Source organism: Taudactylus pleione, unplaced genomic scaffold (genome assembly GCF_031769625.1).
Source record: "Taudactylus pleione unplaced genomic scaffold, aTauple2 ptg000500l, whole genome shotgun sequence".
In the NCBI taxonomy this organism is placed as follows: Eukaryota; Metazoa; Chordata; class Amphibia; order Anura; family Myobatrachidae; genus Taudactylus; species Taudactylus pleione.
Genome location: NW_028284902.1, coordinates 2,414,842 through 2,559,020, shown reverse-complemented (window position 1 = coordinate 2,559,020; position 144,179 = coordinate 2,414,842). Strand labels below are relative to the sequence as shown.

General features: G+C 44.0%; 2 protein-coding genes across 6 annotated transcripts; both read right to left on the bottom strand.

Moving 5' to 3' along the window:
* Positions 1 to 31,638: 31,638 nt before the first annotated feature.
* On the bottom strand, positions 31,639 to 86,803 carry LOC148501836 (putative methyltransferase DDB_G0268948). Its single transcript, XM_088449894.1, has 7 exons — positions 86,744 to 86,803; positions 72,420 to 72,540; positions 70,769 to 70,929; positions 65,834 to 66,047; positions 48,415 to 48,512; positions 40,085 to 40,222; positions 31,639 to 31,726 (listed from the first exon to the last, which is right to left on the bottom strand). The coding sequence occupies exons 2-7, from the start codon at positions 72,528 to 72,530 to the stop codon at positions 31,639 to 31,641; spliced, it is 810 nt and encodes a 269-aa protein (XP_088306020.1). The 5' UTR covers positions 72,531 to 72,540; positions 86,744 to 86,803.
* A 3,022-nt stretch (positions 86,804 to 89,825) lies between these two features.
* On the bottom strand, positions 89,826 to 134,335 carry LOC148501835 (uncharacterized). Of its 5 annotated transcripts, XM_088449910.1 has the most exons (8): positions 134,288 to 134,316; positions 130,470 to 130,572; positions 121,376 to 121,486; positions 113,368 to 113,528; positions 109,813 to 110,026; positions 101,960 to 102,060; positions 92,742 to 92,879; positions 89,826 to 89,980 (listed from the first exon to the last, which is right to left on the bottom strand). In XM_088449910.1, exons 3-8 carry the CDS (start codon positions 121,484 to 121,486, stop codon positions 89,893 to 89,895), a joined length of 813 nt encoding a protein of 270 aa, XP_088306036.1. In that variant the 5' UTR covers positions 130,470 to 130,572; positions 134,288 to 134,316; the 3' UTR covers positions 89,826 to 89,892. The 5 variants fall into 5 exon arrangements, with proteins under 5 accessions (XP_088306036.1, XP_088306035.1, XP_088306034.1 ...); XM_088449909.1 differs by lacking the exon at positions 130,470 to 130,572 and having other exon boundaries at positions 134,288 to 134,335; XM_088449908.1 differs by lacking the exons at positions 130,470 to 130,572; positions 134,288 to 134,316 and adding an exon at positions 134,228 to 134,248.
* Positions 134,336 to 144,179: the final 9,844 nt, after the last annotated feature.

The following is a 144,179-nucleotide window of genomic DNA, read 5'->3' as shown; positions in this document are numbered from 1 at the left end:
CACGCCGAGTTCGGATTTTTCCCTCCAAAAAACGGGACTCAGAAAGAGGCAAAACGTCATCTTGCATGGACTTACATCATCATTCCTGGACAAAAGTCCAGGAATGATGATGTTTGTCCATGCAAGATGATGTTAGGGCACGGATGACACGGCACGGATGACAATGACATAACAATGAAACAACTTTAGAGATACATTTAATTATCACTAGGTGGCTGCCAGTTAAAATGATTATACCAGGGGCCCCAAACCATGTGAAATGTGTCCCAACCTTGTCTTGGAGAAGGGCTGTAATGTACTCAATCGAGGCCGAACACCAAACTTTATTGATTAAGGCAGAAATAGAAGGGGCATTAGGTTGTTCCCAATTTGTGGCTATAAGGAGGTTAGCTGTATTTATATATGTGACTGCCTAATTTCTCTGTGGCTTAGGGGGTATCCGGTCAATATCCCATTGTGCGGGATGCTGGCACTTAGAATGCTGGCACCAGAATCCTGAAACCTGTCAGAATCCCAGTGACGGCATCCCGACTGCCGACATCCCGAAGATAAGTAGCGGGGTTAGGGGGAGGGTTAGGGTTAGGCACTAGGGGGAGGGTTAGGGTTAGGCACTAGGGGGAGGGTTAGGGTTAGGCACTAGGGGGTTAGGGTTAGGCACTAGGGGGAGGGTTAGGGTTAGGCACTATGGGGAGGGTTAGGTACTAGGGGGTTAGGGTTAGGCACTAGAGGGAGGGTTAGGGTTAGGCATTAGGGGGAGGGTTAGGGTTAGGCACTAGGGGAAGGGTTAGGTTTAGGGTGTGCGGAGGTTAGGTTTAGGCACTAGGGGGGAGGTTTGGGTTAGGCACTGGAGGGTTTGGGGTAGGGAGAGGGGGAGGGTTAAGATACCGACCGATAAGTGTCGGTATCCTAACCCTGTCAGGATGCCAGCGTCAGGATTTTGACCGCCGGTATCCCGTACCCATCCCGGTTTAGGGATCTCCTTCATTGGTTTACAAAGTAGCACATGCAATGAGTCCTTAGGGGGATGAAATTAATAATTCCAGCCACTAAAACAAGGATGTCATCCCAAAATTTGTAGACCAAAGGACAGTACCACGACACGTGTAAATAAGAACCCCATGTCCGCAATGCCACCGACAGAGGTCCGGGGATGATGTTAATATAAATTGCAGTTTTATAGGGATCATATACTAACATGTGTAAATTTAATCCCGACTGCTATCCAGGGCTGCATGTATGAACTCATACAGCCTGATGTCTCCAAAGAGGAGTTAAGGGGAGTGTGTAAGGTGCCAACTCCATTTGAGTGTTTAGTTTATCCCATGCCTGCAAAATGGCTGCAACGTACAGGACTTCATGTAAAGAGGCTGGTCTCAAGTGTGGGGGGAGCCATGGAAGATAACCCACCAATTGGTTTCCAACCATATCACTCTGAAGAATAACCCATTTCTTATCTCCCTCTACTGTATGCCAAGCAGTGGCGTAACTAGGGCAGGGCGGGCGGGGTTCGTGCCGTGGGCGCCGCCGGCCACGGTACCGGCCCGCCCGCCCTAGTTAGCCAGTGTCGCGCTGACCACAGTGAGTGCGGTCAGCACTACACATTTACACAGGACCGGCACTAGGCTTCCAGCGCCGGTCCTGTGCTGCACGCCTGAGCCCGTTCCCTCCCCCTGAGCGCTTGCCCAATAGCGCCAGGAGGTGGGCTCAGGCTGTGCATAACACACGCATCGCCGCCAGCGCTTGCGGCGATGCGTGTGTTAAACAGCAGCCAATGAGAGTCAGATAGACTCTCATTGACTGCTGCAGCACCCACTGCAAGAGCCTGACTTCCGTCCGGCTCCTGCAGTGGGTAATGGGACTGACGTCATGACGTCATGACATCTGTCCCATAATGCTGAGCGCGCCCGCCCAGGCGGGAGCGGCGTTGCGACCAGGACCAGGACCAGGAGCAGAGATTCAGGTAAGTATATTTTTATAGATATATATATATATATATTTTTTTTAACCTATCTGCACAATGGGGGAGGGGGGTGGCTACTACTGGGGGGACCTCTACTGGGGGAGGGGTGGCTACCACTGGGGGGACCTCTACTGGGGGAGGGGTGGCTACTACTGGGGGGACCTCTACTGGGGGAGGGGTGGCTACTACTGGGGGGACCTCTACTGGGGGAGGGGTGGCTACTACTGGGGGCACCATTGGGAGGACCTACTCTACTGGGGACTACTACTTGGGGGGAACTACCACTGGGGGCATTATAAAAGGGGCCTACTACAAGAGGCACTGCACTCGGGGGACCACTACTGGGGTCAATAATAGGAAGGGCCACTACAGGGGGCACTGGATAGGGGGGATCACTACAGGGTGCCTGCATAAGGGGACCACTACTGGGAAAACTGCATTGGGGGGACTACTGCTGGGTCACTATATAAAGGGCACCGCATAGGGGGGGGACTACTACCGGGGGCACCATATAAAGGGCACTGCATAAGGGGATACTGCTACTGGGCGCACTGCATTGTGGGGACTGCTACTGGGGGTACTGCATAAAGGGGAACACTACGTGGAGCACTGCATTTGGGGGGCCACTACTGGGGGTACTGAGTAAGGGCAACTAATTGGGGGCTGTATAAGGGGGACCACTACTGGAGATACTGTATAAGGGGCATTACTATGGGCCTGCATAAGAGGGACCACAACTGCATACTGGGGGTACTGTATAACGGGTACTACTGGGGTTAAGGTGCATATGGATAGGAATGTTCAGCGTGAAAATAAAGGGGTGTGTCATGTTGACACGCCCCATTTTTAAGTGACCACACCCATTTTTTTCCCACGCGTGCCTTCGTCACGCGCACATATCAGTATGTTGGGGGTGGGGGTGGGGGCTCCGTTTTCAAATTTGCCCTGGGCTCCAAATACCCTAGCTACGCCACTGATGCCAAGGCATAATATGACTCAACTGTGTAGCATGGAATGATGAACATCTTTTATATATCCACCATCACAGGACTCGGCAGCCTAGGAAATACTTGCAGTCACAAAATAATCCTCTTTGAGATAAGCTATTTAGGTATATACCACATCTTTACATTGCATAGATATTGAATCTTATATGTGGTATAATTTGTTTATCATCCAAGAGAGTATAGAAGCCAGAGAGAAATATATGTTATCTCAGCACATGGTAACTGTGTAACAGGATTCATTCACACTGAGGACTACCCACTTTTTTTTTTTAACATATGCTAAACTGAATGACAACTATAAATAACAAAAGATTTTCTAATTGAACTAATTGCCATTAAAATATTATTATAAGCATAAAGAAATGGTACTGTATATTTTGATATTATGCACTACAAACTGCACTATGTAGACAAAAGTGATTGGACACCCCAGCGTTTTAACTGGTTTGGCATGGGTCCACTAGTTGTAATGCATGGTCACATTAACTCTGAGAAGTATAGAGATGTTCTCGATAACTCTGTGCCCCCTAAATTGTGCAAGTTCTACGGAAACAACTAATGATTTTATCAGGACGACAATGCCACCTATCGTTTCCAGGGCGACGCTGGACTGGTATACAGAAGATTCAGTAACTCAGATGGACTGGCCAGCTCAGAGTCCAGATCTTAACCAGATTGAGAAACTCTGGGACGAATTGGAGTGACGGGTGCATTCTATGTTGACTAGACCTTCTTCAGTGTGACAGTTGGTCATTGTACTTTAGGCGGAATGGCAATACATACCGCCTGCTGTTGTCCAGGAACTTGTGGCCAGTTTGCCAAGAAGGGTGTCCGCACTAATCACTGGCCGTGGTGGACCTACAAAGTACTGACGGCAATAAAATCTTGTTGATCTATTTTCTGTCAGTGTCCAACAGGGACGGACTGGAGCTGTAGATCAGCCCTGGCAGTCCGCATTGTGCGAGGGTCCTGGGCGCCTGGCCTCGCGGCACACCCATTCTCTTCCCAGCCGAGCAAAGCGCACCGATCCATCAATGCCGCCACCCTTTCCGCCTGAGTTCACATAGTGAACCCAGCAGCGGGGATTGGAGGGTGGGGACACTTCCGCCCTCCTCGAGCCGGCATTTGCCAGAAGTGCCAAGTAGCCAATCTGGCCCTGGTGTCCAATCACTTTTCTCTACATAGGGGCATATTCAATAGGCTGCAAGAATAGCAAAAAAACAGCACCTGCAAAGTTTTTCCTGCAGGTGCGGGTTTTTTAGCTATTCTATTAGGTGCGTGTTTTTTTATTAAACACGCGTCAGGAGGTTTTTTTCTACGCACCTCCTGAGCAAGCGTAATTTTTCCTTAAAGCATTGATTTTAGGTTTAATCACCGACACTTGCTCTGACACCCCCGCAGCGCCCCTCCTGAGGACTAATTAAGCAATTGGAAGTATCCAATTAGCTTAATTAGTCCTTAATTACTTACCTCCAGCAGCGCTGTCTTCATCATCCTGCATTGGGAGCTGGCTCTTCTGCAGCAGTGGTGAGTATGTGAGTGTGTGTCGTGTATGTAAGTGTGTGTGTATGAGTGTGTGTGTGCATGAGTGTGTGTCCCAGTGTCAGTGTGCCCCCGCAGTGCTAGTGTGGCCCCCTTGGAATGGGCACTGGGAGAACTACATCTTCCAGCAGCCCTTGCTCCTCCCAGCAGCCCCCTCTCCAGTAACAAGAGAGAGGGAAGGCCGCTGGGAGCCGTGGAGACTACTGGAGGCCCCCGGTAAGGTAAGTGGTTTTTTTTTTATCAGTAAAAAATACGCGCCACAGGGTTTTCAGAACTGAAAACCCAGCGACCAGTATTTTTGGAATTGAATACCGCGGGTATCGGGAGCGTGCATACCCGCGGTATTTCTAAATTGGGCGCGAGGGACACAAGCTTTTTACCTCCCTAAACCTCGCACCCAATTGGATATGTCCCATTGTGTAGATAAAGTCAGAGGGGTGATGATTAATATTTCCTTCTGATCTTCTCTATGAGCAAATTGATTTACTGGTATTGCAAATCACTGTTATCATAAGTTTGATATTATAATAATAAACACTAAGCCGGCGTCGGGCTACCCAGCGTGACCTCACGTCACGCTGTGCACTGTGCGCAGTGCCAGCTGGGGAGAGCGGGAGCCGGGAAGTGTCTGAGCACTCCGCTGGAGCTGCTCAGCACTGCCCGGCATTTAAAAAAAAAAAACAATTATAGTCAATGCCGGGATCGGGATTGGAGGCTTCCAATCCTGGGATTCAATCCTGGCCATTTTTAGCCCCAAATCCCAGGATCTTGCAGATCCCTTTCCCGGGATTGGCCTCCCTACTGTAATTATCACATGCTCTTTTCAACATCTTTTTTTTTAAATGTTCATGTGATCATCAGCCTTGTTTATCTGTAGACATTGTCTGTGTTTATTCCTCAATGTTGTCTCTTTGTTTATTTTGCTGGGTTTAATTATCTTTTTGAGTGTACAGGTTATTCCTTTATTATCTAAAAATAGTTAGAAGTTTACATTTTTTTTCTACCACATTTGTGTGTCTTGAAGGAACTGGCTGCCTTCCTATTTGTGGTGTGGGATGTTTTATGGAAGAAAACCATTTATTCCTAATGCTGGTTGTTAGTCTCTGTGGGACTGATTCAGATGTAGGCACTATTGCAGCTGCGGTTGCAAATTTTTGCCGAGTCACAGCGGCGGTAATATGCAAATGCAAGTTTCAGCCTTACCCTTGTGTGCTTGTGTGCGCCAGACAGTGCAAGGTCTGAGATGCCACTTTCAATGCCCGTGAACAGTGCAAATCTGGCCAATGTTCCAAACACTCCCCCCATCGCGTTCACATTTGACCCTTGCACCAGCCTATGGGGGTTGCAGTGTCTCCTTCTGAAGTTCCACTAAACATGGCCGCTGAAGCTGCGGCTCTAAGTCTTAGGGGTATATTTACTAAAATGAAAGTTTTTAGAAGTGGAGATGTTGCCCATAGCAACTAATCAGATTCTAGCTATTATCTTCTAGAAGGTGCTAGTTAAATGTTACATAGAATCTGATTGAACTTTTCTTTCATTCACATCAGACCACCTCCCAGTCACCACCCAGGAAAGCCCATGGTCTTGCTCTGCCGGTTCTAACGCCAGCGCCGCAGACACAACAGCGATCTCCAAATAAACTCAGGGGAACGCATGCACCGTAGGGGTTTTCAGGACACTTTGCAAATGCGCACTAACAAATCATCGCTCAGCTGCGCAAACATCGGCATTCTGTGCACCACTGATGCCTGACTCTCTATCTCCTATTTCCGCTAAGGTCATGAGACATAAGGTATTTGCAAAATTAATTACAAGTGCAAATAAGAGAAGCTGATGCCAGACATGGAATCATGAGATAATGGACCTGAGGTGGACGCAGTGTCAGTAGCGCAGCAAACAACCGGTGTATTAAGTCTGCACATGCGTCTGAGTCACTCAGCACATGCACCTTGATTGCTCATTTTACTTACCATTCCGTGGTCCTGAGTATGACTCCTGGCTTCTCCTGTCTTCAGTCACAGTGCAGTCCACTGGCAGGCTCTGTTAACCATAGATGGTCTATGACCGATGGCAACTGGTTTTTACCATTGATGACGTGGTACTGATGCCACACCACTGATGATGGTGGTGCCTGATGTTGAGAAAACATCGATGTTGCCGGTCATGCACAGCATTCAGCCATTGGTGGTTTTCTACTGATGGTTTAACACTCAACCATTGATGGTACAGCATTCAGTGGTCATCACTAATACTCACATCTGTGCATGACCTCACCCCCAATTGAATGGCCCCTGACCCCTAGTACTGGTGCTTAATATATCTTCCAATGGCCCTGCTATGAAGGTTAGAGTATTAATGTATTTGCTTACTATACAAAGAAGCAAATTAGATAAACATGAACATTGTTGTAGATAGATGTGAAATACCCCTAAGAACTGTACTACAATATGCCCAAATTTATTATACTATACAAGCACAATTTAATATAGGAAGATACAGCATATACCACAGCTTACAGTGGTGTAAAGACACAGGGAGAGATGCATTATAGTGGCATGGGTCGGAACGCCCGGTGCCAGCTTCCTGTCCGTTGGAATCCCGAAGGTAAATAGCGGGGTTGGGGAGAGGGTGAGGGACTAAGGGGGGAGGGTTAGGTTTAGTGTGCAGGAAGGGGGAGGTTTGGTTTAGGCACTAGGGGGGTTAGGGTAAAGCACTGGGGAGGGAGGGTTAGGGTAGGGAGAGGGTTAGGGTTAAGATATCAACCAACAAGGTGTCAGTATTCTAACCCTGTCGGGATGCCGGTGTCGGGATTCTGACCGCCGGGATCACCAACACCGGCATCCCGTTCCAAACCTGAATGGGATTGTGCTGCTATAGCGCTTCTTGCTTCACCTCTTTTCTGAGGCAAAGCAGGAAGCAGTACCAACGAGATATATTAACCTCTCATCTGCCAGATTTTTTGACTCCCCCTTCCGGCGATCCCTGCCAGACCCCACAGCGCATCAGCCTAGTGCTATTTCTCACCTCCTGGTCACCTCCAGTGGGCATGAACGAGATCTCGCAAACATTGCGAGATCTCCCGTGCACAGCCAGGAGCCCAGCAGCCAGGGACAGGGATAAATGTATGATGCGGCTGGCTTCGGGCGTTATTTGTGTGACCTGCTTTACCCCCAGATCACAGTGAAGCACGTCCAGCTACAGGCTGCATGTATTATCCCTATGTTTTCAGAAGAGGGAGACTGTCTGGGGAAGTCCACTCTTCCTCTTGCGTCTGTTGTGACCAGTGCTTGCATCCATTCCACACATGTGCCGGTCATTTTCTCCCAACGGCACCCACTGCTTTAAAAAAAAAAACTTTATTGTTTTTTGTATACAGAATAAAGAAGTAATAAATGCGCTCTGAAACCCTTTTTATGTGCATGGAATGAGAAATAATCAGAAATGTAGTAATACGTATGAATTTTTACTTATAAATGTCACAAGTAAACAATAAAACATATCGGTGCAATACAAAAGGAAGATAATTCAAGTTAAAAGGAAAATAGACCAAGTATGGTCCGTAAACGTCTCTCTGTTCCTGTGATGCCTCAGGTGCACAGAAAAGAAACTCGCAAATCATAGCTTCACTCAAAAAAAAAAATACAGGTGTAATAGTAGTGTCACTACAGTCTAATTCATATAATTACTACTGGGATTGGATTACCCAGAAATCTAGTCCCTCTGCAATGGGGTATGGGGAAATGAACAAGTCCTACGGGGATGACTTCAATGTGTGGTAAATGAGGAACTCACAGCATGAAAATGTAAATGGGGAATAATAGAACTAGTTCCGGATGAAAAGACCAGGAGGGGGTAAGTTACATTAGATTGCGGTGTCCCGCTAGTTAATATGTGCCCAAGATGGATGGATGCGCTAGATAACGTTGCCCGGGATTGTCTTCCTGGGGCAAAGAGTACGGCACTGGAGTTGCGGGGCAGGGTTCTCCTGACTGTGCATGCCGGTGAATGCCTGATTAGACAGGCGGACACCGTCAGCCCATGTGGGAGCAGACCGCTGCTGCCTGGGGAGGGGATGTAACGGTTGTGGCTCCAGGGAACCAGAGACTGTGCACCCCCTCCAAACAGAGACTCACCTCCCTGTGCCTCGACAGTGTTCCGCTCTTACCCCACACTGGCTTGTGGTGTTAGCAGTTCTCTCTCCTCCTGTTGAGTACTTCTGGGTCTCATGGTTTGCTCACGGCTAGTGCCTGGCCGTCCGTAAACAAACGGTGATGAACATCTTAGATGTCCTTAATGTCTTTGAGTCTGGTGTTCATTTCTCCAACGTGTTTCAACCCTCTTGGGGTCTTCTTCTGGGCAGTGCTACATATAGAGTGGTCTGCTGAGGGAAGCTATAAATAATGGACCTGGGTCACGCCTCTCCGGTGATTGGTTCTTCCATGAATGTTGAGATTGGTGGGCTGTCTTGGTGCCATTTTAGTGGTTGGGAGATCCATCAGTCAGGGTGCACGGCTTGATAGAGTGAAAGTGGGCAAACTGTAATCAGAAAAAGTTACAAGTAACTGCTCAGGTTTCCCAAAACCTCTCTGCTTCCTTATGTAATAATATATATAGGATGTTAATAGTAGGTAGTGGAACTTGAACATTATAATTTAAACATTATAATTTGTAGTGGTATTAGTCGGCTTCATGTTACCAGATGAGATGGAGGAGGCAGGATGAATTCGTCCTTTCTCATGTGTATATAATTCAGGAATGAGAGTTAAACTTTAGGAGCTGGCCTTAGGTATGCAGGTGTGGGACACTGTTGAGATAGTGGTACTATTAATCACACACAGTTGATCTTATTTCATTGTCTAAATTATGATCTCAAGGGTGGAGAGTACCCATGTTGATCCAAATTCGTAATTCTTCCTAGTTGATGTGTTTTGTGTAGTTCCCCCCCTCCAGTTGGGTTTAACTGTCTTATGGGCAGTGAAGCCAAGAACTGTTGGGTCTGATTGGTAGAATTTTTTAAGGTTCATTGAAATAGGATGTACCTCACATCCTTTCTTTATATTTCAAAGGTGTTCGTTGAGTCTTACTCTGAGTGGGTGGATGGTTCTCCCTACATATTGCTTCAAGCAGGGGCATTGTAGCAAATAGATTATGCCTTATTGTTGCATGTCATGTTATCTCTTATGCTAAGTGAAGTGCACTGTTTTCTTAGGTTTGGTAATCCTCTTCTTCATTGTGGTACAAGCTTGGCAGGTACCACAATAAAAGAAACCTCCAACATCCACTCCTTGTTTCCAGATTTTGGTGAGCATGTTTTGCGTGGAATTGGTGGTTTTTGTATGGTTCCTGACCATTTTAGTTCTTAGATCCGATGCTTGCGGAAAACTACTTTGGGTTTAAGGGGCAATGCTTGCGGAAAACTACTTTGGGTTTAAGGGGCAGAATCTTACCCAAAAACTTGTAACCTAAGAGTATGGGCCAGTGTTTATTGACAAATCGTTTCACTTGTTTGGCTTCACTGTTGTACAGAGTCACGGAATAGATGTCATTAACGTTCTCTGTGTTTGAAGTTCAGTCACTGTTTTTTAAAAGGGGGCCTCTGTCTGTTTCCTTTACTGTTTGAAAAGCTGATTCTACCTTTTCGGTGTTGTACTTTTTGCTATTAATTGTGACTTCAGTAGGTCACCTTGTGTCTCATAGTCACTAAGTCTGGAGCAGTTACGCCTGACTCTCTTGAAATGTCCTGTTGGTATGCTGTCCAATCAACTTGGATGGTGGCCACTTGTTGCCAAATTGAAGCTGTTAACATCTTTTTTTTACAGTATGTGTTGGTATGGATGTAGTTGTTATCAATGAAAATGTTCAGGTCGAGAAACTCTACATTGGTCTTACTGAATTTGGCTGTGAAAAGTAGGTTATGATCATTGTTGCTAATGTACTAGATGAAAATATTAAGGGATTCTTCGCTACCTCGCCAAATGAAGAAGATATCATCTATGTAGTGTGTCCAGAGGACAAGGTTTGTGCCAAAGTCATGGTTTGACCAAATTAATTGGTCTTCCCAGTAGCTCATAAAGAGGTTCGCATAACTTGGCACAAATCTTGCCCCATAGCTGTACCGGTTACTTGTATATAGAATTGGTCTTCAACCAATAAGTAATTATGTGACAGGATGAAATAAATGCTTTTGAGAAGAATATCGCTTTGTGCTGCAGTCATCTTGGGATCATTTTCCAGATAATGATTGGTGCATTCTATTCCTTGGGTGTGTCTGATTACTGAATAGAGGGATGTGACATCACTCATAGTGAGCCAGAGGTCCTGATCCCAGTCAATATTGGTTAATTTGTTGAGTATACTGGTGGTGTCTTGAAGACAGGATTTCTGTTTTTTTACATATGTTGTAAAAACATGTCTAGGTATTTGGAAAGGTTTGAGGTGAGTGAGTTAATGCCTGAAATTATCGGCTGGCCAGGTGGGTTGACATGGTTTTTGTAGACCTTTGGAAGATGGTTAAAAACTGAGATCATGGGGTGTGTGGTAGCCAGAAAGTCATGCTCCTTGGTGGTGAGTATGCTTTTCCATAGTCCCTCTTGTAGTAATGTGCCTAATTCTTGTTAGCAATCCTTGGTTGGGTCACACTGCAAGAGTTTGTATGTTGTGTTTTCTTGTAGAATTCTTTGTGATTCCTTGATGTAGCTGGTTTTGTCAAGAATAACTATACCCCCCTTATCTGCTGGTTTGATCACAATGCTTGTGTTGGTGGTGAGCTCTTCTAGTGCTTGGTATTCTGCTTTTGTTATGTTATTATAGTTGCGTTTCTGTTTTTTTATCACTTAGTTTTTCTAGATCTTTCTCTAACATAGTGGTGAATGTGGCGATATGATTGCCCATGGCCTGAGATGGGAGAATTTAGATAGGGGTTTGTGGTTCCTGTGTGGGTAACCGTCTTGAATTGGATGGTGTTGAGGTAATGGTTTTTGTTGAAAAAATCTTTTAAGGGTCAATTTTCTGGTAAATTTGTGTATGTCCAAATAGGTGTTGAACTTATCTGGGTAAAGTGGTGGTAAGTCTCTGTTGGAGGGGGTGCACAGTCTCTGGTTCCCTGGAGCCACACCCATTACATTCCCTCCCCAGGCAGCAGTCCACTCCCACGTGGGCTGACGGTGTCCGTCTGTCTAATCAGGCATTCCCCTGCATGCACACTTGGTGCAGGAAGCTCAGTCAGGAGAACCCTGCCCCGCAACTCCAGTGCCCTGCTCCTTGCACATATAGGTACTGTTTTTAGCAAGACTGTGAAACCATCAGTACAATCAAGTACAATCGCAGCCTCACGCACAGTTGCACAAGTCCTGACCTTATTCAGAAATTGCTAACTTCCACACACGCTATCAGGCCTCATGCTGCGTAGGGCATCACAGTGGATAATTTATTCACGCCCTTGCAACAGTGTGTGAACGCACTGATTGCCTGCATTTCACAGACTCCCCCCTTATCACCACCCACAAACGGCTCTTCAGTGGTGGATTTTAACTAGAAGCTGCAGGATTCTAGCCCCCTCCACCCCAGTAAAAATCCACCATCACCAGTGAGCCCACAGTAATTGTAGTGGCTTCCCATTAGAAGCATTATCTGCTCATTGCATGCTGGACAGGCAGTCTGGATTGTGATTGGCTTATACTGTGTGTGTGTGTGTGTATATATATATATATAAAGTCCAGTATTAGTCCACACTCACGTCTGAAAATCCAATTGCTGGGGTATATATATATAAGCACTGGAAAAGTTAGCGATGGCTTCCTGGGGGTGTGGATGTGAGAGAGAAGGGACGGCTCCATCCACAGGGCCATTTCAGGTGTTAGGCCTTTTAGCCTGAGAGCAGGCTACACCTGAGGAAAAGGAGATACCCTCAGTCTGGATTAGCACCCCTACCTTATTGGTTTAAAAGCATGGAGTCTGGTAATGAATATGCACACTGGTATTAGGCACAATTCTAGGCAAGTCCTACAAGTTATATACTGTAGTGCAACTTTGGTTTATTTTCGGGGCGTGGGTCCCCCTGGATTGTTTTGGTTGATCTATTTCAGGGCACTGCATTATAACACTTTTTTTTCCTTTATAACACATTTTAACCCTTCACTGTTTGTTTATTATAAATGTACTTCACTTTCTTATTTTCATTCTTTATATGCAGCTGTGGCTGCTCTTAACTATCTCTTTTACACTGTACTTTTCTTACTATGGTGGTGCCCTGGAGCGGCTTGGCTGGGCCAGTTTGGGGGTGTCCTGCACTCTGGATTTGAAACCTAGTATGTTAGGGACCTACCCTCAAGAGGTTACCTGGACATGGTGGGTAGGCTCATAACCTTGGCCAAGATTATGCTAAAAACCTCTATTGATTGCAAAATTTTATTGCATTTATATACTATCAATAAATTGGAGTTGTGCACCTGAGATTTGTCTGTTTTTGTGCCTGTAATTAGGGATTACACCTGGAAGTGGCTCAATATAGCTGTGTAAGAGTTTTGATGCAGTGTCTCACACACCCTGGGGAGAACAGACACTGAGGTTTGTTCAGAGACACTGGGACCTGTTGAAAGTGCTGTGTTTGTGGTGAGGCAGTAGGCCTTGCCACTTGTAGAGAGGAAATTACCTGTCTAGTCAGTGCCCAGCCGGGCTAGGATTTATTTTATGTTTGGTTTATTTGACTATTTGTGTTGCACAATGAAAACTGGTGCCGACCAGCTTGCATGAACACCCACGACTGGAGCGTTGTTTCCTGGCTGCTGTGTGTAAGGAGGTGTCCATATACCCCAGGAGAAGGACCCCCTACCCCGATCATATCACAATTGGTGGAGAATGCGGGCAATGCACACTGGAGATTGCAGCAAGAGGAAAAGGTCTACATTTAAAATTTAAAGTGACAGACACCAATTTGTTGTGTTGGATATCAACTCGTGTTCTGTGAAGTCCATGAAGGTGGTGTCGATAGATGCTTAGAGAAGCCAGGTTTTGCTACAAACCTACACCTAAAGACAACATTGAGGACATTGTTAAGTCCTTGCTCCAATCTAACAAAACTCGGCAAAAAGCTATTAAAGCTCAGCAGGAAACAAACAGGACTCAGCAAGTCGCCATAGAGGAAACCTGCCAGGCCTTAAAAGATGTGGTACAACAGCTAGTAGTCCGGTCTGGAGATGCTTCCACTGAACTTCCAAACAACACTAGCTCCATACGGGCCAGTCACTTTCTGCAAAAGATGACCGAGAGTGATGATGTGGAAGCGTACCTTACGGCCTTTGAGAGAACTGCAGAAAGGGAGGGTTGGCCCAAGGAACAGTGGGCAAGTCTTGTGGCACCCTTCCTGTCTGGAGAACCACAAAAGGCCTATGATTTGTGCCTGGCTGATGCCAAGGACTATGCAAAGCTAAAATGGGAGATCCTAACTCGCTTGGGAGTCACCTAATTTGTTCGGGCCCAACGAGTCCACCGCTGGGAGTTCCAAATGGAAAAGCCTCAACGCTCACCGATGCATGACCTCGTCCATCTAACCACAAAATGGCTACAGCCCGAGACACTGACAGGACTGCAGATTGTGGAAAGAGTCATGATGGACCGATATCTGCGATTGCTACCTGCATCTCAGCGCAAGTGGGTGAGCCATGCAGACCTTAAGTCCACAGACCAGTTAGTCAAACTGGTGGAGAGGTATATGGCAGCTGAGGAACTGTTGTGTGTTCCACCGGGCCCTGATTCCACAATGGTGATCTTCCGGGACTACTGGTAAGACTGTTCCAGGGGAGAAGGGTGCTGGGTGGTGGAAAGAACTTAAAACTGTGGGTTTGGAACCTGAGGATAGGCCAGCCAGGCCAGGAAGGTTCTTACCCCATAAGAGACTTGATAATAATATGATACAATGTTTTTGATGTAGTGAATTGGGCCATATTGCTGCTAATTGTCCACTCACCTCTGAACCTATGCAATGTGATACTGCTTATGTCCGTCGCAGAATGTTTATCTTTGCACAGCCTGCCTGTACTGCTGACCGACAGGCTGAGACAGATAAGCAAATGTGTAAGGTTACTGTAGAAGGCAATCAAGTAGCGGCTCTGTTGGATTCTGGCAGCCTGGTTACACTTATGAAAGCTGAACTGGTGAACCCCTTGAAGCGCAATGGAAGAGCTGATGGTGTGACCTGCATACATGGGGATACTTGGTATTATGTTACTGCGGAAGTGAACATAGAAACACAGTGTGGTTCCGCTATAGTCTCTGTGGGTTTGGTGCATGGCTTGAGGTATGATATAATGTTGGGGAGAGACTTTGCTCACTTCTGGAAGCTGTGGGAAAGCCGATTTGTTACCGAAGTAAATAACCCCGACCCATTTGAGAAGGTTGCTGATGCAGTAGCAGGGGAAGTTTCTTCCGAGTCTGAGAAGTTCCCTTCTTCTAGCGTGATTGGTGAACCAGATAATACTGAGATGGGAAGTATTGTTAAGCCAGAACAGTTATACCATGTAAATCTTATCAAACTTTGGAAGGATAGAGCAGCTCTGTCAGCCATCCCGGTCCCTCCAGTAAACTTAGGGCCTTTGGTTCCTGAAGTGACAATAGCTAAAACCGTGTCGACCGTTCAACAGCAGGAAAGAAAGGAATTTCAGAAATAGGGTTTTGTTCTCAGATGTACCGGGCAAAACCACAGTCATTAAACATGACATAATCACTGACCCAAGGGTTAAGATTAACCTAAAGCCCTATAGTTTACCAGAAGCCCAAAGAGAATCAGTGTCTAAAGAAATTTAAAAAATGTTGGAACTGGGTAAAATTGAAAAATCGCATATTGAGTGGTCAAGTCCCATTGTGCTTATTCCAAATCCTGATGGGAGTGTACGTTTTGGCAACGATTTCCAAAAATTGAACAGTGTGTCAAAGTTCGATGCCTACCCAACGCCAAGGGTGGATGAACTAATTGAAAGGCTAGGAACAGCCAGGTATTTAACCACTCTAGACTTAACCAAAGAGTATTGGCAAGTGCCGTTAACTGAGAATGCCAAAGAAAAGACAGCTTTTTCGACACCAGAAGGGTTGTTTCAATACAAGATGTTGCCCTTTGAGTTACGTGGGGCACCGGCTACCTTCCAAAGGATGATTGACAGAATTCTAAGACCCCATAGTCGGTATGCTGCTGCGTGTCTAGGTGATGTAGTCATTCATAGTCCTGATTGGCAGTCTCATTTGCCCAGAGTACAAGCAGTGTTGGACTCCATCTATAGGGCAGGATTGACAGAGATGGAAAAAGTAAAGTATCTTGGTTACACCATTGGCAGAGGTTTAATAAAGCCACAGCTTAATAACAAGGTGGTTCTTGGCATTACAAAATTTCAAGTTCACAATAGAACATGGGCCAGGAAGCCAGCTGGCCAATGCAGATGCTTTGTCACGTGTCCATTGTTTGGGGGCTGCAGTTGTTCTGCCCACAGGTCGAAACAAAGGGGGGATATGTGATAGGAGCACTGGAGAAGTTAGGGATGGCATGTATATGTGTCCCACATTCCTGTAATATGTATTTTAACCCCCAGGAAAAGTCTGTTGTGCAAACAGATCTGAGTGTCGGCTTTTGGTAAAAGCTGGAGAATGGGTCCTGGGGGTGTGGATATGAGAGAGAAGGGAGGGCTCCATCCACAGGGCCGTTTCAGGTGTTAGGCCTTTCAGCCTGAGAACAGGCTAATTAGGGATTACACCTGGAAGTGGCTCAATATAGCTGTGTAAGAGTTTTGATGCAGTGTATCACACACACTGGGGAGAACAGACACTGATTTTTGTTCAGAGACACTGGGACCTGTTGAAAGTGCTGTGTTTGTGGTGAGGCAGTAGGCCTTGCCACTTGTAGAGAGGAAATTACCTGTCTAGTCAGTGCCCAGCCAGGCTAGGATTTATTTTATGTTTGGTTTCTTTGACTATTGGTGTTGCACAATCAAAACTGGTGCTGACCAGCTTGCCCGAAAACCCATGACTGGAGTGTTGTTTCCTAGCTGCTGTGTGTAAGAAGGTGTCCATCTACCCCTGGAGAAGGACCCCCTACCCCATTCATATCACAATTAGGGGTGAGCGGGTTCGGATTTCTGAAATCCGAACCCCCCCGATCCGAGGCCGATCCGAGTCAGGCTTGACTTTTCCCGCCTGACTCGGATCTGAAATCGAGGCAAAATGTCATCATCCTGCCTTCCGGGTCTTGCGGGTTTTGGATCCTATATAAGGTACCCGCGTCGGCACCATTTTCTCACTCGGCTGTAGACAGTGAAGAGGGAGGGTGGGAGTTAGGGCTGGCTGGGCTGTGTAGTGTAATGTAGTTTAGTGCAGTGTAGTGCTGTGCTGCTGTTGTTCATAGGGGATGTGTCCACTCCTCCAAAGTCCATAGGGGCTGGCTGGACTGTGTTGTGCAGTCAGTTGTCCATAGGGGCTGGGTCCACTTCAAAGTCCTGTGCAGTGTCCCAGTCCTAAAGGGGTGCTGTAGTGTTGCCCAGGGGGTGCTCTGTCCATCAGGGGTGCCCCCCCAAGTGCAAAAAAAATAAATATATTTTCTGTGTTTGTGAATTGTGTTCACTGTGGCTGCACGTGCATCAACAAAGGAGCAGCGAAAAGCATGCGCCTGTGTCCCATAAGTAAAGGGCCAGCTGGCTTGTCCATTAAAGGGTGCTGTAACCCCCAAAGTACACTCCAAACAAAATAAAAAATTCTTCTTTTTTTTTCTGTCTTTGTGAAATGTTTGTGCAGTAGCCGCACCTAAGCAGCAACAAGCGTGCGTCTGTCTGTTAAAGGGTGGTGTAACCCTCAAAGTGCGCTCCACAAACAATAAAAAAATTCTTTTTTTTCTGTCTTTGTGAATAGTGTGGGCTTTAGCCACACCTGCATCCTCAAAGCAGCAGCGACAAGCGTGCATCTGTCTGTTAAAGGGTGGTGTAACCCTCAAAGTGAGCTCCACAAAAAATATATATATTTTTTTTCTGTCTTAGTGAATTGTGTGCACTGTAGCTACACGTGCATCAACAAAGGAGCAGCGCCAACAGTGCGCCTGTGTCCCATAAGTCTGTTAAAGGGTGGTGTAACCCCCAAAGTGCTCCAAAAAATAAAAAACAATTTTATTCTGTGTTTGTGACTTTTGTGCAATGTAGCCGCACATGCATCAACACAGTAACAGCGCCAAGTGTGCGCCTGTGTCATAAGTCAAGGGCCAGTTTGGACATCTGGTCCGGACTGAAGGACGTGCCAACAATTTCTGACAAGTCTACTGTCACTACATATGATACTATCCTCAAAGCAGCAGCGAAAAGCGTGCGTCTGTCTGTTAAAGGGTGGTGTTACCCCTAAAGTGCGCTCCAACAAAATAAAATAATCTTCTTTTTTTCTGTGTTTGTGTGTGAAATGTATGCGCAGTAGCCGCACCTGCATCCTCAAAGCAGCAGCGACAAGTGTGCATCTGTCTGTTAAAGGGTGGTGTAACCCTCAAAGTGCGCTCCACAAACAATAAAAAAATTCTTCTTTTTTTTTCTGTCTTTGTGAATTGTGTGGGCTGTAGCCGCACCTGCATCCTCAAAGCAGCAGCGGAAAAAAAGAAGAATTTTTTTATTGTTTGTGGAGCGCACTTTGAGGGTTACACCACCCTTTAACAGACAGACGCACGCTTGTCGCTGCTGCTTTGAGGATGCAGGTGTGGCTACTGCGCATACATTTCACAAAGACAGAAAAAAAAGAAGAAATGTTTTATTGTTTGTGGAGCACACTTTGAGGGTTACACCACCCTTTAACAGACAGACGCACGCTTGTCGCTGCTGCTTTGAGGATGCAGGTGCGGCTACAGCCCACACAATTCACAAAGACAGAAAAAAAAAGAAGAATTTTTTATTTTGTTTGGAGTGCACTTTGGGGGTTACAGCACCCTTTAACGAACAAGCCAGCCGGCCCTTTACTTATGACACAGGTGCATGCAGTCGCTGAATGGCAAAATTGGCCAGAAATTTTTCGGGCCACCCAAAGCGTCTCCTGCACGCCCCTGTCGCTTTTCAGAAAATTCTGTACCACCAAGTTTATTGTGTGAGCAAAACATAGGACGTGCTGGAATTTGCCCAGATGTAATGCCCGCACAATATTGGTGGCGTTGTCAGATATCACAAATCCCCAGGAGAGTCTGTGGGGTAAGCCACTGGGCGATGATTTCCCTCAGTTTCTCTAAGAGGTTGTCGGCGGTGTGCCTCTTACTGAAACCGGTGATACACAGCGTAGCCTGCCTTGGAACAAGCTGGCGTTTCTGAGATGCTGCTACTGGTGACACTGCTGTTGTTGCTGCGTAAGGTGATACATCTACCCAGTGGGCTGTCACAGTCATATAGTCCTTAGTCTGCCCTGTTCCACTTGTCCACATGTCCGTGGTTAAGTGGATATTGGGTACAACCACAATTTTCAGGACACTGAGGACACTTTTTCTGACGTTTCTGTACAGTCTCGGTATTGCCTGCCTAGTGAAGTGGAATCTAGATGGGATTTGGAACCGGGGACACACTACCTCCATCAATTGTCTAAATCCCACTGCACTAATGGCAGATACTGGACGCACGTCTAACACCAACATAGCAGTCAAGGCCTCAGTTATACGTTTTGCTTCAGGATGACTGCTATCGTACTTCATCCTCCTCGCTAAGGACTGTTGGAGGGTCAATTGTTTAGTAAAAGTAGTGGTGTTCCTACTTCCTCTCTGGGATGGTGAACGACTCCCAGCAGCAGCAACAGCAGCAGCTGCAGCAGGAGGCGTAGCAATGCAGGATCCTCTGGAGGAATCCCGGATAGGAGAGTCAGTCATGCCAGTGACATGGCCTGCAGGACTACTTCCGATCCTGACTAAGGAGGAAATTGACGAGGAGGGAGTTGACGGTGTGGTTTGCAGGCGCTTGGATACAACAGGACAACAGGATTTAGGTGTCCCTGGACTGCTTACGGTCTTAGCCAAAGTTTCTGAACTTGACAGTAACTTTTTATGAATGCGCTGCAGGTGCCGTATAAGGGAGGATGTTCCTAGGTGGTTAACATCCCTACCCCTACTTATTTCACCTTTACATATGGTACATATGGCAAGACAGTTGTTGTCCGGATTTGGATAGAAATATTGCCATACCAAAGAGGTGGAATGTTGGTCTTCTGCCCAGGCATGACCATGATGGGCTTTTTCATCCCACGGACAACTGTCTCCCCCGGAGCCTGATTTAAACAAACCACATCACCATCAGAATCCTCCTCGCCAACTTCCTTCTCAGTGCCAGCTACACCAGTATCCTCATCCTGTTGTACTTCAACAGTGACATCTTCAATTCAATTCAATTCAATTCATATCAGCAAGTGGACTGTGGGTGCTCCTTTCAGCACTTGCAGGGGGCGTGCAAATGGTGGAAAGAGCCTCCTCTTTCCATCCAGTGCTGGGAAGGTCAGGCATCGCAACCACCACCACAATTGGACTCTCCTTGGGGATTTGTGATATCTTCTTAGAACGCACAGTTCTTCACTGTGCATTTGCCAGCTTAACTCGTTTGATTTTTTTAGTGGGAGGAGGGCTTCCATCGTCATGTGAAGCTGAACCACTAGTCATGAACATAGGGAAAGACCTTAGCCGTTCCTTGCCACTCCGTGTCGTAAATGGCATATTGGCAAGTTTACGTTTCTCTTCAGATGATTTAAATGTTTTTTTCAAGGTCATTTTCCTGAACTTTGTCATTTGGGATTGTATGTGCCCTCTACTATGACATTGGGCATCGGCCTTGGCAGACGACGTTGATGGCATGTTATCGTCTATGTCATGACTAGTGGCAGCAGCTTCAGCACTAGGAGGAAGTGGTTCTTGATCTTTCCCTATTTTATTTTTATCGGAGAAAGTTTGATCCTCCATTTATGTTATATTGATATATACGTGCGGCTAAGGCGCACACAAACACAGAAAATAATTTTTTATTTTTGTTGGAGACTAGTGCACTTTGTGGGTTACACCACCCTTTAAGAAATGAGCCAGCCAGCCCTTTACTTATGGGACACAGGCGCACGCTTGGTGCTGCTCCTTTGTTGATGCACGTGCAGCTACAGACCACACAATTCACAAACACAGAAAATATTTTTTTATTTTGTTTGGAGTGCCCTTTGGGGGTTACAGCACCCTTTAACGGACAAGCCAGCCGACCTTTTACTTATGGGACACAGGCGCACGCTTGGCGCTGCTCCTTTGTTGATGCACGTGCAGCCACAGTGCACGCTATTCACAAACACAGAAAAAATATATATTTTTTGCACTTGGGGGGAGCACCCCTGATGGACAGAGCACCCCCTGGACAACACTACAGCACCCCTTTAGGACTGGGACACTGCACAGGACTTTGGAGTGGACACAGCCCCTATGGACAACTGACTGCACAACACAGTCCAGCCAGCCCCTATGGACTTTGAAGGAGTGTACACAGCCCCTATGGACAACAGCAGCACAACGCAGCACAGCACAGCACAACACTACACTGCACTACACTACACTACACAGCCCAGCCAGCCCTGACTCCCACCCTCCCTCTTCACTGTCCACAGCCGAGTGAGAAAATGGCGCCGACGCGGGAACCTTATATAGGATCCAAAACCCGCGAGACCCGGAAGGCGGGATGATGACGTTTTGCCTCAATTTCAGATCTGAGTCAGGCGGGAAAAGTCGAGCCTGACTCGGATGGTCCTTGGATCGGGGGGGCTTGAGGGGGTTCGGATTTCAGAAATCCGAACCCGCTCACCCCTAATATATACATAATATATATATATATATATATATATACACAGTATGTTTTTAGAGATCTATTTAGGTGATCTCAGATATGACAGGAGGAATTATTTTAACTCATGTCACCTTAAAAGTCAAGACTAAAGTTTTATATTTAAAAATAAACTGACTTTTCGGCTTGCCGCTCCCTATGACCACCATTTTGTTATCTATCTATATCTAGAGGGGGGGCTGCCATTGCTCTGCGTGCCTGAGCAACACCCAGGGCCGGCACACCCGTTACTCTGACTACGCAAGCACGTAGAGCGCCAGCTGGCAGGGAGCGCCGTGAAGCCGCCTGGCCGCAATTTAGTTCCCTGTGCGGCCACAGTTACCGACTGCCGAGCCGCAAATTCATCCAATTAATGTCCGCCCGCTGACCAGGAGGACTATGGCTGCCTTGTAACTTCACCTCTTCTGGCTGCGCAATATGACGTGATGACGTCACGCCGGCGCAGCACACCCACCCATTCGCTCGCCTGCTTATGCTTGCAGCAGCTTCACCACTGTACCAATGATGAGGAGCGGCACACAAACACTCCTCATAGAATGCCCACATGGTTTTTAGAAGTGAAGGTGAGCAGTGTTCACCACCTGTCAGGCGGCCTGTCACTGGCCTAGTGCCTGGGGGATGTTGCATCCTTGGAGGAGGAAGGAGGGTGATTAGGGGGGGGGTGCATTATATAAAGAGTTTTAGTTTAATTAACTACTCAGTTTAGGTTTTAATGAAAAAGTTAATAATAAGACATTTTTGATTAAACTCCCAAATGTGTAGTGTGTGTGTGTATGTGTATGTATATTAGGGGTGTGCACCGGCCACTTTTCGTGTTTTGTGTTTTGGTTTTGGATCTGGATCTTTCTTCGTGTTTTGGATCTGGATTGGTTTTGCCAAAATCACCCTTCCGTGTTTTGGGTTCTGGGTTTTATGTTTTGGATCTGTATTTTTTTGAAAAAAAGCATAAAAACAGCTACAATCACAGAATTTGTAGGTTTTTCTGCTCCTATGCTATTATTAACCTCAATAACCTTAATTTCCACTAATTTCCAGTCTATTCTGAACACCTCACACCTCACAATAGTGTTTTTATGTCCAAAAGGTTGCACCGAGGTAGCTGGATGACTATGCTAAGTGACACGAGTGGGCGGCACAAACACGTGACCCATCTAGGTGTGATACTGCAGTGGCAGACAGGATGGTAGTTTGAAAAACTAGGCCCCAAACAGTACATAATGCAAAGAAAAAAAAGAGGTGCAAGATGGAATTGTCCTTGGGCCCTCCCACCCACCCTTATGTTGTATAAACAGGACATGCACACTTTAACAAACCAATCATTTCAGCGCCAGGGTCTGCCACACAACTGTGGCTGAAATGACTGGTTCGTTTGGGCCCCCACAAAACAAGCTGGCAATTAATGTGCCCCTGCACAAACTGGCTCTACGGAGGCAAGATGTCATCCTCATCCTCCTCATCCACCGATTCCTCACCCTCTTCAGTGTGTACATCCTCTTCCTCTCAAAGTATTAACTCGTCCCCACTTGAATCCACCACCACAGGTCCCTCTGTACGTTCTGGAGGCTGGTCTCCATGGAAGAGTTGATAATTCATTTTATGAACATCATCTTCTCCACATTTTGTGGAAGAAACCTCCTACGCCTTTCGCTGACAAGGTTCCCGGCTGCACTAAACACTCTTTCGGAGTACACACTGGAGGGGGGGGCAACGCAGGTAAAATAGAGCCAGTTTGTACAGGGACCTCCAAATTGCTTCTTTTTCCTGCCAGTACAGGTACGGACTGTCTGACATGCCTACTTGGATGCTGTCACCGATGTAATCCTTTAACAGACAGACGCACGCTTGTCGCTGCTGCTTTGAGGATGCAAGTGCGGCTACAGCCCACACAATTCACAAAGACAGAAAAAAAAAGAAGAATATTTTTATTGTTTGTGGAGCACACTTTGAGAGTTACACCACCCTTTAACAGACAGATGCACGCTTGTCACTGCTGCTTTGAGGATGCAAGTGCGGCTACAGCCCACACAATTCACAAAGACAGAAAAAAAAAGAACAATATTTTAATTGTTTGTGTAGCACACTTTGAGGGTGTCACCACCCTTTAACAGACAGACGCACGCTTGTCACTGCTGCTTTGAGGATGCAAGTGCGGCTACAGCCCACACATTTCACAAAGACAGAAAAAAAAAGAACAATATTTTAATTGTTTGTGTAGCACACTTTGAGGGTGTCACCACCCTTTAACAGACAGACGCACGCTTGTCGCTGCTGCTTTAAGGATGCAGGTGCGGCTACAGCCCACACAATTCACAAAGACAGAAAAAAAAAGAACAATATTTTAATTGTTTGTGTAGCACACTTTGAGGGTGTCACCACCCTTTAACAGACAGACGCATGCTTGTCGCTGCTGCTTTGAGGATGCAGGTGGAATCTAGACGGGATTTGGAACCGGGGACACACTACCTCCATCAATTGTCTAAATCCCACTGCACTAATGGCGGATACCGGACGCACGTCTAACACCAACATAGCAGTCAAGGCCTCAGTTATACGTTTTGCTTCAGGATGACTGCTGTCGTACTTCATCCTCATCGCTAGGGACTGTTGAAGGGTCAATTGTTTAGTAAAAGTAGTGATATTCCTACTTCCTCTCTGGGATGATGAACAACTCCCAGCAGCAGCAATAGCACTAGGAGGAAGTGGTTCTTGATCTTTCCCTATTTTATTTTTATCGGAGAAAGTTTGGTCCTCCATTTATGTTATATTGATATATACGTGCGGCTAAAGCGCACACAAACACAGAAAATATTTTTTTATTTTTGCTGGAGAGTAGTGCACTTTGTGGGTTACACCACCCTTTAAGAAATGAGCCAGCCGGCTCTTTACTTATGGGACACAGGCGCACGCTTGGCGCTGCTCCTTTGTTGATGCACGTGCAGCCACAGTGCACACAAGTCACAAACACAGAAAATATATATTTTTTTTGGTTTGGAGTGTACTTTGGGGGTTACAGCACCCTTTAACGGTCAAGCCAGCCGGCCCTTATGACACAGGTGCACGCTTGGCACTACTTTGTTGATGCACGTGCGGCTACTGCGCACACAATTCACAAACACAGAAAATATATTTTTTTTTGGTTTGGACTGGAGTGTACTTTGGGGGTTACAGCACCCTTTACCGGTCAAGCCAGCCGGCCCTTTACTTATGACACAGGCGCACGCTTGGCACTACTTTGTTGATGCACGTGCGGTTACTGCGCACACAATTCACAAACACAGAAAATATATATTTTTTTGGTTTGGACTGGAGTGTACTTTGGGGGTTACAGCACCCTTTAACGGTCAAGCCAGCCGGCCCTTTACTTATGACACAGGCGCACGCTTGGCACTACTTTGTTGATGCACGTGCGGCTACTGCACACACAATTCACAAACACAGAAAATTATATATTTTTTGGTTTGGAGTGTACTTTGGGGGTTACAGCACCCTTTAACGGTCAAGCCAGCCGGCCCTTTACTTATGACACAGGCGCACGCTTGGCACTACTTTGTTGATGCACGTGCGGCTACTGCGCACACAATTCACAAACACAGAAAATATATTTTTTTTGGTTTGCACTGGAGTGTACTTTGGGGGTTACAGCACCCTTTAACGGTCAAGCCAGCTGGCCCTTTACTTATGACACAGGCGCACGCTTGGCACTACTTTGTTGATGCACGTGCGGCTACTGCGCACACAATTCACAAACACACAAAAAATATTATTTTTTTAGCACTTGGGGGGAGCACCCCTGATGGACAGAGCACCCCCTGGACAACACTACAGCACCCTTTTAGGACTCGGACACTGCACAGGACTTTGGAGTGGACACAGCCCCTATGGAGAACTGACTGCACAACACAGTCCAGCCAGCCCCTATGGACTTTGAAGTAGTGGACACAGCCCCTATTAACAACAGCAGCACAGCACAACACAGCCAGCCCCTATGGACTTTGAAGTAGTGGACAACAGCAGCACAGCGCAGCACAGCACAGCACAGCACAGCACAACACTACTCTGCACTACACTACACTACACTACACAGCCCAGCCAGCCCTAACTCCCACCCTCCCTCTTCACTGTCCACAGCCGAGTGAGAAAATGGCGCCGACGCGGGTACCTTTATATAGGATCCAAAACCCGCGAGACTCAGAAGGCGGGATGATGACGTTTTGCCTCGATTTCAGATCCGAGTCAGGCGGGAAAAGTCGAGCCTGACTCGGATCGGCCTCGGATCGGGGGGGCTCGGGGGGGCTCGGATTTCAGAAATCCGAACCCGCTCACCCCTAATGTATGTATATATATATGTATATATATATATTATATATACACACACACACTCCCAACAGCCTTTTTCCAATGAATATGTTAATGCCTTGTCTTTAAGAGATATACTAATACATGTGTCTTTCTTCTATACACACATATTTAGTGGAAAAAAACTATTGGGTGTATAGAATATAAATATATTTTCATACAAATTAAACATTTATGTTTAGTAATTAATCAAATATATTTGAAAGTCGATGTTTGTTGACATCTTGCTGTTTTTTGTTAGCAATATGTCCACTTCAAATTCAAATAGCTAGGTATTTCTATCATATAAATACTTCACTTCAAATAGAGGTATGTATTCTATGTATTTTTTCTATGAGGTCAATTTATCAATTAATTATATAGCGCAATCATATTCCGCAGCATGTTTACAGAGAATATTTAGCCATTCACATCAGTCCCTGCCCCAATGGAGCTTACAGTCTATGGGCCTGATTCAGAGCCGCTCGTAAGCGGCCGCTCGTTCGTTCCGAGCGATGTTAGCCCAACTGCGCATGCGTACGGATCGTTATACGCATGCGCTAACCAGTCAGTGCGGCCGAAATTCATGTGCTCGCAAAATAGCGAATGCCTGCTATTTTGAGTGACAGAAAGAGGCGTATGTGGGTGGTAACAGGGGAAGGTGCTTGAAAATGGGGAGTGGAAATCAGAACGCAGGCGTGCTTAAAGGTCAAAACGGGCATTTTATGGGTGTGCATATTTAAAACAACAGCGTCATTGACCACGTCACTGGGTTATTTTAGAGTCAGAACTGCTCGCAAAATTGTGGTAGCAAACACCAACCACAAGAATAGCGAGCAGTTCATACCCTTGTCGATGTACTCGATTAATCAAATAAATAGCGGACATGACGTAGGATGCCAGGGGGCATATTTTTCAAAAAAACGAACGCAAGTTTTGTTCGCTCAGACATAGAGGCATGAACAGACCGCAAACAGCAAACGGTTCATTTGAATAGCCACCCCTTGTTTTAGAACGAACGACCGCAAATAGCGAGTGGCTCTGAATGAGGGCCTATGTTCCCTACCACATGCTCACACTAGGGCCAAACAGCACTTTTCACACTGCGTTCAGGACTTTAGTCGAGTTTAGTGAGTCTCTGGGGGGAGCCCATCATCTCCAGGAGTGCTGGGCACGTCCCCAGAGTTATGTGGTGTGAGGCAAGGCCATGCCCCCTTTGTGGACGGCTTGCACTGTGTCCCGAGTTCAAGAGATTTAATGTATGGCTCAAGGGTACAGCTTTTCCCACGAGACCATGCCCCTTTACTTTTTTCGGGCTCGTGTCTTCTGTATGCGCAAAGTCCACCAAGGGGCATCAAAATCTATCTTCGCTTACCTAAAAAATAAGGCTCGGGCTGGCCCTGGCAATGCCATGAGTGTAAGGAAAGATAAAAAATGAAGTCTCGCACCCACTGAAGTTACGGCGGCACAGTGGCGTAACTAGGGTATTTGGAGCCCAGGGCAAATTTGAAAAGGGAGCCCCTCCCCATGTGCGCGCGCCAAAAAATGGGCGTGGTCACTTAAAAATGGGGCTGTGTCAACATGACACACCCCTTTATTTTCAAACTGAACATTCCTATCCATATGCACCTTAACCCCAGTATGCAGTTGTGGTCCCTCTCATGCAGTTCCATAGTAGTGCCCCTTATACAGTATCCCCAGTAGTGGTCCCTCTTATACAGCCCCCAATTAGTTCCCCTTACTCAGTACCCCCAGTAGTGGCCCCCCCAAATGCAGTGCCCCACATAGTGTTCCCCCTTATGCAGTGCCCCCAGTAGCAGTCCCCACAATGCAGTGCGCCCAGTAGCGGTATCCCTTTATGCAGTGCCCTTTTATATAGTGCCCCCAACAGTAGTCCCCCCATGCAGTTTTCCCAGTAGTGGTCCCCTTATGCAGGCACCCTGTAGTGATCCCCCCTATCTAGTGCCCCCTGTAGTGGTCCCCGCAGTGCCCCTAGCAGTAAGCCCCTTATATAGTGCCCCCAGCAGTAGTGTCCCCCCCCTCCCATGCAGTGCCCCCAGTAGTGGTCCCCCTGATGCAGGCTCCCAGTAGTGACCCCTCCCTCCTATCCAGTGGTCCCTGTAGTGGCCCTTCCTATTATTGCCCCCATTAGTGGTCCCCCGAGTGCAGTGCCTTTAGTAATACTAGGCCCCTTTTAGAATGCCCCCAGTGGTAGTCCCCCCCCAAGTAGTAGTCCCCAGTAGAGTAGCCCCCCCCCAGTAGAGGTCCTCCCAATGGTACCCCCAGTACATGTCCCCCCCAGTAGATGTCCCCCCCAGTAGTAGCCAACTCCTCCCCCGTTGTGCAGATAGGTTTAAAAATAAATAAATATATATAAAAATATACTTACCTGATTCCACGCTGCTCCTGTCCGCGATGCCGATGCTGCTCCCGCCCTCCAGTCCGCCCGGGCTGGCGCGCTCAGCATTATGGGACTGACGTCATGACGTTAGTCCCATTACCCACTGCAGGAGCTGGACGGAAGTCCGGCTCTTGCAGTGGGTGCTACAGCAGTCAATGAGAGTCTATCTGACTCTCATTGGCTGCTGTTTAACACACGCATCGCCGCCAGCGCTGGAAGCCTAGCGCCGGTCCTATGCAAATGTGTAGCGCTGACCGCACTCATTGCGGTCAGCGCTACACTGGCTATCTAGGGCGGGCGGGCCGGTACCGTGGCCGGCCGGCACCCCCCCGCGCCGCCGGTCCAATGGCGCCCAGGGCACGAACCCCGCTCGCCCTGCCCTAGTTACGCCACTGCGGCGGCACTCAATGGGTAAGACAGTGACACACAGAGGTACAGGACGTCAACCTCCTGGTCACTGGACCCCCATACTCTTTATTATTGACTCCTATACATGGAGAACTAACCATCGTTATTACATTAGCATTGCCAACAAGTTTAATTGTTGCAAAACAGACTGAGTTGCTCTACCCCTTGTCACCTAACTACCTGTATACACATTTACTAACTAGACATTTACTGAGTATTAACTTATGTGACTGCAATCAGTAAAAATTGCGTTATCAACCTACAACTTTGTCTCCATCCTCTATTTTCTGGAGTATTACATTCAGGATATCTTTACTGATAGACACCAGCTGCATATAAATTGTACAAAAGACAAGCAGAATGCGGGCATTCACATCTATTATACTAATTATCACAGGACTATGGGTCCGTCACTTTCTATGCCTGCTGGTAGCCATTACTGATATATTAACACATGGGAGAACTTCATCACAATACTTTATTAATGAAGATAAAAAATGACACTTATGCTGGGTACATATTAGATGATTATTCATCTGAATGACAAATCGTTCAAATTAGGGATGAGCGGTTCAGATTCTGTGGAATCTGAACCGCTCAGAATAGCGGGGGTCCGGGTACACCCAAGCAGCGGCTCGGGTGTTCCCGCATGACTCGGATCCCACTGTAAGGCCGAACGTCATCCTCCTGAAGTCAGATTCTCGCAAAAGTTTGCCTCTATTTAAGGCGCAGAGACTGGGACTCGGCGCCATTTCACTCCCACGCGCACTGCTCTGCTGAAAGTGGCTGTGTCCAGAGACTCACAAATGGCTGTGCTGGTAAACTGACTGTGTATAGGGGGCACACTGCATGCTGATGTATGCTGCGCTATACTCTGCTGATTAAAGTGTCGAGACTCACAAGTGGACAAAAAAAAAGTTTAAAAAAGTAAAAAAAAACTTTCAAGAAAGTTAAAAGTTTAAAAAGGTTTTTTTAAAAAAAACAACAACGTATTTTTGGGTGCTGTACCCCACGGTGTATACAGGCACCGTGAATCCTTGGGCTGTACCCCACTGTGTATACAAGTACTGTGACTCCTTGGGCCATAGCCCACTGTGTATACAAGTACTGTGACTCTGTTGGCCGTAGCCCACTGTATATACAAACACTGTGACTCCTTGAGCAGTAACCCTCTGTGTATAAAGTAAAAGCACCGTGACTCCCTGGGTCTTAGCCCTCTGTGTATACAAACACTGTGACTCCTTGTGCCTTAGCCCTCTGTGTATATAAACACAGTGACTGCTTGGGCAGTCGCACTCTGTGTATAAAGTAAAAGCACCGTGACTCCCTGGGTTTTAGCCCTCTGTGTATACAAACACTGTGACTCCTTGGGCCTTAGCCTTCTGTGTATACAAACACAGTGACTCCTTGAGCAGTAGCACTCTGGGCCTGATTCAGAGCCGCTCGTAAGGGGCTGCTCGTTTGCTCCGAGCAATGTTCGCACATCTGCGCATGCGTATGGGTCGTAATGCACATGCGCCAACCAGTCATTGCGGTCAGAAATCGTGCGCTCGTAAAACAGCGAGGGCCTGCTAATTTGAGTGACAGAATGAGGCGTTTGTGGGTGGTAACAAGGGAAGGTGCTTGAAAACGGGGAGTGGAGATCCGAACGCAGGCGTGCCAAACGGTCAAAACGGGTGTTTAATTTGTGTGCATAATTAACAAAGCAGTGTCATCGACCATGTCACTTGGTTGTCTTTTAGCCTGAACTGCTCGCAGTAATTGCGGGAAGTAAAACCTACCACAAGCACTGCGAGCAGTTCAGACGCCTTTCGATGTAATCGATTAATCTAATAAATAGCGGAGATGACGTATGTTGCGAACGGCCAAGGGGCATCTTTACAAAATAGCGAGCACATATTTCGGATGCTCGCTCAGACATAGAGGCGTCCACAGACCGCAAAGAGCGAGCGCTCAATTTAAATATCCGGCCCCTTTTACTGAATGAGCGAGCGCAAATAGCGTCCGGCTCTGAATCAGGCCCTCTGTGTATAAATTAAAAGCACAGAGACTCCTTGGGCAGTAGCACTCTGTGTATAAATGAAAAGCACCGTGACTCCGTGGGCGGGCATTAGCCCTCTGTGTATACAAGCACCGAGACTCCTTGGGCAGTAGCACTCTGTGTATAAATTAAAAGCACCGTGACTCCCTGGGCATTAGCCCTCTATGTATATAAGCACCAAGACTCCTTGGGCAGTAGCACTCTGTGTATAAATTAAAAGCACCGTGACTCCCTGGGCATTAGCCCTCTGTGTATACAAGCACCAAGACTCCTTGGGCAGTAGCACTCTGTGTATAAATTAAAAGCACCGTGACTCCCTGGGCAGGTATTAGCTCTCTGTGTATACAAGCACTGAGACTCCTTTGGCAGTAGCACTCTGTGTATAAATTAAAAGCACCGTGACTCCCTGGGCCTTAGCCCTCTGTATACAAGCACTGAGACTTCATGGGCAGTAGCACTCTGTGTGTGTAAGCACCATGACTCCCTGGGCTTTAGCCCTCTGTGTATATAAGCACCAAGACTCCTTTGGCAGTAGCACTCTGTGTATAAATTAAAAGCACCATGACTCCCTGGGCCTTAGCCCTCTGTGTATACAAGTAATATCTATGTTACGGGCCCCAAGATTTCTGTTGCTGGTCCTGCACAGGGAAGCCAGATAGACACTGGGAATTCCATTATATGGCAACTAGAAAGTCACATGGGGGTAAATTTACTAAAGTGAGAGTTTTCAGAAGTGGAGATGTTGCCCATAGCAACCAATCAGATTCTAGCTATTATCTTCTAGAATGTGCTAATTAAATATTAAGTAGAATCTGATTGGTTGCTATGGGAAGCATCTCCACTTCTAAAAACTCTCACTTTAGTAAATTTACCCCATGGTCTGTAATATTCCCAACATTGCATCAGAGCTGGATCAGTCAATGAATGGCATTTAAAGAAAAGACTATCATATGTATTCTATTGTCTTTGTTTAAAATGTAGAAATCCTTTGTTACATAAATGAATAGAAACATTAATAACAATAGACACCCAATAAGTAAAAGATGCAGGCCATAATTTGTTCTTCTACCATGTGATACGAGAATGGTAGAAATCAGCACAGGTTAGGGTTTGCAGGCCAGGACACAGAAGTAATTGATGTGGAACTCCAGGGTCTCCTCACCAGACAGTTCTCCCATGGTGTCAGTCATCCTGTGGGGGAGAAATAACCGTGTTCTCTTAACAATTCACTTCCAATTGTCAGCTACTGTATGCATGTTGTAGAAAATCAATATCACAGGATTTTATGTGCGATACCCAAAAACCAGCAGTGTTTTCACCAGCATGGAAGGGGACCCAGCTGATCCCTTGAGATGGTCCTGCCAGCCTTAGGAGGGATACTAGAGAGATGCTGTTGGGGGCAGAGCTAGAGAAGCCCAGAGAGTTCTGCACAAGACTGGGAAAAGACTGGACCAGGCATATTGTGAACAGATGCTGTGTTTCTGGACACACATGATGTCTGAGGAGAACCAGAGTAGTAAACTGAGCTGCACTGCCTGTGAGGATACCCAGAGACAGATTGGCCATGCTGAGAGCTGACAGAGGACAGAGCTATTTGCAGAGTCTGACTGTTGGAGCTGTCAGCACCAAAGAGTCTGCTATTGCTGCAGGGGGACACAGGGCCTGATTCAGAGCCGCTCGCTCTGAATCAGGGCATTTTCTTTTATTTTTTTGTTTTCCTTCAGGCCACTCGCTAAACTGTGACCACCCACAGCTTTTGCGAGCGGCCTGGAGCCCGTCGCGATTATCGTGAACATCGGGCTTGCGAGGAGACTCTGTGGTAGGGTCTCAGCTCTCGCAAGCCCGAGTGTACTTCCTGCTCTAATAGAGCAGGAAGTCCACTACTGAAGGTCAGTAGTGATGTCAGTAGGGCCAGGGGTGTATCTTGTGGTCCAAGCGCCCCTGGCAAACTAAGGGACTGGCGCCCCCCTCCAATGACTGCTTCTATAAAACAATAAAATAACACACACTGGGGGTAGTTTAATTCAGACACCTGTAGAAAAAGGGAGAATATATTGTTTTTCATTTCTCTTTTTAATATATATACCTTTTATAGAACTTACTCTATTGCAAACCACTATTTATTAATGCCAAAAAACACAGGAAAAGCTTGAAAACATAGCATCAAAAACAAACATACATTATGGGTAAAATAATTTACATATATTCAAATTGGACTGTCTACACTGCATTATGCTTTATAACTCTGCCATATAATTCACTGGTAAAACAGCCCACATGGGTCCATTGCAATCTCACACACAACAATTAAAACAGTCCATAAGGATCATGTCTTAATCCTGACACCAGAGTATCCACAACCTATAAAAATCATGATCAATTCCCCATATTGAGAAAAAGATAAATTTATTAGTACCTACACTGGGGGTAGTTCAACTTACACGCCTGTAGAAATAGGGAGACAATATATATATATATATATACACACACACACACACTTTTTTTAAATATATATATATTTTTATATTTTTTCAGTTATAACACTTACTACATGCAAGCACTGTTTATTAATTTCTATATGTCAACACAGGAAAAGAGGGCATCAATAACAAACGAGGTGCATTGTGGGCAAGATAATTTGCATATATGCAAATTATCTTGCAAATAGAGCATTGTGGTTGATGCGGTGCTTGCATTCTTTTCCTGCAAGGTTGACATATGGGAATTAGTGAGTGGTGATTGGTATGTGGTGGGTAGTGTGGGAGAAGAGATATATTAGAAAAAAAAAAAAAATTAGAGACACATTAACAATCAATGGAGGACACTGATAAGAGCAAAGGAGACAGGAGACCAGGGGATCATATACTAAGTCATGACAGCTGTTTGCAGGACACTGCGCAGAGCAGACATGAGACCACTGATCATTTGCTAATGATGTTGGGTGGCAACGGCGCTCCCCCTCGGCTGGCGCCCCTGGCGAGGGCCATCCAGGCCAATAGGAAGATACGCCCCTGAGTAGGGCTGCCCACAAACGCTAGGTGTTCCTAAGGGAATGCCTGCGTTTGTGCAGCCACCCCCATCCCCGCCTAAAATGGGGCGAGCTGTACATCGACAGCTGCCCTGTCTTGTAGCAAGACCCGTAGCGACCAGTCTCGCACATGCGCAGGGGGGGACCATCAACCCCCTGAGCGTGGCCTGCCCACAGTAAGTAACCATTGCCAGAACTGACACGAAGTTACAGCATTCATACCCAGTATACCCTGTGGCAGAAGAGACAAGCGTGTACAAACAAAGGGGGTCATTCAGACCTGCTCGCAAGCTACAGTACGCTCGCAAGCGGGTCGATGTTCCCCACTGCGCATGCGCACGATGGAGGGAGCTCTGTCGTGCGCATGCGCAAGACCCGGGGAGCGACGGGCTTTCCATCGCTCCGGGTCTCGCACCAAAGGGGGCATGCTGTCGATGTTGATTGACAGCACGCCCCCTTTGGTGGGCGTGCCTGCCAGACGGAGGCGTTCCCATGGGAACGCCTACCGTCTGAAGCCGGCCCCACTGACATCAGTGGGAGTGATTTTGGCTCTGATAGAGCCAAAATCACTCCAGGGCTTGTGGCAGGGAGACCCTACTGCAGGGTCTCCGTCGCAAGTCCGATGGTCGTGATGGTCAAGACCATCGCGACCAACTTTTTGGCTGCTCGCATATGCTGTGGGTGGTCACCCACAGCTATACGAGCGGCCAGGAGGCCACTCCATTTTCATGGAGGAGGGCCCTGATTCAGAGCGAGCGCTCTGGTCAGAGCGTCCGGCTCTGAATCAGGCCCAAAGTGAGCACATAGAGCAGTAAGCTAATTCAATTGCTTCTGCAGTCTAAGTGCAGGACAGGATTATACCAGTGTGTCAGGGTACCTGCTGCATAAGTGAGAGCTACCCAGGTGCAGCAGCAAGCTATATTGTACCCAGTGCAGTGAGGTAGACGGCATCATATTGCTAACAACAGTGTACCACAGTGCTTGTTCTGAGTGGCCACAGTTACAGGGATAGCACAGCCACTCCCGCATCTCAGTATACAGTGATCCCCTGCACCTCCTTTATGTTTATGTGCACCAACGAGAGCCTGTACAGGGAAGATTAAGGAACAATAACTCGAGGATGCACAGAGAGGGACATTGTGCTCCTTATTGGTTATTTATAGTAAGACTTTACACCAGAACAGTTGGTTATAATTATATTCAGAAATTGTAGTGTGACGCACTGATTATTCTTAATGTTGTGATGCACTAATTGTGATTGTTAGCCAACCGCAAAGTAGCTATTGTCAGTTTATATTGGTTGTTGAGAAACGAGTATTCTAAGTTCACTTGAGCCACTGTATTTGTACTTGATATTGTGTACCTTCTCATGTTCTAACCTTTACCCAATACCTTACTAGTGTGACATAGTGCTCCAGCACAATAAAACTTAATGTCACTTTCAAAGGATGTGTTTACTGTGCTGGGTTCTGGGGATCTCCTGCTTCTCTGCCGTAGTAGGAGGAGCCTGGAAGAGGAATGGCCCCGATTCATCCTGCGATCCACTCCCAAGCAGTTTCCAGAAGAACAGGAGGTACGATCCACTCACTGACATCCCACCAAATTGGGTGTTTTACATATGTACAAACATATGATCCAAACAAGTGCGTACTAACATGCAGATTCTTCGGTAATCAATCATCAGGGTAATACTATGGTCACGCAGTATTCGAGTTTGCACGCAGAGTTCGGATTTTTCCCTCCAAAAAAACGGAACTCATAAAGAGGCAAGACGTCATCTTGCATGGACAAACATCATCATTCCGGGACTTTGTCCAGGAATGATGATGTTTGTCCATGCAAGATGACGTTTTGCCTCTTTCTGAGTTCTGTTTTTCTGGAGGGAAAAATCCGAAATCGGCGTGCAAACTCGAACCTATCTGAGCCTGCACATCCCTAGTATTAATTTTATATAGAAGAGAGAAGCAACGCTTCTGTCATCTTTTTTGATGTCATCGTGTTTATTTCTATCTGCACAAATAGAGAAAATCAGGGAAGAGAAATTTTCATCCAACTCTGTCTCCGCTGCCCCAAATGTGAAAGATGTTTGAAACCTCCTCGCGGACATCCATTTCCGTCGAAGGTTGCATTTAAAACTATAATATGGAGATAAAGATAAATAAATAGTGTGTTTTGTTTTGGTGCCACTTTTCGTTTTGTTTTATTTAGGGCCTGATACAGCAGTGGACGCTAATGCTGCGATTTCGCATGGAACGCAGCTGCGAAAATATGCCAATGCCTTCAAAAGCTCAGCCAGCATTGACTGCTGATTTCTCATGTTTCTCCAATGTCACTCTTCTACGTAAACAGTGACGTACATCAGCCAGTAACGCAGCATTTACAACAAGTCTGAGCAGTTGCAGACACTGTAAGTCTCCTCACACACAGAGAGTTCTCAAGCTGCGTATGCAATCACAGTGGTTAATTTATGCACACCCATGAAACTGCTTTCAAGTGGACAGACACACCAGCATTTTTCCAACCACCCAATCACAACCCCCAAATGCTGACAGGCTGTCACTCACTTTGCGATGGATTTCTCTGTGCGTCCATAATTGCAGTGCGATCACTGCACACGTGCAGTGAGTCTTATACGCATGCGCAATGGCAAACAATTGCTCGATCTGTGTCTGTAATGGCTATGGCATAAGATGCTGAATTAGGCCCTTAGTCACATTCCCCCACTCTGAAATATCTCCCCCATAGCTTCACACTTATCTCTCCTGTAATCTGAAACTCCTGAGGTTCATATTACTTTCTTTGCATCCTGGGGGCTGTAGTTCCAGATATCTGCAGCTGCAATGGAAATATTGGGAAGGGACACCTCCCAACTTTGGGGTATCACATAAGTTCTCTGCAACTGGGTCTATTATGGTACATTTTGCATATGTTATATAGGGGATCAGAAGCAGCAGTAGTGTAGTGCTGATGTGACACAATGGGCTCTTTCTCACTCCATCCAAAGAGATCTGCAGCAACAATGGACCAAGGGAGCTTAGGAACCTCATGGAGTGAGCTCTTTCTTGGCATAATGGGCCCATAAAGCATTGCAGGGGGCACAGGCATAGACCACCCGCTCAATATCACCATCCATAGATTGCCAAGGCATCCTTAGTCTGCCATATGGTGGCCTCATGCCCACGGTGTCTCTGGTGAACCTACTGTACATAAAAATGTTCAATGGCATGTTATCAAAAAATGCTGACCACACAGGAGGATCCCATATCAAAGGGTTAATTCATCATGGACAGTGGAGAAAGACTTGAGGTCATGAGACAGTTCCTTGGAGGAAGAAGGCCAGCCATGTAGGATACAAGAAGACAACTGTTGGCAAAGTTTATCCCTGAGGGTCACATGACAGAGCTCCTTTATGTGCCGGGAGGGGAATCGGTATGATTTACCGCCAGATCCATGCCCGGCGGCAGCCCGACAAGAATGAAAATCCTGATCATCCCCAGGTAAGTATTCACTAACCTATTCCCCCCCGGGAACCCTAAACCTAACCCTCCCCCCCACGGGTATCCACGCTCGGCGCCCGGCATCCCTTTGATAGAGATGCCGGGTGCCGGTCTCCCAGCATTGTAAAATGACAGGCGTCTAGATTTAGAAGCCTGTCATTTAACCCTCACTGGGATTAAGCAGTCGGGAAGCCGGCTGTCGGGATTAGGTCCGCTGGCTTCCCGACTGCATACCCCGGGAGGAGAGGACATCAAACTCCATGACATTCAGGTCAGCATCAGGGACACCTGATCAGGGGAGTTGAGTCGTGATAAGGAGGTCCTTTGTACACCACATCCAGATGGTACTTTTTAGAACTTGAGCATGAAACATTGAATTGGTGCTAAAGCAGTATGTAGGGGTTTGCAGAGAATGGTAACCAAGAGTTGGTTGTCTGTCTCAACCAGCACTGGATGCCCATAGATGAACTTGTGATACTTTTGACAAGCAAATACTAGAGCGTACAGTTCCTTTTCAATCTAAGTGTAACATGACTCAGTATGGGCCCTGGAAGCAAAACAGGTGGGTTTGATACTCTGCAGCAGACATCACCAAGACCATGTGGGAGGCATTGGCAGCGATCACAACAGGATCATGCACATCAAATAATTGGAGCACCTGGCTGTAAGTGAGCATAGCCTTGAGGCATGAAATAGCAGCAGCATGGCAGCCCAACCAACACCATTTAACGTTGTTGTACAAAAGCTGGCAGAGCAGGGCAGTGTCCTCACTGTAGTGTGGCAGAAATTTTGAAAGGTAGTTGGTCATAACCAAAAAATGCTGCAGAATCAACTTATCTGTGGGGGTAGGCATGCGCTGAATTGACAGTGTCTTGGCAGGATCTGGCGTAACACCCTCTGAAGTTAGGAGGTGGCCAACATACGGGACCTCAGTGACTCTGAAATGGCACTTATCAGCGTTTAACTGCATGTTGGTTTCACAAACGCTTTGTAGGACCATGGAAAGGTGCATGTCGTGTTCAAACGAGGATGTTATCCACAATGATATACCTCAGGGGCATCTTAAGAGAGGAGGGGGCCCATGTGCATTCTTCGTGGAGGGCCCCCTCCTCTCTCCCCGGCAGCCGGCAGCCAACTGACGCTGCTGGCCAGCCACCGCAGAAGCAGCAGACTCTGAGCACTGGAGTGTGCCCAGAGTCTACTGTGCATGCGCAGAACGCTGGAAAAATGGCTGCGGCAGCCATTTTCTGGTGTTCTGTGCAGTGCTGACACCCGACACGGGACCACGGACAGGTGGGTTTTAAATTATCTGGGTGCAGGTTGTGCGGTGCGGGCCCCCCCTGGACCCGGGGGCCCGTGTGCCCCGCACACCCTGCACCCATTATAAATACGCCACTGGTATCCCTCAAAGAGATGCTCCATGCAATGTTGGAATACCTTACTGCCAGTGCATATGACAGGGAATTCGGAGGAAAGCATACCTGCCCACAGGTATTCTGAACATGGTGAGTATGGACGATTCCTTATCCAACGTGATCTGACAGAATCCACATTTGGCATCCAGAGCTGTAAATAACTTTGCAAAACACACTTCTGCCTGTGGTGTTTTGCATGTTACATGGATTTTGTAAGTTCTCACTGTGGTGTCTAGAGCTATTGTCTTCTGAGTTTAGCTATTAATAATGTAAGGACTCTTTTTTTATATAGACAGATTCTACATTCATCACATTACTAAGTGACCCATATTCCTTTTAGTAGGTTGGTTTCACATTTACATCATCAATAAGTGCCATTTTTCTTTTTTGTCATACAGATGTGTCCTCAGACATCTAGGGCAAAATTTACTAAGCGGCGGTTTGACGGTGGTTTCTATTCTGTTCGAATCCCCGGGGGTTTGGTGGGGGTTTTGCAGCGGTTTCTAAATTACAGCCCTGTTCTATTCTATTCTAAAATGTGTTTTGATGGCAGTTTTGCAGTAGTTTTGGCCTTAGTAAATCTGCAGATAGCAAAACCGTCGCCAAACCACAGTCAAAACACATTTTAGAATAGAACAGAACAGGTCTGTCATTTAGAAACCGCTGCAAAACCGCCACCAAACCCCTGGGGTTTAGAACAGAATAGAACCCGCCACCAAACCGTCGGGGTTTAGAATAGAATAAAATCTGCCGTTAAACCGCCGCTTAGTAAATTTTGCCCCTAGCCTCAATACGCCACGTGGTGTGAGATGCCAGGCGTGAGCGAGCCTCCAGGTCCCTCGAGACTCTGCTAGCAATATCAAATTAATCTGAGCATTTCCAGTAGAAAAGGATGCAAAAAGATGACCGGCACTAGCAGAGTAGCGCAGGATCAGGCGGGCCGAGAGGGGATGTTTGACACGACTGCAGCAATGATGTAGGAGGACACATCTGTATTAGGGTCATGTTAACAAGGTGTGTTTCCCTTTGTTCATTTGTAGACTCTCATATAATACTTTTCACATATCCAAAGAGGAGAGGGAGACTGACGTGGTTGAAGGTATGGTGCTAGCCACACCTCACAGCAAGGCCCCACCCCCACCCCCTGCACAGATTACTTCCCTCACAAAACTAGTAACTTCCCCACACATTACTAGTCACACACCCCTGTGGCAGCACACAATAGACCCTTCAGTACCACGTGGACCTTAATCGGGCACTAGCTCTACCAACCAAGAGGAGAATACGAGGAGCCAGAAGACATTGCAGAGTGACAAACAGCAGTGAATATACCTGTTAGGTGATGAGGCTGTTTGCTGTGTTAATGTATACTTCATTATAAATAATAGGCACCTGGTGCACTAATTCAGTTTTGTGACATTGCTGCAGAGACTGTTACACCTTTGTTTTGTAATCGACCCTCTATTTTCCTATCGACCTACTGAAAAGTTGTGAGATAATGAGCTGGATGGGCATAAGTACAAAAACAATATCATATTTCAGATACGCTTTTCATTTCACTAATATATAGCTTTTGTATTCTATTGGCTCATGTTACTGATTTTCTTACCTTTTCTCCACAGTTTGTAAGAAAGTAATGGCTCCAGCCCTATCCTTTGCCAGAAATCTGTGGTACATACATGTAGACTTAATAAAACCCAAGAGTTCTTCCAGGGTAAAGGGAAATATATCTTGTATATCAGTGATCCTGAAAAATAGAATACACATTAGACGAACAGGCCAATCTCAGATACAGTATTTCAAAAGATCCCGTATATCCATGTTTAAGGTAATAAAATTGTAAAGATTGTTATGAGCCACCACGGTTAGTACGGTGGCTCGTTATTTTAGAGGTATTGCCAGCTCCTCCATCCGATCTGGTTTCTAAGCAGCTAACATGGCTTTAATTTTATTGGAAAGTCACATGACTGCAACGCAGGTAGAGTGGCAGAAAGTTCCAGAGCTCAGTACCAGTTACAGTTTCCTCGAGTATAAGGGATCTATGTACTAAGCCTTGGAGAAAGAGAACGTAGAGGGAGATAAAGTACCAACCAATCGTCCCCTAACTGTCAATTTTACAAACACAACCTGTAAAGAAACAGTGCATACAGACATGTGTCCAATAAGTGGATACTGATATTTCCTCACGTTCTTCTATAATTTCATGAGAATGACACACTTACCTGTGATATATTTATGTAAGTACACCTAGCTGGCATAGGCCCTTACTATGGGGTATATTTACTAAAGGGCGTGTTTCTAGAAGTTGAGATGTTGCCCATAGCAACCAATCAGATTCTACTTAACATTAATCTAGCACTCTGAACGGAATGGGTATGAATTCAGCCCAAGGGAGAAGATCCCGACAGGGCAGGTACTCTATCCCTACCCCTCTCCCACCCCCTAACTCTCCCTTAATGGTGCCTAACCCTAACCCCCACTAGTGCCTAAGTTAGGCGTTGGTATTTCGATGCCTATCTTAAATCCCTTGTCGGGATTCGTATGGTGATATTGAGACCGGCGGCCACAATACATCCCCCTCTGAACATTGGTCATGGGTTTTACAGAGACAACTACATACTTGATTGTGTGAACTATTTATTTCAACAGACTTCCTACAGGTATTATCACTTGGATTCTTATTACTTTGAAATTGTTTCTCTTTTTGAAATTGCAACAATATACCTTCTGATGTCTGGCATAATAATCATTGATAGAGTGTTTTTATTTTGGTATTGTAGAACCTTTTGTGCTTTTATGAATATTTTTTTTCCATTGTGGATTTATTGTATTTGTGCAATTACATTTATTTTAATGTCCTTGCACACCCACTCTCTTTTTTTACTGAGGTTCCCCTAGGGGTTACCACCCCTCATTTGGAGAGCAACATTTAGAGTATTATATTAATTGACTTAAACCCGGAAGTACCTGATATTCTCTTTATGATGACAAAGGGACTGACATCACAGCTCCTGAGTATGTTGCTTACTTGATACAGTAAGTTGTTTTATATTGTGTTGTTTTTCTGGTCACAGGTGTTATTTGCCAATTCAATTGAGTGAAGTGAGTTAATATGTAGCCAGAGACAGCCCAGTGTGAGGGATGGGAGGAAGGGGGGAGGGGGGTTAGAGTGCAGTGTGCTTGTCACAAGCGTGGAATTTAGGAGCTGTGTTCCCGGACTGCGCCTTGGACCTGTACTACTTGGCGCAGACGCTCGCTGGAGGAGACTTGGCTTAATGAAGTTTCTCCGCATAAGAGGGTGCAGCGAACTGACAGGAGTTTGAGGAATGCGGCAGTAACGAGGTAGCTAGGAAGCTACGTGGAGCGGCTGGATAGCCGTGGGTAGACGTTGGCAGCTGAGTGGCTACGTGGAGTGGCTGGATAGCCGTGGGTAGACGTTGGTAGCTGAGCGGCTACATGGAGCAGCTGGTTAGCCGTGGGTAGACGTTGGTAGCTGAGCGGCTACGTGGAGCGGCTGGTTAGCCGTGGGTAGACGTTGGTAGCTGAGCAGCTACGTGGAGCGGCTGGTTAGCCGTGGGTAGACGTTGGTAGCTGAGCGGCTACGTGGAGCGGCTGGTTAGCCGTGGGTAGACGTTGGTAGCTGAGCGGCTACATGGAGTGGCTGGAGCGCAGTGGGAAGGCTTGTTTAGCTAAACTAAGAAACTAGTTGCACTGGCAACTTGTGTGAGCATTGGGGATCCTTTTATAGTGGACACTGGGAGCTGACAGGCTGAGATAGAAGGAAAAGGCTCCTCATTGGTGGTAGTGGGGTCAGATGGCCACGCCCATGGACCGGAGGACAGCGCTTCCTGGAGGTAGTCAGCGGGGACCAGCGGTCAGCAGGAGCCGGCGTGGGAGCAGCACAGCAGCGGGACCCTCCAGAGGACAACAGCGGAGACTGCCTTGGGAGAAGAGGAAGGAGCGTACAGTGCGGGAGCTGGAAGACAGCGCGGGTCAGCGCCCGCACAGGTAAGTGACGGGGTCTGATTCTGGGGTCGCCAGGCCGGCGTGTGACAGTACCCCCTTCTTCAAGAGTGGCCACCGGACACTTCCTTGGTTTATGAGGAAATTTCACATGGAACGCTTTGACCAGACGGGGTGCATGGACATCGGAGGCATTTATCCAGATTCGTTTCTCCGGACCATAATTCTTCCAGTCGATGAGGTATTGAAGACTGTTGTATCGACAACGGGAATCTAAGATTCTGTCAACTTCGAACTCCTCTCCCTGCTGTGTTTGAACACTAGAAGCTTTAGACAGGACCTTCTGAAATCGGTTTAAGACTAGTGGTTTTAAAAGAGAAATATAGAAATAACTTGGAATGTGAAGAAATGGAGGAAGCTTTAACTTGTAAGCCACAGGATTCAAGACTTTGATGATTGGGAATGGACCAATGAATCGCGGAGCAAATTTCATCGAGGGTACTCGGAGTCTTGGGTTTCGGGTAGAGAGCCAGACCATATCCCCAGGTCGGAAATTTGGAACCGCTCGTCTTTGGCGGTCAGCAAATCTCTTGTACCGGGCTGACGTTTTAGTCAGAGAGGAACGAACCTTTTCCCAGATGTTGGAGAACCGTTGAAGGGACATTTTGGCCGCAGTCACATCTAATGTGGGAAGAAGAGGGAAATCTGGCACTCGAGGATGTTGACCAAAAACTGTAAAAAAAGGAGTTGAGCTGGTGGACGTGTGATAATGATTATTGTGGGCAAATTCGGCCCAAGGAAGAAGTTCAATCCAGTCATCTTGGGAGGAGGAGACAAAAGTGCGCAGGAACTGTTCCAGGTATTGATTGACCCTTTCGGTCTGACCGTTGGTCTGGGGATGATAAGCAGTAGAAAATTTGAGTTTTACCTGAAGAGCTGAGCAGAGTGACCTCCAGAACTTCGCTACGAACTATACTCCCCTGTCGGAGATGATCTCTTGAGGAAGGCCGTGGAGCTTGAAGATCTCTTTTATAAAGCTCTGGGCGAGTAGAGGTGCAGACAGAAGCCCAGTAAGTGGTACAAAATGAGCCATTTTAGAAAAACGATCCACGATAACCCAAATTGTGTTGTGGCCCCGAGATGGAGGAAGATCAGAGATGAAATCCATAGATAGGTGAGTCCATGGCTTAGATGGAATTGCAAGAGGTTGGAGTTGACAGTGTGGAACCCGCCGAGGTATCTTGTGTTGGGCACATTTGATGCATGAAGACACATAAGACCTGATGTCCTTTTTCATCGAAGACCACCAATAGGACCGCTGGATAAATTCTAGGGTTTTATCCATACCCAGGTGACCAGAGAACCGGGAAGCATGAGCCCAATGCAGTAACCTCTTGCGGAGTTCAGGAGCGACGAAAGTCTTCCCAACCGGGGGTATAGAAGATAATTGGGTAGAGGCGAAGAAAGCTGAATTCAAGATTGGTTGGGGTTGTTCCATGGGTAGATCAGGGTTGCTCGTCATGGAACGGGAGAGTGCGTCGGCTTTGAGGTTTTGTGAACCGGGGCGATAGGAGACTTTGAAGTTAAATCTGGAGAAAAACATTGCCCACCGGGCTTGACGAGGGTTCAAGCAATTTGCAGATTTAAGATAAAGGAGGTTCTTATGGTCAGTAAAAATGGTAATGGGGTAATGAGCTCCTTCTAGAAGATATCGCCATTCTTCGAGGGCTAGTTTCATGGTGAGTAACTCTTGATCTCCAATGGTGTAGTTCTTCTCTGCAGGCAAAAACTTCCGGGAAAAGAAACCACAGGGATGAAGTTTTTCATCTTTAAATCGCTGGGAGAGCACTGCACCGACACCTTCAGTGGATGCGTCCACCTCCAGGATAAAGGGCCGGGTGGAGTCTGGTTGCTTTAAGATGGGAGCGGAGATGAAGGCTTGCTTAAGAAGTTGAAATGCAGAGGTAGCTTCGACGGGCCATATAGTTGGATCTGCTCCCTTACGGGTGAGGGCTGTAATCGGAGCTACCAGAGTCGAGAAACCTTTTACAAACTTGCGATAGTAGTTGGCAAATCCTAGGAATCTTTGTATGGATTTTAAGGAAGAAGGAAGAGACCAATCAAGAATGGCTTGTAGTTTTGACGAATCCATTTGAAGGCCTGTTCCGGAGATAATGTATCCCAGGAATGGTACACTTGAGACCTCAAACAGACACTTCTCTAATTTGCAAAACAGTTGATTGGACCGCAACCTCAGAAGGACTTGTTTGACCTGGTCTCGATGAGTTTGGAGGTCTTGAGAAAAAATCAAAATGTCGTCTAAGTAAACGACCACACACTTGTACAAGAGGTCCCGGAAGATTTCATTGACGAAAAACTGGAAGACGGCCGGAGCATTACAGAGGCCGAAGGGCATAACGAGATACTCGTAGTGCCCATCCCTGGTGTTGAAGGCCGTTTTCCATTCATCGCCTGGACGGATACGAATTAAATTATAGGCTCCTCTTAGGTCGAGTTTGGAAAAAACTGTGGCTCCCTTGACTCTATCAAATAACTCTGTAATGAGAGGAAGAGGGTAGCGATTCTTAATAGTTATTTCATTAAGACCCCGGTAGTCAATACACGGGCGCAAGCCACCATCTTTCTTTTTTACGAAGAAAAATCCAGCCCCTGCTGGAGACGTGGAAGGTCGAATGAAGCCTTTTTTTTAAGTTTTCCGTAATGTACTCCGACATGGCCTGAGTCTCAGGGAGAGATAGAGGGTAGGTTCGGCCTCTAGGAGGATTCTTTCCGGGAATCAGATCTATGGGACAGTCCCAATCACGATGGGGAGGTAACAGGTCTGCGCTCTGTTTGCTAAAGACGTCCTGAAACCCATCGTAGGCTTTGGGCAGGTCTGTAGAATCCCGTACAATGGAAGATCTGATAGGTATTACCCGCTGAAGGCAGCCTTTGAAGCAATTGGAACCTCAGGAGGTTATTTGCATGGTGGTCCAATCGATTTGAGGTGAATGTCTCTGTAGCCAGGGTAATCCGAGGACTAAAGAATGAGAGGCTTTGGGAATCACTAGGAAGGATAGTTGTTCGGAATGGAGCACCCCAATGGTAAGTTTAAGTGGTGTTGTACGATGGGTGATGGTTCCACTAGAAATGCGACTACCATCGATGGCGGTTAAAGTGATGACTCGAGGCAATGCTTCCATGGGGATTTGATGCTTCTGGACAAATTCAGTAGTGACAAAGTTCTCTGCCGCTCCGGAATCCAGGAGAGCTAATACAGCTTTGGAACCTTGAGGACACTTTAAATGAGCCTGGATGGTGGAATCAGACTTCCTTTGTGATTCAATGGCAACTCCTAACTTAACCTCTCTTTCATAAGTTAGGAGGAGGCGTTTCCCGGACGAATGGGACAAGTTTTAACTAAATGTTGAGGAGATCCGCAGTACATACAGAGGTTCTGCCTCTGCCTTTTCTGCCGCTCCTCAGCCGATAAATGAGAGCGGTTGACCTGCATGGGTTCTTCGCCCAGAGGAGTAGAGGGTAAGCGAGAAACTGGACGTGGCCTTCCACGATCAAATCTGCCTCTTTCCAAGGCACGCTCCCTGTGACGGAGATCCACCTTGTTGCAGAGAGACATTAACCCATCCAAACTGGTTGGAAGGTCACGGGAAGCTAGGTCGTCTTTGAGCCTTTCAGAAAGGCCACTCCAGAAGGCAGCGATGAGGGCATCCTCGTTCCAATTGAGTTCTGAAGCCAGAGTCTGGAACTGGACTACGTATTGGCCGATGGTCCTGCTGCCCTGACGGAGGCGTAGAATATCAGCTGATGTGGAAGTGGTTCTTCCGGGTTTATCAAAGATTTTGCGAAATGTAGCAACAAATTCGGGGTAGTTGGAGAGCAGGGGATCCGACTTCTCCCAAAGGGGCGAGACCCAATCGAGTGCTTGGCCAGAGAGTAGAGAGATGATATATGCCACCCTGGTTCTGGCCGTCGGAAAGTTGGCGGATTGTAGCTCGAATTGGATTTCGCATTGGTTTAAAAAACCCCTGCATGATTTGGGGTTGCCATCGAACTTGCTCGGAGGGGAGAGCTGAAGACGAGCAGGAGGTAGAACCGGAGGAGCAGGTGACACCACAGGAGGAGAGGCGGGTTGGGAGCCAGTGGGAGCGGGATGAGCCAGTAAGGACTGAATGTTGTCCAGGTGTGACAACATATCTTGGATAAATTGGATCAGCTGAGCCTGAGAGGTCTCCTGTCTTTCCAGATGGGATAGTACATCCTGCGAGGCTTCTATCCCAGATCCTTGACCACTTGCCGAGTCCATCTGGCCAGTGCAAACTGTCACAAGCGTGGAATTTAGGAGCTGTGTTCCCGGACTGGACCGTGGATCTGTATTACTTGGCGCAGACGCTCGCTGGAGGAGACTTGGCTTAATGAAGTTTCTCCGCATGAGAGGGTGCAGCGAACTGACAGGAGTTTGAGGAATGCGGCAGTAACAAGGTAGCTAGGAAGCTGCGTGGAGCGGCTGGATAGCCGTGGGTAGACGTTGGCAGCTGAGTGGCTACGTGGAGCGGCTGGATAGCCGAGGGTAGACGTTGGTAGCTGAGTGGCTACATGGAGCGGCTGGATAGCCGTGGGTAGACGTTGGTAGCTGAGTGGCTACGTGGAGTGGCTGGTTAGCCATGGGTAGACGTTCGTAGCTGAGCGGCTACGTATAGCGGCTGGAGCGCAGTGGGAAGGCTTGCTTAGCTAAACTAAGAAACTAGTTGCACTGGCAACTTGTGTGAGCATTGGGGATCCTTTTATAGTGGACACTGGGAGCTGACAGGCTGAGAGAGAAGGAGAAGGCTCCTCATTGGTGGTAGTGGGGTCACATGGGCAATCCAAGATGGCCGCGCCCATGGACCGGAGGACAGCGCTTCCTGGAGGTAGTCAGCGGGGACCAGCGGTCTGCAGGAGCCGGCGTGGGAGCAGCACAGCAGCGGGACCCTCCAGAGGACAACAGCGGAGACTGCCTTGGGAGAAGAGGAAGGAGCGTACAGCGCGGGAGCCGGAAGACAGCGCGGGTCAGCGCCCGCACAGGTAAGCGACGGGGTCTGATTCTGGGGTCTCCAGGCCGGCGTGTGACAGTGCTCCTGCACCATCTGCTCTTTATGCATATATGCTGGGCACTAGGACCTAGGGGTAAATTTGCTAAGGGTAGAGTTTGTGTGAGTTTGCAAACTCACGTGAGTTTAGGCATTTTTTTCATCTCGCAAATTTACTAAAGACAAACTCGAGTGAGTTTGAAGTGAGTTCTCTTTTTTCACTGTTAAAACTCATGTGAGATTGCACAAAAGACTAACCAGCCCCGGACCTACCAGCCTGTCCTGGTATCTAAAATTACGGGGAACAAAATGAGTAGGGTTCCACTGTAAATTAGGTACCAGCACCAGGCTGCAGGGCCAGTCCTGGTTTTAATTATAGGGGTAAAAAATTTGCGTAGGGGTGCCCCTATAATCAAAATCAGCACTGGACCCTTTCTAGCGGGGGGCTGATGCCACAGCCAGGGGTGCCCTTTCACCGGGACCCCCAGCTGCAGCATCAGCCCTGACTGCAAGTCAGCCCAGGCCAGGGATCCCTGGGGAGTTGGGGAACGCTCCGAGGTCAGCAATTTAGGGGTAAGGTCAGAGCTGCTGTAATTCTGCATGAGGGGTCGATGGTACTCAATGTTTCCAATGTTTGAGGAGGTTTACAAGGTATTACAGATATGATAAAGGGGGAAGTGGGCGTCTGCTTGCCCGTGTTGTGAGCGATTTGCGATTGCATGCATTAGCATACATTCACAGCAGACCTACGTGCGCAATTGCTGCCATGATCGCATCAGTAATCCTTGCTGAATGAGGCCTAACAGTCACTTTCACATCCGCTGCCACCCTATTGTGACCACCACCCCTATAGGCTATACAGTAAAGTTGTACCACATCCCATTCCTACCTTTGTTTGTCAGCAAATGGCAAGGCCTCAAACAGTTCTTGATACTGAGATTTAATGATGGGAAAGGCATCTTCAGGTTTGCAAAGGTTATCCATAGCCTGTATCCATAAATATTATTAAATGAGTGTCTAGAATATTTTTTAAATGCAAGTATAAGTCAAAAAAGTTAAATTACCATGTTTGTCAAGTATAAAATATCAAGTATTATATACAGTATCTTTTATATGTCAGAGATACACAAATCATATTACTACATATATAAGCAAATATAATGGATACACAGAATCAGTATGTAATACCAGCGACTGTTTAGCCGCCGGTTCAAATCCCAACATGAGAAGCCCGACAGCAGCAGATACAGATGCCGACTGGTAAGTACCCTAACCCTCCCTTAGGGGTGCCTCACCCTAGAACTCCCGGGGTGGTGCCTAACCCTAAGTCCCCCTGGGGGTGCCTAAACCTAACCCCACTTACTGCACCCTAAACCTAACCCTCACGGTGGGGTGCCTAACCTACCCCCGGGGGTGCGTAACCCTAACACTCCCCCCTAGGGGTGCCTAACCCTAACCTTCCCCCCCAAAACCTAACTCCACTACACTCCCTAAACCTAACCCTCCCCCCTACGCGGCTAACGCTAAGGGCGCCCCGGACTTACCTTGTTCGGGCTGTTGTTCTTCGGCATTCCGGCGCCAGGACTCAGGTAGGCATCAATATTTTGATGCCTATCTGAGGTCCCCCGTCTGGCTTCTCGTGTCGGGATATAGACCGGCGGCATTTAGTCTATAAATTAAGTAAAGTAAAAAAGGAGTGCCTTGGGCAAAACCATGTTACACTGCAGGTGGTGGGGGCAGATGTAAGATGAGCAGAGAGATTTAGATTTGGGAGGGGTGTGTCCACACTCAACTCTAAATTGTATTAAAATAAAGCTGTCCTGCATTTGTAGGCTACATGCAAAAGCAGCCAGTATTCACTACAAATGAGTGGTTCGGTTTCCCTGGAAACCAAACATACCTGAACTTTGGGGTTCCGAATGCTTCTGAGTCCAGGCTTGGGTCTTCCCGCCAAAGTCAGGTCCCAAAACAAGGCAAAACTTAATTTTCCTTGTGTCTGATATTGCGTGTTTTGGATTGCATATAAACACCCCTCCTTTGTGATCAGGCGCCATTTCACACAGGAGAGCTGAGGGAGAGGGTGTGGGAATGTGGCCTGGAGCACTGTGTGGCACTGTGTGTGACACTCTTGGGGAGAGAAAATTTTGGCTGGTGGTCCCTTCCAACTGGTCAGCTTAGGCTGGGGATTCCTTGTGAAGGTGGGGAACCCTCAATAAAGGCCCCCCCTCTCCAGTGAACCCCAGGCTGAGGCTTAAGTGCGAGTGCGTGTGAGAATGTGAGTAAGAGAGTGGGAGCATGTGTAATAACTAGGGATGTGCAGGCTCGGTTCTACTCGGTTCCGTTCGGTTCTTTTTACCGAATCTTATTGGCTATCCAAAACTCGTGACAGCTGAAACCCAATAAGATCCGGTAAAAAGAACCGAACGGAACCGAGTAGAACCGAGCCTGCACATCCCTAGTAATAACATGATAAAATATTCGATATGTGTACTGTCTTTATTTTAATATTTATTTTACAAGGGGAATAGAGGCACCAGTGCCCCTACGCTTTCCTCCCCCCATATTTTTTTTTAACTAAAGCCGGCCCATAGAGGGCTGGTTGTGCTTGTGAAGGGGACACCAATATTTTTTTTAAATAAAAAAAATTAACCCTTTAATGTCTTATTTAAACTCAGAAGCATGCATGGATCTCACTGATCTGTACATGCTTTTGCTAAATAGACTTCTCGGATTTGCACATTCATGTGCGATTTGGGTCAATACGAGTGAACTCGCATATGCCACAACACGATGAGTATCACCATCAAATGCCAATAGTCAATCAAGCATGCTTTTTAGTAGATTTGTGATTTACTGCGGAAAATGTTTATGGTGATGAGCTGCGATTAAGGATTGCACACCAACACGATTCTTAGTAAATTTATCTGAGTCAAAAGGTGTCACCTTTAAAACAAGCAAATCAGTGCACAAAAACTCCCTACTAAGGCTGAAGAAGATACTGTATGTTCACAAACTTCACAAAGCCCTGAGGCGAGTCTAAAGGTTTCCACGAGTGTTATGTGTACAGCAAGTCTAACATTTCTGACACTGTCATTGTAAAGAAGCTTCTATCCAATATTTCTGCACTCTCTGCAAATGTGAGGTTGAGTAGTAGTAAAAGTAATGATGGTGACATTGAAATTGAGGATGCTACTGTAGAAGTGCAACAGGATGAGTAGGATATTTGTGTATCTGAAGCTAATGAGGAAGTTGATGATAAATGTGTTTGACATAAAATTGATAAAATTCAGGAGGAGGATGTTGTTTGTGTCAAAGTAAGTCAGCCACCAATGGCAAAGTAAGTCAGCCACCAATGGCAATGATAAGAAGAAGGCCATTGTCATGCCTGTCATAAAGATCAAAAAAGCCACCTCGGTGTGGAATTATTTTTACCTACAGTAAATTCTGACAACATTGTCAAACCATCTGTAACGTTTGTGAAGCAAATTAAGTAGATGTAGGTCCTTAAACATTAGGAACCTCCTCTCTGTTACATAATTTGCAGCTAGTTCATGCAAATTATTTGGGAAAATCTAAAAAATATTAACAAGCAGTCCAGCATCAGCTACCAGCAGCATACAGTAGATCCCAACTCATGCAATCTCCACCGCCAATTATCAATCTCATTCATAATTGGAGGTAGTCCTCCTGCATCCAATTTGCAAAGACTAACTGACTCCTCTCCTATCCAGAATTCCCCAGAAGAATTCTTGTGTGCCGGGGCCACTGCTGCTGAGAGTGAATCTTTGTCACAGAAGGGGACCAAGAAGACTAGTAGTTTCAAACAACAATTGACTGTGAAACAATCTTTTGCAGGAGAAAGCAAGTATGAAAACTGTCATCCAGTCACACACCAGATCACTGAAGCCATAACGACTATGCTAGCATTAGGTCTGCATCCAATATCCGCATCTGTGTCACATATCAAGGATAGAAAGTGAATGCTAACCTGTACTTCAGGATTGTCAGAGACCCAGAACAGAGAAGCGGAGTCTAACTTGCCGGTGGTGTTCACCAGGGCTCCCTGCAAGGAGGTTTGGGCTTTGCTGCACCCAAAACACAAGTCATGGCCCTCTTACTGGGGTTCCTACGTACGGGGCAGGTAGGCACTGGAGATGTTACTTTAGATTTACTGAGAGGTAATTGACAAAAATGACAGATTAGGTTGGCATTGGATGGGAGAACAGGTACAGGAGCAGGTACAGGGAACAGACACTGGATGGCAGGAACCAGGAACGGAGTACAGGGAAGACAGGTACCATGGTCAGGCACGCAAGTAGAGCAATGGAAGCACAGAGGTTATAATGCTGGAGCCTATACCAGGGCCATAGCTAGGGTAGTGCGGCCGGTGCCATCGCAAAGGGCATCACAGATCAGGAGGCGCTGTTTAGGCCTGTCAAATTTCGGTTTATTATCATTCTTGCTTGTAGCTTTCTCTTATTTCATGCCCAGCATCTCCTGGCCTCTCCTATCTCTTCCCTGGTCCTTCCCCATGAAGCCATGGCCCTTTTTTGAGTGCATTATGTCCCTTTGAAAAATGAGGGGGTGCCAATGCTCTTTCTGGCACAGGGCACCAAAAAGTCTAGTTACGGCTCTGGCCTATACTATGGCACAGGAGCTTCCTCAAGGACTTCCTTTTATATGAGTAATTTAAATTTGGCTCCAATGTGATTTCCCAATTAGGCATGCCTGTCCCTTACACATTATATAATTAATATTTTTATTGAGACAAAGATTCTGATATAAACATACAATCAAAGTGCATACAGAAACACACCGAGCATAGAATTGAAGGCAATACAATGTTGGTAGAACATCAAACAACTACATGTATCACAGTTTGTGAATTAATAGCGAACAATCATTTAGTAGTTGAATCATAATATAATAGGACGTACAAAAGAAACTATCAATTTTGAATCAGAATTGCCAAATAGCATAAGGTAGTATAATATAACAGATATGAATGCCATAGTGTTCCCGGAGATATTCCCTACAAAAATAGAGAAGGCTCGTATTTTGTTTTTAAAGAAAACAAAAATTGAAGAGATTAAAGTAAATCAATCTTTAAAGTATGAGGGACGAGCATATAGAGAAAAAAATTAAAACATAGAGAAATAAGGAGAGGAATGGGGATGGGGGGGTAGGGAAAGGGGGAGAAGCAGAACCAGAGCACAGGGGGGGCACCACACCCCCCAACAACCAATCACACAACACGAAAATAAATAAAGGAAAAGTACCTGTCTGGACTAGTGCAGGGCGTCAGTGAAGGCTGCATGTGACTGCATCCATTGTGTCATATCAAAGCATCTAGATACCATATCTCTAATGTCTCCAGATTGCGAAGAGATGTACCTCTCCCACACATTGAAAAAATGTTTAACTCGAATTTCCTTCCGAAGAGAAGCCTCTATTCAATCCATTTTAAAAATAAACAACAACTTTTCCTCAAATAATTTAAAGGAAGGGGGGGTGTGGATATCCATTGCTGCAGGATACTCTTACGGGCCACATTGGAAATTATGGTGAGGATTTTCCTGTTATCTAGAGGTGGGTGGTGATCTGAAGTTAGAAAACCCAGAAACGATTGGGTAAAATGGTGATTTATATAGTTGGTAATTTGAGACCAAAATAACTGGATTGGGGCACAAATCCAGAGACAGTGAAGAAGTGTAGCGGGGGATTGGCCACATTTGGAACAGAATGCTGAATCCAACAAACCCACCACATTCACTCGAGATGGGGAGAGGTAACCCCTATAAAATATTTTGTATATCATTTCCCTATATGTGGTCGCCTGTAAAATATTCAAAGAATAGGAGAGAGTGGCTATAATGTCCGTTACGTGAAGGTGTGGAAATGTTTCCTGCCATGTCGATATGCCTGTGCGATGTGGTTTAGAAAGCAAGGCGACCTTACCAATGAGTAGAAATGGGATATTATTTTGGCTGCTTGGTCTGGTTTAAGAAATGATAGGTCCAAATTGTAAGTCCAGTCATCACTCGATAGATTGTGTAAAGTCGTAATTGCATAGTGCTGCAATTGAAAATAGGCAAAAGTGTAATTGTTGAGGAAACCAAATTTTTCTATCGCATTTTGGAACGATAATGGTTTCGAGATGGGATATCAATAATGCATCTAAGAGAAGAAAGCCCTGATCTAGACCAGGAGCAGAAGGGATAAATAGAACTGCCGTTTTGAAAAGCTGGGTTCCCACACAGCGACAAAAACAGAGAGTGGGATGGATTCAAATTCCAAGATTTCCTCAATTTAAACCACACTATTCTAGTAGACATTAGCAGTGGATTTTCTGCCACTATAAGTGGGATGTCTTTTTTCGCCATATGGAGGAAGGCTACCAGGTTGGTGTCAGGTATGAACTGTTGTTCCAATTCAGAATTGGCATAATGATTTTTGGAATGTATCCAATCTCTAATGTAGAAACCTATGTGGGGGAAGTTTATACCTCCTTTTTTGTTTTTTGAAGAATTTTTAGGCTGATTCTGGGTTTATTGCTGTTCCATATAAAGTGGTGGAAAATGGCTTTCAAATTTTTTTCATCTTTATTGGTTATGGCTATAGGTAGAACTTGTATAAAGTATAATAACTTCGGAAAGGATATCATTTTAATAAGTTGTGCACGACCTAAAAAAAATAACTGTAGATTTTGCCATTTAGTCAATTCCTCCGTGATCTTTGAGATTACTTTGGTAATGTTAAGTGAGTATAATAATGAAATGTTTTTTGGCAAATGGATACCTAAGTAGGGGATGGAAGAATTTGCCCATTGGAGATTTAGACTAACTGCCCATCGGGGACAATGGACTGGGGATAGAGCCATGGCTGTCGACTTTTGGATGTTCATAGAAAAACCTGAATTTAGGCCAAACTGAGAAATTTTAGATATGACTTCCCTCATACTATCTTCAGGGTTAGAGAAAAAAAGGAGTAAATCGTCGGCAAGTGCAAAAATCTTCAGAGATTTAGTACCCATGGGAATGCCTTTAAATTTTTTTAGGTTTGTAGAATACGGAGTAAGGGGTCCAGGGCTAAATTGAAAAGAAGGGGGGATAAAGGACCTAGCAAGATGGACTGGGGCACCTATTAGATTATTAACAATTAGTTTGGTTGTGGGATTGGAGCGGATCAAACCGGTAAATTTAAGGCCAAAAGCTCTCTGTAGAGGTGTGGCCAGGCTATCTTGTCGAAGACCTTTTCAGCGTCAAGGCTTAGCAAGACATTTTTAGAGTTTTTACTGTTCTTAGACGCAATAATGGCAGAGATAGCAGATCTAATACCCAGGACCGAGTGTCTCGAGTTCGTAAAGCCTAATTGGTGACGGGTTAAATGGGAGGGCATCAATGTTTGTAGACGGGTGGCAGTTATTTTTTCCAACAATTTAAAGTCCTGATTTAATACTGTGATGGGACGGTAGGAGTCCAATCAGTTCCTCATCTTTATTAGGTTTTGGAAGCAATATAGTATGGGCTTCATTAAAGTCTGGATAATTTGCCCTTCCTTTAATGATATACTGGAATAGGGACGTAAGAGTAGGCGTCAATTCTTTGCATAAGAGCTTATAGTATTCGCCACTAAAGCCATTTGGCCCTTGAGCTTTATTGAGTTTGAGTGAGTGGATGGTGCTCCGGACCTCTTCAGCCATCACATCCAATTCCAAAAGCTCCCATTGCGATCCTGTCAGTTTAGGTAATTGTGCTTCTGCTAACAAAAGATGAAGCTAATTGGGGAGAGTCAAGATTGGCTAGATATAATTCTGAAAAGAAGGAATGGAAACTATATGCTATGTCTTATTGTGATGTGATAACACCACTAGGGGTTTTCAATTTGGAGATAAATTTCCGTTTAGATTGTTGGCGAACCATATATGCTAATAGTTTATCCGCCTTCCCACCCCATCTAAAGTATTTATTTTTAGTGTAAGATACTTTCTGCTGAGCTTCATTGGAGAGGAATGTATCCGTGAGAGTTTTGTGTTGAATGTAAGAGTCCTTATGTGTGTCTGACGGATCATTCAAGTATTTATGATATGCTTCGCTGAGATTATGATTACGTTTTTGAATGTTCTCTCTTTGTACTTTTTTCTATATGACATATAGGTGATAAAGTGGCCTCGCATAACGGCCTTAGCCGCAGACCAAAACAGAACTGGATCACTTTGGTGTATATCGTTAGTGGTTTTATAGCAGTCCCATTTATTTTTTACATATTTTTTTAAATCTTTTTTTGAGTATAAGTAAGATGGGAAGTGCCAGTTTTTATTACTGTTGTGTGGGAGTCTCAGAGAAATGTCTAAATATATGGGTGCATGGTCAGATATAAGGAAACTACTATTATATGCTTTTTGTAGTCTCGGAAGAAGTGAGTCTGCAGCAAGAATATGATCTATCCTAGTGAAGACATGTACATGTGAAAAGAATTACTATTGTAATTTAGTAGTCTCCATGGATCCTCCAAGTTGTGATGTGAGGTGAGTAGTCGTATTCCATCCCTCCGCCCAGTAGGTCATGTCAAGAGAGCCGGTGATCTATCTATGGATGGGTCAATTATGAGATTACAGTCGCCACCAACTATTAAGTTGGGGGTGTCCATTTTTATTAATAGATTGGAAATTTTAAAAAAGAAATTGAAATTAGGCATATTAGAGGCATAGATGTTGAGTATAGTGAACATTTCGCCAAAAATATTTATATTAAGTATCATAAAGCACCCTTCAGGGTCAATAATAGACTTTACAACATTGCACTCCAATCGTCTATTAAGCAAGATCATCACACCCCTCTGTTTTCGAGTGTAAGGAGCTGCTATACACTCACCAATCCAAGGACCAGATAACCTGGCGTAGGGCCCATCAACCCAATGAGTCTCCTGCAGCAATACAACATCTGGATTAAAGGATTTGATATGAGTCACCACTTTTTTCGTTTTATGGCTGAGCTTACACCTGCAATGTTCCAGGATAGAAAACGTAAATTCGAAAGAGTATTAGTTATGATATAAACAAATAATGATGGAGGATTGGTTATCAACCAATCCCTCTCCTTGTGTGACCTGCAATATGTAATGGGTTAAATATTAAAGCCATCGTCCTGTCCCAGTACGCTGGACGAATTGGCTTCCAAATGTTTGGGTCATATTGAAAAGTAACTGGTTGCATCTGGAGGTATGGACCTCCCCACCCCCGGCTCCACCTCTCAGGAAAAAAAGATGGAAAGAGAGGAAAGGATGGAGGGAAGGGGACATAAAGTATAAACATGCACAAAGTGTACAGGAAACTCTGCGCGGTATGGAACAAAACATTTCGCTCAGATAATTCACAGTGTATCAAGTTGTAAACCCATGAGTCTTAGACTCAATGCAACTTATATAAAATATGAAATACCACCTCTAGGATGGATATCTTAGTTGAGCCGTTATGGAGGAGAACGGTTTTGCCCATCAGTTGGCAAATTGAAGTGAGATCTTGCCACCTGAGGGGTGTCAAAAGTGAATGGTTTGCCATCCAGCGTAACTCTCAATTTTGCTGGGTATTGCAGAACAAATTTGAATTTCTTCTCAAAGAGGAATTTTGCAGATTGGACTAAATTCTCTTCTTTTAAGAGAAACAGCGGCTGAGAAGTCCTGGAAAATAAGTACCGTGAAATCATGGATTTTCAGGAGGGAGACCTTATGGTAAGCTCGTATAATGTTTTATTTATCAGGAAAATCTAAAAATCTGGCTATCACCTGTCTGGGATAATTATTTTTAGACTGACGTTCAGGGACAATATGGTGACAACATTCAATAGCAATCATGCCATTAGTAGTGGGGACCTGGAACACACTCACCAGATCTACACTAAGTCAGTCGTTGAGGTCTGGTCCTTTTATCATCGACTCGGGATTTCCCAGAAATCGCAGATTAGTGTGATTTTCTAGGTCATCTAGTTTGTCAGTTAAGTCCTCTATAACCTTCGATTTTGTGTCAACGGTATTCTGCAATACCAGTAGAGCAACTTCGTTGTCACTAGTACGTTGCTCCAGGTCTATTATTCTTTTAGTGTTGGATTCTAGTTTGGTTAATATTGTATCTATGGACAGCTGGATAGTATCCATCTTTTTATCTATAGATATTTGGATGTTATCCAATTTTTTATCCATTTGTTGGAAAATTGTAGGATCATCCTGTGACATTTCAGATACAGGGGATAGTGGATCAGCCTGTGAAGGGGAAGGCTGAGAATCCTCCATTGAGGTTAAATTATGTGTTAGGGTGTTTTTGTTTTGTTGGGATTTGTTACCTCCCTTGTTAGGTTTCCCATTCTCTGGGGTAGCTGTGTGTGTTTGTATAGAAATCTGTACATATCATGTAGCTCCAGACCAGTAGAAATACAGCTTTTAAGTAACGCTATAGATGAATACAATAATGAACTCCTCCTATGCAAATTAGTTACATCAAGACAAGACAACGGGAGATAAGTGACTACATAAATATCCTGTAATCAACACAAACTGAGCAGTAATAAGCTTTCTTTGAAAAGAGGCTAAGATAGGAACTGGGTTGATAAAAATATCAGTTGATTTTAGGTTTTTATGAATGCACAATACCTAATATTTAGATAGCTATGTGGGAATATCTGGTATTACAAATGGGAAGGTCTAGAATACCATGAGGAGATGGACATCAATCCAATTATAACCTCTGTGTGTAAAGTAAGAGAGTGTGCAATAATTACCCTCTAAACACCACAAGGTGGTGCTGTTAAACACAAAATGATACAGAGTGAAATATGTACAACCATTAACTACAGACCCACATAACTGATGAGAGATGGTAGGTGCTGTGGGTTATGCAGAGAGAAACAACACCTGTACTGCATGGAACACCACCACAGCAATGAGAGTTCAGCTGGTGGGCCTTGACTAAGCTGGATGGGGGTACCAGGGACCACTTCTGCCAGTGCACGCAGGTCAGTAATTGGTTATCGCCAGGTTGGAGATGACAGGTGGCACGGTTACTGGGAGCCATATAGGCGGTGCAGGGATAGGGAAATCAGGTGCTCAGAGTGTGTCTACAGCCCCGCTGTGTATCCTCACTGAGAGATGGCAGACACAGCCATGTATCACCCCGGCACTCCAAGCGGCAGTCAGGGAAGGAGGGTAGGAGAAGCAGAGGAGGCCGAATAAGCTCAGCAAAACTCCGAACTCTCAGCAGCCACCGCTGCAGCATTACACCTGGCACAGCCCACACTTCAAGGGACAGCAGGGGGATGTAGTCAACCCTCGCAGCCGCGATCCACTGAGAAGTCCAGGCGGTAGGCAAGGAGAAGCCGAGAGACAGAAGGAGTCAGGCAGACAGGAATGGATCACCCCTGTGGTCACGTTCCGCTATCTCAGCGGCGTGCCCTGCTTGTGTTGCAGAGTGGTCTCGGGTCACCGTAAAGGGCTTCACCGGGAAGGACAAGGACAGGAGCCTCAGAGGTATGCTGGTCAGAAGACCTCCACACCTCGCAGATCACCGCTTATCCGGATCACCACACGCTTGGGCCCCACACACCCGGTAAGAAGGGGGGATCTCCAGGGCATCTCAGACACCAGTGTATGTGTCCACAGGAGTGAGGGGAGTAAATAGGCACAGGAATAATGTTGAGCAAGAGGGTAGGGCTCTGCACAGTGCAGAAGTATGGCTACTTGGGAGTTACCTCTCCTCACAGGGCCCACACCATGCGGCCCAAGCAGTTATGGCCAGACTCCGGTGGATAGGGTGGTCCGATCAGCTTGATATTAGGGTCATCTAATGCTCTCACCCTCAATCAGCATTTGTGATATGTGGTAGGTGAAAAAAGTCTATCGGGTCACCAATGAAACAGATTTTTTCGAGCTGAGATGGAGAGATCATTAAAATGCGGTCATCTCGATGCTCCACCCACCGGAAGTCCCCTTACATTTTAAACAGTGTGGTGCATGCATCCCTATTGCAGCCACGGCTGTTTGTACTGCAGGAGTGGAGAATCCACCCAGAGACCAGCTGATGGATCTGGTTTTAGATAGTTAGCTAAAGTCCAAGAACAGTAATTCCTTGCTTGGCCTAGAAAATGCCACTGTGCTGAGGAACCACTTAACTATAGATATGTGGACAAGAGATACTGGTCAAATAAAAGATTACATCACAGTGATAACCCACTGGGTGGGTGTATTGCCTTCAGCAGCAGCAGTATCTAGCACACAAAGCTAGCTCATTCACAGGCAGGCTACTCTCTGTATCACTTGCTTCATTAAGGGTCATACTTTTGTCAATCTGTTCGAAAAACTTAGAGATGTGATAGTAAAATGCCTAACCCACTAGGACTCTCCTCAAGATTTGTCATTTCCAATAGCACAAGTAACATTATATGAGCATTACAACTGAGTTAATTTGAACATGTACAATGTTTTGCACAAATAGTAAGCTTGGTGGGTCAGAATTGTATTACAGTGACAGGTGCTGTCTGTGGCCCATAAAACATTTGAGCATTATTGGCATTCAGCAACCGCATGTAAAAGATTGTAGCAGCTGCCAGGACAGTACAAATTACCATTCCACCAACTGAAGCCAGATATAGCAACCAGTTGGAATTCCACCCTTTATATGCTTCAGCGAGGAACAGCAACAAGTCATCCAAACCTATACTACATGCTATGACATAGAAAGAGGAGGGGGACTGTACCTTACTCCAGCAAGGTGGATAATACTCTCCATTTTATGCAAGATTCTGAAACCATTTGAAATAGTAACAAATGAAGTGAGTTCAGACACTGTCAGCCTGAGTCAGGTGATTCCACTGGTTAAACTACTGGAAAAGTAGCTAGAGAAACTGAAGGAGGAGATGAAACAAAGCTATTCCATTAAGTATGTTGGTCTTGTAGGTAAAGTTCTTTATTCCCTTCACCAGGACCAAAGGGTCTGCAACATCTTGCAATTGGATTACTACATTTTGACAACCTTGCTTGATCCAAGGTTTAAGCTATACATAATGTCATTCCAACTGACACAGATCTTAAGAGATGCAAAGAACTCATTGTGAGCAGGTTGTCAGCTCACATGGCACATGAAATGACAATGTCTTCTCCTTCAGTTTCTCTCTGCAAATGCTGCTGCCAGGTAAAAACTGACCTTTTCCAAGAGACCCACTGGTGATGTGGATGAGTCAACTCAGCGCACCAGAGTGAAACAAAATAATGAAATCTGGTCAGGCTTAAAAGAATTGCCCCACATTGTGACACATCTACCATGACTCAATCTGATACACTAAAGGCACATATCCACTACATGATATAAATGAACGATGGAACGATAACTACATCATTATCATTCAATCATTCATTAATCATGCAGTGAATATGCTGGCAACAACCAGCGATGCGTGCTCCCGCTGGTCATTATTGGCATCTGTCATCACTTGAACCTGCTGTCTAACCTGACAATATCAGGTTGTGCAGGTTCAGGGGTGAGGGAGGGTGCCCACACTGAATGATATATCATGCACTGTGGGCTTAATGTCCACTGCACAATATAATGAATGATTGAATGATAATGATGTCATTATCGTTCAATCGTTCATTAGTCATGTAGTGGATATGCAAGTCTGATAAAGTTTTTTTTTTTTCAACTCAATTTGCATTGCCAAACTCGGGTGATTAGATTCTTCTGAAACTCACAAATTTACAAAGAAGTGAGTTTAGTTGAGAGAGAGTTGGCCGATGGTGAAGCAGATCGAGATTTCTCCACCAAGCAGCAAGTTTAGATAGAGATTACTCACCCGAGATTGCAGTGTTTTCTCTCTGCCAAACTCTCCCGAACAAGCAGCTTGCACATATCAGTGAGATATGTGAAGGCTGCTTGTGTGGTCTACCTGTAAAAAAAAAGTGTTAATTCCCCCCCCCCCCCAAGAAGCATAACCAGCACCGGGCTGGAAAAAAAAAAAGATTAGGGTCCCCCATATTTTTGGAACTAGCACCTGGCTGCTGAGTCAGTCCTGGTTTTAAAAATAGGGGGAAAAAATTGTGTAGGGGTCCCTCTATATTTAAAACCAGCACTGGACTCAAATCCATTTGGGGTGTAATGCCACAGCCAGGAGACCCTATCACCAGGTCTCCCCAGGCAAAGCATTTGCACCCCAAATCGGTCAGCCCAAGCCTGGGGTAGGTGGTGACACCCCCAATAAAGGGATCCCCCCTCTCTCGAGCACCCCAGGCTTAATCTGAAGCCACCCCGGAGCATTGGGTATGGGGGTAATAGTATTGTAAATAGTGTGAAACTATTGTTTGGGAAAGGCCGGGTTTCTCTCCCTAGTTTGGCATTAGTAAATTTGCTAACTCTACCAAACTCGAATCTTAGTAAATTTACCCCTAAGCATCAATAGAATGGTAGAGGATTATTTTAATGACAATGTACAAATTAGTATGTCACACAATCCCTTTAAATACCTGGAGGAAAAAAAAAATCAGAATTTGGAGCCCCTTGTACAAGCTAGCTTTACTTTATTTAAGCTGCCCACCCTCTAGTGCAGGGGTGGCCAGACTTTTGGACTCGGTGATCTACTTTTAAAACTTAAAACCTTTTGTGATCTACCGAGCCAAAAATCGGGGTGTGGTATGCAAAAAAAAGGGGGCATGACCTCACAGGAAGGGACATGGGGGTCCGTCCTGGCAAAATCACATATAGTATCCCCAATTAAAATTACTCCACACAACAGCACAATCTTATTCACTAACAGCACAATCTTGTCCCTTATTCACGTTACAACACACAGTAGTGCCCCTTATACACAATGCCCACAGTAGTGCCCCCTTATACAATGCCCACTGTAGTAGTGCCCTTTATGCAATGCCCCCAGTAGTTGTGCCCATTATGCAGTTCCCCTGTAGTTGTACCACTTATGCAATGCCCCTGTAGTTGTGAACATTATGCAATGCCCCAGTAGTGCCCTTATACAGTGCCCCCAGTAGTGGCCTTTGCAGTGCCCTCAGTAATGCCCTTTATGCAGTGCCCCTTATACAGTGCCCTTTATGCAGTGCCCCCAGTAGTGCCCTTTATGCAGTGCCCCCAGTAGTGCCCTTTATGCAGTGCCCTCAGTAGTGCCCTTTATGCAGTGTCCCTTATACAGTACCCCCTTTAGTGCCCTTTATGCGGTGCCCTTAGTGGTGCCCTTTATGCAGTGCCCCCAGTTGTGCCCCTTATACAGTGCCCCTTATACAGTGCCCCTATTAGTGCCCTTTATGCAGTGCTCTTAGTAATGCCCAGTGCCCCTGTTGAGCCCTTTATGCAGTCCCCACTTTGAGTCCTTTATGCAGTGCCCCCATTGTGCCCTTTATGCAATGCCCCAGTAAAGCCCCTAATGCTGTTCCCCCAGTACTGGTGCACCCTCCCCTGTGCATTACTTACCTGGCCAGTGCTCCTGCATAGTCATCCGCTGCCTGCTGCTGGCTGGATCTAATTTTATCCAGCAGACGCGCAGGCTCTTCACATCGCTGGAGACGCGGGTGACATCACCCATGCTCCCGCGCAATGCATCACTGGGAATGCTGGCCTCTGAAGCGATCAGAGGCTTCTTTAGTCTCTGGTCACTTCAGAGACCAACATTCCCAGGAACTGCAGCAGGTTGGTCGCGATCTACCGTCGAGAGCTCCTCGATGTACCGGTAGATTGCGATTGACCTTTTGGCCAGCCCTGCTCTAGTGTGTACTGAGAAAGAGTGTTTAGCACAGCCAGGAATCTTTTGAGCAATTGGAGAAGGAGGTTACTTCCTAAAAATGTGGAAAAACTGATGTTCATAAAAATTAACTACAAATTTTATGAGGAAGACCTTTGCCGCCAATTACAGCAAATTACAGAGACTTCTATAATGATGGATTCCCATGGAGATGAGCTAATATTGTGTGATGAAGTTGTTAACACTGATGAGGGTGAAGATGATAATCATCTCTACAATTCGAAGATGTCATTAACAACAATGTTAGCCACCCTAAGTCCACTGGTAGCTTGTTTTGTGGGGTCCCAAACAAACCAAGCACTTTAGCCACAAAAGTGGCAGTCCCTGTCGCTGAACTGCTTGGTTTGGTAAACTGTACATGTCCTTTTTAATATACAACATACGGGCATGTGGGATGTCAATCAATCAATCAATGCTAAGTTTAGACAGTATTGGTAAAAACAATGTTGTAAGCTGTGAGGTGGTCAAAATTGACTGGAAATGACTGGAAATTAATGTTATGGAGCTTACTAATACTATAGGAACAAAAACAAGCTGAAATTACATAATTTTTGCTGTTTTTGTCAATTTAGAAAAATTAAAATCCAGATCCAAAACCAAAACACTTGAGGGTGGTGTTGGCAAAACCAAAACACAATGATGAATTAGAACCACAACCAAAACATGGGGTCGAGAATCATCTGTATTATTCACGCCTTCTATTTTATTGCCAGGATGGCAATCAGGGTTTCGCTGATATATCGTTCCATGTTTGGGTATGATATCGGCCAGTGTGCACTCCCATGGGGTCGTCCGTCACTCCTCCAGATCTTTCTGCTTGTTCAATTGATCTGGGGGATCGATGAATGATCCCATGCAGCGATATGCGCGCAAGGGGGGTGTGTGCCAGCATATCGGACGGTCGGGCACCAGATCGCTCCGTGTGGGGGGACCACCCGATATGTCGGCCATCGCATCGCTAGGTGCATATCACACCTTGTATGGGGGAGTTAAAACAGACCATCTGTCTAGTACTGTAGATCAGCCAGCTTCTCCAGCATCCATCACCCCTTGTGTTACACAGGTAACACAAGTCTTTTACAACCTAAACTCCTCCCCAGCTCTTTCCTGATTGACAGATGTCAAACCTACGTTTATGTCTGCTGGAGCATGCCAACACCGACCTACACTAAACAAAGCTAATTAGGACCAGTGTGCTGGTATATCTGTTGTAATTCCTCATCATAGCCCCTGGAGCTTGACACATGATATAATAGCTACAGTAGGAACTCTTTTAAGCCACATTACATAACTGTATTATTATTATTGAAATTATTTTGGTGCAAGATATGCATTTCCATTTTGTTCATGTTCACAAAAATGCATACACTTTCATATGTACCTAGATTTTTACATAGTGTTGACTTTTGGCACCTTACAACTGGAGAGGTGCAATGGCAGTGTGGAAGCATAGACTGAGTATAGTACGGGTGTATTCACGTAGTGGTGATATAAATAGATGTGGAGGTATTTATTACTAACTATTGACCATATTCCCTCTTGTTTATACAGTATGACACTTTTAATTGGTGTAATGCTGGAATGGAGTTACTGCTACCTGAAGCAAGTGTATAGTTTCTTGTACCTCCAGTTCCCAGCAGGAATCTAGCAATACCAGGGCTCATACTGTGAACTCTGAGACTGAGGTGCAAAGTTAAATTCTTTCTAAATTCCTGCCTGTTCCCTTTCCAGCTTCCCCACCACAGTACATAGCAACATATCATGTGTTTTTTTTAGAAGTTTTTAATAAATATCAGTAGGAATGGCTACAACCTTACCAGGTCCGGTTCTATACCTTGTGGAGCTCAGGACGAAAGTTCCCCTTGGTGACCCCCCCTTCCCGCAACAAAAATTTTCAAAAATCAAACAGGGTGTTCTTCTGCGTGCGACCAAAAAGGGTGTGTTTCCCCTGCACTGCCGGGCTCAATGTCGTTAATGACATTGAGCATACACACTGAACGATATCGTTAACGATATTGTTCAGTGACGGCACCCTCCCTCATCCATGAACTAGCAGAACCTGACGATATCGTCAGGTTGCCCTGCAAGTACGGGCGATGAAAGACATCGTTAACGATCCGCGGGAGCGCGCATCATTAACTATATCTTGCAGACACACTGGACGATATTGAACGCGATGAACGATGACGTTATCGTTCATATCGTTCAATTCATCGTCTAGTGTGTACGCGGCTTAAGTTAGTACTCTTTTTTTCTTTTCTTTTTTTTTGGGGGGGGGGGCAATAAATACCTTAAGTGATACCTTAAGTGCATAAATGAATCCAGTTATAAATGATAAACACCTTAATGTTTTTCACTTTTGTCTACTCCTCTGTTTGTGTATATAATACTTTTGTAAGTTGGACCCTAATGTATGAAGACGCTATTTCTACATTTTTGTTTGCCATATATGCTACAAAATCCTACATACAGTTTGTGGCATTATACAATCTTTAAGAAACATACAAACTCTATTCTCACCTCATTAAAAATGTTTGTTAATGTCTCTGAGCAATTCTTATATTGTATTCTAAACTTTGGAATCAAAGAATGCAGTGCCAGACAGCCTCTATTCTTAAGTACACGAGTCACTTCTGGAATGAATGTGTCTACGGGGAACCAGTGAGCAGCAATATCTGCATTAATCAGATCCACAGAGGCATCTTCCAATGGCATCTTCTCAGCTGGGGAGACCCTGCAAATTAAGTCACAAATGATCAATTTAAGTACATTCAGATATTACTGAGTACTACAGATATTCTCTATGGTCTCATTGCATAAAACTGTAATAACCAGTGGTGGCTTCAGAAGTGGGGCTGTAGTGCAGTTCAAGATTCAAATAGGGGAGACACCAACTGCCAGTTAGTCCTGAATGCGTTTGGGGTGGCAGTTGGTGTGGCTTCCCTATTTGAATTTTGGACTGCACTGCAGCTGCGCCTCTGAAGCCTGCACTGGTAGTAACTATCTCTTAATTTTATAGGATGTCTATGAGTGACAGAGAGATTAAGCTGGATATGAAAACTTAAAAAAGTTTTATTGAACACAAAAGGTGAGAACAAAATAGCTGCACATCTACATACAGAAACGTTTGCTCTGACAATATCACAACTAGCATTAGACTTTAAACCCAATAGCTCTTCCACTTTACCTTGTCGTGAATAGTCCAAATAAGACAAAAAAAGTTATAACTTTAACCAATAGATGGCAATAGAGCCATATCTTAATACATGAAAGAGTTTAGTGTATTTATAGAATATTACATATTTAAGAGGTAGGGGGGTCATATACTGTAGATAAGGACTATAGTCCTGATTCAGAGTATACGCTACTGTATGCTAGTGCTTTCATGGTTGACTGATAATTAGCGCACTGCGTATGTGTCAAGGTACATTACTGTAGTTGCTCATGGTGACTATTTAGTCGCAGTATGGGCCTGACTCAGACGCAAGCGCATTGCACTTGCAAGCGGATCGATGGTGAGCCAATGCACACGCGCGGCGTGCACAAGCCCCGTAGCGAGTGAGCAATCACTCGCTCCGGAGCTCGCAACAAAACGGGGCAGCTGTTGATGTAGATCGACAGCTCGCTCCGTTTTGTAGGCAGGGAGGGGGGGTGGCTGTACAAATGGAGGCATTCCCGAAGGAACGCCTGCCATTTGTGGGCGGCCCTACTGACATCACTCGTGATGTCAGTAGTGGACTTCCTGCTCTATTAGAGCAGGAAGTCCACTTGGCATTGCGAGTGCTGAGACCCTACCACAAGGGTCTCCTCGCAATGCCAATGGTTGCGATAATCGCGACCATCACCAGGCCGCTCTCACAAGCTGTGCGTGGTCACCCACACCTGTGCGAGCGGCCTGGAGCCCGGAATTTAAAAAAAAAAGTTTGCCCTGATTCAGAGCAAGTGCACGCAAATGGCGTACACCTCTGAATCAGGCCATGTGTTTGATAATCAGGGAGCATTTGGGGAGGTAACGGGCGGAGTATCACATTTTGCATATACGATCTCGTATGCAAAAATTATGGCTCTGGCATCTCAGTCCCCGGGGCCATCCTGCGGGATTATAGACTCAATCAGGATTGTGATGATCAAATTATCTGTGACCGATGCTGTGTCTTTGTACGCAGATGCTCGGATTTGCAAAGCAGCTGCTGGGCGTCTCAATACATCTCCTGGCGCCTGTAACATTTGCATATTTTTGCATAGCAGCTGCATACATGGAAGGGAAGCAACAGCATTGGATTGCTTTGGCTGGTCTGCTTCATCGCATTATAACACATTTTTCCTTTTTTGCACATTTTAACACTTTTACTGTTTGTTTATTATATTTGTATTTTCACTTCTCCATCCTATACATGCAGCCGCAGCTGCTCTTATCTATTTTACCTTACACTTCATCTTTCTCATTAGAGCGATGCCCTGGAGTGGCCCGGCTGAGCTGTTTTGGGGGTGTCCTGTGCTCTGGATTTGAACCCTAGTATGTTAGGGATCCACCCCACAGAGGTTACCTGGATATGGTGGGAAGACCCATAACCTTGGACATGATTATTCTAAAAACCTCTATTTATTTATTGTAAAATGTTATTGCTATATATATATATATATATATATATATATTATGCAGAGGTTCGGCACTCAAACTAAGAAAACAAAATAGCGGGGTGCCATCCAAAACAAGTAGTAAATAGTCCACTGCTCTTCAAATGAAGGGTGTGCAAGACCCCCCAGGGATAGAACAAAACACAGGAGGCACTCCCTGAGGTAATAGAAAAAACTTGTAATATACTTAAAGCATGTGAATTTCAGTACAGATGTGTCGTCAACGTTTCTAGGTCCGCAGACCTTTTCGTCAGGACTGTACAACAGGAATCGGTGTTCCTGTTGTACAGTCCTGACGAAAAGGTTTGCGGACCTTTATTACCTTCACAGTACCAAAGGGTTTGCAACATTTTGCAATTGGATTACTACATTTTAGCAAGCTTGCTTGATCCTAGGTTTAAGTCTTACATAATGTGTTCTTTCCAACTAATACAGATCTTAAAAGATGCAAAGTGCTCCTTGCAAGCAAAAGGTCATCTCAAATGACACTTGACATGACAATGTCTCCTGCTTCAGGTTCTCTCTGCAAATGCTGCTGCCAGGACAAAACTGACCTTTTCCAAGAGACCCACTGGTGATGAGTCACACCAGAGTGAAAAAACATTATGACATCTGGTCAGGCTTAAAAGAATTAGCCAAAATTATGGACACCGCTACCGTGACTCAATCTGATACACAAAGTATCAATAAAACAGTGGAGGATTATTTTAATGACAATGTACAAATTCGCATCACACAGTCCCTTTGTATATTGGGAGGAAAAAAAGGAAATTTGGAGCCCCTTGTACAAACTAGCATTGCTTTACTTTAGTTTCCCACCCTCCAGTGTGTACTGGGAAAGAGTGTTTAGCACACCCGGGAACCTTGTGAGTGATCGGCAAAGTATGCTACTGTACTTGCTAAAAATGTTGGAAATCTGATGAAATTTTATGAAACAGGCCTTTGCCACCAATTACAACAAAGTACAGAGACTTCTGTAATGGTGGATTCCAGTGGGGATGAGCTAATATTGTGTGATGATGATGTTAACAACACTGATGAGGGTGATGATGAGGATAATTACATCTTCAAACTGTAGAGATGATTAACAACACCGTTAGTTTCCTAAAGTCTATTGGTAGAATATTTTGTGGGGGCCCAAACAAACCAAGCACTTCAGCCACAAAAGTGGCAGTCCCTGTTGCTGAACTGCTTGGTTTGTTAAACTGTGTATGTCCTTTTTAATCTAAAACATAATATTAAGGTCCGCCTACAATTCCATTGTGCATCAATTTTAGTGTTTTCCATTTCTCCAATTTGTGTTTTTTTTTATAGTTCTACAAACACTATAATTAATCAATCAATGCTTCCACTAAATATTCCACTACCATTTACCTGTGCTGGCCTTGGGCCTCTAATCTAGTTCTTGATTAAGGAAAATATGCTATAGCATCATATAGTTTATATTAAAATGCCATCCTGTTTGGCACTGCAGTGCAGTTTCCTAGATGTGCTATATTCTGTTTTAAACTGCAAAATATTTGTGCAGCTGCTCTGTCACTTAGTTTAGCCAATCAGTTTGCTGCATCCTTTTGCCAATATGGGTGAAAACAATATTGTGAGCTGTGAGGTGGTCAAAATTGACTAGGACTGACTGGAAATTAATGTTTTTGTGGTTAATTATACTGTAGAAACAAAAAGAGGCCCAAATTACATGATTTTAACTGTTTTCATGAAATAAAAATCCATACACGTGAGGGTGGTTTTGGCAAAACCAAAACATGCTGATGAATTAGATCCAAAACCAAAACATAGGGGTCTGCACACATCTCTTATATATGAGATAATCTATTACACAGCATTTTATTATTAATAATAATAATAATAATAATAATAATAATAATAATCATCTTTCTAGTTAACACTCACCAGCTTTGTGGAGCTGCAGGGAGATGAGAGTTGAGGCAGCAATAGCTCAGCCTCACTTTTGTATAGTCAGACACTGCTTGCAGAGCAGGGGGTGGGGCCACACCATGGGCAGTAAGCTGCACAGAAAGAAAGCTAAAAGAGGCATGCCTCTTTTTATGGGGTGGGGCATGCCTTGACCACTGAAGGACACCTTGGATGTGTCATGTGACCAGGAAGTGCCTTGCAGTGATTAGAGATGGAGCTCAGTCAGCAGCAACAAGAGAAGACACAGTGATGCAGGTAGAAGAACAATGGACACTGAAGCTTAGTGTAGTGAGTGTAGAGTTACAGTGAGTAGGGGGTGAGACAGGCTACCAGCACTCAGACCCATCTCCATGTTTGCCTCCCCAGCCATTGAGCCAAGTGCATGTCACTGGAATCAATGGGTTTCCCTTTGTATTAAAATGCAGAATCTGCATTTTAACATGGATTATTTTTCAAGCAGCTCCTGAGGCTGAGAGGAAAAATCCTGCCTCTAGTAATTAGCTTGTGGGGCTCTCAAAGCTAATTGAGTCAGGCAGCGTGATCAATTAGCTGTGGGGTAAACTCTACAGCTATTGGAATTCTCCCCCTAAATATATAAGTATACACCTATATATGTATTGGTTTCATAAATGAATAATGAAAACAACAATAATATGTAAAAATGAAGTAGAATTCTATGAATTTACAGAAATGCTGGTTCCCGATAGATAGATCGGCTGGGTACACATCGTTAAATGTGTACCCAGCTTTACAATAATATGTAAAAATGCAATGTTATAAACAGGTGTAATGTAGAACACCATGAAATTCTAGAAATGCTCACAGTGATGATCATGGTTGTGGCAACAAATATTCTTTAGATATAAGACATGAAAGATTACTCACTGATAAATAACATTCTCATGGGGTGTAAATCCTCTTGCTTCATTTATCTGACTCTCACTTATGTCTATTCCAATCACTTTGCAGAAATGTTCCGCCAGAGGCCGCGTTGATCTTCCTGTTCCACATCCAGCGTCTACCGCCAGCTCAAAGGGTCGCCCCTTCTGGAGAGAAGTGAAAAATGACCTGTTCATCCATGCATCTATCTTTATTAACAGTCTTAGGGATCTATTTACTAAGCATTGGATGGAGATAAAGTGAATGGAGATAAAGACCGAACCAATCAGCTCCTAAGTGCCATTTTTCAAACACAGCCTGCAGACCCTCCAACATGACCCATTCCATTAGGTACAAAATACTCTGCTCCTGGACTTCCCACCTACTTTATGAATGAAGACACCTGTGCTGAAACACCTGTCTCATCAATTACTTAGTTCAACACAGGTGACTGCAATCATATATTAGATGAAAAATCCAGAAGCAGAGCATTTTGTACCTAATGGAATGCAGGGCCGAAACTAGGATATCTGTCACCCGGAGCAAGGCAGCAATCTTGCGCCCCCTCCCTTCCCCTACCTGGATTTTGTCCTTGCTCCTCCATAAGGCAGTGCACTAGTTAGATGTCCCTGGAATAGTGACTTACATTATTCCACACACCATAATGCCCATTACACATTATGCCACACACGATAATGCCTATTACCAAAGTGCCACTTACATATTTGCCCCTGACACCATTTTATGCCCCACAGTAAGGCTTCTAATTACTTTTAAATTACCTGCTATGGGGTTTTATGCTCATTTCCTGGTGTTTCATGCTAGTTGCCAGGAGTCTCATGCTCTGGGTTTCATGCTCATTGCCAGGGATTTCACACTCATTGCCAGGGCTTCCATTCTCATTGCCAGGGGTTCCGTGCTCATTGTCAGGTGTTCCATGCTCGTTGCCAGGGGGCTTATGCTCGTTGCCAGGGGTTTTATGCTCGTTGCCAGGGGGTTTACACTCATTGCCAGGGGTTTCATGGGAGAAGATGCAGCTATCTGCATCTTCTCCTGGCAGCACCAGCATCCACGTCATTTCCGGGAATGCTATGTGCTATGCGCTGGCCTAACAGTCACTAGAGATCCCGTAGGACCACTAGCATCTGTCTAGCATGGGCCGTTTTCAGCAGATTCCATGCGGACGACTAGTCTGTATGGAATCTGCAGCCCACTGAGTCAGCCCATCAACACCCCCTCAAATCCGGCACCCGGTGCACGAGCACCTCCACCACCCCCCCCCCCCCAGTTGCGGCCCTGTGGAATGGGCCATGTTGGAGGGTAGGAGGTGATTGGGTCGGGTTTAAAGAAGTGGAGTTGTTGCCCATAGCAACCAATCAGATTTTACTTCTCATTTATCTAGCACCTTCTATTAGATAATAGCTAGAATCTGACTGGTTCTAAACACCAGCACTTTAATTAATATACCCCCTAAAATCCCAATGATTTGTAAGAAGGAAGTTTCAGCACTTGAGTCATTTGAACATCAGTTTGGATGATAATCAAAGGGAGTGTTACCTGATAAACAATCCCCAAAACCTTAATCCATAATTGGATATTGCATATATTGATCATTTCTTTATTAATCATTCACAGCGTATATTTGGTGCTTATTTACCTTCTCTTCCAAGTAGCTTAAAACAAGGTTAATTACGTTTTCGGAAACAGGGACCATCTTATCTTGATAGTCTTTCGAGAATTCTTCACCTCTGAACACTTCAATATCCATCTGCACAGATCTGAACATTAAAAGAAAATTAATCAAACGTGTTGTTTTGTTATATGATATTTTAGTAAGAAATGTTCCAAAAAGATACATTTGTAAATAGTTTCAAAACATAATAGTGTATATGTCACCTTATTACAAACATATATGATATAGAATCCCTTTAATTACATTTAGTACAGTACAGTATGTTAAAGTGCTGAATATCTAAAATACTGTACTGACATAAAAAAATAGGTTCAATCTCCATTCTCTTTGACAAACCATGTCAAAGTGCTACTTTTAGGAAATTCAATAGCGAAAGATGTCAGAAGCATACAGGCAAATGGCTTCTGCATAGTTTGATCTAAACCATCAATACCAACAAATGATATTCACATTCTTACCTCTCCTCCCCCCACTAAAATAATGACACAACACAGTGATTGGCAGTTTAAGGTCCTTTAATTTATTGAATGACAATTTATAACTGAACGGATGAAAGGTCGCTGAGAAAGCATTGGTTAACCATCACATAATAGGACAGGCAGATGACAATAGCAGAGCACAACTCCACCACCCACATATACTGGATAGTGGGAATATCCACCTAACTCTACTGGGCCAGATGAACATTCCTCACAGACAAAACCAGGTCCACTCACAAGAGCAGGACTCCTCCCCTGCTAGAATGGGGATGGAGCCTCATAATTCTGGAATCACACTGCTGCCCAGAAAAGCAAATAATTTCTGCCAACACGCAAATTCAAGGAACTGCAGCCCACCACCCAAAATGACCCACAACAAACCAGCCTCATTCAGATAAACTCTGGATGTATACAAGCCAAATTCAACAGCAGGTTATGGATAGATGCAACTCTCAACTAAAGAGCAAATAAATCTACCTGGCACCACAGCCGGTCAATGACAGCAGGACTGTGTGGATACCTCCAAACCAGCTAAGGAATAATGTTAGACCAGACAACACGGTAACTCCATCCACCGATGCTGCATCACAGCCAGAATTAATGTGTCAATTACCTCCCAAATAAACTACCACCCAACCATGTACCCAAAGCCTAGCTACTGCTGTCTCAACAGACTAAGCAATACATCCCAATGCAGATCTTCCACACCAGACCAGTGCACATGCCTGCCTTACGACACAGAGGAAGCCTGATGACATAAGTTATGACATCCAGTCCAAAATAAAAAAGAATGACCTACAAAAGGAACCCCAGGAAGAGTCACAACACTGGCAACCCAGCTAAAAGTAAACAAAAAAATCTTCTGGGTCCATAGCCACTCAGGCTCTAATAACTGGTATATAAAATAACCATAGATAAATTTGCTGGAGGAAAAAAAATGGACAATCTCTTTGTGGCACCACCAAAACAGTGACAAGTAACCAAAGTTCTGGGTTACCCCCAAAGGGAGCACAAAACAATGAGGTGTATAGCAGAGTGCCCATAGGACTCGCATGCAAAATACATCCTATAACTAAAGCCTGAACATATACAATGGGCAGCCAGCTACTGCCGCCAATGTTACCAAGAATGTCCATCAGATTACTAAATTGTTCAGCAGCTGTTGAGACTGGCAGATCCCATGGCTAGGGACAGAAACTCCCACAGGGGCCTGTTCCAGCATCTTATAGAAAACCCACCTCCCCTCACAGGCAAAATTAAATTGCCCAAGGAGCAATTAAAGTTACCGTACAGTCAATATCTAAGACTTAATGTTATCTGCTCAAACAGCTGCACAACTTTGGTAACAGCCAGCCTCCCTGTCACTCTCAAATCCCAAATAAGGCAGGCAAATTTTGGGCCCTTCTGTCTTGTTCAAAACATTATGGACCCCTAGTACCCGAAATTCAAAATCTATCCACAAACACTGCTAGCAGAAGGAACCACTGTAAGGAAATTGTCCTAGTAATGGGCAACACCCTCAAGCTCTGTGCCTGTCTGAATGCACCACCCTAAGAAGGCACTAAATCTCTCAAACAAGGCACATGAGACAGAACAGTCCATGTACAGGCAGAGGTTGATGGCATCATTAACCAAAGCCCTGCAGGGTAAGACAAATGCTATATCAGTAATAATTTCTCTGCATCCTTCTTGGGACAGCATCAAGGGAGGAAACACACAACCTCGGTAGGGTAAGGAAAGAAAAAGGCTGCACATGTGCCCCAAACCAACTTTCACCACTACCTTCACCAGCACAGGTTGTGTATGAAATATCAGCGGCTTTATAACCCAATGCCGCAAGCCCAAAGATCCCTCCCTTAGTGGTGCCTAACCCTAACCTCCCCCCTGGTGGTTCCTATCCTTAACCCCCCCTCTCCATACCCTAAACCTAACCCTCCTGGGGGGATGCCTGACCCTAACCTCACCATGGTGATGCCTAACCCAACCACCCCTCCCCACAGCCTAACACTAATGGGTGCCTATAGCTAAGTCCTCCCAGGGGTGCCTAAACCTAACCCCCCAGCCCCGCGGCTAACACCTAAGATGGGCCGACTTATCTTTGCTTGTGAAGCCATCTGCCGAGATTCCGGGGTCTGGGTGTAGAAGGGCATCGGAATTTTAATGCCTATCTTTAGACCTGAGTCTGGATTTCGACGCCGGGATTTAGACAGATGGCTTCCCGGCCATCGGTATTTTGACTACATCCCCAAGAGCACAACCTCTAGGAATTTACAGGTGGTGAATCTTTCCTATAAGGCTACAGTCCCAATCAATGTGTCAAGGATGCAATGCAAATGGGTGAGGGCCCTTCACCTAGACTCTTGCTTGGCTTCAGGACAACTGCTCAGGTAGGGTCAGATTAATGGGGAAAGTCCTTGGTGGAGGTAGGCACAATACTTTGCACATAAGTGGTGAAAATAGCAGTATAAAAAAAAGAAACAAAATTAAACCCTAGCGCAATATAAATAACCTGTGCCACCATAATAAAAATTAAACTGTTATTGCCAAAAAAATATAAATATAATCAAGTAGAGAAGTTACACCAAAGGAGCACAATTAATATAATATTTTATAAAAAAAATTAAAAAACAATAAACATAATAACATATACAATGAGCATCAAAAAATAATTGATTAATAAACTCCAGTTCAGCAGATTGTTAAAACAGGGAGAAAATAGTCCATGCATAAAAAACAGACGTTTGTGTCCTCATTTCCCCTTTAGCATTGAGAGATCACACTGCCAAATTTACACAGTCACGGATGAGTGGTGTCGATATTTAGTAGGTTCACGCAGGTAATTTTGTATCCAGCGCATAACAAGAGAGAGAGCGCTTAGCTGTGTTTATTCCTTAGATTTTGGCGCTATGCTTCAACCTTTATGGACAGCTTGTTATTTAATGAAGGAAGGGAGTGTGGCAGGCCACAAACTTAGAGGTCCCGGAGTTGTACTCGACCTCCTATTCTCTGAGCCGTTGTTAGTCGCTACAACTTGTTAATTAATGTAGGGAAGGAAGACGGCGGGCCACACACTTAAAAGTCACAGCACAATGCTCAACCTCCTTTATTCTGAGCCACTGCTAGCTGGAGTGAGGGGAGGGGGGGGACTAATTCTGCTCTTACCCTCTACTCATAAACTGGAGTCCCACAGCCACGGCAATCACAGAGAACTGACTTTGCAGTGAGATCGCACATCACAAATTCTTCAGGAACGGAGTCAAATGTTAAATATCCTGGAGCGGTTTCTTTGCCTGTGTGAAGGGGCAGTTTCATCAGAGGTCTTCCCTCCCTACATTAATGAACAAGTTGTAGCGCCTAACAACGGCTCAGAGAATAGGAGGTTGAGTACAACGCTGCTCTCCCTCTTGTTATGCTGAATTGCCGCTGGATACAATATTACCTGCGTGAACCTACTCATCCGTGACTGTGTAAATTTGGCAGTGTGATCTCTCAATGTTAATTTAGAGGGGAAATGAGGACACAAAGTGTCTGTTTTTTATGCAAGGACTTTTTTCTCCCTGTTTAACAATCAGCTGAATTGGAGTTTATTAATCAATTATTTGTTAATGCTCATTGTATATGTTATTATATTTATTGTTTCTTATTTTTGTTTTAATAAAATGATATATTAATTGTGCTCCTTTGGTGGAATATCTCTACTTGATTATAAAAAGAAAGCAGAAGGAGAGATCAATGGAAGGTAAACGACAGACAAAGGGAAGAGAGTAAAAAAAAAAAAAAAAAGGATTAAAAGGTGCCCATCCACTAGAAGACATGAAAACGACTGCACGATTACAACATTGTAATCGTGCAGTCGTTTGTCAGTCTGTGATGAGCCTACACTGAACGAGCAGTCGTTCAGTGCAGGCTCATCAATCATCTGCAAATATGCTCAACCTGACGTTATCGTCAGGTTGACCTGCATGTTTGCACGATGATAGATGTCTAAACGACCAGTGGGCATGCGCATTTTAGACATTATTGCAAACGATTGAACGATCGTTATCGTTCAATCACTCAACTTAATAGTGGATGGACACCTTAACAAACGGATAATTATCTTTGAGCTAAGAGAACTGCAGCACCCAACTCCAGAAAATCTAAGAAGCAGAAACCTTCCTCTTTACTAACTATACTCATACCCCTTTTACACCGGAGCTAAAACCCGGATTATTGCAGGGTTAACCCGGGCAGCTCCCTGGTGTAAAAGGGGAGAGGGTTGGATCGCCGGGTCGAGTGACCCGGCAATCCAACCCAGGTAAATAGCAGGGTTTAACACGGGCGTAGCCCGTGAAACCCTGCTGTGAGAACAGCGCACTCCGGGTCACGATGACCTGGAGTGCTCTGCTAGCCGGCCGATTGTTTTGGCTTCAGTGGCGCTTGGAGATGACGTCATCTCCAAGCGTCCACTTTCACGCAGGGAAAGCCGGGACTACGCAGACCCGACTCCAGTGTGAGCGGCGCCGATTTGGGAATATCCTGAGTCGGCGCCGGCTAAATTCCGGGTCTGATATGGATAGGAACTCTGGACCTCATTCAGAGTCGGTCGTTGCGGCCGCACGGTCGTACGCCACCGATGTTCGCTGAACTGCGCATGCGTAAAGTTCGCAATGCGCGTGCGCAGACTAGTCGCTACGATCAGAAATTTGAGCACAGCCAGGTCGGTAGTTTGAGTGACAGATTGAGGAGTTTGTGGGTGGTAACAGGGGAAGGTGCTTGAAAATGGGGGAGTGGAGATCCGAACGCAGGCGTGCCTAAATAAGCAAACGGCGTTTAATGGGAGTGCATTATTAACAAAGTAGCATCATGGCACACGTGACATGGGTGGTTTGTACACTGACCTGATCATAGTGCTTAAGAGAGGGTATGGTCAACCTTAAGCTCTACGACCAGTTCCGATGGTTCCCGATGGTCTCGATTAATCCTTATATGGCCAGAGATGACGTCTAATGCGTATGAGAAGGGGGCGTATTTTTTGTCTTCCGGCCGCTTCCTCCCCTTGGTCGGCCAGCTAACAATCCGATCTTAGGGACGCAACATGCGAGTGCATCATTTGCATATCCAGCCCCTTTTCCCGTAAGACCGTGCGGCCGCAACGACCGACTCTGAATGAGGTCCTCTGTTCCAACTCCGGGTCAGACCCAGAATTTTGGTGGTAAAGGGGTATTATTAAGCTAATACCTTCCCCACTATCCTGAAAGGCTGCCTTGCAATAACTTGTAATCAATCAAGGAATTTCTTACCAAGTAATCCATTTCTCACAAGCCCATGTTCTTATGAGCCCACAAGCTTATTGCCCAAGCACTATGCACCTTGACCCTGAGAGATACAGTAGTAGAGCAGAAGCAAATGTAGCATCTTACCAGATCTACTAGGGACAAAAAATGATCTAGAGCACTTAGGGACACATGCTTCTTTGGATGGAATTTATGTCTATATAAAAAGCACAAAATGTGCCCCCAAAAGAGGCGCATTTTGCTTAGCTGCAGAGCTGGAAGCATTGCTTAAGCACCTGGTTTACTCCAGGAGTGAACAATAGTATTTGCACCAGGTTTACACCAGTAGATTTGTTAAGTAGTAGTATTAATAATAAATGTAAAAGTTACAATGCGCAATCCATATACAGTATAACTTTTATTAAGAAATTCCTAGTAATAGTAAGCCATATACAGTGAAATATACAGTGACAGTGAATTTGTGTTACTGTGAAATAAAAGCGCTTGCCTGTGAAATTTGGGTTTGTGTGTTAATCTTAGCTATACACATATCCACTCCATACAGTAGGTATAGTCCTAATCAGGGCCGTTGAGAGCCTGGCCGGGCCCTGGTAATGGAGGGGGCGTGGCCTAATCGTGGGAGGCGTGGCCACGCCCCCTTGAAAAAAAAGAAAAAAATAATCATCGGCGCTGCGCACTGGGGAGGGGGCCGCTGTAAGTCCCCCAGCCCGGTGCTAAGCCGGGGGGGGCGTGATCAGTGTGATTGCTCCCCCCCCCACAGCCATAGGGGACTGCTCCAGCAGCTTCAGCAGCAGCCGCGAACAGTCCCACACAGCAGCCCAGCACAAGCTATGTGCTGAGCTGCTGTGAGGAAGGGGGAGGGGGTGACGTCGGACTGTACCCGCTCCCCCCCCTCTCGTCGCCCATGGTCCTAATAAATATAATGATTGAATTTAAATGTAGTCCATAAGTATTAGGTGACCCAACTAGTATTAGTCCTCTCATATTCAGGAACAGTGATGCAGGCTTATTAGAATGAGGTTGGCTTTTATTATCAACTAGTGTAGTAAAATAAATCTGGATATTAATTTTCAGCAAAATGACTGTGCTATACAACTATGACACCTCATTAAGATTTAATGGTCATCCACTACACCTAATGGGTGGGAGGTATGTAATTGTAATAGATGTTACATAGACATCATTTTGTATTTTCTCTCCCACACATCAGGATTATATTACATTATATATTATATTACAACCCCACACATGCAAATTAGAATTGTTCAACAGTAAATGTATGCATTATTCTGCAAGATTCAAGGATGTGCTATAATGTATGAAGTTGCTACTATTAATGTATGCTAATTACATTGTAGCACTATCCTATCACTCAGCCTTCCAAGTCTCACCATTCTAATGCTGGCTGAGACTGGGTAATATTACACCCACTGCCATTGGTGGGAACAAATAGAAGCGCTGTCCCCTTACACTCACTCCCACTAGTGTTTTGTAGGTGATAATTATGAGTGAGGTAACGTGAATTTTGCATTAACCGTCACCAGGAAATCAGGACTTCACTCACGCTGCCATATAGGGAGCTTTATGAGAGACATAGTGCAGGTTAAAACTCAGTACACGTTGAACAGCGCGTGCTGCGGTTAACTGACGCGCATTTCGCAATGAGCTCAATTGTAATCACTTTTGTCACCATATATTGCGCTTGCTTATTATTTTTAGGAATTTCTTAAAAGTTAAACAATGTAACATTTTGGCTTCCTAGAAGGGATATTCTTTGTAATTACTATTGCATTAGTCTAAAGGTACACACTGGGCGATCAGGAAAGAGGGTACGATTACGACATCGTAATCATAGCGTCGTTCCAGATCACCTGTAGTGTCTGCACTGAACGATCAGTCATTCAGTGCAGGCACAGTCCATCATTCCTGAACATGCCAATCTGTAATTATCGGTGGGTGATGGACAATGTCTGAAACGACCGGCGGGAGCGCACATCGCTGTTCGTTTCTGACATAAAAGTGCATGATTTGTGCACGATTACAATGTCATAATCGTGCAATCGCTCAGTAATATCGCCCAGTGTGTACGCACCTTTACAGTCAGTCTGGGGAGTGTCCCTTATAGGAATACTGTTGTTTCTTTTCCTTTACTGTAAAAACATGCAAAAACTGTCATCAAAAGTAACTTGTGCTCAGCACGGCACCGGTCCCATAGTCTGTGTAGACGACTATAGCTATCTTTCCAAGGACAGATCTCTACTTGCATAAACATCTTACAATCACATGCTTGACTGGTTTTCAATTGCTGTGAGGAAATACAGATTTACAGATAATAAATACAGTACATGTCCTTAAATTGTAATGACTGCTTACAAATTCTGACTTTTCCAAGTTCAACTTTTGCCCATAGTTCACAACCAGTGGCGTTTCTACAGGGGAGGGGGCCCATGTGCAGTCTCCGACACGGGCATCCTCCTCTCCCTCCGGCGGCTGGCAGCACACTGAGCACCCATTATAGATCCGCCCCTGTTCACAACAGTCTACAAAATATCGTTTGGATATTTTGCCAAATAACTTTTGGTGTCATAGAGAATTAAAGTATCTTCTAAACAGACTTACATCCAGTCTAAAATTTAAAGATCTTCTTCCCCCCATTACTCTTGAAGAAACTTTGTTTTTGTGTATAGTATACTGTGTATGTAGTGGCGGGGGTTATGTATATAGTGAGTGGCGGGTTGTATTGTTAACTGGCAACAAGGTATATATACAGTACTTGTAAACAAGGCAGCACAGATGGTGTAGTGGTTAGCAATACTGTCTTACAGCACTGAGGTTGTGGGTTTGATTCCCCCTACCGCCCTAATTGTATAGTTTGTATATTCTCCCTGTGCTTGTGTGGGCTTCCTCCAGGTGCTCCAGTTCTTCCCACATTCCAAAAGTATACTGGTAATTAAATTGGCTCCCAACTAAAATTAACCTTAGTGTGTAAGTATGTGCGTGTATATGTGGTAGGGAATATAGATTGTAAGCTCTATTGGGACAGGGACTGATGCAAATGGACAATATATTCTCTGTAAAGTGCTGCGGAATATGTGTGCGATATATAAATAACTGGTAATAAATAAATAAATAAATAAATAAATAAATATACCTCCTCCAAATATTTAAACATATAAATGGCACCAAGTATCCAGCACTTAGTACAGTGTATTATAATATAATAACATGTTGAACCTGGCATTTTGTGGAGTCTCTCCTCCCAGAAGCTCCCATACAAGCCATTCACTCTCCCAGTGTTACCCTGTTTGTGTCTGGTCCCCTCTAGATTTGTCTAGATATAACGCTGCTGAATAAGTAACTGGCTGATTTGTTATTCACATACTATATGTTGAAGAGACTCTGTTGATCTGCCAGATCTAGGTTTCATATTTAATTATATAGATCTCTATCGTCAGCATCTCTCTCCCTTTAGTTGCGCCTATGCTCCTAGGCACAAACATTGTTTAACCGCTCAATTGGATAATTTTTCCCAAAGCCGCCCACAGATTTTAGTTTATTTTTTATGATTGAATTATGTCAAGAACAACTATTTAACTTTTCCAATGCAATTTTATTTAAAAAAAAAATAATAAAAATTATACACATAACACTAATATCACCTTTTAAATTATTGGTCAACGAGATATCAGACTATAGATGATCGGACCATCGCGACATGGCGATTTTGCATTTCCCCAATGGCTGCTCTAAGGAGCAGCTGCCGGGTACACACTGGGGGGCTGAGAGCTGGTTTGGTTACATTTTCCCGGTGGCTGTTCCCCTCTGCAGCCGCTGGGTAGGGTGTCCTGCTGACTGTCCGATCAGTAGCACGGCAGACACTGGGGAAGGGTGCAGGGAAGCAGAGAGGCTGGAGGGTTCTTCTGCAATTGGCGTCTGCTGGAAGATTATCTTCTGGCTGCCCAATGTGCGTTTGCGACCAGGTCAGGTAACGCGTTGCCAGGTAAGTGATTAGCTAGTATGCTTTGTCCCCTTTTCTCCTTTGTGTAACCTTACTTAAACTATTTAACTCCAACTGTGTGTCTATTGTGTAATTTGGTAGTTGTACTATTCTACTATGTAACTCATTTCTGTTTATTATGTCATATGAAGTTGTTTCACTACCAATATTGTACAGCACTTTACAAATAATTAGTCTCTCTTATTCCTCATTCCCTACCTTTCTGCTGTACTGTAGGCAGGAGATGTCCTACACGTCTGTCTAGGAGATAGGGTGTAAAGAGTGGAAGTTAATAATTTGGGAATGAGGTACCTAATACCAATGTGGCCAAATGTATCTGGGTGTAGTTTTAGAGCAGCATATGATATAACCCATTTTATCCTGATTCTTAGTCTCGTTGGAGATATGTAATATGCTACAATACAGACCGGACCCCACGCTATTCATAAACATTTGCCTTTTGAACACCGAAACCAGCCTACAGTATGTGCTTCCACCCACCATGTGTAGTAATAACAATTAGGTAATACATGTATAACAAACAAAATTATATATATATATATATATATATATATATATATATATACACACACACACATTTATAATATATATATATATATATATATATTCTTCATAATAGTAATAATTCAAGATTTTGTTTTTAAAATCCACTATACTGAATATTTAACAAATCTCTGTTCTAATCATAAAATATGATTAGACACTAATAATAACACTAATAAGTTAATAGAAGGGAGATCACTATAGTCAAACATCTATAATGGGTAAATACTTAAAATTATATTTTGATAATTATAATAATATCTTAATAATTATTGTAAAGGTGCTCCCAGAATTGTAAAACAGGTTGAGAATGGAGAAAATAGCAAGTTACTTCCCCATGGGTCACGCTAAGGGGTATATTTACTAAAGTGCGAGTTTTTAGAAGTGGAGATGTTGCCCCCCATATTTTATATATATATATATATATATATATATATATATATATATATATATATATAGTTCTGCTGGGTATACTGTATAGACATGCTAGCGGAAAGAATTACATTTTATAGTCCTTCTACTCTAAAGATTATAGAGCCTATTCATCACAAATTTAAGATATAGTTTCAATACCACAATGTAATTATCAGGTATTGCGGTTGCTAGGTAACGGTATTATGAATATACAGGAAGCTATTTTTTGAGTAATTAAGCTGAAAATGAGTAACTAGTTGTTTTAATGATCATACATATAATATATATACAGAAGTTACCTACCTGCTATAAATCTTGCTGCTGCTCCTGTCACAGGACTGTGAGCTTGTGAATGCTCAGCAGGGTATACACAACTTAATGACAGTTATCAGTTCTGATACATATTTGGGTGCATGTCTGTACAGATTTAGAGGTATGTGTGATTGGTGCCATCAGTGCTGTGACTATGTAAACCCAGCCTTTACATCTGCACCCTGCCAGAACAAGATCTGCATGGATAACGCTGCCTTATGAGCTGCACTGTGTAATAATCCAGCCCCCCACCCTTTCTCCTAAAATACAGCTTGAGATTTATTCATGGATGGTTTAACACATGAGGCGAAAATATGATAGTACTAGTATATAAAGGGACCTGCCGGGTCACCTCAGCCACTCCACCCATTTAGCTGCTCTGCTGCTCCCATTCTGTAAAATGGACCCCTCCATTTCCAGTCCTCTTCTCTTAAGGTGCGTACACACTGGGCGATCAGAAAAGACAGTGCGATTACGACATCGTAATCGCACCGGCGTTCCTGCTCACCTGTAGTGTCTGGACTGAACGATCAGTCATTCAGTGCAGGCACAGTCCATCATTCCTGAACATGCCAATCTGTCGTTATGGGCAGACTGGGCTGCACATTTAGGCGATGGACAATGTTGGAAACTACCATCAGGAGCGCGCATCGCTTGTCATTTCTGACATAAAAGTGCACGATTTGTGTATGATTACGATGTCGTAATCGTGCAATCGCTCAGTAATATCGCCCTGTGTGTACGCACCTTTAGGTGTGACCTGCACGTGCCACAGCCATGATTAGGTCATCCTGCAAATGGGCGTGATGACTTACAGTGATTTAGACCAGGCTCAAAATTAATAATAACAGATATATCAGGTTTGTGTATATGAGATTTTCTTTACATTACTAGGAATGGTCTTAAAGATGCGCATCTCCACTTAAGGACAATGTGGAACCACAAAATGGGTAAAAAAAAGTCTTAGGTATTCTCATGGAGGGAGGTAAATGTGATTTTACAACCACAGGAGTGATAATCCTGAAGGTTTATAAAAGACCAATTTACTGTACTGTATGTCATTTCCAGTATGGATGAAGGTCATCTCAGCATGTCTAGTAAACTACCACACTCTATCTTCTACTTTTAAAAAGTTGCACCTCTCTGCCAATCAGCAAATTTGTTAAAATGAGAGATTGAAAACAGTTTGGAGGAAGGGGCAGGCTTTTTTTTTTTTTTTTAATCAATCAATCTCTGGGAAGTCAGCCTAGGTCTTGAACATCAGAAGGTTTCCTGACTGGCATGCTTGTGTCTGCTGTTGCTCTCTGCCTGAGCTCTGGAACTCACTTGTCTGCAGCCTGTCCGTGATGTACACATTAAACATGGACTTTGTTAATCTGCCTGCCCACTGCGGAGTTATGTTTTTAGATTATTACTTAATGTCTCTGTCTGCAAACCATTACCTGTGATGTATTGTTTAAAATTGGACTTTGCTCATCTGCCTGCCCACTGCTGAGTCACATCTGTATATAATTTCTTGATTTCTCTGCCTGCACACCATTGAATGTATTTTTAATCTGTTTGTGTATTCTTTAACCTTCAAGGACTCTGCATAACCCTGCCTTCACTTATGCTGTGTTTAAGAAACCTTTTTGTCACCTGCAACTGTTTTTGGAATCTGTAAATGAGTTTTGTCAAATTGATAAAAGCTTGTACTAGAACTAGGGGCCTGATTCAGAGGCGCTCGCTCTGAATCAGGGCATTTTTTTGTTTTGTATCGGCCTTCAGGCTGCTCACAAAGCTGTGGGTGACCACCCACAGCTAGTGCGAGCGGCCTGGCGATGGTCGCCATTATTGCGGTCATTGGGCTTACGTCGAGGGAGGACCTCGGCTCCCGCAAGCCCAAGTGGACTTCCTGCTCTAATAGAGCAGGAAGTCCACTACTGACATCACAAGTGATTTCAGTAGGGCCGCCCACAAATGGCAGGCGTTCCTAAGGGAACGCCTGCATTTGTGCAGTCACCTCCCTGCCTATAAAATGATGCGAGCTGTCAATCAACATCAACAGCTGACCCATCTTGTAGTGAGCGAGGGAGCTGCCATAGCTGGCTGGGGCTTGCACATGCTGGAGACGGCACATGCACAGTGGGGGAACATCGACCCGCTTGCGAGTGGTTCTGAATCAGGCCCTTGACCCACAAAGAACCCATTGGGGGGGGGGATATAACCCATAAAATACACTTTAAAAAACACATTTCAGGTTTACCAAACAAATCATATTTCCTTCATGTCTTTGTCAGGTCCTTTTGATGTGTAATTCTCAGTTTTCCAGTATATAGATGTACACACACACACACACTTTATGGACAAAAGTTTTTGGCCACACAATTATTTATTTCAGGTGTTTGATTCAGACCAATTACCTCAGATGTATAAAATCAAGCACCTAGTCATGCAGTCTCCATCTGCAAACATTTGTGATATAAAATGGGTAGTTCAGCTCAGTGACTTCAAGCGTGGTACGGTGATAGGAAGCGTGGTACGGTGATAGGAAGCGTGGTACGGTGATAGGAAGTCACCCTTGCATGTGAAATTTCATCCCTGCCGGATATTCCACAGTCAACTATAAGTGATATTATTAGAAACTGGAAGCGTTTAGGAACAGCAGCAACTCAGCCACGAAGCAGAAGACCACATAAAATCACAGAGTGGAGTCAACAGCTGCTAAGGCTTATGGTGTGTAAAAGTCGCCAACGCCCTACTGATTCCATAGCTGGAGTTCCAAACTTCCACTGGCATTAATGTAAGCATAAAAACTGTGCGGTGGGAGCTTAATGGAATCGGTTTCCATGGCCGAGCGGCTGCATGTAATCCTCACATCACCAAGTCCAATGCCAAGCGTCAAATGGAGTGGTGTAAAGCACACCAAGACTAAACTATGGAGCAGTGGTAATGTGTTCTGTGGAGTGACAATCAGACTTCTCTGTTTGGCAGTCAGATGGGGAGAACATTACCTGTCTGACTGCATTGTACCAACTGTGGAGTTTGGTAGAAGAGGGATAAATGGTATGGGGCTGTTTTTCAGGGTTAAGGGCAATCTTAATGCTTCAGCATACTAAAACATTTTGGACAATGCTATGCTTCCAACTTTACGGAAAGAGTTTGAGGAAGGCTCTTTTCTATTCGAACATGACTGTGCCCCAGTGCCCAAAGCAAAGACTATAAAGACATGGTTTAATGAGTTTGGTGTGGAAGAACATGACTGACCTGCACAGAGCCCTGATATCAAGCACCTTTGGGGTTAACTGGAATGGAGATTGCCTTCTCATCCACCTTCAGCGCCTGATCTCATAAATGCTCTACAGAACGAATGGGCACAAATTCCAACAGAAACCCTCCAAGATCTTGTGGAAAACCTTCCAAGTAAAGTGGAAGTGGTTATAGCTGCAAAAGGGGACAGACTCCATATTACAGTAGAAACAATATATGGCGGCATATACAACTCAGGCGCACAGAAACTAATGTATTTAAACAAAGAATAATAACTTAAGAGCTGCTCCTAATAATGAGTTAATCTGTTAAACTCACTTGATCTGACTAAAAAATGGAAATCCTGAAAACATGGTCAATTCACACATGAAAAATGCCTTAAAATGGCTAATTGTAATAAATATAGATTGACTACTTCGGACAAAGCGTATATAAAATATGACAATTACACAATGAAGCAATGAAATTAAAAGCAATAAATTACATACACACATGTATAGAAATACAAAACTGTTGTAGTGTTTGAAGTAATGGCTCACTAGAATATAATACATTTGAAAAAAAAAAACCCTCTGCCGTAGGCGTCACTATTTAAAATGCATAGTGTCCATCCATTTTATTGCTCCAGCTCCACAAAATAATTAATGGCATCCAATAGGTTAATAAGAGATTTATTCTCATCTTTCTAGTGGTTTAAACAGTTCCAGATATAACTAATATTCAAAAATGCTTAGAATAGTCTGCACCACGATATTGATTTGTTTGTAACCTTCAGATTGTATAATTGATGTCCGTATCTCCCCACAGTTCAATATCATGTGTAGCAGGTGATCAGCCTGAGCTATTTGATCAGTACATAACAAAAATCTGTAACAGTATATGTATCTCTTACAATGTTTCCACATAAATGTCCGTATATGTATACAGGTGCTACACTTAGCTTGCCGCCGGCCGGCTAAAGGAGAGGGTATAGCCACCTGTCTGTGTGTATCAGAGCAGGCTCCGCAATCATACACTGACCTCCTCATGTTGTTTAAAATCCTGTCTATGGACATCAAGTCCTTGCTGAAGTGGATTCTGGCTGGAGCATAAAAAAAACAAAAAAGAACAAAAACAAACCAGTTAACAGAAGTCCCTTACGCATTTCTCCGCTACAGGTAATGGCAGTTTCATCAGAGGGTAGATCTCCTGATGCTCCCATGAGCGCTTTTAATACGGACATCTTGTAGGTCCATATTAAAGCATAAGTATTTGAAGATTATGTAATTTGTCCCTATTGGTGTAATGGTCAGGCACCCGTATACTTTTGTCCATATAGTCTGTGTGTAAAATGTAATTATAACAGAGGGTGATGTGTTCTATTTAGTGTCTGTTATATTCAAATGTTAGTTTAAAGATTTTTTTTTTTTTAGCAGTAGAGGACACTGTATAATTGAATGGCACCTGAGTGTAAGATTTCTAAGGCTTTCTAGAAGCCCATGCTCCCTGGACAGCTGCTGGGGCATACCTACTGTATAGAGGATGATGAGGACAGAGCTTGCTGTGCAGGTCATAAAGGATCATTAGACTGTACCAAAGGTGTGGCTTAGTGCAGGAGCTGGCGTTTCAAGGGTCTATTTACCAAGCCTTGAATGGAAATCGAGCTAATGGAGACAAGGTGTCAGCCAATCAGCTCCTGTCATGTCACAGGCGGTGTTCGAAAAAAATTAAAGTTAGGAGCTGGTTGGTTGGCACCTTATCTGTCAACTTTATCTCCATCCAAGGCTTAGTGAGTAGACCCCAGTGAGGGGAGTGCAGAGAAAGCTTAGGTAATAGGGCAGTGCACAGGGAGCATTCCTGAGAGTGCTGTTGCTTGGCTCACTGATAAGAACTGAACAACTCTTCTACTGCCAGGTTGCCAAGAGGGTTTTTGGAATTTTTTGATGGTGTGACCTCACTTGAGGACCTTGTTTGGGAACCTCAGATATAGGGTACCACATCACTAAGATGGGAGGATCAGGTCAGAAGAGAGGCGGCAACCAGGGGAGGGTGCTCAGAGAGGCAATTACCTATTCCTCCTGACAGCTTTTGCCACAGGGAAGAGATGGGGTGATCAGGGCTGTCTGCCATAGACAGAATGCAGAGGAACAAGTCTGCAAGAGAACCATTCTACACCACATACACTACAAAGTAATGTAACTGCTTCAGATAGTAAAGCAAGAGAATAAGTTAACTACAGATAAAGCTCAGCATTGTAACTTTGAGAACCACTGCTTTAGAACATGGAGAAAACAAACTCAGTCCTCAGGACCCCACACAGTTCACTTTTCCAGGTCACCCAACAAGTGCACAGGTGTATTCATTACTCACTGACATTTTAAAATATGCACAGGTAGAGCCAATGCTTTCACTTGTGATTTTGTGAGGAATTCAGGAAAAAAAACAAAAACCATCATGCACTGTTTGGGGTCTTGAGGACAGAGTTTGAGAACCTGTGTTCTAAAGGGAAGCTACATTTGGCAGCGTTCCTGGGTTCTCTACTTGGTGTTCTCCTGGATTACGGTTACCTGGGTTACAGTTAAAGATATTTTAGCACATAGGGAAGAGGGCAGGAGCCGCTGCTGCTATTGAGGGGGGCTGCCACTGCTTTTGGTCCCGGCACCTGCGCAATGAATGTTGGGCACCGGGACTCTGGTATAGGCATGTGCGGCGGTAGCACCCCCGAGAAGCCACTTAGGGCTGACCGAAAGCCAGAGGAGCGGCTTCCACTGGAAACCGCTCTGTTTATTGCAGCCTGGACTGGCAGTCCCAGGGGGAGGAGACAGCTCCCCCTGAGGCTGCCTGTGAGTGACTGGCAGGAGGCGCTTCCAATAGGAAGTCACCTCCAGTAACACTGAAGTGGAGGATTTTACTGGGGGGGGGGGGGGGCTGCAGCCTCACAGGCCCTAGGTAAGATCCACCACTGCATAATAGTAATCCAGGAGAGCTCAGGGAAGCCAGACAAACTGGAAATTCCATTATATGTTATGCAACGGTCAACTAGATCTGCAATCAGCATTTATACAAATTAGCTATAAACAAACAGAAGACACCCAATACATAAACTATGCAAAACATTATTTATTCTATCACCGAGCGATACAATGAGAATGACAGATCAGCACAGGTTAGGATTTGCAGCCCAAGATACAGAAGTAATTAATGTGGAACTCCAGGGTTTCTTCACCAGATGGGTCTCCCAAGGCATCAGTCATCCTGTGGGGGAGAAACAGAAGTGTTCTCTTTACAAGTATCTTCCAATTGTCAGACAAATATGTATATTACAGAATAAAATAAAGGTGATTGCCATAATATACTGCCATTTTTCACTGCTTGGTTAGAGGTATGCAATGGCAATATATTACATTAAACCATTTATAAATTTAAAAATCACCTCAAATCAGAATACACCACTTATAAAACCAGTGAGGAATACAGTCCCAAAAGGAGTATACTCCATACTGTAATAGCACAGGGTATGCATGAGGATGTCAATTAAATGAAATATAAAAAAAAAAAAAAAGTGATATTAAAATTGAATGTAACAAACACTTTGCTGGTGTTACAAGAACAGAGCCCTTTTAAAAAAACAAAACTAAACTAATAATAAATAAAAATGTTTAACGTAGCACAGCATATTCCGTTGTGCGTTACAATTTGAAACATTAATAGAACAAGACTGGGTTGTAAGAGAGACAAAAGGTAAGAGGACCCTGCTCGCAAGCTTACAATTGACTGCAGTATTTATACACAGCGGCACCTACTGTACCAGAAAAAAAAAAAAATCTGTGACATGGTAGTTAAAAGCTGATTGACTGGTACTTTATCGCATGCTTGCCTACCCTCCTGATTTTAGCAGGAGGCTCCAGATTTTTTAATTAAGCCTCCCACAAGTCTACATCAACTCCCGGAATTTTTTTTCTTCATAACTTCAGACCGCGCATGCATGAGTCCGGTAATGCTGGGGGCGGTGCCTGTATGGGATGTCATGACCAGCCACCGAGGGGTTGAGAGTAGCGGTGGCCGGCTAGCCACAATGAGATAGTCAGGCAGACTGCTTGGCGGCATCGGTGGAGGTAAACAGTGGTGCTGTCGCTGGGCTATGATCAGCGGCGCAGCACCAGCACTCTGAAAGGGCACTCATTGACAGCCATGAGCCATCCATTTAATTATTAAATGAATGGCTGTCAATGAGAGCCCATTTAGAGTGCAGTTAATGCCTGTGAGATATCTATCTATCTATATAATCTATGAGGGAGAGTGAGGCAGCCTGATCACAGCCAGCAGCTCAATCCTCCCAGCAACTACTGTCCTGAAACTCCAACCACTCCATACACTGTAAAAGTAGGACTCTCACTACACTCCCAAGCATGGGATTTATTATCTACCTCCACCGTGCAGAACATGTACAGATCCTGACTGCATAGTAGGAGTCATACATACATACCAGCAGTGCCAGACATGCAGGTTGTTATAGTCCCTGCTTGAAGGTCTACTTTGATGTGTTACATTAAATTTATGCCAATAGGTGGAGCTAGACACGCCCTTTGGCTGGAGCAGACCACGCCCCGTCAACAACTCACCGCATTCGACTCCCTTCTACAATCTCCATGAAAGTGTTTTTCAAAAGTAGGCAACTATGCTTTATCTCCATTCAAGTATTAGTAAATAGACCCCTCTGAGAGGAGAGGAGCAGGAAATGGATGCTTCCCAGGCTGAGAGCCTGGGGAGTGGGAAGGAACGAGTCTTCACTATATAAGTACTAGTAAGTGTAATAATGGAGCTGCTACGGACTGACAGTATAATATTATATATTAACAAGAAATGTATGTTGTGTGTCAGTGTGTAATAGCACTGTAGACAGTATATTATATACTGTTTACAGTGCCATTGTACTTAAGAAAAAAAATTAATTATATATATATATATTTTAGTACCACATGTATATTGAGTGTAAGCAATGTAGTAAGAGGGGGGGGGGCGAGGCTGAAGTTCTGCCTAGGGTGCTGGGGAAACCTTGCAACGGCCCTGCACGCTCCTGAGGCATCATCCGCTGCATCTTCAGATCTTCTCTATATACAGGAAGATCTATCAAATCTCATTAACGATTCCCCCTCAGATTGTGCACTGTGTACGCACTACCGAAGGACCAGGCGATATGGTTACGTTATATAGTTAACCATCTAACCACCAAAACCATGCACGATATATTGTTTGGTCATTTGTTCGATCGCACAGTGGGCCTGATTCAGAGCCGGACACTCTGAACAAGCGTCCGCTCTGAATCAGGGCATGTTTTTTTTTTTTTTTCCGAAGCGGCCTCGTGGACGCACCCACAGCTTATGCGAGCGTCCATGATGGTCGCGATGGCCAAGACGAGACCCTTGCGGTAGGAGGTATCAGAGCCAAAATCACTCCCACTGTCATCACTAGTGATGTCAGTGGGGCCGGACCCAGACAGTAGGCGTTCCCGTCTGGGCAGCCACGCCCACCAAAGGGGTCGTGCTGTCACTCACCATCGACAGCACGCCCCCTTTGGTGCGAGACCCATAACGACGGCTACCCCTTCGTTATTCGGGTCTCACGCATGCGCACGACGGAGGCACCTCCGTCATGCGCATGCGGGTAACATCGACCTGCTTGCGAGCGTACAGCGCTCGTGAGCGGGTCTGAATGAGACCCAGTGTGTATGCACTAGATAGTTTGTCCGGGAGTTCAAGGGAAATAGTTGACGTCTAGTGCAAGTTTGCAAGTTGTCTAGTGTGTACCAGGCTTAAGTGTAGTCCAGCACAGACAGGGTTCACTTTACCAGAGAATGGGTGACATATACAGCTGAATTCATAAGTACATAAACCATTTCATAATTCAGGTATACTTTTCTTCTCAGTACAGTAATACATATATACTCCATACTGTAGCTCTGAAATGTTGGGGTTTCTCTGCATTGTTTATCAGTTTATGACTCAGATTTACTCACTTTTTCTCCAGAGTTTGTAAGAAATCAGTGGCTGCAGCCCGATCCTCATTTAGCAGTTTGTGGCACATACAAGTGGCCCTAAGAAAACCCAGGAGCTCTTCCAGGGATACATGAAACACTTCTGTAATGTCAGTGACCCTGATAAATTGAATACACAATACAGAAATCGGTAACATAAAAATCGGATTTCACTAAAGAGGTACAATGATACTTATTACAAAAAAAACCAAACCAAAAAAACGCAATTCCCATATACTGCATCCAATTGTTAGTCCATCATAAATTCTATCAACTATACTGCTCTTACTATGAGAGGAAGGCAAAGTTCTCTCAGATCAGAGGTTCCTGAACTCTGTTCTCAAGGCACCCTAATAGTCCAGGTCTTAAGGATATACATGCTTGAACACAGGTGACTAAAATAGTATCAAAGTCAATTTGATTTAACCACCTGTGCTAAACCATGGATAATCTCTAAGCCTGAACTGTTGGGGTGCCTTGAGGACAGTGTTTGCAAACCTCTGCCCTAGGTAATGCTCATACACATCAAGGTGGTCAAATGAAGTGGAATTAGAAGGGCAACAGTTTTCTGGCTTTGCCTGGCTGTATTGGTAGATACATTATGTTGGAGGGGTCATTGATGGGTGATGAACTGCTCTATTGAAGCCAGTTTTCAGCAATGCAGCGGATAGCATACAAAATTACCAACCATGGGCTTATCTATAATGGGTGCAGGGTGGGTGGGGCACATGGGCCCATGTGTCCAGGAGGGCCCACACTGCACCCATAGTTTTAATACTTAACTCTCCAGAGTCCCACATCAATGCTAAGAAAAAAAAATATATATATTCCTTGAAAATGCTCGCTGCTGCCATTTTTCTGGCATTTGGTGCAGTAAAGAAATCACTGCCGTGCCATTTTCCTGGTGACCAGCGCATGTGCAGTAGACTCTGGGCACAGACTAGTTCCCAGAGTCTAATGTGGTGGCACTTCGCTCGGTGCGCTGCCAACCGCCAGAGAGAAAAGGGGGCCCTGGACGTAGACTCCACACGGACCCCCTCCTCTCTTAATACACCTCTGTTACCAACATATGTTTCCCAACTTCCCCAAAAAGGTGTGGAAGGCACAATTTGTACAAAAGGTAAAATATAAAAGATTTTAGAACATTTAAAATCCTCTGGAGCACCGTTGTGCCCCCTTCCAAGTGATGGAGAGAATATAGTGCCGGCTATTTTGTAAAACGGGAGGTCTGATTCAGAAGTGGATGCTGTTTGTGGAGTCGCAGAGACGGTAATATGTGCTACTTCCTGCCGTCCCCTGGTACAGTAGCCAGCGCTGCAATGTGCAAGCCCCAACACGCCCACTATCAGCATCTCTGCACGCTGTGATACCACCGGTGATGTACGCTCCGCCATCAGCACATCAACAGTTACACCTGCCCTATAGTAGATGCAGTATCTACATCTGAACATGGCCGCTGTTGCTGCAAGTCTGAGAACGCTGCCGCTTTCATTGATACTCCCATGCAACATTTTCATGTATTCACTTCAGGACACTTCCCAGGAACACCTATGGTTTTCGCTCACCATTTCTGATACCAAATCTGTACCATACGCAACAGCACATTTTTGTTTACACTCAGGGTAACCTGTCCTCTAATGACAGTATTTACCGAATGACTGGTCAGTCATGACATTTCCCATAGAAATGTTTATTGGCAGGGCGAGCCCCTGGCTCTTCAGCCAATAAACGCTTTCCCCATAGACTTGAATGGTGAGAACGAACTTGAACAACCCCCTGAATCCCACCATTGAAGCTCTTAACCCATCTGTGCTTTGTTGGAGCATGGCTAAAAAAAAAAAAAAAAAAAAAAAAAAAGGGAAAATATAAAATCATTATTAAATAAATAGCAAAGTGAATGGAGCAAGATCTAGACAAATATTGGGGTTAACCCTTCAGTCTGCAGAAGGTCTTGGCACATTGGCATGGATAATCAGTCAATTACTTAGGAAGCAATTTAAAAAAAAGGTCTGTTGGGGTACTTCTTGGGTCTTATTTGGAGCAAAAGGAAGTACTGTCATTTGTGCCTGGACAAACCATGCTGTAATACAAGGGGCACATTATAAAATTTATATATTTTTCATAGTTTTTTCGTGCAAAGTAGATACCGGCTGCTTCTATATGCAAGTAACCCTCAATTGCCCGCCAATGCAGGACAGCTTTATTTCTACATAGCAATTTACATTTTAGCCTGAACATACCCCCCTTAAATCTAAAAGGCTACATTTAACGAAGAGACTGCTTTTATATGCTGCCAGTTTAGGTGAAAATTTAAAGCGGCACTCAAGCTACACTTTACATTTTCCCTGAAACCCATAAAGCAGCAGTTTATAATAACCGCTGTTTCATAAATATTGCCCTAAATCTCTGCCCTTTTACTACTCCCCCCCCACCCACCTGCAGCGACACATGGTTTTGCTAAGGTGCAATTTTTTTGTCTCTTAAAATGCTTTACCCCCATGTTTAGTACAATGCAGATCATTTAGAATGCAGAGAATCGGTTTTGGTCTCACCATATACTTCAATTTTCACAGGTGAGCTCAGATGAACAAAAAAAAACAAAAAAACAAAAAAACAAAAAAAAACACAAAAAATAAATAAATCAGCATTTATAGGAGGAGCAGACATTTGCAGTGACAGAGAGAAGAACAAATATGGAGTCATGCAAAACAAGTTTAATGAACTCAGATGAACGAATTAGTGTAGGCAGCTTTATAGTGTGGTAGGGCTAATGTCACTCCTTAAAAAGGACTGGGGTCCAGCCATCATCTCAAAGTTCATCCATACAATACAAAGGTCAGTCAGGGCCGGATTAAGGTCCACATTGGCCTGGAGCTGAAAATGTTCAAGGGCCTATACTGAGAAGGGGGAAGAGCTGTGATCGGTGCTGTGTGGGTGTGATTAGAGTCACCTTGGTGTATACACTCCCTACACTATGTCGAAGCCGGATAATTGGCTGAGACAGGATCGGTTTAAAATTAGATCGATGAGACGCCATTTTGCAACTGGCCGTCCAGCGCCATTTTAGTGAAACTCGCCATTATAAGTACATACGGCGATGCTATAATTTAGCGTCGTGCGATTCCCACACAATAGAAAGAAGTTAAGTCTTCACCACATAAATACAGACACTAATACATATAAAATGATCTCTGCAAAACACGTACGATTGTGTACGCCACAAAACAGTCGCACAGCGCTAACTGACGTCTTTTCCCAATTCCCCAATACTTACACTGCACACTTACATAAAAGGTTCCCTACCGTTAAAGTGTAATATTCAAGGTTTATGCAGTAATTATTAATGTTGTGTAATAAAGGTTATTTGATATCTAAGGTTTAGTACATGGTAAGCTGACAGTGTTTGGTGCTGTACTGATCCACTGTCTCAACAGATTTCCGTATCATCAGTGAGAAGATCGCATGCGTCTGCAAACTATGGACTATTGAGAGTTAAAACATTAAAATGTACTCTAATGTTAGCAGCTTAGATTAGCATGCAGCAGGGAAAAAGGACACAAAGGGTTGTTGGAGGTGGTTTGTGTCCATTCGAATTGACCTATGAACTATCCTGTAACAGAAGCACCTTTAAGAAGAACCAATGGAATCATGCCAAACTTGTCTATTGTATTGCCTATTCCTGTGAGTATATATGTGCGCTCTCTGAACCCAGTCTGGAGTCTTCTTGCTGTGCTGTTGACGGAGGTTTCTAATGCTGATGCCGGTATCTGGGTCCAGAGCACGTGCACATGTAACATCTGTACCTTGGGTCTGTATGATTTATTTGCGCTAATTGTCTTTAGATCACAGCGTGTAACCATCTGTTATTTTTGTATTGAATAATAACTTTTTGTGCTTTGGAACCACATTCAAAGTCTGAAAGCATTTATTTACTGTGCAACTCATTATGCTAAATAGCGAAAATTTTTGAAGGTATAGGCAAGATTTTAGAAGGTAAAGGGGCCTATTCATCAACACTAAAATAAAGTTTTTAAAGGACATTTTCCTTAAATAACTATTTTAGTATTCATGAAGCCACTTAGCAAGGAGATATTGGTGATATCTCCTGTGCTAAGCTCCCCTGCGTTAATTTCCACACTCCCCATACATGAATATGGGGATATGGAAATTATGGTATTCAAATTCTGAAAATTATGCATTTTCGGAGTTTGATGGAGTTACTATTCGCCACTGTGAGGTGGCGAATAGCAGGACAGACTTGCCTGCTTCCAGCTGTGCAGGTCCCCCGGAGTATCCCTTCCGGCGCTCTGATACGTCCTCTGGCTCAATCTGCAATGCTGACATTGTGTTCTACCAGCAGAACTCAAAGTTTAGAAAAAATTTTTTTTTCCTCTCTAAACTGCACTGTGTGCTGCTGGGAGACCACATGACAGACCAGCAGGACGGAGCCGGAGGCGCTGCAGCGGGCAGGTAAGTGCGGGACGGGGGGAGGTGAGCGGAGGGGGGGGCGCACACAAACTTACCGCAGCTGTAAGTAGTGCTGCGCATGCGCTGGGTTTACGATTGTAACAGCGCATGCGCAGCACGGATTCCAGCTGCGATAAGTTAGTGTAGACAGGGATAACTATTTCCTGAAAAGCTGTCATCGCAAAAATGACAGCTTTTCGGAATAGATAGTTATAGGGAGGAGGAATGATGAATTCCTCCGGTAATTGGGTTTAGAACTCGCATGGAGTTCTACCTAATTACCTCCCTCAATATTTTAGGTATGATGAATAGGCCCCATAGACAGGATTGCATAGAGGTTTTAAGTAGGTATCCATAACTATAAACACAATGTCTCCCTAATTATATAGAAAAATCACACACACATACATCTCCACTCTGCAGGAGTCTTGTCTCTGTGGTTACCATCCTGTCAGCTGAGCATGGGGGCGGTACCGGGCTTTCCCGGAAGTCCAGTGTGCAGCGCGGGAGGTGGACGACGGGACCTGATGAACTGGAGAGTGGATGGATGGTATTAAACGTAAGCTTTACACTTATTTGTTTATATTATGTAGCCCGACAAATCCCGAAACGTTGCAGTCATTTCTGCGTTGGGTTGATTCATTTACTAAGTCCGCCGAGTGCCACACCTAGATAGATAGTATGTATATTATATACATGCATTTGTTTTTTTCTTTTTTTTTAAAGGGACAGGTGACTTGAAAAACTATTTAAATACTTAAAAAAAAAAAAAAATGTATGGCCAGTTAGGCAGCTGCTAATCACGCAGTCATATTGATGGGCCTCTTTTTATGTGGAGGCCTGGAGCTGTAGCACCATCTGATCCTGGCAGAGCTGGCTCCAGGTGTAGTAGCACCCTGTGCAAGATATTTTGAAAAAAAATCCTAAATTCACATATTTTGGTCTTTTTTTGTTCCTAGAGTATTAACCTCAATAACATTAATTTACAGTCAATTTAGACCACCTCACAATATTGTTTTCACCATTATTGGCCAAAGGCTGCAGTGAGCTGGCTGGTTACTAATACACCTTTTCCACCTAAATTCCGGGTCTGACCTGGAGTTGGAACAAAGTTCCTATCCATATCAGACCCAGAATTTTGCCGGCGCCGACTCGGGATATTCCCGAGTCAGCGCTGCATAGACCCGGCTTTTCTGGAGTGAAAGTGGTCGCTTGGAGATTACATCATCTCCAAGCGCCACTGAACCCGGACCAATCGGCCGGCTAACAGCACACTCCAGGTCATCGTGACCCGGAGTGCGCTGTTCTCACAGCAGGGTTCACGGGCTACGCCAGTGTTAAACCCTGCTAGTTACCTGGGTTGGATTGCCGAATCACTCGACCTGGCGATCCAACCCTCTCCCCTTTTACACCAGGGAGCTGCCCAGGTTAACCCTTCAAAAACCCGGGTTTTAGCTCCCGTGTAAAAGGGGTATTAGCGACAGAGCGCAGGACAGACACTGCAGTCTAAAGCACATCTATGAAACATTGCCACTCATTACTGAGTCACAGTACTTGTGTTATGGACACACACAGAGGGCTAAGGCCCACTGAGTCATGGTGCCTGTATACACAGAGGGGTATAGCACCAAAAAAGAAGTTATATATTTTTTTCTCTTAAGTTTTTTTACACAGCCACTTGAGCCTCTATACTTTACACGCTGATGTATGCTGCGCTATACTTGTTAGTCAGTGCCCTCTATACTGTCACTTTGCCAGCACAGCCAGTCCCTGTACACAGCCAGCAGTAATATAAGCAGAGAAGTGCGCAGCATGACTGGCTTGTAATGAATGGCGCAGAGTTGCGGGTCCCGGCGACTTATGTAGGAGGCAAACTTTCGCCCGAGTTACTCACTCTCACGAGGATGCTGACGTTTGGCCTCGCAGTGGGGACCAGAGTCGGCAGGAACACCTGAGCCGAGGCTCGGGTGGACTCTGATCCCCAGTGTTCGGAGCGGTCTGGGTTCTGTGGAATCCGGACTGCTCATCCCTAGTCTAAATGATGTGATTTGGGCAATTGTAGCCTTACCCCTCAGTACAAACCCATAAATTCACCTTACAATCTTCCCATCCTGCCCACTTCACTAAGAATTTCAGGGGGTGCAGCTGACAAAAAAAAAAGTTCAGGAAGCCAAGCATTTTTAGTTTCCATCTATTAATTTCGTACTATATTCTAGGTCACTCTGGATATTTATTTTTTGCTTGTATTGTTGAACGTCGGGCACTCAAAGAGATCAAGTTACCCACTCCTGGGCCTAACCAAACAGTCTTCTTCAAAGAAGAAATGAAAGATATTACGTGATCTTCACGATAGGAAGTTAGACATTTGCAGAACGAGTCTTTGAACTCTACACACGCATCGCATTTGCATCCCGCCACCCTTCAACATGCATGCCGGCATCAGCAACGCTGGTATGCATAAATACTGCAAAGGACTGCTTTCTCAGTAAGAGCGGCCCTTTGCGAGAGGGATGTCCGGTCTTAACCCAGAAGCCCCTCTGGAGTCCATCTGCACATGGGCAGAAGGAAGCTAGTGCCACGGGCGAGCTAGGATTGGATCCCTCTCACAGCACTATCTTGATAGAAGCATGTAGACTTCTATAGGGTAACGCCATCAGGAGATAGTGCTACCCACCGCAACCAAGCCCCGGTGCACTTTTTTGGGGGTTTGACTATTTCTCATTTTACTGCATCCCGCCCTTAATGGGGCAATTTTTTCTTGCAGGGGCATTTCCTGAGAATGTATATTATGGGCCTGATTCTGAGTCAACATAAAAAGAAATGCAGATGGATCAGCCATAATAGCAATGGGTGGGATGGGGTGCAGATTTACAGCTATTTAGCATACTGTATGTGGGTGGATTGTCACATTAGCATAAGACAGGAAGCAGGCTGCACCATGGATGTGGCCATCTCAAAATCTGAGTGCAGCTTGATGTACACTGGGCAGACCATCCAGCACAAAGAACTTTTTAAATGAGGCAGTGTGTTCATAGCCATTTTCTATTTAATACGATTTTTACTATACCATTCATAGCCAGTGGTCCCTGCACATTTCCAGGGACATGTAAGATACAGTCGGGAGTTCTGGATCTTAATGATCTCAGGGATGATTTATAGCCCAGGCAGTACAGTAACCAACTGAAAGCAGCACAGAAAAGTTCAGTTAAGCTGCAACACCCTCATCCACTAGCATCAGTTGGTTGCAATCACAGAAATAACAAATCTTGAAGCTTCCAATACAGAAATTAAAATGAGTTGATGTGTAATACTTGCCACTACTCTGGTCAAGTGCAAGTGTTTGAGGTATTGGATACAGCTGCATGCTATTGGGGCCCGGACTACACGTTAAGCAATGGTTTTCTGTATTGAAGGGTTGTCCACCTGCCACATTTCAATTGTGGCCCACAGCACACATTTGGTCAATTCATCCTATCGGGATGTAGTTATGAGTTTGGTGGCTGTGATGCCACCAGTCTCAATACAGACAGCTGAATCCCGACAAGGGCCTTAAGATGGGCATCTGTATTTCAACTCCTATCTTAATCCCAACACTGGAACGCCAACCCGAGTGAGGTAAGTTCGGGGTGCTCTAAGAGTTAGTCGCGGGGGAGGAGGGAGGGGTTTGGTTTACTAAGCGTAACGGGGTTAGGGACCCCTAGGGGGGTGGGGGGGGGGTGTTATTAGGCTACAAACAGGGAGGGTTAGTGGGGTGTACTTACCAGACCCCTGTCGGGATACAGACGATCGGGATGCCACTGTCAGTATTGACAGGAGGTATCACGACAGCCGGTATTACATACCCATTCCCTCCATCTGCTGTAGCACATTGAATTTCAGCCAAAGTCAGATGCTGGACATTGGCAATCATTACAAGCCGATACGTTCTCATTTAGAGGCATGCAAGTATTTTTATTTGTGACTGTTTAAGAGGCTTCAATTAATTGGATTTGACAGCATGTCTCAAACGCAACTGCAACTCTGAGCTCAGAAAAGAAAAAAAAAAAAAAAAAAAAAAAGAAGAAGAACGCTCAAGTGCACCAGACCCCGAAATTGCATCAGACTTGGAATGAGGACCCATGTAATAAATGGTTTGTTATTTTTTTTCACTTGTTGTCTGAGGGATATGCTGTGCTTTTTTTTTTTTTAAATCTATATGAATAAAGGTGAGAGTTCAACTTCTCACCTGATACAAGTTCTACAGCAGCTTCCACATGCACGATAAGTGGGCATTTATTTTATTCATTTCACAGATATATTCTGGTTTCTGAAACTACTGTACAGTAGTTCTAAGAATTAAAAAATTAGACCAAAGAAAAAAAAAAAAGTGCCAGCACCACTTACAGAACATACATACACACATAGTATTTTGTCTGTCAGTGCAGTTTCAGATTGTTGCCATAGGGAAGCCCTGTGGTCCCACATTATACAGGTCAGTGTCAGTTATAGTAGTACGTGAATTATTTTTCAATGTGAATGGACATCATAGGATAAATATTTCTAGTTCCATGTTGCCCAAAAAAAAAAAAAAAAAAAAATATACATACACACACATATATATATATATATATATATATATATATATATATATATATATATATAATTTAAATCTTATAATTGAGAGTAATGCAAACTTTATGAGGTCTGTGGGGTTTGCCAATTGCAAAGATTGTAGATTAACATTGCATTCTTACCTTTTCTTATCAGAAAACGGCAAGGTCACAAACATTTCTTGATACTGTGATTTCAGAACTTTTGCCACCTTTTCTTCGAATACAGAAAGGTATTCAATAGCCTGTGCAAAAAAATTGTTAAATGAGCATTTTTATTTTAAATGGTAGGGAAAAAAAAAAAAATGCTTACATGGGACGATTTGTTGGACGACGACACAATAACGTTATCGTTCAGTTGTTCAAAAAATCGTCCATTTTCAGTCCCAAAAGATGAACGATAATGACCAATGCACGCTCCCATTTGTAGTTGGTAGTTATCGTTAATCACCTGAACCTCCCGTTCAACCTGACAATATCGTCAGGTTGGACATGTTCGGGATGACTGAGGGAGCTAGCACTGAAAGATTTAGTTCATGAAATAGTTCTGTGCGTGTGCTCAGTGTTGTTAACGACACTGAGCACACCCCTGCTAAGGACACACGGGACAATTTAATTCATAGAGCGAATCGTCCCATGTGTACGCACCTTTAGTGTGAACAGTACATTTGTCAAGGATGAAGAGCATTACGATTTGTGTATCAGATTGCAACATACAAGTCACAGTGCATAGGGGTAGTTTTTAGCAAAACTTCTGAGGGAAAAAGCAGGTGTTGCCCGTAACCACCAGATTCTATCATTAGTCTAGAAAATTATATCTAGGAACTGATTGCTACCCTTAGAAACCACTTAAAATCTCCCCAATTGTACTTTACAGCTGAATGTATGGTTATATTCACTGGTCTTCTTTGGAATACCACATTGTGACACTGACACCAAAACTACACTCCCAAAATATTTCTGCTATAAACAGACTTTTGTTTTATGGTCAAGATGGGCAACAGGGTTTAAAAATAAGCATCCGGTTTGCTGTTAGATTAATTGGGTGCAAACACATGTTGTTTGGGCACTAGCTTCCACACCAATTGCCATTCCCACACAACCTTTCTAAAGTCTAAGCTTTTCCAAAACTCTATCCTGACAGATGGATGTCAAAACCATATCTAGGTCTCCATGAGTGACCCCACATAGCTCCCACCACATAGAGCTGAATAGGACAGAAGTACACAAAAAATGAAAACTCCTAGAATATGGTGTTTCTCAGTTTGCCACATAAATACAATCAACATAATGGTTAAGGAGTACTTAAAGCCTCAACAAGTGTTATTACATATTCATATACAATTATGACTGCACTCATTGGGGTATATTTACTAAAGGTCGATTATGGCTTTGTGTATTTATAGGCTATGCTGTGTGATTTGCAAGTCATGGATTTACTTAAAAGCAAATTAGACCATAAAACCGAATCCAGACCAAAACCGATGCCTTCACATAGACCACTACAGAACTCTCACTCCTAACAGTCGGATTCATAGACGTTGGAACAAGGGGGCAGCATAACGGCCGTGAACAGTCAGGGGCTGTGCTTTATGAAATAGGCTGCAGAGCCCCTGCACTGCGAGGAGGAGTTGGTGGTGTAATGTGCGGTCTAAGTTAAAAGACCGCACATTGCACCTCCTCCATGCGGTGCAGGAGAGCACAACACGATTGGCCGCAGCTCCAGTGCCAACCTGGGCGTGAGGTACAGTAGTGTCAGGGCGGTTCCATATACACAATGGTGCCCACCCCAACATAAAGTCATTCAAAAGACTAAACTACAAAAAAAATAAAATTAAAAAACACCACGAATGATAAATCCCCAAATAGACTAGAAGCTAAAAATCACATGTATGTATGTATGTATGTATGTATACTCAAAATATCTCCCAACCCGACCTCTCCGCTCAGCACAAGATCTGCGTCTCTCATCCCCATGCATTACTTGCTCCCATTCACGGTTACAGGACTTTCTTCGCGCTGCACCCACTCTATGGAATGAACTACCTCGCACAATAAGACTTTCCTCTAGTCTCCAATCCTTCAAGCGATCCCTAAAAACTCACCTCTTCAGGCAAGCTTATCAAATTCCAGAACCTCCCACATAATCTTCATATCTAATTACATCCCCTTTTTACAGTCCACACACGATCTCACACTGTCTTTCTCACATCCTCATGACATTTGGTCAACATTCCTGTGTGACTGGATCATGCAGCCAACCAAGAAACTGTGCATTCTGGCTGGACCAAAATGCAATATATAGCACCTATCCTTGTGTATCAATGCCCATTTCCCTATAGATTGTAAGCTTGCGAGCAGGGCCTTCCTACCTATATATCTGTCTGTTATTACCCAGTTTTGTTCTATTAATGCGTACAATTGTAAAGCGCAACGGAATATGCTGCGCTATATAAGAAACTGTTTAAATAAAATATATATGTTAGGGGTGTGCACCGGCCACTTTTCGTGTTTTGGATCTGGATCTTTCTTCGTGTTTTGGATCTGGATTGGTTTTGCCAAAACCACCCTTCCGTGTTTTGGGTTCTGGGTCTGTATTTTTTTTTTTTTTGTAAAAAAAGCATAATAAAAAAACAGCTAAAATCACAGAATTTGTGGGTTTTTCTGCTCTTATTAACCTCAATAACCTTCATTTCCAGTCTATTCTGAACACCTCACAATATTGTTTTTATGGTCAAAAGGTTGCACCGAGGTAGCTGGATGACTATGCTAAGCGACACAAGTGGGCGGCACAAACGTGGCCCATCTAGGAGTGACACTGCAGTGGCAGACAGGATGGCAGTTTGAAAAACTAGGCCCCAAACACTACATAATGCAAAGAAAAAAGAAAAAGAGGTGCAAGATGGAATTGTCCTTGGGCCCTCCCACCCACCCTTATGTTGTATAAACAGGATATGCACACTTTACCAAACCAATCATTTCAGCGCCAGGGTCTGCCACACGACTGTGGCTGAAATGATTGGTTCGTTTGGACCCCCACAAAACAAGCTGGCAATTAATGTGTCCCTGCACAAAATGGCTCTACGGAGGCAAGATGTCATACTCATCCACTGATTCCTTGGATAAAACAGGAAAAGGATTTAGATGTCCCTGGACTGCTTACGGTCTTACCCAAAGTTTCTGATCTTGACAGTAACTTTTTAAGAACGCGCTGCAGGTGCCGTATAAGGGAGGATGTTCCTAGGTGGTTAACGTCCCTACCCCTACTTATTTCACCTTTACATATGGTACATATGGCAAGACAGTTGTTGTCCGGATTTGGATAGAAACATTGCCACACCAAAGAGGTGGAATGTTTGGTCTTCTGCCCAGGCATGACCATGATGGGCTTTTTCATTCCACGGACAACAACGGTCTCCCCCGAAGCCTGATTTAAACAAACCACATCACCATCAGAATCTTCCTTGCCAACTTCCTCCTCAGTGCCAGCTACACCAGTATCCTCATCCTGTTGTACTTCAACAGTGACATCTTCAATTTGCATATCAGCAAGTGGACTGTGGGTGCTCCTTTCAGCACTTGCAGAGGGTGTGCAAATGGTGGAAAGAGCCACCTCTTCCCGTCCAGTGCTGGGAAGGTCAGGCATCGCAACCGCCACCACACTTGGACTCTCCTTGGGGATTTGTGATATCTTCTTAGAACGCACAGTTCTTAGCTGTGCTTTTGCCAGCTTAACTCGTTTGATTTTTTTAGCGGGAGGAGGGCTTGCATCGTCATGTGAAGCTGAACCACTAGTCATGAACATAGGGAAAGACCATAGTCATTCCTTGCCACTCCGTGTCGTAAATTGCATATTGGCAAGTTTACGTTTCTCTTCAGATGATTTAAATGTTTTTTTCAAGGTCATTTTTCTGAACTTTGTCATTTGGGATTGTATGTGCCTACTATGACATTGGGCATCGGCCTTGGCAGACGACGTTGATGGCATGTTATCGTCTATGTCATGACTAGTGGCAGCAGCTTCAGCACTAGGAGGAAGTGGTTCTTGATCTTTCCCTATTTTATTTTTATCTGAGAAAGTTTGGTCCTCCATTTATGTTATATTGATATATACGTGCGGCTAAGGCGCACACAAACACAGAAAATATTTTTTTTTTGTTGGAGACTAGTGCACTTTGTGGGTTACACCACCCTTTAAGAAATGAGCCAGCCGGTCCTTTACTTATGGGACACAGGCGCACGCTTGGCGCTGCTCCTTTGTTGATGCACGTGCAGCCACAGTGCACACAATTCAAACACAGGGGGGGCTCAATTGCTAACGTGGTACCCGCCAACGCGGGTACCTTATATAGGATCCAAAACCCGCGAGACTCGGAAGGCGGGATGATGATGTTTTGCCTCGATTTCAGATCAGAGTCAGGCCGGAAAAGTGGAGCCTGATTCGGATCGGGGGGGTTCGGATTTCAGAAATCCGAACCCGCGCATATTCATATATACATATACACACACACATATATACACACACACTTCTATTGCTAGGAATTTAATTGATGCCTATAATAGGAGCCTCAACCTGACAACACTAAATCTGGCCACAATGTCAGGTTTAACTTTGAGAACTGTGCTTTGGTTGGTAAACATCTTGTCCAAATTTGACGAGTTATTTGGTCACCAGGCCCAACACACAGCTTCAAGAGGAAAACGGGCCAATGTGGCAGGCAGCAGTTAATGCTGTGAATTCTATTGGGCATTTAAAGCACAACCAGCTCCAGTGTGTGAAGAGTTTCAGACATCCAATGCCTTGTGAAATTCAAGATGGCCCTGGAAAAGTGCTCTACACACAGGGCCGGCCCAAGACAAGTTTTTTTTTAGGTAAGAGAAAAAAAAAAAAATATATATATATATATATATATATATATATATATATATATATACACATATACATACACACAACCCAAGGAGTAACAGTGCATGGGCCGAATGCAAGCGCCCAGAATATAAAGGAGTGTGGTCTTGTGGAAATATAATATACCCATCACCTCTCAAATAAATATTAAATAACCCCTATCCCACAATATACATCCCCACCCACTTAATACACATCACACCCCTTTATTAATAAACCCCCACCCCACATAATACACAGAACACCCCTGAAACAATATACCACCACACCACATAATAAAACCCCACTCCTATCAAATGAATATACCCCCACACCTCTCAAATAATAGCCCACATGACACAGCACACCCCTCAAACATTAATAAACCACCACCCATACACCCCACACATTGGAAATAAAGAATATACCCGGGCCACACCACATAATACAGCCCCACCCATCAGATCACATTAATATGCCCAGCAACCCACATAAATACACAGCACATCCCTCAAAGAACAGTAACCCCCCACCCCACATAATATACAGCACATCCCTCAAACAATATAACCCCCACACCACATTACACCCCCACCCCTCAGATCACATTTATATACCCCCCACCCCAAACCTCTCAAATAACATTCACATTTCCCCCTCCCCAGATACTTACCACCACGCCTGTAGAAGTCACTACTACTACTAGTCTGGTGGTCTCATCGCATTGTGCAACTCCAGTGTAGGATAGAGCCAGACAGTAGGAGGAGCAGAGGCACTGCTGTGATTTGGGAAGGAGATAGAAGGGGCGGGGTCTTGGTGAGGGAAAGGAGTAGGAACACAAAGTATTGGTGGCTAGTCCTGGGAGAAGGACCAGCTACCATGTAGCACAATCAATGCCAGCAGTGATAATGTCTCTCTATGGCAGGGGGTGACAGCTGTGCATCCCTGAAGCTGCCTGTAGCATGCAGGGGTGGGATTCAAGTAGCACATACAAGTTTTTCACATTCCTGCTCAAGTTGATGAGCTATGGGGTGGCGCCACAGTGTGTCCGCTCAACTTGAACAGCCCCGCTCATCACTAGCACAGGCAATGCTGAAACACAAGCAGGCGGGTACATGGGAGTGTGTAGGGAGTGATGCTATCACACCACATTGCATGCATACACATAGGATAGGATCCGGAGACACTGGCAGCAGAGGTGGAGTTCTCACTACTTCAGTGTCTGTGGTCATGCTCCCGGTGGCTATTCACAGCGCTCTCTGCCAGCTGGTGCTCTACGCACCTGCGTAGTTGGCATGTGGGCGGGCAAGCCCAGTCTACACAGCCCTGGAGGAGGGTCATATTTATAATGAGTATGGAGTGCACCACATGCTTGTGTCTCCTTTTATAGGCATCATAATTAAGTCACTACTAATAGAATGGCATTTAGAAGCCAAAAACACCTGTTTTTAATGGTCTATTTGGAAATTTTTTGGTCGATTTGAAGTTGATTTTCAACTTTTTGACATAGGTCCCTACAGGAGTCTCAATTACAAAGTATGAATGTTTGGTAGATTTTGTTTGGGATTTTATTTTATAGTCAAAATTTGCCTTTGGAAACCCCCAATTTGCAAATCACACAGAAAAATAACCTATAAATACACAAAATAGCCAAACTCTACCTTTAATATATTCCCTCATGAACACATGTACCGAAGGAGATGTCAGACATTTTAGCACATGCACAGTTGCAATAACTCACTCAACGTGTAATTAACTCAGAACCAAACCCATTCTGTTATGCGATGTTGCCTTTACAATGATTCACCCACTTTGCAATTCACTACATTAATAATTTGAGATCTATTGGACCAACTTGTGGTAATCTTCTTTGACTGCATTCTGACATACTCAGTCTTAATGGTTTTAACCATTGCTCCACTAACCTACTGAAAAACTGGACATGTGATCCATCAAACAAGAACCATTGGACACACCATTTTCCCAAAAGGTTCACAAATGTAGTTTACCAACCCCAGGGCCACTGACCATGGCCTCATCCAAAAGATTTCTAAGTGGTTTAAAACTTTTTTAGCATCAAACATTTGTCACTTTATTTGGAACTTTTCCCCAAAATTGAGGTTCCCATTACCACTTTAATCCAATGTTTGTATTTGCTCAACATGACTTTACAGTTTTAAAGAAGGCTTTAACAGCTCTGATAATTAATTCAGACCTAACATTCTGGAAATGGACCTAGACTTATCAAAAAGACCAGGAGAAAGTACTTCATACTTATCCAAATTACTCCCAAGAAATTACCATCCCAATGAAGTTAAAGAATCAAAAAGATAAGGAACTTTTAGCCATCATAGCTGCTTTGAAAGAGTGGTAACATTTATTGGGTGGCTCTTTATTGCCATCAGGAGGTCTTCATGCACATACTTACAGTTCTTACATTTTAGCTCACCATTTATGCTACAGGTACAAGCCCTTGCACACATTTTATGGACAGTCATTATTCAGTATCACTTAATTTCTACAAAAGTAGGTGAAAATGTTCACTTTCATCTGTTTTGTAGAAATTAAGTTTTGGGGCCATTCATCATAAAGGTAACAGCAGGAGAACACTTTTGGGGGGAGATGTACCAAGCTCTGGAAAGTGATAAATTAGACAGACAGTCAAACTACCAGACACTAAGCTTCTGTCTTTTTACTGGCTGTTTGAAAGAAAAGACCATTTGGAACAGATTGGTTATTAGTTTATCACTTTCCAGACCTTCTTACATCTGCCCTGCTGACCCAAACAAATCAAGCTCTGAAAACTCAATCCTTTCGGATCCCTCAACCCCTGTCCGGGTCCTTCCTTAGTGCCACTGCGTGAACTCCAGTTCATGAAGGTGCACTATCACTGCCGAGTCAGACTCAAAAAGGAGGAGCAGTGAAAACATTTAGGAAGACAGCCACTCCGAAAGTCAGCTCTCTCCGTGCCTGAGCAATGATGAATTGCTCCTAGCGGCGCTTGCCAAGAGTAGGAATGTTAATTATCAGGGTCAGCTCGGAGCCTGATAATTAACATAATGAATAGCCCTGCAATCTTATTCATGAATAAAAAATAAAAATCTATTCTTACCTCATTATAAAGGCTCGTTAATGTCTCTGAACAATCCTTATATTGTATGCTAAACTTTGGATGCAGACAATGCAGTGCCACGCAGCCTCTGCTCTTAAGTACTCGAGTTACTTCTAGAAAGAATTGGTCTATGGCGAACCAGTGAGCAGCAGAATCGACATTTATTAAATCCACAGAAGCATCTTCCAATGGCATCTTCTCCACTGTGGAGACCCTGTAAAGAGAAACCATAATTGGCCAATCTGAGTACATACATTACTATAGATTTATTCTAGCTTCACTCCCATGGCACAGGGATGATTTAATATTATAATTCGAGATGTGTGCCGACCCTTGTGTTTTGGTTCTGGATCTCCCCTGATTTTGGATTTGAATTTCTCTTTGTTTTGTTTTCGTGTTTTGGTTCTGAATCTGGATTTTTTTCTAAAAAAAAAAAAACTAAAAAATATCACATGAAAATTAACTTTTTTGTTCCTACAGTATTAACCTCAATTACATTTATTTCCACTCATTTCCAGTCAATTTTGGTTACCTCATAACATTGATTTTTTTTTCCCCATCTAGTTAAAAGGGCCAAAAGGTTGCATCCAGTTTGCTGGCTCAAAACTGATAGATATAATTATTAATAGAGTTGAGGACTGTGCAAAGATGATGGTTGGGATACCCTTGAGGATTGAAGGCATGGGCCTTCATAGAGGACAAGGAAGTTGACGGCCTTACATTATCATGATGACTGCTGGTGGCAGCTACAACATGTGGTTCTTGGCCTTGCTCTCCTGTAATGTGATAGCCCTCCATATTTTCTGCGGTCTTGAAGCAGTGTCACAAGCACCAATAGTGTAGCCAAGAATACAAAAAATGTCACGATGCCGTCGTGCGCACACAGGATAAAAAAAACCAAACAAAAACAAACACTTTTCCGGGTCCAGAGCACAGATTGGTGATGACTGGAGTCGGGCAGCACTAGGTTGCATTGCTGTATCTTGTGCAGCTAAGCCTAACACGCACAATTAAAAAAAAATAAAAAAATTATGATTTGTATTTTTTCCTTCAGCTACAGAACTTGGGCCCAGAGCACAGATTGAACACTACTGTAATCGGGCAGCATTAGGTTGCAACTTGTGTGGCTGGATCTTGTGTGGTACTGCGGTTAAGCCTAACACGCACAGAAAATTATAAAAAAAAAAACAGATTTTTCTCTTTGACAATATAACTTGGGCCTAGATGGACACAGCACCAGCCCAGATGCATCTGCAGTTCTGCACCAGCCCAGATATACATAGCAGACATGAAGAACACCAGCACAGGACACAGCAGACACCAGTCACAACACCAGCCCAGAATGGATCAGCAATCACCAGCTCAGGACACAGCAGACAGCACCTCTAGTCCTACACTACCCACCCTCCCTGTTCAGTCTCCACAGCCAGAGTGAAATGGCATCCGTCGTGTGGTCCTTATATACTACATTGATCATAGATTAAATCTTGCGATTCTCTAGCTTTCATCTCTATGGTTTTGCATCGATTTGAGAGATCAGAGTAAAGCGGGAACATCTGAGCCGGCTTGGATCCGACTCGGATCTGCTAAACTCGGATCTCTGGAAACCGAACCCGCTCATCTCTAATTGAAACTTGTATGAAGAATCGAGGATCATAGATTTAACCCCACTGACATGCTGGCCTGAAAAGGGTACACAGCCTAGCTTTCTTGTATGATCTGCACAATGAGAAGTGGTTTTATTTTTTTATCTTTGAGGTGATATGAATGCAACATCTACACTAGAAGAAAGCCACCCCTTGTCACACTCTTCTGGGAAAAAAAAAAAAAAAAAGGAACAACTTTATTGACATTGGAATTGTAGTATGTAAACAAAAGTTTGTGGATTTGTACATAATAGTATCCCTGATGGTAGGAGCGCTGGTCCCATTTTTTGGAGGTTCATGCAAAATTATAATTACACTGTTATGCCCGAGGCAAACATTTCACCAATTTGAATCCAGAACATATACGTACAGAAAGTGATTCGCTCGATAATGGCCAGATCATGTTAATATAATAGGGTAATAAAGTGAAACATAACCGGCTAAGCCACGCCCTTTATGGTTTTTATTGTAAAATGTCGCCAATTTGTTAGTGCGATTATTTGTCCATGGACCCTGAAGCAAAATGGACAGTTTCCAGGGGGGGAAATTGCAAGCTGAGCCCCTATAGATGCAAATAATAATGCACTGTTACTCTGCCTCACCATCTCCCAGCCTCCCGCCCAATAGCCAACTGCTGGCAGCTCTCATGGAAAGAGAAAAGAAGAGTTGCTTTCGAGGTGCAAACCCGGTGCTGATTGACTGGAAGTTGCAAGCCCAAAATAAACGTGTTGGAGAAAGTAGGTGAGGAAAGAGTGCCCCCCTAAGGCAGCAGCCTCACGTATTGTGCCGACCCCGCGCCAACTTCCATTATGTAATAGCTAAGTCACACAGCCAGGCGGCCAATCAGGAGCCGAACAAACAGTATCTGCACATGGCTAAGGGCGCCGGAACCATGTGAGAGCACAGACCACCAGTAGTGCACGAGAACAGCGGCGGTCACCCCTATCCCGCTTTGCCCGAGGCACTGTGCTGGCTCTGTGTTCAGGTAGTTTTCTTGAAAATTTAAGGTTAGCTATACCAAAGCATTTATTAGATTAAATATATTTTCCATCAAATGTTAGTTTTATTCCAAATTCTGTAATTTATTGCCGAATGAAATCCATCTAAAAAAAAAAAAAATTACTGCCAGTTTAAAATGTAATGGATACATTTTCCTAAATTGTTATACACAAATCAAAGATCTCTCAAATTAAAGTGCAGCCATTTGCCAAATCTAGATTGTCTAGCTTACACAAAGTAACTGTTTTAATGTGAATTATTTTAGCACCAGAGTCCTTAGCTTTCTTTCCTATTTAATGCAAGATGAAAGGCTTAAACATTTTATAGCATTTAAACTGCTAGGCTGTGTCAGAATACATTTCAGAGCATGAGGTAAACATTTAAGGGGTGTCTTTGTATGGTCAGATTTGTGTAGTCTTATTACAGTTAAGGGATGGAGATTTTTGTTGGTGGAGTTGCTGGTTTATAACAGATTTCCTGGTTGGGAGGTCTCTTGTGTCTATGGCAATTCCCACCCCTTTATTGGGATGGTCTGCTTTATCATTTTGCTGGTCATGCTGTAGATGTTGAGCTGCTCTCTCCACAAAACCTGGTAGGCTGATTCTACCCTACTGGGGGCAGAGACACCACTGGTCCCAGTGGGCTGTGTGTCATTGGCAGGGGGAGTTTGGATATCTTGAGTTGTTAGTGATAGACTGGCAGTTGGCCCCATTCTACACTTTATTGGATTGTTTGGGCAAGATGGTGATACTGTGAGTAGGGCTGTTTTCTTTGCAACCACTTTTTCCTTTTAGTTATATTAAGCTGGCCCTTTTTCCCACCAATATGTTTCCAGGTTTTTATTGTAAAGTTCTTTCCTCCACACACCTAGTGTAGAAAATGTAGGTCGACAAACAGTTTATATACTCACTGATAAGTGATATTCTCATGGGGTGTACATTTTCTTGCTTCATTTATCTGACTCTCGCTCATGTCTATTCCAGTCACTTTGCAGAAATGTTCTGACAGAGGCCGTGTTGATCTTCCGGTTCCACAGCCAGCGTCTACCACCAACTCAAAGGGTCGCCCTTTCTGCAGAGAAAATAAATGGATGAATGCAAGGACAGAACATATACTTAAAGACTATTCTATTAACACTACTTTGGAAATCTAAAAAAAATAAGAAGATGTCATATTTTTTGTTTTTTCCTGGAAGTATGATGCACCAATAGGACTGATCCAACAATCAGTGCTGGCAGAGATTCTTACCAGTTTCCCAGAGTCTTCATTGTTACTGCACATGAGTACATCTCCCCCAGAGAGGTCACAAAGCTCTGAAAAGTAATAAATTGGTGAGTGATAAACTACCAGCCACTCAGCTCCTAACTGTCAGTCAGTCGATCAGCTCCTGTCTTCACTCAATGCATTACTTTTAAGAGCTTAGTACATCTGCCCCACATTTTTTCAATTGTAAATATGAAGGGGGAGACACTGCATTCTAATAAAGTAGCTCAGCAATAGGAACTGCAGATAGGTCAGAGACAAGTCCCACTCTGAATAAGGGGTAGATCTACCAAGAATAGTGCCTGGTTGGAGCCAAAACACTCACAGCATTGCTGAAACACTGGAAACTTGATAGCTGCAACACTCAAATTTACCAAGCAGCATGTTTTTTGATGGTGTATGTGATAGAATAAGAATAATATAATGTAGGGTTCACCCTCAAAAGCCTAACCAGCACTGGGCTCCAAGAGCCAGTAGTGGTTTTAAAAAATATGGGGGGGGGAAAAAAAAAAAAAAAAAAAAAAGGGTGGGGGTCCCTGTATTTTTAAAAACAGCACCTGTCTCAAACTAGCCACAGTGTATAACCACAGCCATATGACCCTTCACTGGGTCACCTGGCAAAAGAACCCCAACTAGTCAGGCCAGGGCTCCCAGGGGAGATGGTGACACCTCAATAAAAGGGGCCCCTCTCTTGAGCACCCCAAGCCTGGGCTGAAGCCCAGGGTTCTTCCCAGCACCCCTGGCCAGTGAGTGTAGGGGTAATAGTGTTAATAAATGTACAGTATAAATATATATTTTTTTTAGAATACATAGTCAAAAGTTTGGACACCTCATTCAATGGTTTATTTAAATAATTTTTAACATAGTAGATTAATGCTGTAGACATCAAAACTATGAAAGACCACATGGAATTATGTTGTAAACAAAAGTGTTAAACACATCAAAATATATATTTTATATTCCTCAAAATAGCCCCCTTTTGCTTGGATGACAGCTTTGCACACTCTTGGCATTCTCTCAGTCAGCTTCATGAGGTAGTCTCCTGGAATGGTTTTCTAACAGTCTTGAGTGAGTTCCCAGAGGTGCTGAGCACTTGGTTGCTTTTCCTTCACTCTGCAGTGCAACTTCTCAAACCAGCTCAATTGGGTTTAGGTTGGGCAATTGCAGAGGCCAGGTCATCTGACGCAGCACTCCATCACTTTCCTTCTTGGTCAAGTAGCCCTTACATAGCCTGGAAGTGTGTTTGGGGTCATTGTCTTGTTGAAAAACAAAATGATGGTCCCAGTAAGTGCAAGCTAGATGGGAATGGCATGGCGCTGCAAAATGCTGTGGTAGCCATGCTGGTTAAGTGTGCCTTGAATTTTGAATAAATCACCAACAGTGTCACCAGCAAAAAACCCCCACACCTCCTCCATGCTTCACAGTGGGAACCACACACACAGAAACCTTCTCTGCGTCTCACAAAGACATGGTGGTTGGAACTAAAAATCTCAAATTTGGACTCAGACCAAAGTACAGATTTTCACTGGTCTACTGACCATTCCTTGTGTTTCTTGGCCCAAACAATTCTCTTCTTGTTGTTAATCCTCAGTAGTGGCTTCTTCGCAGCAACCATGAAGGCCTGACTCACGCTGTCTCCTCTGAAGAGTTGATGTTGAGTTTGTCTGCTACTTGAACTCTGAAGGCTGTGGTCTCTAATCTGAGGTTCTGTTAAGCAGCAGTTTCTGAGGCTGGTAACTAATGAACTTATCCTCTGCAGCAGAGGTAACTCTTGGTCTTCCTTTCCTGGGGCAGTCCTCATGAGAGCCAGTTTCATCATAGCATTTGATGGTTTTTGCAAATGCACTTGATAAATTTCAAGAACTTTGAATGTTCCATATATCGTCTGACCTTCATGTCAAAGTAATGGACTGTCATTTCTCTTGACTGAGTTGAGTGACTACTGTTGTAATCCATATTATTGCATTAACCAAACAGTGGTTTCCACTGTGAGACCATCAGTGGTGTTGTGCAGCAGTAGGGTTAGTACAAACATATTAAGGTAAGAAATTCCACAGATTGACTCTTGACAAGGCACACCTGTTAATTCAAAACCATTCCAGGAGACTACCTCGTGAAGCTGATTGAGAAAATGCCAAGAGTGTGCAAAGTTGTCAAAGCAAAAGGAGGCTACTTTGAGGAATCTAAAAACATAAAACATACTTTGATTTGTTTACAACATAATTCCATATGTGTTCTTTCATAGTTTTTAGGTCTTCAGCATTAATCTACTATGTGAAAAATTTAAATAAACAAAAACCATTGAATGAGAAGGTGTCCAAACATTTGATTATAATTACATACACATACACTTTAGATAGGGGTTTATGGTTCGTGTGTAGGTAACAGTCTTGAATTGGATGGTGAGGTAGTGGTTTTTGTTGGAAAAAATCTTTTAAGGGTCAATTATCTGGTAAATTTTGTGTATGTCCAAATAGGTGTTGAACTTACCTGGGTAAAGTGGTGGTAAGTCTCTGCTGGAGGAGGTGCACGGTCTCTGGTTCCCTTGAGCCACAACCATTACATCCCCTTTCCAGGCAGCGGTCCACTCCCACGTGGGCTGATTGTGTCCGTCTGTCTAATCAAGCATTCACACTTGGCGCAGGAAGCTCAGTCAGGAGAACCCTGCCACGCAAATCCAGTGCCGTGCTCCTTGCACATATAGGTACTGTTTAGCAAGACTGTGAAACAATCGGTACAATCGCAGCCTCATCCACAGTTGCACAAGTACTGACCTTACTCAGAAATTGCTAACTTCCACGCATGCTATCAGGCCTCATGCTGTGTAGGGCATCACAGTGGATAATTTATGCACGCCCGTGCAACAGTGTATGAACGCACTGGGATGCCTGCGTTTCACAGACCCCTCCTCCCCATCACCACCCACAAACAGCTCTTCAGTGGTGGATTTTAACTAGAAGCTGCAGGATTCTAGCCGCCCCCCCCCCCCCCACCCTGGTAAAAATCCATCATCACCAGTGATCCCACAGTAATTGCAGTGGCTTCCCGTTAGAAGCATTATCTGCTAATTGCATGCTGGACAGGCAGTCTGGATTGCAATTGGCCTATACTGTGTATAGAATATATTTTACAGTGGAACTACAGGTGCCAGCCCTTTGGTATTTATTGAACTACAAGTAGGAGCAAAAAGAAGAATGGATTTGTATATGTGGACAACTGTATTTAAAATATAAATTATATTTACTCATATTTTAAGAATTAAAAATAGCAAAATATAGGTGACATTAAGCGAAAAAAGTGCAAACAAGTGTAAATGTGTATAATACACTATGTGTCTGTATTTGGTCTTTCCATTTTAAATATAAATCTTAGTCCTTTATCTTAATTTATGTGCTAAGAAACCAATTAATGTTTGAGAGACATGCATGGGTTGATTGTAGCTATGTTAATTTATATATAAACATTTGTTGTCTGTAAAGGCTTGTGTTCTAAATCTAGATACAAAATTTATGTTATGCAAGCTGTTTTGCAACAATTGTGTCTATCCATATTTCCCCTTAATACTCTGCATGCAGTTCAATTTTATCTGAGGACTTAAACCTCCTGATTGTCAAATTGTATCTCCCTACTTAGCAGGGCCGCTACTAGGGGGGGGGGGGGGGCTGGAAGTGCATGTGCACAGCTGCATCCGGCGTCACAGGGAGACTAAGCCGGGTGCCCGCTGAATTACCAGCGGGCGCCCAGCTCCTTCCCCGCAGTGCCGCACTAGCCGGAGGCTGGAGTTCTCTCCTGAACTCCAGCTTCCAGCTCTCCCCACAGGCACTATGGGAGAGACCTCATGACGTCTCTCCCATAGTGCCGAGGAGCAGCCGGGCAGACCCAACGGCGGCGGTCACAAGAGCGGGGTTTAAGGCAAGTATTTTTTTGTGTGTAAGCGGCTCTACAGGGCATTACCAGAGGGACTACAGGGAGCACTACAGGGGCATTACTATGGGAACATTACCATATGGCCACTAGTACAGGGGCATTACTATAGGTGCACTACTGAAGGAGCATTACTATGGGGGCACTGCTGCAGGGGAATTACCAGGGGGAGGGGGGGCGTTAAAATTACAGTCTTGCCCTGGGTGACAAAAACCACTAGTTTTGGCCCTGACGTTAGAATAGATATTTTGATGTGCATATATATCCAACTATATTGATGCTTTTTATTAGCTTTAATTAGGGCTATATTGTTTATAGGTTTTATTTATTTATTCTCTCAGCATTGAATTAATGAACAATTTTGGCACCGATTTTTTTGTCCCCCTGACATTTCAATGACTACAGAGTTCTGCCATGTGTGTCTGACACAGGTTGTAAATTTTAACTTTGGGAGAAAAGGATTTGTCTTCCCTTAGTGTAAATAGTCAGCTATACCAGCCACTCCATATGATGGCTGGTAGTGTCTAAAGCCACACTATGCTGTATAGTTCAGGCGCATAAGTTATCCGGCGTGCAGTGAATATTCGTTTTATCTAATGCACGCTGACATGCTGCTGTACAGCATCTATTGTCGGTGTTGGTTTCACCGGGCATCGGCAGTAAATTGATCAGTGCACATATTACATTTGTTTTTAAACAGACATTTTGACCACAGACAGCAAAAAGTACGTCAGCGTCTACACTGTATTGCTTTTACAAGGCTAAGCAGAGCCAGGAAGCTAGGCATTGTTTTAAGCGTGCAATAGCCAATTATGATCAGTTACTGTACGTCACTTTGGAGGGTGTGTTTTCGGTTAAGATCAGGTTATGTAGTTCATACTGCATATCCATCAAAATGATGATGTCATCCTATCCAAGTCCCCACAGTACTAATAGGTTGTATAATCAAGTCAAATCAAATAGTGTTAATAGTAAGAATCCATTTCACCCTAAAAACTTTGGTATCTCATATTGCAATAATATATACATATAAAAATTGGTAAAATGATTCCTAATATCAAACCCTTTAGTTTTAATAACCTATTATTGATAGTAGTCTAATATTGGATATCTATATTGCAATGTCCTCTCTACCTTAATAGTTATATCAATTTAAATCTATATTTGATTCAGTACAAAAATTAGATATACAGTATTTAGTATAATTATAACCATGTATGTGTATCTATTAATTTGTAACAATTACATCACTTTAAAAAAGTATATTTATGGACTCAATACAATAAAATAAAAAAAAAAATGATAAACTGAATCTCTCCACACACAAACTATTTCCACACCAATATGTGCTGACTAAACATGATCAGAATAATGAACCTTATTTGTGTGTGTATTATTTTAACCTAAAGAATTAGTGAGGGAATAAATTATTCCAATATAATATTAAAAAAATAGTGCATAATTCATATGCAATTTATATGAAAAATTATTTTTATGTGCAAAATTTATTATCCAAATAGACAAAAGGGGTGATTATATAATTTGAAATAAACCATACCAACTAGAAAGAGTAAACAGTGTTCTAATGAAAAAAAATAGTGTATGATGGGCATATTTAAAACCCAAAGTGATTACAGCCAGTTGTTGAAGTGGAAAAAATAAAATAAAAAAAAAATAAAAAAAAAAAGGTGTTATCATATGACATCTAGTTAAATGTCATAAAGATCATACTCCTATTAGAACAGTGTCTTAAATATTAAATTGTATATCTGGTGTTTCAAAAGGAGACTTCGTACAATATTTTGTAAAAATATACAGTTAGTCCAAATATTGACTTTAGTAATATTATTGATCCTATGCGTCTTCCTTTACAAGTGCCAGCAGGCAGATGGCACCAGTACCCCCATTGTAGAGAGTTTAAAAATTTACAATAGACACAGTAAATAGAAGTTTATTGCACACAAAACATACTTACCTTCTCCAGTAAAAATCCATTGTTAAACCCATATATAGTATCACTGTAAAATATAGTATTCATCTATTAACATTATTATCCCTGCACCCACTGGACACAGGTGCAGGACTTGCTCCGGGCTTTGGCCCAGGCCCTGGGTGCTCAGGAGAGGGGGACTCCTTTATTGTGGAGTCTCCACCTCTCCTGGGATCCCTGGCCTGTGCTGACTAGTTAGGCATGTTGATATTTTGACCTGGTGAAAAGGTCCCCTGTCTGTGGCATTACACTCCGGCTAATTTGAGTCTGGGGCCGGTTGAAAAATATGGAGACCTCAATGTAATTTTTTCAAGGGTAGAGGGCCCTGCTTGTGAGAGCTTACATTCTAAGGGGGCATGGTAGACAAATAGGCTCGACACAGATGGGTTAGAAAGAAGCAAGTAGCAGCAGGCAAGGATGAGAGCTGGAAGGCTTTGATGAATTAGTGGGTCTTGAGAGCCTGATTGAAGATTTGTAGAGAGGTGGAGTGATGAGAAGTTGGAGAGCATTCCAGAGGTAAGGAGCACCACAGACAAAAATCTTGGAGGCGGGAGTAGTAATCAGTTGGCTGGAGAGATGGCATGCATTTGTTGAGCGAAGGGCAGGCAGAAGGGTAGGAGGGAGATTAGGTCAGATGTAAGTGGGAGGGGATTGGGTGAGTGCAAGAACCTTGAATTTGGTTCTGTAGGGGAGCTAGTGGAGGGTTTGTAGGAGAGGGGAGGCAGATGAGCCAAGCATCAGCATTGATGACAGATAGGATTGGAAAGAGGTGGGAGTCAGGTATGCCAGATAGTAGGTGGTTACAGTAGTCCAATCTGGAGAGGACCAGTGAGTGGATAAGGGTTCTAGTAGCATCTTGGGCGAGCAAGGGTCCAACCTTTAATATATTTTTTTTTTAGATGAAAACTGCAGGACTGCGAAAGGTGCTGAATGTGTGGTCTAAAGGAGAGGGAGGAGTCCAGGATAACTCAAAGAAAGCGCACATTGGAGATCATTGTGCCATCAATAAATATTATGGAAAGTGAGGTTATCTGGGAGGGTGGGAAGATCAGCTCAGTCTTCGACATTAAGACTGAGATTGAAATCCAGCCCTGGGTGGATTTGCTTTATGGCAGGGGGAGCCCATGCTGTGTGTCACCCCTCTATAGTGCAAGCCCCCCCCCCAGCTGGTTCATGCTGAGCTCAGAGGGGACCTCATGCCATTTTTAAATAAACCCTTTATCAAAGATCTGCACAGATCATACTGATCTGGGGATTGGTTTGAACCTGCCGCTGAAAGTCAGCAGATTCATGCTTTGATAGCAGAGTCTATGGTAACCGGGGCAAACTCACCAGTCTCGCACACGACAGAAACCGCAGAGTATCACCATTGAATGTAGATCGTAAAATACACAGATTAGTTCATTTAGTTATTTGGCTGTAAAACATTCCCAGCGATGTCTAGCGATACGAGTTCAAACTTCAAACATGATTCTTAGTAAATATACCCTGTAGGTTAGGCCCATAAGACAAGTACATAGCTTGCACTGGGCATTATTCATATCCGTCACTTCAGCCAGTATTAGTTATATAATCTACAGTATTGTGGGGCAGGAACATTACAGATAAATATTTAGTGCAGCATTATCTGTTAGCCAAATAAAAGATGCAACAAGCCCCAAAATCATAATCCACTATTACTTAGTGCTAATTTCTCCATTAATCATGTACAAGTACAGTGTATGTTTTAACAATAACTTACCTTCTCTTCCAAGTAGCTTATAACAAGGTTTGGAACTTTTGTTGAAATGGGAAACATTTTTGCCTGATAGACTTTTGAGAATTCTTCATCTTTGAACACTTCAATATTCATCTGTACATATAGGAACATTAAAACTGCATAATTAAATTTGACAACTATAAAGTATATCTTTTTTGCAAACATTTACAGAAAGAATGATCTATAACAGTTTAAAAAACAAAGTATTCATGTCACCCAGGGGTGTATCTACCCATTGGCCAGGAAGGCACTTGCCAGGGGCACCGACCAAAGGGGGGGGGGGGCGCCGTCCGGCAGTGCCACCACTCACCAAGGGGTGGATAAGTCCCCCGGCCCCTCAAGTGTAGGGCAGACCGCAGTGATAGCGATCTGACCTACAGTTTACAATTACACAGCTGCCAGCGGTGGCTGTGTGTTTGTAATAGCAGCCAGCTAATGAGAGTCAGACAGACTCCGATTTGCTGCTGTGTCGTCCGCAGGGGGAACCAGCTGGAGCTCACTAATGAGGTCAGTGGGCCGGCTCCCCCCGCAGCATGTGATGGGAGAGACATGATACGTCATGACTTCTCTCCCATGCAGGAGAAGAGTGGCCGGGACTCAGAGCAGACAGCGGCGGTCGCGTCAGGAGCAGGGATCAGGTAAGTTTAAATTTTTTTATTGGTGTGTGTACAAGTCTGGCACTACAGGGGGGACACTGAAATAGGGGGTGGCCGCTACTGGGAACACTATATAGGGAAGGGGGAGGGGGGAGAACAACTACTACTGGGGTAACTGCTAGGGCCAGAATGAAGGCCACATGGGCCTGAGCTGAAAATGACCAAAGGGCCTATTATGAGAAGCAGAGAGGTGTGACCAGTGTTGTGTGGGCGTGTACCCCCTATATTCTCTGTCTCCCTAAATATGTAAAAAAGGAAAAAAAAAAAAAAAGCCTTCATTTTGTGAGGTAAATAGAAATACAATTTTACTACTTATGGTTTATGGCTGACTGTGTGGAGAGCAGATGACCAGTCAACATGTTGTCATGACAATGGGCCTATTTATGTGGAGGCCTGGAGCTGTAGCTCCATCTGCCCCATTGTTAATCTGGCCCAGGGGGGGCTACTACTGGGGGCAATGGATTACTACTGGGGCACTGCATAGGGGGGGTGGGGGACACTAGTCCACCACATTGCCAGGGGCGCTTGGATCACTAGATACACCCCTGATGTCACCTTTATACAAATTAACAGTTTGCTATATTATTCACTTGGACAAGCAAGGTGATATGCCTGCAGTGTTACATTTAGGTTCTAATAGACAAGTTACAAAACCATCTGCTCTCTTGGTGGCTGAAATGCAATAAAATACATTAAAAAAAAAAAAAAAAAAAGTGAAAGTGCCCTTTCCCTGCCCTGCTCTGAACATGTATTAGCTGTTGCCCTTTGTAAAACTGGTTACTGCAATCTCTTACTACAATAGTAAAGAATAAATGACCAGGGAAGGGGGGGGGGGGGATGTAGTTTGAGCACAGGATCTAGTATATTTAAATATGATTATTTATGAAGAGAAATATGGCGGTCCACAATTATAAATATCAAATCCTATTCTGGGTATCAAGAAAAAAGTTTTGTAAGTGTGGAGGTGCTCCCCATGAGAGTATAGATTGACGTAGTTTGGGGGAAGAGAGAGAAAACTTTTTGGGGGGCACTCAGGTGTAAAGGTTAGAATCAGAACAATGTAATAAAAATAAATTACTTTTATTAGGTATATATTAAAATGCCAACAAGTCTGAGCCCGTTACTTAATGGCCTTGCTGTTTGAAATAACAGCTGTGAATTGTCACCAGCAAAAAACAGACACAAAACATAAAAAAAAAAAAAAAAACATAGCTACGATGCTTATCACAAATGTGATAAGCTGAGTGAAATAATACAAAGTGGTCTCTAATTCTCTATCTCATAGTGTTGAGACCAAAATAAGACATTTTATAGTTCAATGACCACATAATATCATAATAGCACAATGGCTAATCAAAATTGCAGCACAGACAGAGACATCAATAAAACTCTTCTGGGGAAAAAAAAAAAAAAAAAAGTGTATGATAATGATAATGCGTTTAATATAAATTGCATGAGGTATCACAACAGAATTCCACTATATATTAATATTAAGTAATGCAAAAAGAGGTCAATAAATCAAAAATAATAGATGACCCTTTAAATATATGAATGTATGTGAATTCCAGGTTGTTGTGAGAGGCAGATCACACATAAGACGCCTGTGATGCCACCTAGGTATTCGTAGACAGATTAAGTATAGGTAAAAGTTCAACTACTCCCTTGTATGGAGTTTTCAAAACAGCAGCTGCTGCGTGCCATTATATTCTATCATTGAATGGCACGTGAGCGTAATATTTAGGTACTCCCAGGGTAGGGAATAAGTGTAATGAGTATCTGCTTTTGGACCACGTTAAAAAGAAGGTCCTGGTATAAGTATTGCAGGAACCTCTAATAAACGGACCCCAATGAGAGTACTCATGGAAAAAAGTAGTGCTAAAACCCGTAAATAAACTTAAATAACAGCATAGATTTGCAATCTGTGCTGCTGCCAATCATGTACCAAAAGGTAGTGGTGAGTGGTGGGAAACCCAGATCACATATGCAGTGATAAGAAGAAAGAAAATGAGTGTAGCTGCACTATGGCTAATACAGGATAAGTTGAACTCTGTTACCCTTAAGGTATTGCAGGGTCACATACTTGTCTCTGTATAATATAGCCGCTAAGTGCACTGGAGAAACAAGTGTGTGAAAAGTACCTAGGCTCTTCTTGCGGCAGATCTCCTTCATCATACACCGGCTCCCTGTAGGTGAGCACCCAGGTACTGGGTTGTGAGAGGCAGATCACACAAGCCGCCTGTGATGCCACCCTGCTAAATCCAAAAATGGATCTAGGAGTACACTGGACATATGGACAGAATACACTGACCTTAAATATAAGGTGGTTTGTACAGGGCACACAGATGCCTCTTTGGGATGCCTGATGCAATGTTCAGAAATCAGTTCAAGCTCCCATACTGGTAACTAAAAATTTCACATTGTGACCCACACACACAGCAAGGAATAGGTATGAAATACCGTCGGCCGCATGGCCGGCGGTTCGATTCCAGTCAGAGGCAGCCTGACGGGAAGCAGAGTGTGACGCAGCGGAAGCCCGACAGCGCTGGAAATCCCGATCTTGGATAGGTAAGTATCCACTAACCTAACCCCCCTAACCCTCCTTAGGGGTGCCTAACCCAAACTTCCCCCCCCCCCCTCAAGTGCTTAACCCTAATCCCCCCCCTTCCCCGCTGCCTAAACCTAAGTCCCCCGGGGGGGGTGCCTAACCCTAAGTCCACCCCGGGGGTGCCTAACCCTAACCCTCCCTCCCCCTAGCCCAACCCTAACCCTCCCGGGGGGGGTGCCTAACCCTAAGTCCCCCCCGGGTGCCCTAAACCTAACCCTCCCCCCCCGCGGCTGTCCGCTCGCAGCGCCCTGCATCACTACGATCGTGATGCCGGGCGCCGGTCTCCCGGCGTCGGGGAAATGCCATATATCTAGATGCCCGGCATTTCACCCATGCCGGGATAAGACAGTCGGGAAGCCGGCTGCCGGTATTTAGGCAGTCGGCTTCCAGATTGCCTCCCCACAGCAATACCACCACTGGCTAAATTGCTGGCAGGTTACATTTCTGTACATCAGATATGTTCCAGACTACAGTAGCTGTGGTAGCAGTTATGTCAAACTGTTTGTAGTCATCTACTAATACAGAACATAGGCATTCCTGTCTCACATCAACCGGTTTATTATATTGCTGTTGTATGAGGGCTCTGTTAAAAGAAAGATTTCATAACTAGCCAATTTTCCACATGTCATAGGAACAAGTGATTCCCATGTAGTACTTTTACTAGTGTTCCACTAGGCTGCAGGAACGGCAGGTGAGGGGGCTCGTCCTTTAGTCAAGTCTCAATTTGACACATTTGGGGGTGTGCACAGCACACAGGTGCTGAGCTTCCCCAAGCTCTCCCCTCACGTCGAATAGATGCCGTGCACATGGAGTCTATTCACCCGGTGGTGATTGGTCACCGCAACTTTTTCTGTTCTCAGACACCGCGGCCTGCTGGTAGGGAAGGCCGAGGGCATGCTGTTTTAGCAGGGTGCTGCTAGAAGGGCAGGCTGCATTTTGCCCTTTTAAAAATCAGGTAGGGCACAGCGCCCTGCTAAAACAAGCTGGTAGGAACACTACTTTTACCCTGGAGACAGTAAATCTTTTGTAACTGTCAACATTAAAAACCATGAATTATACTTACCGATAATTCCATTTCTTACTCGTTCCCCCATGGCAGCCATTACATTGGAATAGCATCCATCCCTCAGTTTTAGACGAAGTTTATCCAGAGACCACCCACCTGCTGGTATATAGCCCTGCTCCTCCTCTTCCCCTTAGTCTTTGAGTCTCCATTCTGGTTCCTGGAAAAACAACTATAGGGGAGGGGTGGTAATCTATAGGCTGCCATGGGGTCACTTATGGAATTATCTGAGTATAAATTAACTTTCTTCCATTTTCTTCATGGTTCCCCCATGGCAGCCATTACATTGTGATATACCAAAGCATGTACAGAGAGGACAAATGAATGGTAACTACAGAATATATGCGGATATAACACAATTTATTTCTTTAGTGTTCTTAGCAGGACCTGACCCCTAAGTGGGTGTCCATAAGATTTAAAGCATAGTGACTGGAAAATGTATTAAACAGAAGACCATGTAGCCACAGAACAGATCTGACGGAAACTTGATCCTTCCTGGCCCAGGACGCCGCCAGTGCCCGGGTAGAGTGTCGTGATGATCCCTGGAACTTCTCTCCCTTTTTTCATATACAAAAGCGATCGATTCCTTAATCCATCTTGCCATCATTTGTTTTGTGGGAGCGAAGCCTTTCCTCTTCCCCACTGGAAACAAAGATGTTTAGTTTTCCAGATGTCCTCTACTCTCTCCAGATATATAGAGTGGGCTCTGACAAAGGTCCAAAGCATGCCAATCCTCTTCCTTATTCTTGGGTAGAGAAAAGAAAGGTGGTAATACCATCTCTTGATTCAGAAGGAGAAGATACAATTTGGTTAAAAAAAAAAAAAAAAAAAAAGAAGAGGATTTGTTCTCACCACCACCTTGTTTGGCATAATCTTCAAATAAGGCTCCTCTGCCCAAACATCCTGCAGTTCACCAACTCTTCTGGCAGAGGTATAGGCTACTAGAAATAAAACTTCCCATGTTATGAATTTCAAAGAAGAATCTTGAAATGGCTCAAATGGTTGTGACATCAAGGCATTTAGGATCCAGTTAAGATCCCATGGAGCAACAAGTGACCTAATATCCAGACAAATTCTTTTAATATCCTGGCAGAATCTCTATCAATTCTTCCTCTGCCAATATTCTTTCTCTGAGAACACTTAAAGCAGCAATATGTCCTTTTATAGTTGATACAGCTAAGCCCTGTGCAAACCCATCATGCAAAAATTGAAGAATCTGAGATGTTCTTACTTGTCCTATATATTATAGTCAGGATCTATCCAAGACAAATTTCTTTTAGACCTTGTGATATGCAAGGGAGTAAGATTGTTTCCTCACAAGCATAAATATCTGCACTACTTGATCAGATAGACCTTCATCCTTTAACATCTTCCCCTCAACCTCCATACCGTTAAATGGAGATTTGATAAATCTGGATGAAATATTAGCCCCTGAAGTATCAAATCTTACCTCATTGGTAGCATTCAGTTTCTCTATGGCCATCTTCCATGCTGCCACAAACCAAGCCCTTCTTGGGCAGTAAGGAAGAATCACCACCACTTCTACTTGAACTTCTTATTGTCTTCAAAATGTGAGGTATCAGAGGGAACGGTGAAACATACCCCAGATGGAATGTCCATTTTAGTGAAAATGTGTCTATCCCACTTGTTCCAGGAAGATAAAACCTGGAAAGAAGCACTTCATATTCATGAGTTCCAATCAGGTCTACAGCCCAAACATGTCTACTATCATCTGAAATACTTCAGTGTTAACTCCCATTCGCCTGGAAGAATTTTCCTTCTGCTGAGACAGTCCGCTATTACATTCTCCTTTCCAGGTACATGAACTGCCAACAGGGACTTTAAATGGATCTCTGCCCATGTCAAAATTGTTACCTCTTTCATTAAGACAGGACTCTGTACCTCCTTGACAGTTGCTATATGCCACCACAGCTACATGGTCTGAAAAAAATCCCCAGGTGTGCTCCTCAATAGATTCCTGAATTCAAAAGCTGCTTTCCAAACTGCCCTTGCCTCTCTCCAATTTGACGACATGAGATTCTCTTCAAGATTCCAAACACCTTGTTGTACTTAATGCTCCAGGTGTGCATCCCAACTTGCATCAGTTGTCAACACCAGAAACAGAGGATTTGAAAGAGACATCGATCTGTTCCTGAAGTCCTCTGCCTCCCTCTAGCCAAGGGACACACTTGCCCCCTGTGCCCTGTGTCAGCGTTATGTAATAATTCAAAGGAAAATTTCCTCGGCTATAACGTAACAGATTCCACTGAAATACTCTCATTCTCCATTGGGCCAAAGTTACAAAGTTTATCGTTGAAGACATCATCCCCAATCTTAATGGAATTCTGATTTTCTGTTTCAGGGTTCTGGCCAATTCTTGTATTCTTTTGATCCTGTCTTCTGATAATGTAACAGAGTACTGGAGTGTGTTTATCTGGACACCAAGAAATTGAATCCTCTGTACGGGTATAAACTGACTTTTTGAAATTTACAATCCAGCCATGGAACTGTAAAAAAAAAAAAAAAAAAAACACACATGTGATCTAGGTTTCTCCTTACAATTTCCTTTGTCTCGTCTGACACCACCATCTAGATAAGGCCAAACCTCTCATTTGCTCTCCGAGGCAAGCAATCAAGAGTTATCAGGACTTTTGTAAATGTACATGGTGAGGCTGCTAACCCGAATGGATGGCAAGTGAATTGAAAAGGTTTGTTCTGGATGCAAAACCAGGAGGTATTTGCAGGATTTTGCAACCGGACTGTGGAAATAAGAATCTCAGATCTATGGAAGCCAAAGTCTCTTAAACCCACCAAGATAGATTTTAATATATTTCCATGAGAAAAACTTTTTTACTTTCACAAAACTTCAACTTCCCGAGATCCAGGATAGTTCTGAAATTTTCCTGTAGCCTTCTTCACCAAGAACAAACAGCAATAAAATTGTTTCTGATAATGGTACTGGTTCCACAGCTTCTGACTTTAACTGCGTCAAACATTCCCTCAGAGCTGCAGTTAGTGTTTCCAGCCTCGGAACTTTGATCTTCTGAACAGATTGACTCTCGGAACCTCAAACTATGCGGTATCCCTGAGACAACTTTTAGCATCCAATTGTCCTGAATAGTGTGCCTCCAAGTCTGAATCTTAAGTCTAGCTCCTACCGTGTCTACAGTAGGAGTTTCCCGGCAGACATTGGCTCATACGTTTTTTTCTATTAAATGCCGAAAGGACTGTATTGTACTAGCTGAGTACCTCCTGTCATACAGTCTACCAGGTCTAACTTCTGGCTTCTCTGAACTGATGTTTAGGGGGAAACAAACCCATATCTATTCCTTCTATGTTGAGGCAGTCTCAGATCTTCCTCCTGTTAGCCTCTGTATCATTGCATCCAGCTTACTTCCAAACAGATTACCCTCAAAAGGTAATGTAGCAAGCCTGTTCTTCAAATGGGTATCGGCAGACCAGGACCTTAACCATAATGCACCCTTGCCACTACACCTGCAGACATAGCTGTGGCAGAGTTTATTAATGCATCCAAGGACGCCTCACACAGATACTCAATTGCCTTCTGCATAAACTCTAGAGACCTTAATAAGTAATGCTTTGATCTTCTCCTCTATGTCTGTATGCATTAACGAACTCCATAACCTTAAAGCCCTTGATACGGAGGCATAAGCCACTCCAGATATCATGCAAACAGCTGTAAAAAATATATAATCTTTTAAAGGATTTTTCCATTCTCCTATCCATTGTATCCTTAAATGACGCACCATCCTCTGAAAGAATCGTAGATCTGGATGTCAACTCCCCCACAGCCGCATCCACTTTAGGCATATTGCACCATCTGTGAAACTCCTCATCCTTTATTCGATACATACGGTCTATACACAAAAGGCTTCTATGTAGGTTATCTAAATTCTGCCATTCCTTGGACACTACGCCTTCATGACTATGCACAGGAGAAAAAAAAAAAAAAAAGAAAACCAACTTCCTTTTTAGATCCATCCTCAAACAAGGGATCTTGCTCATCATTAGACTCCACACAGTTCTTATAATTAATAGATTTATAAATGTTTTTTAGCATGCTTTCCACAATCTCCAAGTTAAACAGCCTTTTATCTTCATATATTTCTCCTGATTCTTTGAGACACATCCTAAAATGCCACCTCTGGTGAAACTGCCTCATATTCAACATCCAAGCTTGTCTAGGATCTAGACCTTTTAGAACCTTGCAATTCAAGAAAATCTTCCTTTGTTACAAAATCTCTTTTAATCCATTCCATTAACTCCTTGATTTGATTGGGCTGATTAGCAACAGCTGTAGATTCCCTTGTACATTCTCCACAAAAGATTTTGATCTTGTTCTCCAACAAATGTTTTATCACAAGCTGCACATACTGTATGCTAGACAAAGGTTACTCCTTACAAATCTTCTTTCTAGGGCCTGAAGCTGCTGTAGGCACACTAATAGCCTTTCCTTAAATATACAATCACCCTAATTTGAAGAACAAAAAAGCCCAACAAAATAAAGTCATACCTCAAATGGGCATCTTTTGGCTTAGTGTGGGAAGGTTCTTTATCCATAATAAAGCATAAGAGCTTTTAACTGTACTTTTATCTGTATATAGATGATTTTATTTAAACGGTCCACTCTAATTAATCACACCCGAGACATGCTGAACTCTAGGCAAAAACCCAGGCAGACTCAAACCCTTCTGTAGGAAAGCAAGCTCAATCAATTCAGGCCATTCTTACCTGCTTCTGGTCTCTCCCCCAGTTCCAAACCAGAGCCCGTGCATGGACCAAAATGCGCTAGGGAACTGGTTGCCATGCATGCCGGGATGAGCAGCAATCGACCCTGGGAACAGACATTAATCCACGTGACCACAGCGATGCACACAGAGAAACACCCAAATACTGGGATAGCCATGCAACACGACTCCTCCATAGGGATGAACATCGGAAGCCCACCATCATATGATGGCAGTGCTTCCACCATTGAATATTTTGATGCGATGGTAACTAAACATTGCATCAAAGTAATTTGATGGCAAATATTAATGTGAATATTTAAGGGGCGGGGGTCTGATCTGGAGCAAAAAAAACAAACACCTAAAGCCAGCCAGGCAGAGCTGAGGAGAGAGAAACATTGTCATTTCCCCCTGCTGCTGCTGCTGCTATGTCACACCTGACACTGGGAGTCTGGATCAGTCTGTTTGAGTGACTGGACCAGGTCTGAACACTGATTGGCTCTCACTGTCCCAGAGCCAATCAGAGCTAGCAGAGAGGAGGGACACATCTGAGGCAGTGAGAGACTGCCTCCAATGATCCCAGCAGCATGAACCAAGGATATCATCACATGCAGACACAGAACAGCAGCCAGGGGAGGCAAAGCAATTGGTATTTAAAGAAAAGAAGCCACCATTGCAACACCATTGAATGATTACCATTCGATGAAAGCAAACATCGGAATGCTGCCCTCGAATGGTTAAAACACTAACATTGCAAGAACATCGATGGTCGGCAATCAACCATCGATGTCCATCCCTACTCCTCCAGCGACCGCAAATATCTGTTGGCCGGACCCTAATGGTGATTACAATGTGCAGTGCTATTTGGCATTAGGCTATTTGTACAGTAGATTTAAAAAAAACAAAAAAAAAAAGTAAAAAAATTATATAGAGACTTCAGTCTTTACAAAAAAGACAAGATTTATTGGGGTCTATTTCTTTTTCTGTCACTATGGGGTCCATTTATCAATCTTTTTTACTAAAATAAGATGTGAAAACGGGGAGTTTTCACATTTTAGTATCAGTTAAACATAGTCAAAGTTTAATTGGAGCATTTTACATAATTAACTACTCCAAGCCCTAAAATTCGCAAACAGATTTAATACATTCACATGACATTTCCTAAATTCGTACTACAACCACATTTTTAAATGTTGATTGTGGTAAACCCACACACTAAACTGAATCATTTAGAACAGGGGTTCCCAACCACAGTCCTCAAGGCACACTAACAGTCCAGGTTTTAAGGATAGCCATAGTTGAGCACATGTGTTTTAATTAGTACCTCAGTTATTTTGACTTAATCTTTGCTCAAGCATGGATATCACTAAAACTTGGACACCCACTATACAATTTTCTCTCAGCTATCTGTTCATTCTGGCTGGTTGGAATGAAAACTTGGTAATGTATGGGAGCAAATGACGGTCGATAATATGGTTTTAAACACTGAAAAAAAAAAAAAAAAAAAAATTGTTCAAATTGGTTAAAATGTGTGATTTAACCAATTTGTCTGAACCACCATTTTCGGCTATTTTCCAGTGTTTGTGAGCAAATGGACGATTGTCATTTGTTCCCATACATTACCAGGTTTTCATTCCAACCAGCCAGAATGAACAGATAGCTGAGAGAAAATTGTATAGTGGATGTCCAAGTTTTAATGATATCCATGCTTGAGCAAAGATGGTCAAGTCAAAATAACTGAGGTACTAATTAAGACATGTGCTCAAGTATGGCTATCCTTAAAACCTGGACTGTTAAGCTGCATACACACAACGATTTTTTTAATGATTATCGTTAAACGATATCATTTAACGATAATTGTTTGCAAATATCGTTCACTTTCTGAGTCAAACGATGAACGATTTTCGTTCATGCGCGTTCACGTTTGTAGTTCAGTCAGACTTGTCAACTCAACGATTTTCATTAAGGGAATATGCAAAAATCGTTTGTAGTTCATAAAAATCATTCATGACATTTAGTAAATGAACAACTTTAGTAAACGATTTTAGTACATTTTTTCAAGGGAAAAAATAGTTTACCAAAATCATTCATTAAAAAAATAGTTGTGTGTGTATGCAGCTTTAGTGTGCCTTGAGGACTGTGGTTGGGAAACAATGATTTAGAAACTAGGATAGCATGACCGCTTCAAAATAGGCATAGTTAGCAGGAACAGCATGTTTTTAATTGAATTTGTTAATTTGTCAATTATAGTAATTTTACAGCCGTCCGCGATCATTTAAATCCCTGATTTAAAGCAAGGCTGAACAAATCCCACACACCATGTAAAGTGTGAATACCAGACAGCTTCAAATAACCTCAACATAGTTCATGTGCACTGTATGTAGCCTAATAATCCATTAAGCTGGCCACACACACTAGACCAACTTACATCCAACCAACTAGTTGATTGGTTGGAATGAAAATCTGGTAAGGGATGAAAGTAAATGACAATCAGCAATTTGCTCCCAAACACCTGAAAATGGACTAAAAACTGTTTAAACAAATTGTTTAGATCAAACATTTAACAAAGTGGTCTGACGACCATTTTCATCTGTTTTCTGGCATTTAGGAGCAAATTGCTGATCATTTACTCCCATACATTACCAGATTTTCATTCCAACCAATCAACTAGTTGGCTGAAAGTTGGTCTAGTGCAGAGGTTCCCAACCACGGTCCTCAAGGCACACTAACAGTCCAGGTTTTGAGGCTAGCCAGACTGGAGCACAGGTGACTTAATTAGTACCTCAGTTATTTTGATTTAACCATCTGTGCTCAAGCCTGGATATCACCAAATCCAGGACTGTTCAGCTGGCCACACACTAGACCAACTTACATCCAACCAGCCAACTAGTTGATTGGTTGGAATGAAAATCTGGTGACGAATGGGAGTAAATGATGATCAGCAATTTGCTCCTAAATTCCAGAAAACAGATGAAAATGGTCATCAGACAAGTTTGTTAAATGTTTGATCTAAACAATTTGTTCAAACAACAGTTTTTGTCCATTTTCTGGTGTTTGGGAGCAAATTGCTGATCATCATTTACTCCCATTCGTCACCAGATTTTCATTCCAACCAATCAACTAGTTGGCTGGTTGGATGTAAGTTGGTCTAGTGTGTGGCCAGCTTAAGTTTGCCTTGAGGACCGAGGTTGGGAATCACTGGTCTAGTGTGTGGCCAGTTTTAGGCAGTCATAAAGGTTACCAAGCATAGGACTTTTGGAACAAATAAAAATTCCAACCCAAACAAACTTGGAATATGGTTTTAAATATATACTTATTCAAGGCAGAATTTACACTACAGAAAAATGTGTTTGTATATTAACCATTGCATACCTTGGATCATATAACAATATATTGCAATCATATTTACATCAGTCAAATAAAATACAGCAACATAAAGATAACAACTTACATAAATTTCCTAGAGTGTATTTGGTAAAAAAAAAAAAATTATGGGGATTGGAAGAGGCTGGTGCCAGTGATAAAGCCTGTTACTCCCATATGCCCAGGTGAACAGGAAATAGAAGGAAGAAGATACAGGTGAGTCTACAGTTGAAAGCTCAGGGTGAATTTCCTGTTGGGAAGCCCCAGCACAGGACTATTCACCATTGAGATCACAATGAGAGTTCACCTAGAAAAGGAGAAACAAGTAAGAATGTATCAAATGTAGAACTAAAATTAAGGATAACACACAATAGTAAACTTAAAGTGTTGCAATGATACCAGCATTAGCCCTTGTACTCCAGTCCTTCCACAACCAGTGCCACTATCTCTTATACATACATTGCTGCCTCTATGAAGCTTGTGCACTGTCAGCCTAGTGAATGCTTGTGGCAGTTCCACCTTAAGTAGTGAATTTAGGAGGAGGGGGTCATTTTGAATGGCAGTAGAATTAACCAATGAGATCATAGATGGAGGATCTCGACTCTGAAGCCCTTAATGGAGCTGGGAAATGTAATTTTTATTAACGTCTAATATAACATATATCATTAAATATATGGTATAACTATGACCGTCAGATCTGAGGGTATCGAATGATGTTGTGTATAGATAATCCTACTACTACTGTAGATCACCCAATGAAGCTTAGAAAATGCAATGTAGTATGCATAAATAGAGCATACAGGCCATCTGTCTCCCTTCTATCTGGGCCTTCCTTGCTATCTATACTTAGTACCTCCGTCAGGGTGATTATACCATCTTTGCACAAGCATTGATATTCTTAAAACCTGGACTGTTAGAGTGCCTTGAGGACCAGCACAGGTTCTCAAACTTGGTCTTCAGGACCCCAAACAGTGCATGTTTCCCAGGTCTCCTCACCGAATCACAAGTGAAATAATTTGCTCCACCTGTGGATTTTTTAAAATGTGTCAGTGACATAAGCTGGGCATCCACTGTACAATTCTGTCAGATATCTGGCTGGTTAGAATGAAAACCTGGTAATGTATGGGAACAAATGACAGTCGATCATATGGTTTTAAACACTGAAAAAAGGACAAAAAAATTGTTCAAATTGGTTAATTTGTGTGTTGTAACCAATTTGTCTGAACAATCATTTTTGACTATTTTCCAGTGTTTGTGAGCAAATGGACGATTGTCATTTGCTCCCATACAATACTAGGTTTTTAATCCAACCAGCTAGATTGGACAGATATCTGACAGAAAATTGTATAGTGGATGCCCTGCTTAACAAATACACTTGTGCACCTGCTGAGTGACCTGGAAAACTTGACCTGTGTGGGGTCCTGAGGAACAAGTTTGAGAAACACTGTCCTACAGCAGTTTTTACCAATACTAATAGTGCATGATTTCCATTCTTCCTAGTTGGTGCACAGATGTACTGTAGTCATTACTGACAGACATTTTAAAAGATACACAGCTTGGAGCTAATTATTTCACTTGTGATTCTGTGAGGAGACCTGGAAAACATGCACTGTTAGTGCTCCCAGGATTCATCTATGACACAGGTTCTCAAACTCGGTCCTCAGGACCCCAAACAGTGCATGTTTTCCAGGTCTCCTCACAGAATCGCAAGTGAAATAATTATCTCCACCTGTGGATCTTTTAAAATGTGTCAGTGAGTAATGAATACACTTGTGTACCTGCTGGGTGACCTGCAAAATGTGAACTGTGTGGGGTCCTGAGGTGTGGTGATGCAATCGCGTCATTGTAGCCCTTCTCACCCTATGCAATGCCGAGATTGTGGAACGGGGGGGTGAAGCCAAGGTGACGCGATTCAACACTAATTGAGTCATCGGCCACTTGTGCCGCCCACTTCACTGGGGAAGTGGGCAGCCACGGCTGTGTTGCCCCAGGTCCCGGGAGACTTGTCAACCTTTCCGGGTGGCACTCCCAGCCATTCCGGGAGGGTAGGCAAGTATGAAATAGACATCTTGCACAATTGAACAATCTACAGTATGTGATATCGATAAAAATCAGATCAGTAGTTCTCATTTGTATACACTGTATGGCTCAGCACCTGATGGTGGTAACGTCATTATCCAGCATTATTGCAGGGTCAGGCCGCCAGTCTGAAAGGGTTCTCAGGTGGGTCACACCCGGGATGGACCATTTAACAAAATCCCGGGTACAACCCACCATTCTGATGTAAAAGTTGTATTACATTCCAACGCCAACCCAGATTGTTCCCAGATTGGCGCCATGCACACTGCACAGTTCAGGCCCCTGGAGATGACATCATCTCCTTGCCCTGGAATGCGGCTCTCTCCGTGCTGCAAATGGGTGTTCGGTCGGATAACCCAGGTTACCCATTCAGTGGCGTAAGTTCATCCCAGGTTCCCGGAGGCAAGTTATAATTTGAGGCCCCCCCGTCACAGCGCTGACACTGTAATGTAGCATTTTGCAAGCAAATACACCTGCAGTTGCCACAGAATATAGGCATGCCATGGAGGAGTGAGACCAAGAGTTGTGGGTGAGGGTGGCGCCGGACGTGTCACACTGACATAAGATGCTGCTGAGGAGCAGTGACACCAATGAGTAGGGACAGGCTATAGATAGACGGAGACATCAGCTGATGTTCTGACACGGAACTCTCAATTAGTGTATGGTGGCTTCTCAGGTGCCAGGAAGAGGTGCCATGTATTGGGCGGCCGTAATGGTGCATTCCGGGTACATAGTTAGAGCCCTAAGTGGAGTGAATATATTGTGGGCACTGGAGGAGGTGCCCCATCAGTGCTGGAGCCCGGTGGCAGGTGCCTCTATTGTCTCCCACAGTTCTGCCCCTGTACCCATTTACACTGAGCCTTACCGGGAAAAACCCTATTCGCTAGCAGGTTTGGCTTCCCGGGTTACTAAACCCAGGTGGAGCCATTTCCTCCAGGCCCGGCGTCAGGGTACAAAGGGTACCCCCGTCCCAGACCCTGAGGTACAGGGGGGCCCTAAGGGGCCGAGGCAGCTAAATTTGACTGAGCCGCCCATCCGCCCGGCGCGGCAACTAGAAAGAAAAAAATATCAAATACACAAGCCGCCAGGATAATCAACCCTGCGACCCCTTCCCCGGCTGTAGTGCGCTACGCAGTGCGCATGCGGCATAGTAATGAATGACGTATGATGTTGCGCTTGCGCTGGCCCTTTAATCCCTGCCTCCCTCTTTGCCACAGCGGCCTCACCTCCTAGGAAAAGCAGGAGGAGGCAAACTCCAGCAGACATCACCACTAGCAGAACCACTCTCTGCTCCGATGACACACCCTCCCCAGCCCACAGGCAGCCTCAGCACTGTCATTCCAGAGAACTTCAAAACTTCAAGAAGCAGGTTCTACACATTGACTGGCTATGTTGTGTGTGTGTGTGTGTGTGTGTGTATATGTATATTATTACAGAATTGATGGTGATCTTGTCAGCAGCGAAGGACAATAATATTATTAACTCAGTGTACAATGCCTTATGTGTACAGTATCCCAAAGTTTCAGTAATGTACACTCTGCCTATGCACAAGGATCCCATCAAACCCCCTGGTAGACCGATCATCTCAGTCTGGGGATCTCTGCCACAGCCAGTGTCCCGACTCTTAGATTGTATACTGCAACTGTTATTATACCAGCAGGACACTTTCTTAAAAGACACTGCTATGTTTCTTAAGAAGTTGATAGAAGTAGATAGTATCCCAGAAGGGGCACTTTTATGTTATCTAGATGTATGCGGTTTGTATACATCAATCCCACACGAGGGTGGCATGCTTGCTATGAAGAGATTCTTGGAGGATAATTTACCCACCTCAGAGTTTGACCATATGTTGTTTTTGAACTTACTGGAGTTAACATTGCGCCAAAATTATTTTCTATTTGATGTGTCATTTTACCTACAGCTACGAGGGTGTGCCATGGGTTCATCTGTGGCCCCCTCGTATGCGAATGTATTCATGTCTGATCAGGAAGCACATATGTTCTATAGTGACCCTGATACTACAAATATATATATATATATATATTTATGTTCACAAGGTATATAGATGATGTTTTTCTCGTGTAGTTAGGGGGTGCAGAGCCCTTTGAAAATCTCATGAATGAAAATAACCATCTGAATTAAATTTACGTATTCATACAGCCCTAACAGTGCCAATTTTTTGGATGTGAATGTGGTAGTTGTTGATGGCAAGATACATACGGGGTGCATAGGAAGCCCACAGATAGGAATACCGGTTTGATGGCATCCAGCCATCATCCTCCTGCCCTAAAAAAAGGACTACCATGATCTTAGATAATGTGAATTGCTCGCATCATTAGTGATCCAGTTAGAGTTGAGCCTGAGTTAGACACGCTTATTGCTAAGTTTGAGGCATGGGGCTATGATTCTGAAACTATGAAGGAACAAAAACAGAAGGTTTTAAAAATGCAGAGATCAGCGCTGCTAAATCCAGCTAAACTGGATGAAAGTGAGTGTGATCCCATGGACCAGTGATTTCACGGTGGTTAGTCCGATGATTAGGAGATACACTACGGCCTTTTGGCCAATTGTGAGCACTGATAAGGATCTGCCGATGTTTCATAACAAAATACCTCTAGCTGCTTTTAGGAGGGGTCATAGTTTGAAGGATAGATTGGTACCCTCTGACATCTCTAATTTTGACAGGGTACAACCCCCTAATGTGTACACTAAACCCCCTGGTTGCTACAGTTGTGGTGGGTGCACTAGCTGGGAGTTTTTAGTTCCTTGTAAATACGATATTAGATTTGTTCTCACCTGTACGTAGACTTATGTAGAATATGCTATTGTGTGCCCATGCGGCCTTTACCACATTGGACAAACAACACGTAAGTTCGGAGAGTGCATGAATGCACATCGTTCTGCTATTCGCATGTTGAATAACGGCAAAGATATTGATCAGCCGGTATGCAGTCTGGAAGCTGACGGTCGAAATGCCGACCGCCAGCTTCCCGACTGTGCAATCCTGACTGTGCAATCCAGATAGGGGACTAATGATAGGCGTCAAAATCCCAACGCCTATCATTATCCCTACGCCGGAAGCCCGACGTCCGGCATACCGAACGAAGGTAGGCCGGGCGTTGGGCGTAGACAGCCGCGGGGGAGGAGGGTTAGGTTAGGGGTTCCCTGGGGGAACTTAGTGTTAGGGTTAGGGTAGGGGAAGGGGGGGTTAGGGTTAGGCACCCCTGGGAGGAGGTTAGGGTTAGGCACCCCCCTGGGAGGGTTAGGTTTAGGCTGCAGAGACAGGGGGGTTAGGTTTAGGCACTTACAGGAGGGTTAGGCACTAGGGGGGAGGTTAGAGTTAGGCACCCCTAAGGGAGGGTTAGGGTTAGGGGGGGGGGAGGGTTAGTTATACTTACCTTACTTACCTGTCTGGATCTTCACTGCTTCGAGTCTTCCGGCATTGGGATTTGAACCCGATTTCATACCGATCCCGATCAGTCGGTAGCCAGGCACTTCAGTGAAGCTGGTCACTCTATCGACCATGTTCCAGTCTCACTAAGGGGTGGTGACCGGGCTAAATCATTACTTCTTAAAGAATCAAGTTGGATCACCAGATTGGGGACCACTAAACCTGGTGGTCTTAATGGTAAAATTTATTGGAATAGCCTGATATAGGTAAGGATATATTTTTATCATGTTGTGATGTTATGAATCATTTTTGATTATTACATATTTCAATATATTTCTTAAGCTATTGTATGATAACATGTTGATATCTGTTTCTGCTGATATGACTCTATTTGTGGTAACCTGTGGATTTTTTTTACTATAGTGTTCTCCATTAGATTAGTGTCATTTGACACTGCTTTTGCACATTTGTATTACATTTAAGATGTTGGTGCATTCCGCAACTACCCCTGCCAGTTCGGTTTTGTGAAAGCGGCCCCACGGGACTAGTGTCTGATGTCAGCGCAGTTGGAACGCAGACAGCCAGCTAGTGGAACGCAAGCTTGCGATTCCTCTGGTAATGGCTGCGGCATATCCAGAAGTGCGGCGGTGACCTGTTCCGGTGGGAGGTGCCTGTGGCCGTGGTGGAGAGCAGGAGTTGGCGGTATGGTGAGGGACATAAATTGTGGGGTAAGTGTTTAATGTGTTTATATTGTATGTAAATTGTCCTGATGATGGGGCTGAGGCCCTGAAAACGTTTGACTGAATATACATGCTGAATATTTAACGATTTGATGTTTTCGAGTGCCATGTATATACATATAAACAGTGTATATGTGTGAGTGTATATACATGTATGTGTTATAGATGTGCGCTGACCCTGTGTTTTGGTTTTGGATATAGATCTCCCCTGGTTTTGGATCTGGATTGGTTTTGCCAAAACCTCACCTCCGTGTTTTGTTTTCGTGTTTTGGTTTTGGATTTGGATTTTTTCTTAAGAAATAAAAAAAACAGCTAAAATCACATAAAATTGGCCTTTTTTGTTCCTACAGTATTAATACCCTCAATAACATTTATTTCCACTTGTTTCCAGTCAATTTTGACCACCTCACAGCTCACAATATTGATTTTTTTTTCCATCTAGTTAAAGGGCCAAAAGGTTGCATCCAGCTTGCTGGCTCAAAACTGATTGATATAATTGCTAATAGAGTTGAGGACTGTGCAAAGATGATGGTTGAGATACCCTTGAGGATTGAAGAATTGATAGCTGGTGTGTAAAATTGATAATAAATTAATTTAAAAACAATTCATTGGTGCAGCCCCAGGCTGAATAATTAATAATAATGTAATTAAAAAAGTAAAAAACAATTCATTGGGTGCAGCCCATGGCTGAATAATTAATAAAAAGAAATTCATTGGTGCAGCCCCTGGCTCTAAAAATTATAATAAATTAATTAAAAAACAAATCATTGGTTCCTAAACCAACCATAACATTAATTTAAAATGTCAGGCAGCAATGCCCCAACCAGCTCTTAATGCAAAGGAAAAAGGTGCAAGATGGAATAGCCATTGGGCCCTCCCACCCACCCTTATGTTGTATACGAAACAGGACAGTTTAACAAACCAATCATTTCAGCGACAAGGACTGCCAATTGTGGCTGAAATTATTGGTTTGTTTGGACCCCCATAAAACAAGCTGCCAATGTGTATTGGACATGGAAATGAAAATGATCCCATACACAAACTGACTTTACATTACAAGTTGTCATCATCCCCATTAGTGTGTACATCCTCTTCTTCATACAATATTAATTTGTCTCCGCTGGAATCCACCATAGGCGCCTCTGTAATTTTTTGATGTAATTGTTGGTAGAGGTCTTGCTCATGGAATTTGTAATTCATTTTAAGGAACATCATCTTTTCCACATTTTGAGGAGGTAAACTCCTACGCCGATCACTGACAAGGTTGCAAGCTGCACTGAAAACTCTTTTGGACTACACACTGGAGGGTGGACAACTTAAATAATGCAAAGCCAGTGTGTGTATGAGACTCCAAATTGCCTCTTTTTCCTGCCAGTACTGAAAGGGACTGACTGACATGCCTATTAGGATGTTATCTCTGAAATCGTCCTCCACCATTCTGTGAATGGAGACCGTATCACACATAGTCACGGTAGAATACATGTCACTAGTAGGCAGTTCTCTCAGGCCCGACCAGATGTAATTTTTTGGTGAACGATCTGCATGACCACCAGGCATTCTGTAAGGAAAATTTAGTTTTATCATGGCACCTGCAGAAACTGAAGGAGGAGATGATGGCGTTTCACGTGCGGCTGCAGCTGACAATTTTCTTACCAACAGTTCTTTGCACAGTTTTAGATTTCGGTCTGTTGGAAAAAACCTCACATGGTAGGACTTAAACCTAGGATCCAGAATGGTCGCCAAAATATATTTTTCAGATTTCAATAGATTGACGACTCTTGGATCCTGGTGAAGTGAATCAAGGGCTTGATCCACCAGTCCGACATACTTTGCACAATCGCTCCTTTTCACCTCCTCCTTCAGTTTCTCCAGCTGTTTTTGCAAAAGTCTGATGAGGGGAATAACCTGACTCAAGCTGGCAGTGTCTGAACTAACCTCACGTGTGGCAAGTTCAAAGGGTTTGAGAACCTTGCACAACATGGAAATTATTCCCCACTGCGCATGAGAAAGGTGCATTCCCCTCCATGGCCTATGTCATAGGCCATTGTATAGCCCTGGATGGCCTTTTGCTGTTCCTCCATCCGCTGAAGCATATAGAGGGTAGAACTCCACCGAGTTACTACCTCTTGCTTCAGCTGATGACAGGGCAAATTTAACAGTACCTGCTGGTCATGCAATCTTCAACAAGTGGTCGCCGAATGTCTAAAATGTCCGGATATTTTGCGGGCCACAGGGAGCATCTCCTGCATGACACTGTAATTTTTTTTAAAATGTTGCACTACCAAATTAATTGTGTGAGCAAAACATGGCACATGTTGGAATTCGCCCACATGTAATGCTCTCCCAATATTGGTGGCATTGTCCGAAATCACAAATCCCGAGGAGAGTCCAAGTGGGGTAAGCCATTTAGCATTGATTTCCCTTACTTTTTCTAAGAGGTTCTCAGCGGTATGCCTCTTAGTGAAACCAGTTATACAAAGAGTAGCCTGCCTCTGTATCAGCTGTCTTTTGCTAGATGTTGCTGCTGCTGTTGCTGTTGTGGGCAATACACCTACCCAGTGGGCTGTCTCAATCATGTAATCCTTAGTTTGCCCTGTCCCACTTGTCCACATATCAGTGGTTAACTGGACAGTGGGTACAATGGCATTTCTGAGGACATTAATAAGGTTTTTTTTAATGTCCTTGTACAGACTTGGAATTGCTGTTCTAGCGAAGTGGAATCTAGAAGGGATCTGGTAGCAAGGACACAGGACCTCAATTAACTGTTGAAGACCCACTCAATTAATGACGGATACTTGACGCACATCTAATACCAGCATAGCTGTTATGGCGTAAATAATCCGCTGTGCAAATGGGTGATAGCTGCCATACTTGTTTGCCCTTGCAAACGATTGACAATGAATTGGTTTTTGGAGGATATGCTACAAGTAGTCTTCCTCCTGGTCCCCTTCTGGGATGAAGAGCCACTCACAGGAACAGGAGCAGCAACAGGTGTAGTCATCAAGGATCCTTCTGAGGAATCACGGATAGGAGAGGAGTCAATCATGCTTCGAATAACATTGGATGCAGCAGGACTACTCCTGATGATGAATGAGGATGTTGATGATGCAGGTGTTGAAGATCGAAGGTTCATAGGATCCCACAGGGAGGGAGCAGGTTTGTGACACTGGACTTGTTACGTTTTGAGTTTTGGAACTTGGCGACATACACTTTGATATTTGATGAATGCGCTCCAAGCGACGTAACAAGGAGGAGGTTCCTAGGTGGTTTAGGTCTTGGGGATCTAGTTACTAAGCAGTGTTAGGAGACAGAGTGAAAAGTGATAAGGTGCCAGCCAATCAGCTCCTAACTGTCATCTTACAGGCTGTGTTTGAAAAATGACAGTTAGGAGCTGATTGGCTGGCACCTTATCACTTTTCACGCTGTCTCCTAACACTGCTTAGTAAATAGACCCCTAAATATCCTATGTAAAGTGCTGAGCTATATAAATAATTGTTAAAAAACAAATTGTATCTTTTTCCTGTATTGCTCTGGACACATATTAGCTGCTCCCTTTTGAATAAGAACTGGTAACTTTAGGCCTGATTCAGCAAGGATCGCAACTGCCATTATGCATGCAACGGTCGATTGTTGCGTTCTGCGTAGCCACTGAGATCAGGACTGCGCAGACCCATCGCAGAGTGAGTGACAGAAAGTGCAGTTTGTGGGTGGTGACGGCAGAGTGGTCGGCGAAACGCAGGTGTGCCAGTGCGTTTGAACGCCTTTACAGTAGGGATGTGCAGGCTCGGATAGGTTCGAGTTTGCACGTTGAGTTTGGATTTTTCCCTCCAAAAAAACAGAACCCAGAAAGAGGCAAAACGTCATCTTGCATGGACGAACATCATCATTCCTGGACAAAAGTCCAGGAATGATGATGTTCTTCCATGCAAGATGACGTTTTGCCTCTTTCTGAGTTCCGTTTTTTTTGATGGAAAAATTCGAACTCAACGTGCAAACTCGAACCTATCCGAGCCTGCACATCCTTACTTTACAGGGGCGTGCATGTTTTCACAGTTGAGCTATTATTGGCAATCTGCGCATGCGTCTTAGTTGCTCTGCGCTTGTGCTTCGATGGTCTTGTGACAGCGGTCGCAGGCCAGAC

Bases quoted from the DNA above. Each gene is read 5' to 3' on its own strand.
- LOC148501836 (XM_088449894.1), bottom strand. From the start codon at position 72,530: ATGGATATTGAAGTGTTCAGAGGTGAAGAATTCTCGAAAGACTATCAA. The intron at 70,930-72,419 runs GTAAATAAGCAC...ACTTCTCTCCAG, and splicing joins TAAGCTACTTGGAAGAGAAG to AAGGGGCGACCCTTTGAGCT. The intron at 40,223-48,414 runs GTAGGAATGGGA...TCTATTTTTCAG, and splicing joins CCATTTGCTGACAAACAAAG to GATCACTGATATACAAGATA.
- LOC148501835 (XM_088449906.1), bottom strand. From the start codon at position 116,280: ATGGTTGTGGCTCAAGGGAACCAGAGACCGTGCACCTCCTCCAGCAGA. The intron at 102,061-109,812 runs GTAAGAATAGAT...TTTTTTGCACAG, and splicing joins TAACGAGCCTTTATAATGAG to GCTATTGAATACCTTTCTGT. The intron at 92,880-101,959 runs GTAAGAATGCAA...TCAATTTATCAG, and splicing joins CCGTTTTCTGATAAGAAAAG to GGTCACTGACATTACAGAAG.